This window comes from Mustela erminea, chromosome 16 (assembly GCF_009829155.1).
Source record: "Mustela erminea isolate mMusErm1 chromosome 16, mMusErm1.Pri, whole genome shotgun sequence".
Taxonomy (NCBI): domain Eukaryota; kingdom Metazoa; phylum Chordata; class Mammalia; order Carnivora; family Mustelidae; genus Mustela; species Mustela erminea.
In genome coordinates, this window is record NC_045629.1 from 70,966,527 (window position 1) to 71,110,705 (window position 144,179).

Below are 144,179 nucleotides of genomic sequence, written 5' to 3' on the forward strand. Positions count from 1 at the left end.
TAACATAATTGACAAATACTTACTTTTTAAATGCTTTGCTTCTCACTAAAATAAGTTTCACGAAGGCAGGGATTTTGTCTATCTTGTTCACAATTGTATCTCTGTCACCCAGAACAGAGTTGCTCAGAACTACTCACATTTTGGGCAGGATAATCCTTTACCACAGAGGGCTGTCCTGTGTATAGCAGAGTGTTCAACAACATCCCTGGTCTCGGCCCAGCACCTGCCCTTCAGGTACAGCAAGCAGAATGTCTCCAAATACTGCCAAACGTTGCCCCTGGAAAGCCAAATCTCTCCCAGTTCAGTATCACTGGTCTACAGCTATGCGTAATACAAAGCAAATGCTCAATACATACTTGCTGAAAGAGTAAATCGAAGTGAAATGAGTTAATATCTTAAGTACACAGAACAGTGTTGGACATATAGTAGGGACTCAGAAAACACTAATTATGATGAATGTGTTATTTTTACTATTATTGCTGCATTATTGTTACATCCAAAATAAACTATGGAGACAACCAAACTGTATCATGCGGAGCACTAGGACTTGATACAGACTTCATTTCTTCTTTTAAAAACTGCAGTACAAAGCCTCGCACCGAGACGAGTGAACACGTTGGCTACCACCAATTCATTAACTTGTGTTGCCACATTAAATCATTCTGTGCAGACCTCAGAATACATCATCTTCTGCCATCTCTGTGCATATATTTTAACTTCTTATAAATGTGCCACTGATTCGGAAGGCTACAGTTTGGCACTGGTGTTTATTTTTATTCCTGTCTATTCCTGTCGGCTCATGTAAAACTGTTCAAGCAAGTATTCCATGGTAGAGTTGTATCAAACGTACATCGATTTAATCTGCCCAAATTCAACTATGCACGCTTGGCCAAAAACATAAAGAGAGAAAGCATAATTTTCATTCAATGTGGGCCCCTAAATGCAAGCCAATTACTTCATCTGGTGCTCAACTAAGCAACAGCAATCTGTTCTACCCTGGAGGGACAATTGGCTGTATTAAACTTAGCATGAAAAAAAAAAAAAAGGGAAACTCTACACAAAACCGATATACCATATTTTATGGGTGATTTGGGGTATTTTTCATGGACAAATTTGACCATGGATGTTATAGTTCTTTTTTATCTACAGTCTCAAAATCCAAAAAGTCTTTGAAAAATAGCATTTTGGAGGAACCCATTTGGCAGCAAATTCCTTGAGGTTATTTATGGTCATCGGTTTCCCAGAGTGTGTGATTACGAGATGCTGCCCCAGATCCTGCTGGAGGTGTTACAAAGGAGAACTCACACTCATTCTCGCCTTATGAAAATTCTGATTTTCAAAACACATGTGACCGCACAAGTTTGCAAGACAGACTGAGGACCAGCATCTGGATTTCAACTCACTTGCTACTTTTTACCATGATGCCTGAATAGGATGTTGCCTGGTGGGTTAGCAATACCACTGTTATGTACCCCACCCAAGACATGGTCCCTGCTGTGTGCCTCCTGTCAAAAGGATAATCATGAGTGAAGGCTTATATAGCATTTGGGTAGTTTTTGTGCTTAATATTAAGTTTGGGGCACTTGTTGTCTCATTTTTATATTTACAGCATCAAATTAAAGTAGTTATGATAATCTGTTAAGCCACTAACCATGAGGACTGAATCTATACAACACAAAGTCTTATTTATTTTTATAATATTTATAAACATTATTATTGTCATGGCTGGTGGTTCATCTTTGAAATCAGATTTCTTACTAGTTCTTTCACACTTCAGTAACAGTTTATTTGAAGAGCATCCTGGGATTACAAGGCAAACTGTTAAAAACTGTCACATCTGCTCACACGTGTATCCTCTTATTTGCTCAATGCAGACTTTATCAGAAAAGCTGATAAGCCACTAGCCAGATGGATTAAGTAAAGGAAAGAGAAGACATAAATGACCAAAAGCAGAAGTGAGAGAGGGAATATCATCACGGCACCTATCAACATGAAAAGGATAGGAAAGAGTATCTTAAATAACTAAGCCAATAAATTTGATGATAAATGGACACATTCCTTGAAAGACACAAACTACCGAAGCTTACTAAAGAAGAAGCTCATGTCTATTAAAAAATTTAATTCCAAGTTACACCCTTACCAACGGACCCTAATGATTTCATCTGTGAAATCTAGATTAAGGATTTAAGAACGAAGACAAATGAGTAGGAGAGGTCTTTGGGGGATGGAGCAGAAGTAATTTGTATCTCAACTGTGGTCCAAGCTCTGTAATATATACATCATTCAAAACTTTTTGAACCATACACCTAAAATCAGGGTTGCGTTTTACCATATGTGAATATCTTAATACAACTGAATAAAGAAAGATGGTGAAAAAAGAGAAGTGGAAACTCTCTGGGGGCCACATATCCAGGCCATCCGAGACAGCAAAAACCAGCATAAGAATGCTCAGATGACAAGCCCACAGAGGTTCACAAGCAAGAGGGACTAAAGGGTTGTGGGTTTCTCACCAGTTTCGGTAGAAGCCCCACCCACAAGCACAGGTTCCCTCTAAAACCACCACAAAGTCCTACCTTCAACTTTCCACCTGGAAAGTTCTAGAAGAACCCAGAATCAATCTAACGTCTGATAGTTTTTCTCCCTTTTTTTTTTAAATTTAAATTCAATTAGCCAACATAGAGTACATCATTAGTTTCAGATGTAGAGTTCAATAATTCATCAGTTGCATATCACATCCAGGGCTCATCACATCCCATGCCCTCCTTTATGCCAATCACCAGGTGACCCCATCCCCCACCCCTCTCGCCTCCAGCAACCCTCAGTTTGTTTCGCAGAGTTAAGATTCTCTCATGATTGGTCTCCCTCTGACTTCTTCCCCTTCAGTTTTCCTCCCTTCCCCTATGATCCTCTGCGCTATTTCTTATATTCTACATATGAGTAAAACCATATGATAATTGTCTTTCTCTGATTGACTTACTTCACTCAGCATAAGTTTTCTTTCTGCTGGAGAAATATTTCTCTTCCGTCTCCATGGCTCCTGTGAGGAAGTACATGTTTATGTCTATTTAGTAGTTATGACCACTTTCCTTGGGAAATAACCTGCTATTCTCAAATGTGGAAGAGACAGTTTTAGTTTAACGACAAAGGCCTGAAAAAGGAATTAAAATAAATTTCTTAGCTCAAAGTAAAATACACAAAATTAAATAATTTTGTTTGTCTCCCCTTCACTTCTAGGACTCAAGATTTTATTAAGGTTCAGAAATGTCACGTGTAGACCCAAGTGTCATCATTTTTGTTTTTTTCCCCCTACTTCATGAGCTGAACTGTGTTCCCTCTAAATTCGTATGTCAGAGTCCTAACCCCTAATACCTCAGAATCTGACCGTTTTTGGAGATAGGGTCTTTGAAGAAATGATGAGGGTTAAATGAGGTCACTGGTGTGGGCCCATGTCCTCATAAGAAGAGGCGATTTGGACACAGACACACACAAAGAGGTAGAACTATATGAAGACACAGAGAGAAAATGGCCACCTGCAAGTCAAGAAAGGCATTAGGAAAAGAAAGAAAAAATCCAGCAGACACCTTGGCTTTGGTCTAAAGTCATGAGAAAAAAAAAAAAAAATTCTGCTCCTCAGTCTGTGGCACTTCCTTATGGACATCCCTGGAAAACTCAAATGGTGACTTTCCAGGCCATGCATAATAAATACATGTCCAACTCTGCATTCAGAAGTTACACCTTGGGCCATATCACAGAAAAGGCAAGAAACTCCCAAATGTGCTTGTCCCAAATGGAGTCAGACGTGACTCAGCCAAGCTGGACACTGATCTCAGCCTTCAAGTTCATTTTAGCAGCCCTGGAGCAATTACAATATGAGCCTTTTCTGTAGAATGTCCTGATGGCATTTGTGCCTCATTGGTGCCCATATCTGAAAATGAACAAAACAGGCATTTGGTTAATTACATATTTTTCAACCTGAACAAATTTTATTCCTGAATCCAACCCAGCTTGTGTTTTCACTACTCCAAATGCGACAGTGAGCTGTGCAGGGTGACAGAGTAATTTTCTACCAAAAAAAAAAAAAAATCACAACAATAATTTGAGAATCCTAAAATTCTTTGAGAAGGAGGGCAGGGAGAGGAGGACAAAAGAGGATATTTATTTTCAACTGAAAGAGACTAAGCATGTTCTCTGCACCAGCCTCTTGGTCAAGGAGCACAGAGCCTTGGAGCTCCTGTGTTCTCTGAAATGCCTACTTTACAGCATAATGATTCACAGCAAGGACTTGAAAACCAGAATGACTTGCGTATCAACTCTGGTTTCATCATTTATTGCTCTATTTCATTCGTCTAGGGGCCTCAGTTCCCTTTCTTCTAAGATGGTAATTTTATTATTGCTTGGAATGCACGGTATTAGTTATCACCATTTATATTCAATACTGTCATCCTTGTGGTAAGAGTTTGAGACATTGTAAAGCACTTCTAATAAACTCTTGTTTTTAACCCTAACATGCCACTGTGAAGTCAAGGGAGAGTATTGTTACACCGGTTTTATTTGTAAGTAAATTGGGTCTAAAGAGGTTTGATGACTTGCCTGTGGCCCCATAAGGAGACGGTTTTCTACTTATGTCCAGGTCTTCAAACTTTCAATGCTATGCACTTCCCCATCAATACACTGCCTTCACCCTTACTAAGGGTGACCTGGAAGGTTGCTTTAGGACAGGATTTATGTTAAAAATCTGTCTTCCCTCCTGCAAGTTATAATCAACAACCCATAAACCAGGTAGACTGCAACCATGCCAGACAAATGGAAGTCTGCTAAATGCTTTCTGCTAAGACAACGGTTATCAACAATGACGATCTTCACACTCAACCAAAAAAAAAATCACACGCATCCCCTGGGGCTTCCTGCCTGGAATCAGGTCATTTTAAGAATTCATTTAATACAACTGTGCTTTGAAAAGCACCTGCCTTTGGCTCAGAACAACACTATCAGAAGGCAGCCCATTCCTGGAGCCCTAGCTGCTGAAGGCAAAGGCCATTAGCTAGCCTCCTGGCTTTTCATCACAGAATTCCCCCTGCGGGGGATCTGAGTGATCTTAGAGTCAAAGGCCATTTGCCTGGGGTGTGCTCTCTGATGCAGAAATGTCTGGGCCTGGGCCTTGGCTTATAAAGCAGCAGAGCTCAGACTTTTTAAAACACAATCTTCAGTAAAAGATATATTTACATCATGATCCAGCAACAAGTGTGTTTGAAAACAGTGGGTATAGAATCAGTTTCATGACTACAACCAACACTTTTAAAAATGAATTAGAATAGAAGGGAATGAAGTGGAATGGAATAATGATAACAGAATAGAAAGTGTATTGCATGTAGTAAGGACTAAGTAACTGTCCTCTGTCTATCTATCATCCCGTATCATTTTATCTATGAACTGAGACTTCAAGTTTTATCTACTTCTGACTGCGAGTCATAGTCAAATATGTTTGGAAGACCATAGTGTAGATGATGCCAACAGAACGGAATTGTAGTGGTTAGGGATTTGAAGAAAAAGCCTTGAAAAGGTTTACAAGATGGGATTGGGAGGGAGACAAACCATAAGTGACTCTTAATCTCACAAAACAAACTGAGGGTTGCTGGGGGGAGGGGGTTTGGGAGAAGGGGGTGGGATTATGGACATTGGGGAGGGTATGTGCTTTGGTGAGTGCTGTGAAGTGTATAAACCTGGTGATTCAGAGACCTGTACCCCTGGGGATAAAAATATACGTTTATAAAAAATAAAAAATTAAAAAAAAAAAAAAAAAGGTTTGCGAAGATGAGGAAGTTTTACTGTTCCCCTGACTGGGTTCTTTCGGAGGGTCCTCATCCCCATTCCCCAGAAACCCCCTTCCTTGCTGGGTATGCACAGTCACATGTGATCCAGGCTGCGACATCTCCCGCCTCATGCCTGACCCTCTGCTTAAGTAATGAAACAAGAGGGCCATGAGGCTGGGGTGGCTCTAATGCCTTAGAGGCCCATAAACAAACCACAACCTAAGCCTAGCTCAATGCATTCAAACTCAGAAAATGAAACTTGAAAACAATCCTCAGAGATGACCAACCAGGCTTTCCCAAATAAGTCAACAGCTTCAGCTACAGCCAATCAAATAATCTCCTTGCTTTTGTTTCCATATCCCTATAAAAACCTAACCCCAAGCTCCTGTTGTTGGGGGACTCCCAACCGCCATGGGTTGGGCACTGCCCTACTCAAATCAAGGTATGCTCAAGCTGACTCTTGTAAGTTTCCGTGTGCTTCGGTTTATCTTTTAACAACTCCCATCGCCATCCCACCAACAGCTTCAGCGACGCCAGTGCATTTGCTGTTTGGGGAACAATCCAAGCTCCCCCCTCCCTTCAGGCCTCTGCTCACGTGTCGGTTCTAGCTAGCATTCCTGTTCTCACTTGACAACATAGATAAGGAAATTGATACCACAGAAGAAAAGTTACTTCCAAGGGTCTTGCTGGAAATTCGTGGGAGTAAGGGTCAAATTCCTGGTTTCCTTTGCCTGGATGACTCCTGCTCAGGGCTTTCAATTGTTCATGGAGTGGCCGCGTACTCCTCACTCAGCATTCATGAATTCATTTAGTATTTAAACAAATATTAACAAAACACAGACCGAGATACTGGAGATAGAGACTTTGGTCAACAGGACAGAAACACCTGCCCTCCTGGAGTTTATACCCAGTGAATGCACAGATGATAAACTATATATATATAATATAATGTGATCGAAGACAAATGAAGCACAGCAGGGAGAGAGGAAGTAGTAAAGGAAACCTTCAGTGAGGGATAGTTGTGAGCAGAAAATGGAGTTAGGCTGTGGATCAGGCCACAAGTATGTCTGGTGGAAGAGTGTTTGAGGGCAAGGGAAGAGCAAATGCAAAGTCTCTGCAGCGGGACCAGGCTTAGTGGTCCCTGCTGACCAGACCACGTTAGTTATTCCTACTATAAACCCCTTAGCACTTGATATATACTCTTATTACACCAAAAGATGTTTTTTCTTTTTTTTTTCCCTACATAAATAAGCTCTTGATGGCATCAGGGAACTAACCAGGTTAGTTCCCTCTACATATTTGAGTGTGTAAATAAAGAAATTAACAAGCAAGTAAGGAAATGATTGATAGGTTGCATGAATGGATGAAGCTTGTCCTCTCTTTGGATCCTCCAGAGTGAAGCAGGCCTCTATAACTAGGAGGCATGATGGGGAGGATATGGTCCCTCCTTGACAACATAGATAAGGAAATTGATACCACAGAAGAAAAGTTACTTCCAAGGGTCTTGCTGGAAATTCGTGGGAGTAAGGGTCAAATTCCTGGTTTCCTGAACAAACCGGGTCTAGAGACTAATCTCTCCACTAGCCCTGTAGCTATATCCCGAAGGGAAGGGATTAGCAGAGGAGACAGGGTTATCTCTGGTCTTCATCCAGGCAGCAGGGAGGTTCCAAGAAACATACACTTTGTAAGGGAAACTCCGGAAAGGGGAAAAAAAAAAAAAAGAGAGAGAGAGAGAGAGAGAGAAAGAGAGAAATAAACTTTTCCTAAAATTAACCCAGCTGATATAAGCAAAACCAAAAGAGGTGAGTAGATTGCTTAATTCTTTGAAAAATGTGCCCCATTAGGCTGAACCATCCAAACTCATTAGTTTGGGAAGTAAATTGCCTTTCAAGATAGAGCTGTGTTGAATCAGTGTTTAGAAATTCCTCTTGGGTTTGTAATATTCAGTCTTGTGAAAAGAGATGCCATGCCCATAAAAATATTTTCAACTGTCTGGAAAGTGAATCCTAAAATATCAGAGCTAGAAGGAAAAGATGAACTTCCCCCAAAGTCCTCAAGTGCTCTGGCTTGCGTGGGTTCTGCCCAGAACCTGGCCTATTCCTTCTCGTGTCAAGGTCCTTGATTCCTACCATACTGCATTCTTCTACCCATTGAAGATATTTCTCTCCTTCAGTTTGTGAGACAACATTCCCTTCAATTATATAAAGATAACTGAAAAGCACAAATCTTTATTGGCCTTCTACCAGATTTCAAGATATCAGAGGAAATATTGCAGCACTGTCACATCAAATTAAGTGTCGGATGAAAAGAGCTCCAGAGAATCTGAAATCCAAGGGCCCCTTCCTATCTTACTCTGGGAACTCCTATGGTTCAAATAAAGCTTAATGGGAGCTAACCTCAGAAATACCCACTTTTGCTCAGCACAGATTATATTGGGAGGCGATTTAGAGATTCCTTCCAGATAATGGCACAGTTGTGAAGTTTGCTCAGGGATAGCATATGACTTGAAAAGTTCTTTGCTTTTTACATTTCTTAACCAGCAGTCAAAGAAAAAGAATATTGTGTATTTTTAAGTATTTATTTTAGGATATTTTTTTGGTTTAATATCTGTTGTAAAGATGGTGCGGAAAGTTCCCATAAATCCCTCACACAGTCTGCTCTATCATAACACCCTATATTACTGTGGGACATTTGTCACAACTAAAGAACCACGGTCAGTCATCATTATCAACTGAAATCCATACTTCATTTGGATTTCACTGATTTTTTCCCTAATGTCTTTTTTCTGTTCCAGGGGCCCATGCAGAAAACCATATTACATTTAGTCACCAGGTCTCCTTAGACTCCTTGGATCTGTAATGATTCCTTCAGACTTCCTTTCTTTCCGATGATCTTGAGAGTTGTGGGGATTCCATACTCCTTCAGAGAGATTCCATACTCAGAGATTCCATACTCCTTCACTTTGCACTTGTCTTAGATCTTTTTCACAGTGAGATCAGGGTTATGGGTTTTAGAGGGGAAGACTACAGAGCTAAAATGCTGTTCCCATCATCATTTCATTTTTTAAATACTATTTATTAATTTGAGAGAGATGGAGAGTGAGCATAAGCAGGGAGGGGGAGAGAGACAAGCTGACTCCACTGAGAACAGAGCTGACATAGAGCTCGATCTTATGACCCTGAGGTCATGATCTGAGCTGAAATCAAGAGTCTGACACTCAGTGGATTGAGCCATCCAGGTGCCACCCCCATCATACCATTTCAAAGGTACATGCGATCAACATGTCTTACCACGAGTGATAACCTTGATCACATGGCTAAGACTTGACTAAATAAAAATGGCAAAACTTTTAAACCATGTATCAGAAATCACTTACGTTGCCAATACTCCTCTCACTACACTTTCCAAGAGCACAGAAGACACATGGTTTGCAAAATATACCCAATTCTTCTTCCTGCTAGCCCTTTGTTCATGCTGCTTCCTCTGCCTAGAACTCACTGGCTTTCTGCCTTGGCTAATCCCTATTCATCTGTCCATATTCAGTTCTTCCTAGACTTACGTTACTTCTTCTGGGACCCTCATTGCTTATCTGGGCAGGACACTTCTACTGTTTGCTCCCCCAGTGCCCAGTTCTCACCCCTTGGCATGCTGATTTATATGTGCTAATTGTTCTCCCACCTCCCTTTCTTCTGTGAGCTTCTGGAAGAACATGACCATGTATTATCGATTCTCATCCTTCAGGTAAAATCATAAAAGGAAGTTGAGAAATGCTCATTGAATAAATGAGTGAATGAATCAACCTGAGCCTTTCAACCTCGTCCAGCAGAAATCATCATTTTTAAAATGGTGAAACCAAGGCTTGGGGATACTAGGTAACTTCTTGAAGTTCACACAGCTAGTAAGGACTATGTCCTTCATGTCAACACTGGTGCTAAGATCTTAAGAATCCATCAGCTAATTGGTCATGTGCACAAATTCCTTAGTGGTTTCAGGCTGTTATTATGCTGTCTTGCCTCTTCTTCTAAATTCAGCTGTTACTGTTTGGGTCTTGACTACAGTGCTCTAATTTAATGTACTTGATATTGAATCTTCATTGTGTGAGCTTCATGTTCTCTCCTCAAATTGGATGCAGGGTGCTCAAGGGACTTCAAGGCTCATTTCTTTGAAGGTGAGTTTAAGGGTGTTCCTGATGTTGGCAGACCAAATGGGACCATGTACATTATTTGCACTCTTGGTTCATCATGGTTTTTCTAGGTAAACAGCTGATAGTCCTAACTGTGATACAATCAAGGGCCCCAGTTCATAAAGATCACCAAATTCTGAGCTTATCCTTTGCTTTGTAGAGGGTGACACAGAGATCCAGATAGTGAATTACCTGTTGAAGGCTGCTAGACCAGATAGGGATGAGATGGTGTGCTGAACCCTCTCTCAGTGCCGTTTCAGTCCATCCCTCAGCCTGTACGAGAGTTGGCTGACCTCCAGAATACTACATAGTCCATACATTCTCTCAGGAATATGGTAAAATCTTAGAGTTCCTGAATACAGAATGAATAATACCCAGGCCATATGTACAGCATTTCTCCCAACTCTTCTTTGTCCTCCTTTGCTCTTTCCTCTTCCCTTCCCCTCCCTCTGCTTGACAAGTGGGTTACAGTAAGAGAGAGGGAAAGTGGGCAGAATGCCAAACCAATTATAACATCTAAACTTAACCTACAGCTAAACAAACATATGCTAGATTTTCTAGACGAGATCCAATTTCAACGATTCTGCTCACTCTCCCTGAAGAATTTCTCACAATGCTAAATTCAAACTGGGAACCTCAGCACTCTCAGCAAAGGTAGGCATTCTTTGTGGCTGTGCCAGAGAAACTCCAGCTGACTGGCAACATGGATAAAGTTTTCCTTCTTGGCATCCTGCACCATTTTTGTTTTCTCATGCAAAGTCTCAGATTACCAATTCCCCTTAATCATTGGTTAAACATCCTATCCGCTGCCATGCACAGCTGCCAACCCAAAGACATCCCAGCTACAACAGCATTCATCAAACCAATGTGCTCCCCTACTCAGGTTTTTGTTTTTTTGTTTTTTCCTTTTTCTTTCTTTTTTTTTTTTTTTTTTTTTGGTATGGCCTCCAAGCTAAGAATGCTTTCTGCATTCTTGAATGGTTTGAAAATAAATCAAGAGAATAATAATATTTCTTGACATAGGAAAAGCACATGAAATTCAAATTTCAATATCCATCAAGTTTTGAGTTTCACCGTTTAAAAAATTTGTAAAAAATGTGTTTTCTCTTTTTTCATCCAAGTACCTATGGAGTAGCTTCCATGTTGCCTCTTGGCCATAAAGCTAAAATATTTATTATCTAGTTCTTTACATAAAAAGCTTGCCTCCTGTTCCAGAGAAAAACTGCCATGTCATGGTTAAAGGCTCAGGTCTTAGAATCAAGCGGATTGGGATGGAATTACCCACCACGGGGCTTCAAAGCTGGGTGACTTTGGACAAGTTACATACCTCTTGCAAGGGTATTAAATGGGGGGAAAATGGCACTTGGTCTGCAGGAATATCATGAAGATTAAATGGGAAGAGACCCAGAAGGCACTTAAGCATGGGCCTGGCACATGTGCCTGCTCAGGAAGTGTTAATTATTATTGGTGTCCACAGCATCATCCCTATTATCATTTATTATTAAAGTTATTCTTCTGAAGCTCAGTTTTGGAACTCCAAATCTTTCTAAAGTGGGTCCTCTACCAAAACAGTGATTACCAGGAGAAGATGATAACAGGAAAACATGGAAAACTCCCTTTCAGGCTCCTCTGTCTAAGTTCTGATAACAAGGACGCCATAAACTGGGCTCTCGTGAGATGTGGATCTAATTAGGTTTATTCACATTAGAGCACCTACAAGGCTTAACCTTCAAAAGGAGACTTTTTTTTTTCTTTTTATTAATAGAGTTACTTGTTTCACCAACTAAATTTTTAGTTGGTGAAATAAGTAGACAATGGAGAAGGGGAATCGGTCAGCGATGGTAGAAAAAGAATATCTATCAAACCTTTGTGCACAGGAACGAGTCTTCCCTTAGACCCTGTCATTGCCAGCTTGCATACTTCTCGATACCTCCATTTGGGATCATTCAATAATCCTGCCTCTGCTTCCTCCAGCCCGATATAGATCTATAGTACCTACACACACACTTAAACTTGTCTTCAGGAAAGCCGGATATATAAAAACAGTGTTGTATTATTTTATTTTTAAATATTCATTTTCATTATAAATGTAATATTACCAGGGGCACCTGGGCTGGATGCTTAGTGGGTTAAGCATCCAACTCTCGATTTCCACTCAGGTCATGACCTCAAGGTTGTGAGATCTAGGCCTACGTTGGGCTCTGCACTGGGCATGAAGCCTGCCTACGATTCTCTCTTTGCCTCCCTCTCTATTTCTCTAAAAAAAAAAAAAACAAGCAAACAAAACATAATATTAAAAATTTGACAAACAAGGAAATAAAAGAGAAAAAAGCCAGTATCTCACCTCAGATATCACTTTTCCTGAGCATATGCCTGCTCAGAGTTGTAATCGTTAGATAGTTATATTCACATCATTCAGTGAATTCACAGACTGCAGTTTTCACCTAGTTGGTGAAAATACTTTTGTATGTTATTATACAGTCTTCATACCACTGGTTATTTGTATGCAGGAAACAACTAACCCAAATGGCAATTCTGAGGGAATTAGAGAAAGACTGTCTTTTCTCCAAGCCAAGGCAGACCCACATCAAGTACACTGTTGGACAAGCAATGCAGATTTCAATGTTTACTGGTCTCCACTTGCCCTTGGTTGGATGTCCATGTACAATGAATGATCCAAAACACTATGCATGGCAGCCATGGCCAAATGTCTACCTGTTCACATCCCTAGCCTGGAGTCTTAGACTGTGAATCACAAGCTGCCGGTAGTGGGCCGGTCCTTGGAGCTGTCATTTCACCTCTGTTTTGACACTGCCATCTGAGTTTCAAATCTTCTTAAAGTATGATAGGTGTAGGAATGCCAAAGATAAGTAGGGGAAATAATTATAAAATAACACACAATAACAATAAAATAAAAACAACAAGCAGGACCCAGGAGTTAGATACCTAGGTTAAAATCCCTCTGCCCTACTAACTGTTGTACCACAAAGATATAATAAGACATTCATTTGGTCTTTGTCCCCAGTTCCTGGCACAGGGCTTCTAAAATCCTTGGGGTTCCCTGAGTGATGGGAATGGCTTTCATTATTCATAGCAAGCCCCTTTTGACTACACTTGAGTATATGCTAATGAGGTGTCACAGGGTAGGGGTCCTAGCTTCAGGATGGGAAAACCTAACCTGTGATCAGTAGGTAAGAACTTTCAGCCCCTCTATCCATCCACCCCACCCTAGCGTTGAGGAAGGGAAAGGGCTTAGAGATTGAGTTATGAAAAACTCTTGAATAATGAAATTTGGAGAGCTTCTGCGTTGGGAAACACATTGATGTGCTCAGAAGGTATCTCCCATACACCTTACCTTGTACGTCTCTTCCATCTGTTTGTTTCTGAGTTCTATCCTTTGTATTAAACTGGTAAATGTAAACAGGTGTTTTTTGGACTTCTGTGAGATATATTAGTAAATTATAGAACCCGAGGAAGGGAGTCACGGGAACCTCCAAATCTGTAGAGAGCTGGCCAGGAGTGCGGGTAGCCTGGTCATTCCATCTACGGCTGACATCTGAAGTAGGGCAGGCCTGTGGACTCTGTGCTAACTCTGGGTAGGTGGTATCAGAATTGCATCAACTTGCAGGATCCCCTGTTGGTGTGGAGAATAGGAGAACTGGCATGGAAAAGTGGCACACATTTGGTGTCAGAAGTGGGGTCAGAAGATACCACACACACCCTTCATTGACTGCCAGTGACAGTTCACAGAACAGGGGAAGCGATTTCCCTAGCATGGTCCAACAATTCTCAGGCTCTCCAGTTCCCATTCCTTCCCAACCTCCCACTGCTGGGTGTGGAGACACACTCATTAGACAAAACACTCCCAATGTATAGCCTCCCAGGACAAGTCTGGAGAAAGAATCTCTCCACCATAAGAACAAAGAAACTATTTTGGAAGTGCTGCATAATTTGAAAAGTTCACCTCTACCCATAGCATCTGTAAATCACATTATCCTGCAGAGTAGAGTTTAGTCCTTTTTATTTAATGACCCCCCCCCCCCCCCACTTTCCAAATCAGGTCTCTTGGAGCTTGCAGGGAAAAAGAACAGACCCCATGGCAAGAGTTGCTTTCTTCATTACTAGAAGAAAATCATTGCAATTGCTGCCCTAGCAAGGATTCAATTAAATTCTTAGCCAAAGGCCCTTGTTCTCTGTAGTTTCTATCTAGGGAAAGAAGGCAAGAGAAAGCTCTTGATCTGTCAGTGACTCTAGGTTTTGCTCTTAGCTTCATCAACATTTTATTCATATCTCTGTAATGGCACCCAACATTTCAGGATTTACCTTCTTGCTACCTGCCACCCTCATCTCCGCCCACCCTATTAAACCAGAGACACCTCAAAGACAGGGTTGACTCAGCTGGTGCAGCAGAGGCTAACAGAGTGTCTGGCCCACAGCGGGCAGCCAGTGAACAAGTGGGTAACTCTGTGTGTTTCTGTGTGTATAAATAAGGCATGAACCAATAAATGAATAAATAGCTAATCCTACCTTTCAGGATTCTTGCCAACAAGAGAGGAAACTAGAAGAAACATGGAACACAGTTCTTAGTCTATGTCCGTGCTCAGGAAATGCTGTTTCCTCTAGTCGTTTTCCAAATACAAAAGCTCCAATTTTGCTTCTGTGGTTTATGATATCATCATTATTTATATATTGGCTTACTGTAGTAAGTAGATACCTTGAAGAAGTCCTCAGCTCAGTTTTTGTCTGTGCTTTTAGCTATTATATGGTTATTTTATCATGGTATTGCAGTGTATTCCTGGGAGCAAATCTCTATTCTCATGTTATGAGCAAAAGGCCTCCTTGCCAAGGATGGTTAAGTGCTAAGTACAGCGTCTATTTGGGTTTACAACTGGGGTCCTTGAAAAAATTCAGGATATATAGAAAAGATACACTTTAACCTAGAGGGGGAAAATATCCACATATTGTAGGAATTTAGGGAGAAAGTGGTATAAAACATCTTAATTTTAAATGATATATGAAAACTACACAGCCATTAAAGGAAGAAAATGTTTTAACCTAACAGAGGGAAGAGGGGAGACCTGAAAATATTGTAACAGTTTATAGAAAAAAAAAAATTGCTAGGACTATCTTAATTCAAAAGCAGATACTAAAACTATACAGCCATAACCAGTGTGTAAACACAAAGCCTTTCCAGGTATTATATTTGATCATTAAAAGAGAAAGCGTTTTCAAGGTCTGGTTTTCTATTTTATTCTGTTTAGCTGTGTGTATGTATGTGGTTCCTTTTTTCTTTACTTAATGAGAACAAGCAAAAGGGAATAGATTAAGAATTGTTAAGTCAAGTCATGTTCATTTTAGTCCATCAGAGCTTTGTTTGTTTATTTGTTGCCCCAAGAATTGGGGGACCTAGTGAACATTCAAAATAAACTAAAATGGGATTTTTTTTTTCTTACTCATGCCCAACCTCCTTAAAACCAAAACCACTCTGCCCATTGAGCTGTATCAAACAGAAGTTTGGCATCCATAAACCAAGCGACAGAGTCATAACTATTCTCTTCCTTGGATAGAGCCATGGGACACCTAACTATAATTACCATTTAATTTGTTTTCTCCTTCTTGGGGATGACAAACTTTTTTGTGGCTAAGTTCCAATTAGGGAAGAATTAAGAGAAACCACTCCTCTCTGGATCCAAGCAGAATGCAAGGGGCCTCCTGGCTTGGGTCTTCTAAATGGGAGAGAAGCCAGATTATTTGTGTAGCTTAATTTATATCCATTACAATTACAATATGGTGAGTCTGATGCCGGTAATGATCACTTGGAAGCCAGCCACGGTTTCCCTCCGTCTGGCTCTGGAGGGGTGTTCCTTTCAAGAGCCATTCCTGCCCAGGCTTTCCTCTATTGTCCATAACTAAAAGCCTTTCCCATTCAGGCTGCAGCAAGCCCAATTCTGTACCCATGGCCAAAGAAGGAAAGGATCGGCACATAAATATATCTGACAAAGTCATCAGGGATTAGAAAACAGAATCAGGCAATAAACATGGTAATTAGATAATTTGAGACTTCAGCATGGGGTTCTTTGAAAATGCAATCTCAGAACTGGAGTCTGGAGCTGATTTCGGCACCATGAAGGAGAGTTATGAGAGGGTGTACAATTTTTAATGACATTTATGTATTTTTCATTGGCAAATTAATAACTTTTCTGTCCATGCTAGGGAAATTTTAATGACGCAGTTAGGAAAAAGACCCCCCTCCCCCAACTCCATCTCAAGCTGCCCAGTTATAGAACTAGCAACCCCAGAGCAAACTCCCTCTTCCCTGGAAGCCAAAACGCAGTTTGGCTTGAGTATGTAACGAGCGCTTGTTGGATGCTTAAGAATTCAATTCAGCTGCTATTCAGAAAATAAAGAAAAAAAAAAAAGGTAGAAGGAAAGAGGGAAGGAAGGGAGGCGGGGGGGGGGGGGGGAGAAGAACGAAGCAACCATCTTTCTTCCCTCTAATTTAATAGCATGGACGTTGTAATTATGTTTTGCCATTTTGTGGAGGAAAGTTTTGGATATTTCACCAATCTGCAGGTTGTGCTTCAACTTGGTGTGTTTGCTGTGAAGAAGCCTTGATGCATCCAGGAAGGCTTCCCTCTGTGTCTGGAAAAGGGAGAGAGAAGCTGGCTCACTAGGACTTCCTTCAGAAGGTCACCTCTAAACACCTCCTGAGCTCCTCCTGGGGCCCCTGCATCTCATCTCCCTCAGTACCCTGACAGGAACATGGTTGTATTGATGTCACTGGTGTTCTGGTCTCTCCTTCTCTCCTAGCTTCTGAGCTCCTCCAAAGAAAGGACTGTGTGCTATTCCCTCTGGGATTCCAAGTCCTTCCAGAGCTCCTGGCTCATAATGGCTGAGTTATGTATTGAATAAATGAGAGGGTAGGGCCCATAGGAATAAAAATGTTCTCATAATTTAAAAAAAAAAAAAATTCTGTTTTGGAAAGATTCCGTGTTCTATTTTCCTGTTAAGGCTATTTGCTTAATTCCTTATAGCATCCTAAAATATAACCTTTGAGAGACCAAGATAAAAAAGACCCTTGTCGCCCAAGGTTCTTTTTTATGGCTAGTAGCTCTCAGCCTGATCAATGATCAAAATCACACTCAGAACTTAAAATATCGATTTCCTAATGAAATTCCAAGATGGAGGTCTACAATACTGTTGCTTTATAGTAGTAGTAGTAGTAATAGTAGTAGTAGTAGTAATAGTAGTAGTAGTAGTAATAGTAGTAGTAGTAGTAGCAGTAGTAGCAGTAGTAGTAGTAGTAGTAGTAGCAGCAGCAGCAGCAAGTTCTCCAGTTGATTCTGAAAAATTGGAACCCCTACTTTTGAAATTAGAAGATCCAATCCTTCCAGTTGATGGATTAGGTCATTGATCAGAAAGGAGAGACTTGCCCAAGGTCAAGAGCAAATTAGTGGCGGAGGTAGGATGTGGACCTAGGTTTCCTGATTCTCAGCTCTTTTATCTCTTTCTTGCATTTTGAGAGCTTACAGGTTTACTGAGCACTTATTATTAACATGCCAGCACTCTGCTGGGTGTTGAAAATAAAAGACAAATAGTAATAAAGCTCCTTCATTAAACACTTAGTATATATGTGATACTACTGATTGAGATGCTTTATTATATAACACAACCCTGTAATGTAAGTAGTAGTATAATTTAGAGAATTTTGACTTAAACAGGTTACCTTGCTCAATAGCACTAGTTTTTATATAGTGGGCCCTGCTGTGGGAGAATTCAGTTTAACAACAGACCTCAGATAAACACCTGCAGAACCAGTGCTACGTGGTAGAATGGGGTTTTTGCCTCTATCTTTTTTAGAGCTACTGACTTGGATAAAGTAACAAACTGAGGAAGAGATAGACTCTCTTCGCCTAATAAGATATAGACTATAATAAGGTACAGAAGATGTGTCTACAGGACCCAGTCTTCGTAGAAGATCTTTGTGGCTTTTTTTCTCAATATCATCCTCCTGCAGACAGCGCACTGTGAAGCCCAGTGCTTCTCTTCCCTGCTTCTATCCCCAAAACTGAAACTCCTGCTAAGCTTCTTACAGCTGCAGAAATGAACACAGGAGGTTACCAACCTTGAAGAGTGGACTTTGAAGATAGGACCGGATGGGTGACAGGGTTAAAGGGCTCAGGGTGTTGATTTAGGAGGAAAGAAGATAAGCAGGAAAGGCCCCAAGGCTCAGACTCTGTGGATGATGAAACTGGCCTGAACTGGCTTGGAAATCCTAGAACAAAAACCCCAAACTCCCAAAACAGAGCGCAGGGCCAAGGCAAACCGGATCTACAAAAGCCACTCCAAAATGCCCTTCATTTTACAGATTCTCAGTCAATAGGAAAGTGAAATATATTATCTAGGACTTCCTGTGCTCTTTATGCCCCCCCATATTAATTAACATTTTGTAACACATGTTCCACCCTGCTCTTCCATGATGGGGTGGAGCAGGGAGCAGAACAAAGAGTGCATTCCAGAAGTTCTAAGGAGCCCACTTAAAGGAGAAACTAGATCAGCCTGAGGCTAGGGGTAAGATAAAGAAAATTATCAGGAAAACCAAGACAATGCTGGGGGAGCCTTGTAAACAGAAAGAGCCGTTTAAAACACAATGCTTGGGGTCTCCTGTTCTGGAACCTTGAGGAAATGCAGATTTCTAGACCTTCTCTCTGAGACTCTAATGGGTTTAGAGGAGGGTTTTTTGGGGGGGTTTTTTGTTTGTTTTTTTAACTTAGTATACATAATTCAAATACAGGAAGTCCCTGATCTTGGGCAGGAAACAGTGTACATCTTTATTTCCACCAACCTTTAATTGAAGTTGAGCATTTTGAAAGTCGGCAACAAACTAAGGAAGCAGAGTATCTGTGATGCCACCAACAGAAACCACAAATTATTTAAAGTCAGTAGATACCTCAAAATCATGTTGATGCGGAAACAACGGAAGTTACTGAACCTCATGCTAAATCTTATTGAATGTGTTAATAAATAAATGTATCTTACTACATCAGAAAATTGATATACAGTTCTAGAGATACTAAACTATATAATTATTTTCCCTTGTGATTCTATGTATTTAATTGCCTGCATTGCTGTGAGAAGGGAATCCAAGACCCAAGAGGTCTGTAGCATGAAACGTGCCACTACTTCTTACAGAGTAAGTTCCAGAAGTCTCCACTTTTAATATGCAAACCTGGTATTTCTGATGCTAGCCGTCTAGGGACCAAACTTAGAGAGATGCTGGTGGAGGTTATACATGTGTGTATGTGTGTGAGTGTGTGTGAGTGTGTGTATGTATGTTTGTGAGTATGTGTGTCTATGTGTGTGTGTCATGTGTTGGTATAAGTTTGGGAGGGTGGAGGGGTGGGTGGATGTGTATGCATATGTGCATGTAAGTGTGCATGAACGTGTGTGTGTGTATTTCTAATGCAGAGGAATCTGGGGTGAAATGGAGTGTTGCAGAACAACAGAGCATGAAAATGAGACAAGAAAGTCAGCCAGGCCTAATATGCAAGTCTTCCCAGGAAAGTTCGTTAAGCAGAGCGCAAGGAATGTCACACTCTCAAACTTAAACGTGAAGTCATAAACGAGTAATGCATACCACTTAGCCACCCAACTGTGATTTATTCTTCCCTCCCCACAGTCACCGTTAAATCACAGAAGCAAAGCTAGAAGGCTTTATGACAACAGTGGATTTATGTATACACTATGTCTCTTATTAGCCTGAAATCCGGGCCAAGAACAGGAATGAAAACAAATGAGCTGTGAGACAAAAGGAAACAGGAAATGCCAAGAAACCAGGGCTCCACTGGTAACAAAGGTGGGGACCTGCGGGCTCCAGGATCTTTCGGGCAGACTGATCTCCTCTTGGCTGATGTCCACAGAAAGAAGAGGCTGCAGCCACAAAGGGAGAGGCAATGCGTGCTGCCCACCACCTTCCTTCAACTGTATTATCCGACTTCTCCATGTTTAATTATAAGCCACATCCATGTGTGGGTTAAACAGGAACAAAGAACTAAACTCCGTATATACTCCCTGCCAGCCAGGTAACTGACATGCTTGATTCCATAGGACTTTGAAGAAGGTACTCTGGGCCCCATTTGCCTGTTAAATGTGGCTCAGATGGGTAAAGATAGTGTTTAGCAGGTGAAAGTGTTACTCCCATGATCAACCCTTGCTACTTTTACAATCCACACTGCTTCTCTAACGTGTGCTAAGGAATTTCTGCAGTTAGGTGGGGAGAGCAATTATATACTGTTTTTCTTTAAAAACAAAATCAAGTTAAAGACGGGGGCATGCACTCACTCATCTCTTCCTCTGGACCCAAATGCGGTCCAAAGAGAGTAAAGGGATAATTGTAAGGACACACCCTCAAAGACAAAAAAAAACAAAAACAAAACCAGGACATAATAGCCCCGAAATCTGAGAAGTCATGATGCACACAGGGGATTGATATGACAGTGAACAAAAAGGGCAGATCCAAAGCCTGCAGTGGGAAAGCTGGTTGTATGGCTGGTTTATGCCACCTGTGTCCTCAGAGAAGCAGAACCTGGTGGAACTGTGTACCTCTGAATATAGGGACACTGAGGGTGCACAGCTAAAGGGTTCTCTTTCAATAGGTTTAAGAAGCTGTTAAACCCCACATTGATTTCTCTGTGAATCACAGCCAAGAGTCAGTTGCTTTACTGCAGCAAAAAAGCCTGGAGGTTTATTCTTCGGAAGAGCACAGCCAACCAGCCTTCCCTCTCTGTGACCAGCCATACATATTAAGGTGAATTAGGGTTGGATTTCCACATCCTCTCTCTCCTCTGTTGTGTACCGGACTCCCCGTCTCCCGAAAACCTGCTGAATCTGGAAGATAGTGATAGATGGCCCAGGCCCTTGCCATGAAAGGACGGTCTCAAAAGCACAGAGAAGACACGCTAGGGATTGAGAAGGCAGGGTAGCCAGGAAGAAGCATAAATCTCCCCACCATCAGTCCACAGAAATGCTGACACTAAAAGTTGTGGGAGAGAATTTCGCAGTGAGTGTCTGTATGATGCCAGATACCACAGACAGTTGTAAAAAATGTCCAAGTTTCCCCTGAAATTTCCTGGCAGGACAACTGGACTGGGCTTTACACTTACAGGTGCACTAAGTATAGTAAATGTCATGATTGGACAGAGCCTTAGTACCGGGGGACCTGATTCTGCCTTCCCTTCGTTTGCAGAGAGAGGAAAGAGCAAAAGGAGGACCAGCATTTGGGGAGGACCAACATTTATTGATTCACTGCAATCATCTGCTGTGTGCTTCCCCTAAAACAGCAAGAAAGAAAAAAGCTAAAAGCCCACAGCCACTGGGGGTTGCTCGCAACAGCAGAGAAGAAATTCTTTCCTGGCCTTTCTCTCCTTCTATAGGGGATGGGAGAGGGTTGTTTTTTTTGTTTTTTTTTTTTTTTTCTTTTAAGTTTTTTCAAAGTTTCTGCTTTGCTAAAAGTAAGGATATGGGATGAATAGCTCACTAACTTAGGAAAACATTCAAATGCCCTTTTTGATTAGGAAAGATAAGACTCAGCTGTGATCTACAAGGAGGAGGTTGACACCAAGCAGAGATAAAACTCCCTGGAAAATAAAGGGAGTTTTCAACCCACCCCAATCCCCCAACCCACACCCCAGGAGACCTTAGGGTGGAAGAGATAGGAGCACAGGGCTGAAGGGAGGGACCGAGGCCCACATGATATTGCTAGGCTGAGACCTAAGGAGAACGAGGCTGGAAATGTTCCATGGCTGGAGCTGGCCCCGGAAGTATAGGGAGAATGATGTTAGATACACACTCTAAGGGGTGCCTTTTGTTCTTTACAGGAATCACTTGACATTGTTTTTAAAAATCAAGTCATTAAAGACAAGAATGGCTTTCCTAGGAAGTCCTTTGGAGGACTGTGAGAATCTTCAGATGTCTTGGGAGCATGTTGGACTTCTCTCAGTCCTGTAGAATGCGGACTTGAGTTGGTTTATTGAGGTCATCAAGGAAAGGGTGACATGATAGAAGGCAGAGGAACACAGGGATATTAAAATATTGTCTCTCTCTCTTTTTTTTTTTTAAGATTTTATTTATTTATTTGACAGACGGAGATCGCAAGTAGGCAGAAAGGCAGGCAGGTTCACTGCTGAGCAGAGAGCCAGATGTGGGGCTTGATCCCAGGACCCTGGGATCATGACCTGAACTGAAGGCAGAGGCTTTAACCCACTGAGCCACCCAGGCGCCCTCAAATATTGTCTCTTATAATCATTAGGAAGATAGGAAGTGATTATTGTGCTTTGGTTTTGTTGTTTTGTTTTGTTTTGTTTGTTTCTCACCTCAGAGTCCCTCTTTGCTACTTGAGTTGTAGAGAATGTCCTCAGGTCACTTCTCAGAGTGTACGGTGGCACAGAAGGGAGTCAAAATATCTGGATCCTCTCCTCTGAAGGACTCCCCAGGGCCTTCACGTAGAGGGCAAGTTTGGCTCAAAAGGGTTATCTATTTCACCGAAGATTAGGGAGTTTCATGGCTCATAAACTCTTGAGTTGTTAGTAATTTCTGGAAGAAGTTTGAAGGTCAGTAAGACATGGTGAGCAAAATGCAGAACAAGGAGCTGGAAACTACATAAGAAAATTGTGTGTTCTTGTCACAAGAATGGAGTAAGCCAAGAACACATAATCAGATTAAAGAGAGATGAAGTCTTCATAAAGACTGTGTATGCATCTTTCCTGGTTACCTTGGTAACTCCTCTTTGGGGATCATGATATTATAAGAAGGAAAAAAAAAAAAATTAAAGTTGTACATGTGACCTAGCAAGAGCTTCCTGGAGGAAGGTCTGGGAGTGAAAGAACTGAGTTGGGCACAGTTTGGCTAAGGGAAAAATCTTGGGTGTTGTAGACCACTGTGCCCTCTGCTAATTGGGCATAGTCAGTTTAAATAATAAGCTAAATGTTTGTGGAAACACAGTGCTTCTCCTGCCACACTTCAGGCCCCCTGGTCTGTGGGAGGCACTTTGCAAACCCTGAGCAGGGATGGTAGAAACCCAGGCTCAGATGGCTGTACCTCCCTTTATTACCTGCACAGCAGAAGGGGTGTGTGGAAGTCTGGGCCAACATCCTTTCATCTCTAAAAGGAAGGTGGAGATGTCCCCAGCCCCAATCTCAGAAGGGTTTAGGAGGATTAAGTGAGTTAATATACAGAAAGCATTTTGAACAATGCTTGGTGTGTAGTAAGTTTTCTTAATAAGTGAGCTGTTAATATTTTAGGTGTTCATAGTATCTAACAGACAAAGTTGGAGTAGAACCCAGAGTCAGCAATTCAGTGTCTATCTGAGCATGATATCTAGGATGGCAAAGAGCAGAAAGAGAGGAAAGTCTTGGTTTGGGGCCAAGTCAAGTCCAAAATGCAGAGCGGCTGGGTCAGAGTCCCTGGCTCCCAGAGAAGACAGTGCTTACACCAAGGACAATGGTTCTTTGAGGGTGAGCTGGGCCACTTCCCAGGGCTATACTCTGTGACAAGGACCCCAAACCCCAGTGGGCTTGAACCTCAGGCCCAATTTCTTCGCTAACCAGTTTGTTCAGCTCCGTCCCAGAGAAAAAGCTGTTCTCAAGTGTAAGTCAGATTCAGGAGGAACTGGTTCCAGCATCCATGCCCCTACAGATGTGCAAACACTCGGTACCTTCTCATCTTCTGACCCAGTTGTCAGGGCCAGCCCACTAGTCTTAGTGCAACCACCCTCTTGATGTGGGTTGAATTGGGTCCTCCAAAAAGATATGTTGGAGTCCTCACCCCTTGTGTCTGTGAATGCAACCTTTCTTAGAAATAGGGTCTTTGCAGATGTAATCAAGTTAAAATGAAGCCATGCTGGACTAAGGTGGGCTCTAATCCAGTGGCTGCATCCTTACAAGAAAAGAGAAATTGAAGTTCAGTTACGGAGGGAATGTCATGTGACGGGCAGAGGCAGAGGTTAGAGTTGATGTCTCGACAAACCAAGGAGCACCAAAGATTGCCGGCAACTACCAGAAGCTAGAAAGAAGCAGGGGAGGATTTTTTCTCTAGAGCACTGAGAGAAAGCATGGCCCTGCTGGTACCTTGATTTCCAATGTCTAGCTCCAGAACTATGAGAGAATAAATGTTTGCTGTCTTAAGCCACCAAGTTTATAGAATTTGGTTGCAGTAGCCCTAGAAAGATAACAAGAAAATGAACTTTGTGGCCCCACTGCCTTTGCCTACTTTTGAGTGGGTCATGTTCCCTTTTGCCCTCTGAGTAGCTTTTTCTAATTTGGAGTGTTTGGAGAACATATTGGGGGAGGTATCAGTCCTTTCTTACAGAATATCAAAGTGATGCACCACTCTCCAGGGTTCTGCATACCACAAGCATCAGCTGGAAGCAGTCCACAGGGAATAGAATTAAGTAGAAATACAATTTTGGATTCGCTAGCTCTGGGTAGGGCCATCTGACACCCCTCTAAATGCCTAACATGCCCTAAAGATCAGTATGAAGGTGACACTGCAACCTTGCCTGGCCTAAGCACAAGGTAAGTGGTTTGGGCGGCTTCTTTTGGAAGAGAAAAAAATAAGTCAATCTCCAGAGAGTCTCTTCAATTTATTCCCAACTTAAGGATTAAAGAACTGAGACTCAGGAAGGTAAACCAATGTGTAATAGTAGAAAATAAAATTGAATGCATCCGTAAGCATGTCCCCTTTCTGTAATCATAACAAATGTCCTAAGAAAAATATGCCAAATAGAAAAAGGTATGGCGTAGAATCAAGACCAGGGTCACTTAAACGTTCTTCACAATTTTTGTTGTTTCCATGCGCGTATTGCAAGGAAGGGTGTGACCTGTGTGGAACAATAGCAGGGATTTTTTTTTTTTTTTAAGATTTTATTTATTTATTTGAGAGAGAGGGAGAAAGCATGAGCCGGGGGAGGGGCCAAGGAAGAGAGTCAAGCAGATTCCCTCCTGGGCAGGGAGTCTGACATGGGGCTCAGTCCCAGGACCCTGAGATCATGACCTGAGCCAAAGGCAGATGCTTCACTGAGCCACCCAGCCACCCCTGGAACAATGGCAGGAATTAACCAAAGCTGATACTCTACAGCAAGAAAGGGACAGATCTGAGAGAGCTGAGGAAGAAGGAAAGGAATGGAAAAAGGAAAGAATAGTTTTAAAGAAAAAAAGGGGAAAGAAATAGAACAAAGTCTCTCACTAACGCAGATGTTCCAGTTCTGAGTTAACGCACCAGCCGGGAACAGTTGGAAAAAGCCAGTTCAAACTGGAAAACCCCTCAGCAATGTGTGGGACTGAGCCAAATCCCAATGCCACGGATTAGATTTCTGGCTGTCGGACACACATTGATTTAATAACAGACTTCCAGAAGAGGCGAGGAACTGGAGAACCAACCTTTCATTAGCTGTGCACATCGATGTTGTGGTTTCTCAGAGGCAATAATTACAAGCCTTCATCTTCTGAGTTTGGAGACCATTGACAATAGATACCAGTGTCATTTAGGAAATAAAACATCAACTTCATCATGGATGAAACTGGTTTGGAGAACTACAGCTTGGATCTGCTGCCAAGAGGGAGTATTGAACATTTTCCAAGTCTAGACCACCACCCTATCTTGGGAGTCTGCAAAGCAGTAGGCCTGCAGGGGAACCTTTAGTGGTAACAGAAAAAGGCACCCCTTCTGGTGAGAGCGGCTTCTTGGGTACATGAACTGGCACAAAGAGTGAGGGCTATATCTCAGCCCCCACTGGTCATCATGGCTGGCCAGGTGCTTTTGTGAGTATACTAATTGCTCAATTCCTTGCAACTGTTCTGCCAAGTAAGCACTCACTCTTCAATCTGCAGAACAGAGAAACTCAGCCTGTCTCCAACCTACCGATCCTAACAGAGCACCAGGGAAACCCTGGACCTCTGAACCTGTCTCCAGAAAAGGCCTGGATCCACGTGTCCGGACTACATTAGAGATGAAGCAAACAAAGGAAACATCGTGCTCCTTAAGCAGGACAAGTGGCCTGAGAAGGTGAAGACAAACAGACCACACAGACCCTGTAATGGGCCATCAAGGTCAAAGGACACCAACTAATGCAGAAGTTTAAAAAGTTTTGACTGAGACCCACAATAAGAGCTATGTTTTAGTTGGTGGGAATGCAAACTGGTGCAACCTCCGTGGAGAACAGTAGGGAGGTTCCTCAAAAAATTAAAAATAGAATTTCCATATGATGCAGTAATTCTATTACTGGCTTTTTAACCAAAGAGTATAAAAACACTAATTGAAAGAGATATATACACCTCCCCCTCTCCTTAAAGAAAGGCAGACTGCAACCTGCAGGTCCTTATTTGCATATGTGTGGAGTTTTGAAAGCTGGACTACCTAAGTGCTCCTACAGGTGCACCCTGAGAGTTGTCTGGAGGTTCTAGCAGGGGAACACAGCTACTCCTATACACTTGCCTGAAGAACAATCCTCCTCTAATGGGGAAAGTCATCTTCTTCGACTGAGCAAGTGTGTAGCTTCCAGAGGGAAGCACAAGGAGTGATGAAGGAAGAGGGGACACCAGCCTAGTCAGTCAGATCAGTCAAATTGATACTAGTGATCAATGGAGTGACCAATGTCACTGCCAGATCACCCTCACATCTTATGCACCCCTAAGTTTATAGCAGCATTACCTACAATAGACAAATTATGGAAGCAGCCCAAGTGTTCACGGACAGAGGAATGGATAAAGAAGAAGCTGTATACAAATAAAATGGAATATTACCCAGCCATTAAAAAAAAAGAATGAAATCTTGTCATTTGCAACAACATGGAGAGAACTAGCCAAGTATAATGCTCAGCAGAATAAGTCAGAGAAAAACAAATACCATATTATTTCACTCATGTGGAATTTTAGAAACAAAACAAAGCAAAGGAAAACAAAAACAAAAGCAAAAAAAGAGAGAGAGCTAGACAAAGAAACAGACTCTTCGCTATAGAGAACAAACTGATGGTTATAAGAGGGGAGGTGGGTGGGGGAGATGGGGAAAGAGGTACTAGGGATTAAGGAGGTCACTTGCTATCATGAGCACTGGCTGATCTGTGGAATTACTGAATCACTAAATTGTCCACTTGAAACTAATATTACTCTGTATGTTACTAACTAGAATTATAATACAATAAATTGATAAATACATAAAGTTATGTTTTATATCATGATCCATCACATGTATGCTCACACACCCAAAAGGAGCTAAATCTTTCAGTAACTATATTTACAACATTCTCCATATTTATGTGGTGCAAATCTCAACCTTTATTGATTTCAACCTTTAATCAGCCACAACTCGAGTTTGAAAAGTTCTGACCTAGTGGAAGAGAAACTCCTACTCCATCATTCAAATAAATGCTTCTTCCTTCCTTATGAAGGATTCAGTAAGGCAAGGTGGGGGGAAAAGCCGGCATCCCCTTCCTGATACTTCATAATTCATCACCTTCCGGAACATTCTGGGGGCCCCGGAAATGTGGGCAGGAAAAGACAGTCAGAGCCTGTCCTCAGTGGTGAATGACAATTTCAGAAATACCAAATGGTTCAAGTGTTTCTTTTAATTAAAGAAACATGTTTTGTTTTGTTTTGCTTTTTTCTTGAACTGTGACTTGAATCAAAAGTTGTTTTTTTTTGTTTTGTTTTTGGTTTTTTTTTGGTTTGTTTTTTCTACAAATATGCCTCCTGGATGGTATTAAAGTGTGACCAAATCAATGCATTATCTGGTGATTCAACTGGAACAAACCAAAACAACAAAACATCCTCCAAGCTGAACCAATATCCCCCCCCCCCCCCCTTCAAGCCTCAATGGATCCTGAGATTTAAGGCTTCTCAAGTGTTGATCCCAGAAGCAGGAGGGCCCCGGACTTCATGCCGTTCTGTACCCTCACTTGTAGCCTGTATCCCTGTTGTTCTCAGTTACTCTCAGCTCCCGTGCAGATCCTCAAATGCTTCCTGCCTCCAAGCCTTGGCCCACATGGCTCCTTCTGTTAGACTGTCCTTCCATCTACCCTGGCCTCCCTGTCTGCTTACCCCCCCACTCATCTCTCGAAGTTCAACTTCATGATCACTTCACTCACTACTTCATTTTTTCAACAAACTTTGGTTGAAGATTCACCATATGCTAGGATCCATCCTAGTTTCTTGGGGAATCTAAAAGTGAACAACGGATGGTCTTATTTGACACAATGAATGACGTTCATCAAGTGCAACAGGCACTTATAAAACAGCATGGTGCATGTAACCGTCCGAGCCAGCATACAGGGTGTTATTGGACCACAGAGCCGGGTTCTGTAACTCAATGTAATGGGCCATGTAAAGCTCCCTGGAGGAGCTCATGCTTGACCCAGCTGAAGATGTGCAGAGGGTGGGGATTCTAGGGGTCAGCAATAAAGGAATTCAATATCATTATTCCCAATTTACTGATGAAGAAACAAAGGCACAGAATGGTTAAGTGCATTTCCCAAAGAGCAGAGTTAACAATTAACAGAGCTGATACTTGATCTCACTGCATACCGACTCCAAGGCAGGCCTCTGAATCATTAACTTGCATCATCTTCCATTTGCCATAGGAATTCAGACAAGGAGGCAATACCAGTGGACAAATAGGAGAAAGAAACTTGGCGGGGTAGGCATTGCTGTTAGATCCATGGTTAGGCCAAGCAGTAAGCCCAGAGAGGATGACAGAGGGGGTGGGGCTTGGGATAGGGGTTAGGGACAAACCCTCGTGCACAGGTATACTGTAACAGGTACTGAGGATTAAGTCCTTGTAGAGAATCTATAACAAAGCTACACGTTGGCTGAACACTAGTCATTTCAAAGCCAAACCAAAATAGGTATAAATCCACTCTATGATAATTGCTGAAAAGTGTCCTTGGACAATGCATTTATACTTTCTAAGCCTCCCTGTGTGTGTCTGTACAATGGAGGTAGCATTGTGTCTACCTTAGGGGCTGTGATGAAGATTCTATTATGTGCATAAAGCACCAAACATAGTTCCTGGGACACAGCATGTGCTGATTCACATTACTTCTGCTTCCCCTTTTCCCTTCCTTGCCGAGAATGGATGCCTAGGTCCTTCTACTTCCTGTACCACAGAGCAAGAAGCAGCCTAAAACCCAACCTCATCCTGGTACAACTGAGTCCCTGGCCGCATCTCTGCCAGGGAGTGGCAGGAAGCAGAGTCCCAGGGCACTGAGCAGAGCTTGTTAGAGTGGAAATGGGGAGAACAGGATCCGTCTTTAAGATCTGTCCAAGGAAGCCTGGAACCACCCATCCCCTGCAGGAAGGAACTGCTAATTGTGTCATTAATAATACTTAGCATTCTCCCCATGCTTTTCCAAGCTAATTAATTCTATTCCAAATCCTGGAAAACAAATGACTGGGTGTGTTGGAGACAAGTTTCTGTTTCTGAGATAGAAGGGTGGAGAAGCTTTGTCCTCCCTAATGACTGGGGGAAGGGAAAAACTGCTTCACCACTTCCTAGGGTCACGTCATTCAGAATGTTCAGAGAGCATCGAGTCCTGCTGGGGACTCACCTTCCACCTGAAGACCTTCTTCAAATAGGAATAACTACCCAAGGGAACGAAGATACAAGGCTCACCCTGCCCTAGGACATTGCCCAGAAGTGGCAGGTGTTGTAAAGTTGGCACTATGGTCTGTAGGTGAAAATTTATCCTTCTGTTTCCCCAGAACGTAGGGTAGAGCTCGTGCAGCAGAGGACAGGGTATGTAGTTAGCTGGTCAACTCTGCTGCCCTTCAACTCAGTGGAGACTAACTTTACAGACCAGAATCTGGGGGTACGAAGAATATGACTCAGTTTCCTCCCTTAACAGACACGCGCAGTCAAGCATGAGAGACAGAAGTAGCAGGTAAACAGAGAGAAAACTACAATAAGAAAAAGAATGACTCTGATAAGAGGAGCACCAAGAACCTGGGGCAGTCTGAGAGGAGCAGAGCGGGGTCCTAGAGGAGAACATGTGTGAGCTGTTTGGGAGGTGGATTAAGAGACAACAAAACAAAGAAATGGAGAGGTTGGTCAAATGAGGACTGGCTGTGCCAGGGCTTAGCGTCAAGAGGAAGCAAAGCATATTTGGGAACGTGAACATAGTCCCGTGCACTGTGGGGCTGGGGGATTGGATTCGGATAGTGACTTTGTCCTCACAGAGCAAAGAGAGGCTAGTGAGAAGACACACAGATGTAGAGGCATGCATAATGCATGCAGAGGGGCTCTGGTGAAGGAGAAGGGATGGAAGGAAGTAGACATTACTTTCACCTTTCAGCGAAGGATCAGATCAGTGACAGATGAACAGGGGAGGGTCTTGGCTTGAAGCAAGAGGAAGAATTTCTCGGGCATGAACTTTTGTCAGAAGCTCCTATCCCACAAGATTCTGATTCAGGAGGTCTGGTTGGGGCCCAAGAACCTAGACTTCTAGGTTACACAGATATGGAACATCTACATGTCTTCCTTGGGAGGTGTGGGAGAGAGGTCTTAGTGCTCAGGCTGGCCTCACGGGTGTCCTGACTCCGGTCTGTGCTATTTGCAAGAAATCCCAGAAGGAGCAGCATCCACTGTGAGATGGGTATGGTGCTGCAGGGGAAACTTCTATGCCTTCTTACCATGTTCTCCCTTTTCAAATCCAGAAAAGCTCCTGAAACATAACTTTCCAGACTCTGACCATTGTAGCAAGGTCTTTGAGAGAAGGGATGCATCTCAGTTGAAGGTACATCTCAGCTCCTAGCACAGAGCCGGCCCAGGTAGACTTCACATGCTTGTTTCATAAATGGAACTGATCTCCATTTCTTTTCTGAGAAATGTCCCAATGGTAACAGGCATTGTGGTCATTTGTATGGGTATACCCTGCTTAGGTGATAGGTCCCTATCCTCATTTCTCTCTTCAGAACAGGAATTTGGTCTCTAAGTTATTCTTGCACCACAGTTGGCACAGGGACCAATGATTTCACATGCGTGTGGGGTTATATTGCCCGTGCGGGCACTGCAAGGTGCAATAGACGTAAGAAAACTCAGAAGTGTGACTTTGCTAGCTACTAGCAATAGAACTCTGGGAAAATGAACTCTAGTCTCCATTTTGCAATTTCCTTTTTTAAAAAGGGAACAAATTAAACACTGTATTCATTGGTTCAGTCACTCAATAAATAATAATCAAGCACATAGACAAAGACGACTGTGCACTATCCTGGCTTCAGGCAGTAAATGGTCAATGGGACACACTCCACCCTTGCCCCTCCCACCCCATCCTGATGACGTAATGATGGATAATATGATCACCCCCTCTCCATACAATCACCCATACCCAGAGTTCAAAAGCATCCTTGGAACAGTCCTCCTTCTATATCCTCCTACCAATCACTCTGCCTAGATAATTCTATTCCCTAAATAACCTTATAATCAATTGCCCCTTATTCATCCCCATCATGGTACAGATATTCCAACCATCTCCTAAGTGGTACCTGCCTTTCATGGGTCCCAGGGATGCTCTTCCTTTTCCCTGGCCCCCAACCTGCGCTTTCTCAAATGTAGATCTGATTCTGTTACTATTCTGTTTATTTGCCCTCCTTGACTCCGTGAAGTCACTGGGTAATAGTGGTAACTGTTCTAAAGGGCTTTGCACACTGGAACACATGAACTCCCAGCAACCGCGCAAAGTAGTTTCCATCCTTGTCCCCATTTATGCCAGTTCTTTGTTCAGTGTCCGCTCCATTCCCATCCTCTTGGGTTCTCCTGGATACTGCAGGGGGTGTGGAACCCTGCAAAGGACAGTTCGTTCCCAGGCTCCCTGGTTGGCAGCCCTCTGGTGGGGCTCTGCCAGTGGGAGGCACTGGGGAGAGACTTTAAAGCTAGAGGAAGGGAGAAGCTTGTCTGTGTCTTGTTGTGCTTGCTGCAGGCTGGCTGCAGCAACTGCTTCCCCACAGTGATCCCCCTCTAGGTAGGTGAGCAGCTTATGGTCTGCACAGCTGTAAGGCCAGCCGGGTGGCGGTGGCGGTGGCAGTGGTGGTGGCGGTGGCAGTGGCGGCAACGGCGCCTCTAGCAGATACGGCAGCACATGCAGGCTGGGCTCCTCCGCAGAGTCCGATAAGCACCTCCTAACCTCTTCACATTCTTTCCCCCGCATCTAGTTTCCATCTCTTCCCAAAGATTCTAAGTACTGACCTGCGCGGACTCCCCCACTGCTAGACATTATCTGCAGTGAGCTCTATTTTCTTGACGGCATGTTGATGGAAACACCACTTAACACATGAGAAACTGACGCACATTGGGGTCAAGTAACTTGTCTCAAGTTCAACAGCGAGGGGATATCAGAAAGCACAGGTAAAGGCAGAAAACAACAACAACAAACCCCAGACGCTACATTAAGTCAAAGTTCCTTAAACATACAAAGCCCTTTCTGGTTCCTTCTCTGTACCCACACCTCAGTGAAGTCTAGTTGGAGAGTGACACCTGGTAGGGGGTTGTGTTCTGTTCTTGTTTTTGTTGCTGAATAAATGAATGAATGAATGCCAAATGCACCAGACTTGTGTGAAACCCCAGTAGGATCTGTGACTGTAGCAGATGTCTGACAGATCAGTCAGGAAGCGTGTGATAAACAAATGAGTGAACTCGAACCACGCTAGGCGACCAGAGAAGCCTTCCGCTACCTCTATGTTCCTTCCAGCCTCTGTATCAGAGCGTGCCACCTCCAAGACACTGAACAGTCGCATTCCTTACACAGAGCCAGCGTACAATAAATACACATTTGTTAAATGAATGGATGAATCAATCAAGCAACAAAGTGATCAATCAAAGCCACGGCTCAATGCTGTTTGGAATTCTAGTTTATCAACATATAAAATTTTCCGGGAACATGGCACAAAAACCAGCATTACAACTTCCTAAAAACAAAAATCTTCAATGTAGCAGCCCACAAATAATTAGATGTTAATGTTTGTAACTTGAAAAAAAAAAAAAAAAAAGCCACAGTTAATCTTGGGGGATATCCTGTATGAAAAAGGAAAAAACAATGAGTCATGGATTCTAACCTCCTATTTATAATCTGGGTCCACAAATGATCTGTTGCTAAAGGAGAAGAAAGCCATTAATCTCCCAACTCAGGGAGCAATTTTATATTTTGAATAAAAACAAAATAAACAGCATTAAGGAGGGAAATAAATCAGATACGCAGTAATTAGTTTGAAAGAGCTGGATTTTCCTGCCTAACACTCTCTTTGGAACTTAAGCCTCATTCATCAAAGCGAAAGTGTATCTGATGACACGGAGATTTTCCATTCCCCTTTCAGACAAAATTAGTCAGTTGATCTGAATAGTAAATTGACAGAACCCAGAAGGGAGGGCAGGAGTGACAGGCCATCGCAGAGGTGGGATCTGATACTTAATAACATTGGGGAAAGCCCAGACTCCTGCACTTTTAACCTCCTACCCTCTTTTTATTCATTGTTGTTAGTTTTCTATCTGTGAATCTTAAACGACCGATGATTTTCAAAAATAGAATCCAAAATGCAGCTTATTCATTTTCTAACTCGGGGTCCTTATTTACAGATGTAGAAAGCTCAGCCCAGTGACAGTAACTGACTTGCTTTAGTTTGTGCAGCAAAATCAGTGGAAACTCCAGAACCCACATCCTCAAAGCCCTTTCGCACAAAGCTCAATAAAGACAAAGGCTCCAACAGTCATAAAGGGGCTCCTGGCTTCAGGCAAGAACTTTGATTTTGTGCACCACTTTCTGGATGGAAGCCCCCTTTGTGCTAAATTGTAGAGAAGGTCTATTTCCCTTTCAGCCTCCACTTTCTGTAAGCTCCCTCATCTATTTTTCTTTCCAATCAAAAACCTTTCTCAGATTCCTCTATCACTCATTGGTACCTTATCTGAATTCTAGTTATTATATCCTCTCTCCCTATTATTTTCCAATGTCCTGCTAGAAGAATTTTTTCAACAGCAGTTTGGTAACGAATTCATTTGAAGCACAAACATAGTAAGTCTCTCCATGTATATTTACTAATCCTTGCATAGGATTCTCTAAAATATTGTGAATAGAGCTCCGTGTCCTTTCATCTCCCACAATCCCGGCTATCTGGTTTGGGTCTATATATGATATAATGATCATATCACTGGAATGAGCAGGGAGATGTTGAAAGAGTAAGGATCTCATCAAAGCATTGAGTTCTACTACTAATAATAATATTGGCTAATATTAATTATATATAATTTCTAAGAGTACTAATTCAAAATAATATCAGAATAATTCAAAAGACAGCTATAAGTTATATGCCTATCAATAATGAATAATTGATTAATTATATTCATTCATATAACAAAAAGCTATTTAAGCATAGAAAATGATTCAGAGAAGAACATGTATTAACATAGAAAGGTGTTTGGGCTACCTGGGTGGCTCAGTCAGTTGGGTGTCTGCCTTCAAATCAGGTCATGATCTCAGCGTCCTGGGTTTGAGGCCCACATCGGGCTCCCTGCTCATGGGGGAGCCTGTTTCTCCCTCTCCCATTCCCCCTGCTTATGCTTTCTCTCTCTGTGTCAAATAAATAAATAAAATCTTTAAAAAAAAATAGATGTTCAGAGTGTGTTGTTAATAAGGGGAAGACGAAGATTTATCAAATGACACTTATTATATGATCTTATTTTTTCCAAATACAGATGAGCAGATTTTTACTGAAAAAGTGTAATGATGTTTCTAATTTCTTTATTTCATTTTTATAACAGCACATAGATTCCTTTTGTTATTTTTAAATATAAAGTAAAACTACCCAAGCCATTGCCCTGCACAATTTGAGAAACAAGGTAAGAAATGGTGCCTGAGTGTTCGCACTCAGGAATTATGTAAATACTGGGTAGAAGAAGAGGGTCCTGAGTGGTTTCATCCTCCTTCCCAAGACCCTGCTTTATTTTTCATATTTTTTTATTTGTTTTCATACATGACATTCTTTTTGAACAAAACCTCCCAAGGGCAGATCTGTGAATGTGTTTTGCTCAGTTTCCTTTAGTAGTGATCAGAATAAGTCCTTATCTATTGGTTTTCTTGGTGTGGACAAAAGTAGGAACATAAACAGTCATCAGAAAGGCTTTGATGTATCAGGTGTTCTCTTAGGGCTTTTCACAGAAGCTATCCTGTTTGTCCTCACAGCTCTGAGAAGTAGCTCTGATTTCCTCTAATTTTGAAATGCAGGAGTAGAAGCTCAGAAACATGCAGTGACCTGTGTGTGTTGTCTCAGGAAGACCATGGTGAGACAGAGAAAGGAACCCAGAGCCAGGAGAAACGGGTCCTGACTTCCGGTCAACTCATGGCATGTGGTCTACCAGTGTGGCTGGTGTTGGGAGTTGAACTGTGTCCCTGCCCAAAATTCATATGTTGAAATCCTAACCTCTCTCTTGGTTCTTCAGAATGTAACCTGATATGGAGATAGGGTATTTACAGAGGTAATCAATATAAAAACAAGCTCTTTCCATGGGCTCTAATCCAATATGACTGCAATCCTTATTCTAAGAAGGGGAAATTTGGACACAGACATGTACAGAGGAAACACCATGTGACCAGGTGAAAATACAGGGAGAATGTCATGTGAACATGAAGAAGACCAAGCCAAGGAGAGAGGAACAGAGCCTTCCCTCACAGCCCTCAGAAGGAACCAACCCTGCCAAGATCTTGACTTTGGACTTCAGCCTCCAGAAGATGAGGCAATAGATTTCTGTTGGTTAAGCCACCCAGCCTGTGATACTTTGTTACAGCAGTCCTAGTACACCAATATATCAGGTTACCCAGTGAACACAAGAAATGTCAGTTCTGATGGGAGAAGGGGTACCCCCAGCACACAGGGAAGTTTGAGACCACTACATGGCTTTGAGGAATGGGATGGGGAAGCAGAAGGCTCTGAGGAATGGAATAGGGAAGAGGGGGAAAATGCCCAGTAGGAAAGAGGCCCCACAAACCCCGCTGCCTTTCTGTCCATGTGGCCTATGCCAGCTCGACTACCAGGAATAAATCCACAAGGTAAATTATTCAGAATCGTGTGTATTGGGGCCAGAAATGCGTTATTTAATTTTTTTGCAGCAGATGTACCTTTTTAATTTGGTTTTATTTTAGGTTAAAATTACAATATTAAATTTTAATATCCAAACATTAGCATGACTTTGCATTCCCTGCATATCTACCATCTCTGTCCTCCAACATATGCAGAATAGCAATAGGGAAGGGCCAGATGCAACAATCTAGAAAGAGATCCAGGCCATGGCCACTGGTCCAGTCCCTACCCCGGAGTGGTTGTGTGGCCTTGAACACATGGCTTCACTCCTCTGAGGCTCAGTTAACTCTGCTGTCAATGGTGGAGATGACCTGGGTGTTCTTAATGTTCCTCCTACTCAAAGTGTCAGCAGGTATGTGTATCTCTGGGATAGGGGAAGCCAAAGAGAGGTCAGCAACAAGGGCAGTGCAGTAGTGGAAAGTTAATCCCTACTTTCGCCAGAGTGGGTCAGGGTCTTGTGGGCTATGGAAGGTGAGCATCTCCCAAGTGTTGATAATTGTGTTCAATGATCAAGGTCTCTATAGATCTTTCAGGACCCAAACAAAAGTTCTTAGTGCCTTAGTGCCTTTATCATTTATCAGTAAATGATAAAACACTAAAGTTACATGTATGCTAAAATTTAAAAATTTTCTGACTGCAAAATCTTGGATTATTTATTCAAGCTTCTGTGATCGTGAAGGGGTGTGTGTCTGTGTGTGCGTGCATGCATGAGTGTGTGTGTGTGCGTGTGTGTGTGCATGTGCACACACATGCACATACAACACATAGGATGTGCTTCAGTTTCCCTGGTACCCCACACAGGTTCTTCATCTTTTTAGTGTGGTAATTAAGCTTTGAAAAGCAGGTGCTTTGGTAATCCCTCCTATTCTCCATGCAAGAGGCTGCTTCTTCATTTCCATTCGTAAGGGTATGAGTTGGCATCATTTTACTTAGTACTTGGATTTTCTCTACAGCCCCACAGGTTGGGAGCCTCTCTGCTGTGACTGATATCCTCACCCTAGAGAAATCCTTTGCCAAAATTTGTAATGAAATTGAGTAGAGAAATTGGTCTCTTCTGGCCCCCGTCTTGATCAGCCCCATCAGTCAAATCCAGCAGATGGCAAAAATACTGGAAGTTCTTCACTGAGGAGTCAGATATTACCAGAAAACTATTGTGACATAGTAAGAGCAAATAAGGACTTCCCCACTCACTTAGAAGTTTCCTAGAACATGCTTCTATTCTCAGGACTTAGAGAGGAGGGACACTCTGCCATATAACATAACCTAATCAAGGGACTGCACTCCTTTGCCATATTCTGTTAGTTCAAAGCTAGCCACAGTTTCTGCCCACACTGCAGAGGAGGGGGTCATGCAAGGGGGACCTCCTTGGGAGTTAACTAGGTTAACTAGGTCTATACCACACTATGATGCTTAGCATAATTTTTATGCTTTAGCATAATTTTGAACCCCTTCCCGGCCCTGTTCTTTTGCTTCCTCCCTCCATCACAATAGCAAAAGGGGATGCCTAACCTGGTGGAGTGGAGAAGAGATCATGAGCACCGCTTGGTGTTTCTCCTCTGAGTTCAAATAAATATTTCATACTGTTGTAGGAAATTATACTGAGCCGGCAATTTCTAAAGAAAAGTGAGCAACTACATGAAAAATTAAATAAATAAATAAATAAAAATAAAAATGCTCACCACCTACATCGATTATTTACTGTGTTCTATGAACCTAACTAAATATTTCAGTTAATTTGGTAAATATAGCAGGTTTTGATTATGAATCCCATTTCATAGAATTAAAGCGAGGATTCAGAGCTGAGCAAGATCTGTCTGACTCAAGAACATCCATTCTTGGTACATAATAATAAACAAAGAAAGTCGTGGAATGCTTAATCGGTTTCAGGCCATGTTCTGTGGGTTCTGCATATATGAATTAACTCATTTAATTTCATTCATGAGGTAGGTGCCACCATGAACCCCATTTTACATATGAAGAAACTGAGGGTCAGAGAAGTTAGTTAACTTGCTTTAGATCATGTGGCTGGCAGGTGACAGAACTGAGATTAACGAGAACGTATGGTCCCAAAAGTTGTGGTCTTTAACTCTGTGCTATTCTGGCTACCACTGCCTTGAAGGAGAAAGAGTAGGTCTTAGTATATCCACCCTTCCAGGGGCTCACCAAATGGATAACTCACAGCAGACCCTGCTTCTCTGTGCTGTCTACAGAAAAAGCACATTAAAAAAAAAAAATAGAAGAATGAAAGAAATGAATAAAAGTAAAAGATTCTTCATCAAGAATTATCTTTCATTTTAGAAGCAATATACTTCATTTGAATTTGTTGGTCAAAAATAGACTTAGAGCCTTCTGAAATATTTTTATAAGAGCAATGTTTTATTTATTTTTTATCTTTTCAAGATTTTATTTACTTATTTGTCAAAGAGAGAGCATGAGAGCAGGTGCACAAGCAGGGGGAGTAGCGGGCAGAGAGAGAAGCAGGCTCCCTGCTGAGCAACGAGCCCGATGCAGAACTTGATCCAGGGACCCTGGGATCATGACCTGAACCAAAGGCAGAAGCTTAACCAACTGAACCACACAGGCAACCCAAGAACAGTATTTTAGACATTTAGTGCAAACAGAGAAGTACAATGACTAGAATTCTAAGCTATGAGCTCAAAAACCAGCTAAACTGAGTGAATATTTGATGATATTAAGTAATTATTGTATTCATTTCCTAGTGCTGCTGTAACAAATTATTACAAACTCAGAAGCTTAACACATCACAAAGATATTATTTTATAGCTCTGGAATCTGAAATGGATCTCACTGAGCTAAGGAAAGATATTGGCAGGGCTTCATTCTTTCTAGACGCTCTAAGGGAAAAACTATTTCCTTACCTTTTCCAGCTTCTATAGGTCACCCCTGTTCCTTGGCTCATGGCCCCCAGCCTCCATGTCCAAGGAGCAGCCCTAGTTATGTCCTTCCTGTGCAGCCATCTCTATGGTTGCCCCTCCCTACTCTCTTCTTCCCTTTAGGAACTTTAAGGACTCTAGTGGTTTTACTGGGTCCACCTGGATAATCCAGGATAATCGTCCTATTTTAAGGTCAGCCACTTAGCAACCATAAATCCATATGCAACCTTAATTCTCCTCTGCCATCTCACCTATCTACAAGCTCAGGAATCAGGATGTGGCCATCTCTGGGAAGCTATTATGCTGCCTGCTACAACTCTTGGTTTTCTCTGGGTCTGTTTTTCTTCAGGGGAAGTGATCATTGTATTGTGGTTATTATTTTCTTAACCCTTATTTTTCAGGGATACATGTTGCCTAATTGACAGATGAAAGGATAGGATGTTTGACATCTCCTTCAAAATAATAGCAGAGGAAAGAAGACAGAGATTGAGATAAAGTGGGCCATGAGCTGAGAGTTGTTGACGCTGTGTGTTTGGCATGTGGTGGTTCACTGTACAATTCTGTCTACAAGTGAATACATTTAATATTTTTGCAGAGATCATGGGATCCATTTTGCAAATTGTAGAGGAGATTAAGGAAGATCTTGTTTAAGTTAAAGCCCTTATGAACAGGGGGTTTAGGTGGCTCAGTTATTTAAGTGACTCCTGGTTTCTGTTCAGATCCCAAAACCCTGGGATTGAGCCTTGCATTGGGCTCTATGCCCAGCACAGAGTCTGCTTGATATTCTCCCCCACCCTCACCCCTCCTTCTGCTCTCTCTCTTCCAAATAAATAGATAAATAAATATGTGTGTGTGTGTGTGTGTGTGTGTGTGTGAGTGTGTGTGTGTATTTTTTTTTTTTTCTTTTTTAAGCCAGTATGAACAGTTTAGGGCTGTATAAGTAAGGACAAAATGCAACAATGGTGATGGTACTGTGGCTGAAGATGAAAAGGCCCATGGTCCACACACAAAGAAGGAGAGCTTTCAGGTACTGCCAAGTTCTCCTAAGCCTTATAGTTTTTTCTTCATGAAAGTGACAAATTCACACATATGAGTGAGGCCGACCCTAGGAACACCCAGGACAGTAACATTTCAGAGGGTCTGTGGAAAAAGCTCAGTCATTGCACTGAAGTCTCCTCCTACCTCAGGGACAGCCATGTATGGGAAAGAGGATTATTTTTGCTGTGGTGACTGGGAAAATATAGCATGGTATATTAATGAGGAGACAAGAACAGATGGTGTCAAATTCACATTAACCGTCCAGGTGATGTCCTTTATGATCTGGTCCCAGCTGGAATCTGCAGGTTTATCACCCGTATCCCAGTCACATATACTCTTTATTCCAGCCTGACCTAAAATGAAGTTTCTGGGAAAGTCATGCCAACTCAGGGCTTTATTCACAATTCTCATGTGAGCACACCCTTCTTCCATCTTTTGCTTGGTTCTTATTCATTCTTTAAGATTTAAGTCAGGTCCTTCCTTAGGAAGACTTTGAATCTGATATCCCTGCTCTGACTTCCATGAAATTCTATGACTTCCCAACCAAACTGTGTTATCCATTTTAGCACTAGAGCAAGAGATAATGAAGGCAGCTGTTGACTTTCCTTCCTCTATCTCTAGTTTCTAGAGAAGGACAAAGAACATAGTGTTTTGTGATTATATGTTGAATGAAAGACAGTATGTCACAGAAAATAAATACTATTTAAAGTACCTTTCCTTTTGAGGGGGTGGTTCTTTGTAATTGAAGGTTTCTTTGCTGAGCACTGCATTTCTTGTGAGTGTGTCAGCATGGAAACAGCAGCCTGAGATCTATGTTGTTCATCATAGTCAAGAAAAAGGGGACTTGGAGAAGAACAATATTGTTAAAATATCCATACTACCCAAAGCAATCTACAGATTTTATGCAATCCTTATCAAATACCAATAGCATTTTTTATAAAACTAAGGCAAACAATCCTAAAAATTGTATGGAACCACAGAAGACCTCAAAGAGCCAAAGCAGTCTTGAAAAAGAAAAGCAAAACTGGAGGTATCACAATTCCAAATGTCAAATTATATTACAATGAGGTAATAATTAAAACAATATGGTAGTGGCATAAAAATAGATACATAGATCAATGGAGTAGAATAGAAAATCCAGAAGTAAATCCACAAGTATATGGTCAATTAATCTTTGACAAAGGAGAGATAAATATACAACAGTAAAACAATAGTCTCTTCAACAAATGGTTTTGGAAAAACTGAACAGTCACAGGCAAAAGAATGAAACTGAACCACTTTTTTTCACCATACACAAAATAAACTCAAAATGGATTAAAGGACTAAATGTGAGACCTGAAACAAAAAAATCCTTAAAGTGATCTCTTTAACATCACCCACAGCAACATTTTTCTAGATATGTCTCCTAAGACAAGGGAAATAAAAGCAAAAATAGACTATTGTGACTAACTATAGTGGATTAAAAAAATTCTCCATAATGAAGGAAACAGTCAACAAAATTAAAAGTTAACCCTACTGAATGAGAGAAGATGTTTGCAAATAATAAAACCAACAAAGGGTTAGTATCCAAAATATATAAAGAACTGATACAACTCAATACCTCAAAAAAAAAAAAATCTAGTTACAACATACGCAAAAGACATGAACAGATGTTTATCCAAAGAATACATGAAAATAACCAAAAGACACCATGAAAAGCTTCTCAACATCACTCTTCATCAGGGAAACACAAATAAAAACTAAAATAAGTTACCACCTCACATCTGCCAAAATGGTTAAAATAAGAAATGCAGGAAACAACAAGTATTGGTGAGGATGTGGAGAAAAAGGAGTCCTCTTGGGCTATTGGTAAGAATGCATATTGGTGCGGCCACTGTGGAAAACAGTATAGAGGTTCCTCAAAAAAAAATTTTAAAATAGAACCACCCTCAGTCCAGAAATCACACTACTCAGTATTTACTCCCCAAAATACAAAAACACTAATTCAAAGGAATACATACACCTCTATGTTTAGCAGCATTATTTACAGTAGCCAAAGTATGGAATCAGCCCCTGTGTCTATCAATAGATGAATGAATAAAGCAGATGTGGTATTTATATACAATGGAATATTATTCAGCAATTAAAAAAAGAATGAAATCTTTCCATTTGGAACAATATGGATGCAGCTAAAGAGTATAATGCTGAGCAAAATAAGTCAATCAGAGAAAGACGAACACCATATGATCTCACTCATGTGTGAAATTTAAGAAACAAAACAAAGGAACAAAGGAACAAAAAGAGAGAGAGAGAGAAACCAGGAAAGAGATTCTTAGCTATAGGGAACAAACTGATGGTAACCACACAGGAGGTGTTTGGGAGTTGGGGGAAATGCGAAATGGGGATTAAAGAGTATATTTTCATGATGAAAAAATAAAATGAAATGATTTTTAAAAAAGAAAGAAGGGAGGAAGGAAAGGGTTTTTCCAGGTGGTCCCTAGAGGATCTCAGGCTAACAGTACACAGCTATTGAACAGAGTTGTACTGAGTACTGGCTCTGTGCCAGGCAGTAAAGATGCAATAGAGACAAAAGTGTTGTGGTCTCTGCTCTCAGGGAGTTTACAGCTAGCTCATTAAGTGTCGCCAAAGCAAAGCGGTAGAATTATCCCTTCCATTTTTGTCCCCCCAACCCCCAAGAGAATGGATTTTGCCTTTTGTGGCTCTGTGTGTGTGTGTGCGTGTGTGTGTGTGTGTGTGTGTGTGTGTGTGTAACTTTAATATTGTTGTGATATTCATTTCCCAATAAAATTTACCAATGGGGAGAAAAATGAGAGAAAGCGACTTGGAGGAGCACAAGATCAGAAACAGTAGAAAAGGAGTCTTCTTTTGCTATATTAGCTCATAGAAGGTCAGTAGCTATAACAGATGCATCTCAAAATACTATTGACTCAATACAATGGAAGTTTATTTCTCACTTACACAAAGTTTAATTTTCATGGACATAAAGTTTCTCACTCATGTAAACCCCCAAGACATGAGCATGATGGCTAGGAGTAGAGGTAGAGATTAGAGTTACAATTAATTCAGGCCCACACACAGACTGGTTGGTGGAGCCCTCGACATCACCAACAGTCCCTGGACTTCCACAATGAGCCAGCAGTGGGGAGAAGAGAGAGAGGATTGTCCGTGGGAGGTTTTTATGGCCCAGGTCATCAGGAAGTGGCATTCACCACTTCTACCCATAACCCAATGGATAAACTCGGTCCCCTGGTGACAATTTACTGCAAAGGGCTCTGGGAAGTATACTCTAACTATGGGTCCAAGCACAAAGAGATAACCACCTTTGAAGAACACATGGCAGTCTCTACTGCAAGGGATGGGAAACAAAGTATCAAGAATGAGAAGAGTCCTGGCAAGATAGAAGGTAGAAAAAGGGTAGATGGGGGCCGGGGGTGAGGAAGAAGAAAGAAGAGAAGAGAAGGGAGGAGAAGAGAAGAGAGAGAAGAGGAGAGAGGAAGAGGAAGAGGAAGAGAAAGAGGAGAGGAGAAGAGAGAAGGAAGAAGGGAACAGCAAAAGAGAATTAGGAGTTTGTGGTGAATTGTGTTACAGTTACAGTAATAGCCTCGACTCCACTGTCCCTTAAAAAAATCTTCAGTTTGCTACATTGCTCTGTCATGATTGTGCATGAGAAGATATATTTGCAAAGGGACCCAAACTAAAGGGCCAGGACAAAGCTAACCTGTGGGGCACAGAATAAATAATTACAGAGATTACATGTTTCTTTCAATGATGATTGCATCTATCAAAACACGACTGACACTCTTCATGGATACCTGCCTCCAGAGTCAATTTTCAGCCTTTCAAGAAAAGCATAGCTTCCTTTTATTTATTTTTTTTTAAGGGTAAGTCACTAAATGAAGATCCTAGTCATAGCAGAGCCAAGACTAAGACCCAGTCTAGAAAACCTGTTGTCTCTCTACTTCACTAATGGAGCAAATATGAGATAAGGAAATGAGAGCCTGGGCCACTCAGGAAGTGAAAAAGTAGCCTCCATAATCACATGTGGATTGCGCACTTGCTTTATCTAACTCTATATGATCCCTCAGTAAGGTGTCCTCATTTTCCCCTTTTACAGATAAGGAAGCTTCAAGTACCAAAGCCATGTGGCTGGTTAATGGCAGAGCTAGGAATAAGAATCCAGACTGTGAATAGCATAGTCAGCAACAATGAAACGTGGTATTTAGTTAGCACACTCTCTATGCTAAGCAGAATTTTTTTTTTAAAGATTTTATTTATTTATTTGACAGAGATCACAAGTAGGCAGAGAGGCAGGCAGAGAGGGAGGAAGGGAAGCAGGCTCCCCACTGAGCAGAGAGCCCGATGCCGGGACTTAATCCGAGGACCCTGGGATCACAACCCAAGCCAAAGGCTGAGACTTGAACCCACTGAGCCACCCAGGCACCCCTGCTAAGCAGAATTTTAAGAACTTTACCTGAGTTATTGAATTTTAATCTCAAGGCAAACATACTATTCCCATTTTGCAGATGAAGAAATTGAAGTAGAACTGACAAATCATTTATCCAAGTTTTCTCAGCTGTTATGCAAGAGAGCTAGTATTTGCACCCAGGTGCTCTGACTATGAATCTGCCAGATCAGCTTCCTCTCTCCAGGCTGTCCAGCCCAAATCCATCTCTGTCAATTACACCCATTGCTTCCTGACAACACATGTGCCATTTACAAACCTCTTTGAATATTTATCTAGTCAGAAACCCCAGAGGATAGAATATATTTGGGGGCCTTCTGTTTGAGAAGATTGCTTTATGGTCCCTTCCATCTGGATGATTAACTATCCCAGTTTCCCTGGAACTATCCCAGTAATCACTCTGAAAGTTTCACATGCCTGGAAACTCCTCAGTCATGGACAAGATAGGAATGTCTGTCACCCTACTTTCAACTCTGAAATCTGTGTACTTATAAACTTTACACAAGATCCTCCGTCCTATCCTGAAAAGAGGAAGGTCAACTGGGCACACCCTAGAGTCTCAACTCTTCTCTCAGTTGGAGCCAAGTCAACCACACTGTACTCTTCTTTTTAACTCAGCTCCTCTAACTGGTTAGGGAAAACATTAAAAAAATGAGACACCATTGGCAAGAGTGAGGAGTCATGATATTCTCAGTGGATTGTGCAGTTTTATCATCTGCAAAGACTAATGGAGAGGACGTTTTTCATTTTTAGTAAGTCATCTAAGCAGTACATTTGAGATGAGGCACCATTAGAAATCAGCAAGTCTCTCGCTGGCCTGTGCTGATTGCAAACCAGAGAATTACTGAAGCCATGGACAGAAGCTGAGATGACAAGGGCTTGGGAGATCTGGTACTTCTCTAGGGGCTGCGTGCATGTCAACACGGTTTAGGGTCTAACCCTGGATTAGTGACTCAAATGTGGCACAGAAGTGAGCCTTAGCAACATCTTCATCTGAACGGAGAGCATGTTCACAGGGCATCTGGAGAAAAAAAGTTTGCCTGGGTGGGATTTGAAATTTGAATGAAAATGAACCATTACCAATTCCCTCATATTACTGCAATTTCATTTTTTATGTAAGTTAAGTTAGCCAAGTCACAGTACATCATTAGTTGCTGATGCAGTGTTCAATAAATTATCAGTTATATATAACATCCAATGTTCATCACATCATGTGCCCTCCTTAAAGCCTGTCACACTGTTACCCCATCCCCCACCCACCTTCCTCCTGCAATCCTCAGTTTGTTTCCCACAGTTAAGAGTCTCTCATGGTGGGCACCTGGGTGGCTCAGTGGGTTAAGCCGCTGCCTTCGGCTCAGGTCATGATCTCAGGGTCCTGGGATCGAGTCCCGCATCGGGTTCTCTGCTCCGCGGGGAGCCTGCTTCCTCCTCTCTCTCTTTCTGCCTGCCTCTCTGCCTACTTGTGATCTCTCTGTGTCAAATGAATAAATAAAATCTTTAAAAAAAAAAAAAAGTCTCTCATGGTTTGTCTCCCTCTCTGATGACTTCCCATTCAGTCTTCCCTCCCTTCCCCTATGATACTCTGCACTGTTTCTTATATTTCACACATGACTGAAACCAAATGATAATTGCAAAGGCAATTGATGTATATTGCTCAGCATAATACCCTCCAGTTCCATCCACATCGATGTAAATGGTAAGTATTCATCCTTTTTGATGGCTGTGTAAGATTCCATTATGTGTGATTGTGTGTGTGTGTGTGTGTGTGTGTGTGTGTACCACATGTACCACATCTTCATTATCCATTTATCTTTCCATGGGCATCTTGGCTCTTTCCACAGTTTGGACATTGTGGACATTGCTGCTATGAACATTGGGGGTGCAGGTTCCCCTTCATTTCACTACATTAGTCTCTTTGGGGTAAATACCTAACAGTGCAATTGCTAGGTGATAAGGTAGTTCTATTTTTAATTTCTTGAGGAACTTCCATACTGTTTTCCAGAGTGGCTATACCGGCCTCCGTTCCCACCAACAGTGTAAGAGGGTTCCCCTTTCTCTGTATTCTTGCCAACATTTGTTATTTCCTGTCCTGTTAATTTTAGCCATTCTGAATGGTGTGTGGTGGTATCTCATTGTTTCATTTTAAGACATTATTTCTTTGGATTGCCTCCCTTAACATAGGGTGTCATCCTCTGTGTCCTCATCTTCCTGGGCTGCTATAACAACATACCACAAACCAGGTAGCTTAAACAACAAACATTGATTACTTACAGTTTTGGAGACTGTGAAGTCCAAGATTAAGGTGCTGATAGATTCAGTTCTTGGTGAGAGCTCTCTTCCAAGCTTGTAAATGACTGTCTTCTGTGTCCTCAAGGGCTGGAGGTTGAGTGAGCTCTGGCTGTTTTCCTTTTGTTAGAAGGATGCTAATCTCATCACATGGGCCTCATTCTCCCGACCTCTTCCAAACGTAATTAACATCCCAAAGGCACCACTTCGAAATACTATCACACTGCTGGGTAAGTCTTCAACATATGAATTTGGTGGGACACAAACATTTAGCACATAACACCCTGGGTGAGGAGCTCCCCCACCTACAGGTTTGCCTCAGGCTCTGGAACTAATCATGGTTTTACCCTAGGGAAAATAAACACAGACACACACACACATACACACACACACACACACACACACACACACACACACAGAGTTTTGTTCCAACAAACCTTTAATTTTGGAAATAATCTTAAATTTTTGGAACAATTGTAAAGATTGTACAGAGAGTACCTGTATGCCCCTCACCTAGTGTCCACTATCATTAACATCTGAAAGTATCACGGTGTGTCATCGAAGCTAAGAAACCAACACTAGTCTGTCATTTTTAATGAAACTCCAGCTTTTATTTGTATTTCACCAATTTTTCTATGAATGCCCCCCCTTTTTTTCTGTTCTAAGACCCATTCTGGAATTGTATTAGGTTGCCATGTCTCTTTAGTCTCCACTGGTCTGTGACAGTATCACAGTCTTTCCTTGTTTCTGATGACCTTGACAGCATTGAGGAATATAGATCAGATATTTTGCAGAATGTCCCTCAATTTGGATTTACATGTTGAAAACACTTTTTATTCCATAATGCATCAGCCAGGATTTTGATTCTGCTCTGTCCAGAGGACCTAAAACATAAATTGGGACCTGCCTCATTTTGGTGATGTGGCATCTATTTTACATGCAGAATTTCTGTAGCTGGGTATTATCCCCCGTCCTCAGTCTCTTCAGCACTGAAGGATGTCTGATCCCGAGGAAAGAGTATAGACACTAGAGCCATAAAAATTTGGATTCAAGTCTTGACTTTTCATTTACAAACTTCGATCTTGGGCAAGTCACTTAACTTCAGTGAAACTCAGTTTATTCTTTAAAAAAAAAATGAGAATGGGGTACTGGGTAGCACAGTCAGTTGAGAGTCAGACTTGGTTTTGGCTCTGTCATGATCTCAGGTTCTTGAGACTGAACTCCATGCAGAGTCTGCTTGAGTCTCTCTCTTTCTCTCTCGGCCCCTCACCAACATGCTTTCTATCTCTCTCAAATAAATAAATAAATCTTTTTTTAAAAATGAGAATAAAATGCTGAGTTCATGGTACAATTGTGAAGAATAAATGAGCTACCATGTAGCACTGGGAATATTACATAGAATATGTGGCTATTTAATTAACATCCATTTCCTCCCTCCCACATTTGTTCTTTTTAACCAGCCAGGCCTGCCTCTGAATATTATCTGTTGTCACTTGTTCATAATAGGAATATATGGAAGATGAACCTACCACAAGAAAAAAAAAATGTGTAACTTTGTATGGGGACAGATGGCAACTAGACTTACTGCAGTGACCATTTCACAATACATACACATATCGAATCATCATGTTGTACACCTGAAACAAATATAATGTTGTATGTCAATTATATCTCAATAAAAAAAGAAAATGGAGGCTGAGGTGACTCCCTAGGTCACAATCCCCTCCAGGAGTGTCATCATCTGCGTGATTCATTCCTTTCTTGTAGTAGTGGATCTGCCTTACTAGTGGTCATAGAAGGGACATGTGACCCACGTCAGGCAATGGGCTCCCCTTTCTTGGCCATACATACATCAGAATCTTTCCCTGGGATTGTTCCTACTGTGATTAGGAAGAGAAAGTTCTCTTTCCTCTCTGGTCATGCAGTTAGTTGTAAGGATAAGCTGCTTGTAGACTTGCTTCCTGCCATGTGGAGACAGCCAGCCTGACAGCAGGAAACCAGCATGCATGAAGAAGCAGAGCTGAGAGATGGAGACAGCAACCAATGGAATTCTGGTACTTAGGTCCAGTGATTCCCAAGGTCAGTCTACCTCTGGCCTTTCCATAGTTTGGTGATCTGATTAAATCAGTGATCCTTTTTCCTTAAACTGCTTTAGATTGTGATTTTAAAAAGTACAATTAAAAGGATCTCAATACATTGCTTTACTGAACTTGTTGCCTACTTCCACCTGTTCTAAGCACCTTGCTCTATAACCTATTATCTTTTCCTTCCTTCTCCTGTGGTCCAGTTGGCACTGAAGTGGCCTCCCTCTTTGGCCCTTTTCCCAACACTGGTTCTAAAGTTAAAAGTCTAAATTACTCTGACACAGACAATATATTAAAGGAACAAGAATCAAAATCTCTAGGAGTTGGTCTGTGAGAATGCATTGAAAAGAAATAAAACCATAAATAATGTCACCTTGTGGTTCAGAATGTAGACTCAAGTTCATCAGATCTAAATCTGTATCCTGTGTCTGTCATTCACTAGTTGTATACTAGTTACACTTCAGATAATGTCATTCACTAGTTGTATGACTTCCGGTAACCCATTTCACCTCTGAGCCTCAGTTTTCCCATTAAAAAATGAAAATGAGAATACCTTTCTCATGTAGTCTTTGTGTGGATTCAACAGGGTGACATAAATGCAATGCCAAGCAGAGTGCCTGCTACATTACTAATGCTTTACTTGATAATACCCGTTACTAATAATGATAATTAAAATTGTGTAAATCACCAGAATCCACCAATTCATCTTGGCCTCAGGAAAGGTGGGTGGTGGGTGGTCAGGTTTTGTGTCTCTATTGACATGCTATGGTAGGAAACACTCATGAAGCACCATGCACAATGTGTTCTTACCAAAAAGAAAAAAAAAATCTGAATATGAATCTGAATCAAATAAATCCTCAAGGGTTCACTTACAGGAAAAGGGGATGAGAAAGAAGAGGTTAAATGAAACTGTAAAGGAAACAACACACATCCAGAAAGTGGAACATACCAAAGGACAGATGACTTGATTTATGCAATGTATCAATGGCAGAAGGAAAAGAAAGAGAGATAGACAGGCAGAGACAGTCAGAGACTGAAAACAAGCCATGGTTATGCTATTATCTTACCATATTATACTCAGTGGAGAGGTACTTGAAAAAGTACTGGCTTTAGGGGTCAGGTGGCCTGAAGTCATAGTCTATCAGCTACTGTCATTACACAAATCAACTTGTAGGATTCATCAAGGGGTGATACTTTACGAGTTGATGTGAGGTTTAAATGAGACAATGTATACAAAATATGCAATATGAAATTGTATGTATACATAGTTTTGTAGACATTATCTCATTAAGTACCCATACACAGATTTCCTGCAATACCACTTCTCTCCCTCTGCTCATACTGTCCTCCTCTGCTTCAAGGTTACCTATGGCCTGCCCCTACACCCATTGATGCAGTCAACAAACTCTTAATGAATATCTGTGTGTGCTCAAGATGGCAGTAGTTATAAACACGGTAAGATAAAGTCCCTGCCCCAAGAGGATTTACAATGCAGTGAAACTGTCACTGCCACATCATGAGATAAAGGCAGAGGCTACTAAATGTGGCAAAGGTTTGGGGCAGGCAGACATGGTTTCAAACTTCAGTTCTGCCATCGCTAGCTGAGTAGGCCAGATCTATTCTTCACCTTAAATCCTCTTGATCTTGGCTCTGAGAGACTCATATACAGGGATAACTTCAAGAGGCACCAGTGCCTTCTGGTTCCCTACTGGGTTTGGCCCCCAGAGGAGCTTGGAGACAGAGGAGAGAGGCAGGACACCTTCCTTACTGAGCTGTGACTTATGACCTGCTGTGTCCTACAACCTGAGGTCCCTTCTGCTCTCAAAGTGAGCCCTCAAGACAGTTCTCTCCTTCCCTCCTCCCTTTAGTCCTCTGGGTAACAACCCTGCTGTTAACCAGTCCTGGAGCCCTGCCCTACCCCTGTGGCTTCCTAATGCTGCCCACAGCTTTTAAATAATCCTTTACCAAACTATGATGAAGTGAATTCCTTAGTGTGAGCCACCTGTTTCCTGCTGCAGCCTTGACTAGTCCATGGGGTGATCTTGGGTAAATCTTAAATTCATGGAGCCTTTGTTTACTCATCTGTAAAGTGAGACTAAGTGTAATCCCTTCCTCCGGGTCCTAGGCAGCTTTGGTTAAGGAGAATGCTGTGACATATAGGAGAAGGATGGATCAGGATTCAAATCTGACCTCTGCTCTTAGAAGTTGAGTAACCTCTGGAATTTGGCAACAAATTTCTTTGCAGTTCAGTTCCTTGTGGGCAAAGTATAACAGCCAATGTTCAGTTGGACCATGTTTTGGCTGAAATCCCAAAGATAGGAAAGCTAAGTAGCCATGTGTTCTAAAGAGAGGAGCTAGACCCCTCTCCAGGAGAACGTCTGGTCTGTAACCAAATCAATGTTCCCAATAGCTTGCTAACAGGAAGACTAGAAGCTCCTTTAGAGGGAAGGAATTCTTCTAAAGAGCCTAGTAATATTGGGCACGAGTTTACTTCCACTCACCCATAGCAAAATGAGGACATCTAGGATAATTGATCTTGCAGAGAGGATTTGTTACAAGGAAGCAGACTCAATGCTTGTGGGATGCGGAGATGCAGGGACTAGTCCCAAGCTATATAGTCTTGGAGCACAGTGGATTTCTTGGGCGATCTTCAAATATGTTCTGCTATCATTAGTTGCTAAGAGCCTAATACCTAGCACTTGCCTGGAAAAGACAGAGCATAGGTCCCATCAAAACATCTCAAAATACAAAGCAAGTATGTGTGCATTTTACTGGGGCCAGGTGAATCCCATGAAAGGCAGACAGCTTTACTTATGTGCTCAAGCAGACTGGGGTACCAGGAGGTGCAGAAACTGAGATAAGTCAAAGAGGTTAGACTAGTGCCTTGCGAAGCCAGTGTCCCTGATGACAGATACCATTTGATGGGCCAACATCTGTATCCTATCATTTGTAGGGTCTTCGACAGTTAGGAGAATGTCATGAACAGCATCTGCCACCAGCTCTGCCACCAGGTCTCTCTCATCCTTCTCCCTACCCTAACCTTGGAAAATCCATCAGCTATTGTGCGAGTCAGGTAAGAAGTGGAGCAAAACTTGTTGAAGAACCCCTTCCCTTCACTGGTATCTGAGCATCTAGACATGCCTGAGCTGGGCAGAGGGAAAGAAGCTCTAAACTGGATATGAGATTAAATTTTGATTTAAATTGGACTGGACATTTTAATACTTGCAAGTGACCAAGAAGCTATAGACCATCCCTGATATGCCATCAGGTGAGAGAAGAAGCAAATTAGTTTGAAGGTGATAGAGAAAGAAGTAAAGCTATTTCCTGATAGTATCCACCAGGTCCAACCAATTTCCAACAAAGCCATTAGGTTTATTTTGCAGAGTATAAGGGGAAAATGACAGAAATAACCCAGCATACTACATCCTTGTGAATAGCAGTAGTATTTTTAAAGATTTCAATGTATATGTTACATGTGCAAGTTAATAACACACGAAGTAGTCACATTCCAACAGTGTTGATGCAGAAGAGTGGTTGTTCTCCATGACCTTCGGTCCAGGGATCTGTTTTCAGGGCTACTGAGTAGCCAGGTTGGTATCCAGAAGGCTAAAAGCAAAACACAAAAAGGTCCACATGGTCTTTCACCACAACCACTGAACTGACATCTGGTCCAAATCCACACCACCGATTGGTTCTCTTGCATAGCAGACCTACAGAATAGTCTTCAAGGTCTTAGAGCTGCACACAGAACACTCGGACTCTGGTTTCCAAACCCACTTTCCACAAATTCCACCTTACCTGTTAGTTTCTTCTCCCTGGAAATAGTCTGCCCTGCTTTTTGGTCATGGTTGCCCTTGCAGAACAATCACATTCTTTCCAGTAAGACTAGAATGCCTTGGTTTCCATGTTCTTTTAGGCTTCTTCCCCCATCCCACCTCCCTTTAGTGATTCACTAATGCTAGCATTTAACTATTAAATCTTTTAAAGGCAGGTTAGGTAAGCAAACTCACCTGGATTGAATGGATGACTAAATGAGGCTGGGGCATTCAGAAACTCATCAAAATTCACATGTAGGACACTGACCTTGGGACTTTAAGGAGACTCACTCCCTGGGGATCCTGGGCGGCTCAGTCTGTTAATCATCTGCCTTGTGATTTCGGCTCAGCTTGTGATCACAGGGTCATGATATTGAGCTGCAGATTAGGCTCTGCACTGGGCATGGAGTCTTCTTGAGATTCTCTCTCTTCTTTTCCTCTGGCCCTCCCACACTCCCTCTCTTTCCCTACAAGAAGAAGAAGAAGAAGAAGAAGAAGAAGAAGAAGAAGAAGAAGAAGAAGAAGGAGGAGGAGGGGGAGGGGGAGGAGGAGGGAGAGGAGGGGGGAGGGGAGGGGGGAGGGGGAGGGGGAGGAGGAGGAGGGGGAGGGAGAGGAGGGAGGAGGGGAGGGGGGGAGGGGGAGGAGGAGGGGGAGGAGGAGGAGGAGGGGGAGGAAGAAGAAGAAGAGGAAGAAGGAGGAGGAGGAGGAAGAGAAGGAGGAGGGGGAGGAGGAGGAGGAGGGGGAGGAGGAGAAGGGGGAGGAGGAAGAAGAAGAAGAGGAAGGAGGAGGAGGAGGAAGAGAAGGAGGAGGGGGAGGAGGAGGAGGGGGAGAATGGGGAAAGGAGGAGGAGGGGGAGGAGGGGGGAGGAGAAGAAGATTCACCCCCAGGTTTTGCACACTCAGAGAATGTTGAGTGTGGATGTGCTTGTGAGAGCACATTTGTGTGACTATCCAAAAGCCATCGAAGCTTCTGTGTAATCAGCACCTCCCCTTCCGGGCTGATCTGTGTGGCAAAGGATGGAGGGGAAGTATTCTTCTTTAACCACTTTACAGTTAGTATTGGGGAGACTACATAGACCCAGAAAGCCAGCTGTACCAGAGTCTTGGACATGACACAGCTTCGACTACCACTACTCCTTGCTGTGCTCAGTGTCTCTGTACACAGGTCTTTCAATAACCTCTGGGTAAAGAGTGAGACTCCTATAAGCCAAGGAGAAAGAGAGTCCCCCACCCCCAACTGATTTTTGTCTAAAATATATTGTGTAAAATTTACAGATGTTTCAGCTAACCCTCCAGGTTAGAGGTCCTTAAGTTTTGGAGGACATGCGTAGCCATAGGACTCTCCTGAAAGATCTGGAAATTCTTCTCAGAAAAAGGAGCCCACAGAAAACATTGAGACAAAATTTGCAGAATTATCAGAAGGTTCATGAACACTCTTTATAGGCCTTTGCAGATCAGTGAACTCCAGGCTCAGATTCCCATCCTCGTGGAAGTAAAGGAGAACCTCCTTGTCAGGCACCCTCCAAGGATCAGTAAGAACCAGAGGATCAATGAATCCAAAGTGATTCCTCTTCCAAGGAGGGCAGGAGGAGAGGGCACAAGGTCGTTGGGTGAATGCTACTGAAGGGTGGTATGGGATGTCCTCAACTGAGTCGTCCTGCTGCAATTTTCCTGCAGCAGAAAGCAATGCTTACAAATGCTGCACATTTCAGGTAAATTTGCTCAAAGTCCAGCTTGGATTCATGACTGTGATTCATGTTATATGGGTCATCATAATGCTCATGGACCAAGTACCTTTCTCAGCTGATGAATTTTATGAAAACTTTTTTTTTTTTTTTTTTTTTTTTTTAATGTTTAGCTAACTTCTTGATGGGAAGCTGCTAGGTACTTTATGTTTTATGGCCCCTGATTCCAGCATCCTGTCTCCTTCTCTACCACCCAGGCTGCAGAGGAGACTGATGAGCACATGTTACAAAGGCAGTGATCGTAAGTTAGGGAGAGCCCCTGCCTGCGCCCTCCTTGTCAGCCCACAGGCAGGTGTCCGGGAGGGAGTGGAGGCAGAGCGCCAGGGGGAGTCAGTCTGCCATCTTTTATGTTAAATGCCATCTGAACTCATTTTACCACTAAACATAATGCCTTTGGTGGAATGAGGGGCAGAGGTATGGGAACAAGAATAAAGGTATGGAATTTTGTGAGAATCATGAAGGCAAAAGAGTCTAACTTTTATAGACTGAGAAAGAAAAGGTGGACTGGGAAAAAAAAAAAAGGTAAAGAAGGAAAACAAACAAACACAGCTAACCCAGAGAAGAATCCCCGGAGCACCCATATCGTGGCCCAGTGTTGCCCTGGCACGGGAAGGCTCAGCAAGTCCCTGTCATGAGAGCTTTTACCTCAGGGAGGATGAGGAGGGGTGGCTCTTACACCTCCCTTCGTAACAGCTATAAGCAGGGTGAGGACCTTGTACTATTGTGTTGATTTGATAACAGAGGTCACCTTGCTGTCTGCACAGCTTTCTCTTCTGCTTTTTTCTCAAGCGGGAAGCTTAAGACCTGTTTGTTGTTTAGATGGATGGAACTGTCTAGAAACAAATTTGTTCAAATAATGAAGGTAGCAGAGCAACAGAGGAACCCCAGGGGAAGCTGCCCCTCATTATCACGGTGACCTTGCGAGATGCAAGAGTGGTGTTGAGGTGTGAGTGTGTGCGTGTGTGAGTGCATGAGTGTGTGCGTGTGTACAACTTCCCAGCAACCCTGCAAATGTAGGAATTTTGAGTTGTCATTTCATATAGCAGCACACCGAGACTCCCAAAGACTAGACGGCCTTCGCAAGGACTCCCACTTCACTGAAAAATCAACAGCACCTGAATTATGTTCCTCATGTTATTGGCTCCCAGATACCTCAGGGTTCCATTATTTACTCTGTTTCCAATCACTCATCTAGCAAATGCATTTGCAGATATTGGCTACGATGTGCTGGGCTCTAGGCTGGGTTGGAGTAGGTTGTAGGGACACCAAAATGAGGAGCACCAACCTCAGGAAGCCCACGGTCTAGTCAACTATGGTCTACTGAAATATCTGGGAATTTGCCTTAGCCACTAAAACTGTGCAAACACTGGGTGCTCTGATTGGACTAAAGAGATGTCACTGTCATCTTTTGTCATCTTTTACCCATTTCTTAAGGAGCTGCGCCAACCTCATTTACAACATTTGCATTCCTTCTCTTTTCCTCTGGGGCTTACCTCCAGGCTACAGGTGAAAGTCTGCATCTGCTCTGTGTGTCGCTTTCTGCCAGTTCCCTGGCTCTGTCTGTCTGCTACAGGCTCTGCTCTGCTGCAGGCCCTCCCCCTGGCCTGGTCTTGCCTGTCGGTTCCTGGACTCAATCAATTTCTTAATGCCACGACCAGTGACACAGTCCATTTCGGGAGAGGAAGGGAAGGCATGGAACCAGTTCAGAAAGGCTCCTCAGAGGGCTGAGGGAGAAGAGTCTGGCTCTGAGGGCGTGTCCCAGGAGAGAGGAGAATGAATTTGTAGAGTGTAGGTGGGATAAGCAAGGAGTGTTACGAACTTATTCTCACCAGTCTATCTAGCTATGTGACTTGGAGGAAATAATTAATCATTCTCTGCCTTGGTTTGTGGGGGAAGTAATAAACTCCTTACAGGGTGACTCGAAGTAGTGACTGAATTATCAGAGCAAAATAATTGTCATTATACAGCTTTTGGTGTTCAATTCGAGGATTCTTGGATTGCTGTATGAACACTGAGTGAAATGCGGTCCCCATGGTTTTTGTGCCAGACGTGTTCCATTGACCTGCCCAGATCCACTCTCCAGCCTTCTCGGTGCCCCGGAGGCTGACCTGGATGAATCCGTCATCGGGCTCCCTTGCCATTTGGTTCCTCATAGGCTTTGGCAAGTTACAAAGGGAGGGAGGAGTGTGAGGTGGGTTGTTTATTCTCAGAGTCACACGTGGAGCAGGGGGTCTCCTTCCTGCCTGGGTCTTGCTTAAGTCAGGCAGCTTTCTCCATACTGGCCAGGCCCTCTCTGTTTCTGTTCCCATATACCACTCTGTCCCTCTTTCCCTGGGACCTGGCAGGAGGTAAAGGAACCTTGTTCTTATCAGCCCTGGTACTGCTTCTTCCCTCAGGGTTTCCTTTTACCCACAGATGACCTCTGTAGTCTTCTGATTAAACTGTCCTTGAATGTCACTAACCTGAAGATGTCTTCCTCCTGGACCCTGACGGAAGGACTAGTAAAAATGAGTTACCCTGGGGAGGACAGGTCGTGGAGGAATTAAGGGGAAAGTTGAGAGGAGATTTAAGCCCCAGAGAGGAGCAAACCCTAAAGAAAGAGCTGGTAACTGGAATGAGGGACCATCTATCTCAATTCTCCTACCTCCGGAGGTCACCCTACCACAGCTTCCTTCCTGTCCGGCACCCCCAGCACCTTCTTCCCCAGGACTCCTGAGAGTAGATCTAGGAACACACTGGCTCTGGGGTAGGGAGGGGCTAGGGGTGACTGATGAGCAGAAACATGTTCAACTACACTAGTAACCGAGAAAAGGAAATTAAACAACGTTAATGGTTCTAAACGAGGAATACTTTCTAAACCAGGGCACATTTTTAGATTCACAATTTTAATGCAGAGACTTCTGGTTTCAGCTTGGAGATGTAGACAACTGGAAAGAACTGTGTTGCCATCACAACAACAACCAAAACAGCTGGACAAACTACAAGTTAACAGCTTTCCTGTACCTCTCAGAGAACACAGGCCACAGGGCTATCCCGGAATCTAGGAGAAGCAGGCATCTGCGAAGGAGGCACAGGATTCAAGCATTTGTTCATTTACAGACCTGGGGCAGATGTCCGGTAAGAAGATTCCTTTAAAACCATGTGTGATTATATGTGTTATTTGAAAAATACATAGAGATATACACATGTATGTATATAAATTGACTTACACAATCGTATGGTGGGTATGCATCAATTTGAGTTAAGGGTAGTGTAAATCATGATGTATTTAGTTCATTTCAAAGTGGGGGTTTCATCATTTTCATTTGGTCCATTGTTACCTTTACTTTTCCATTTTATTTTTAAATATTTCAAATTTACATAAAATTACAGAGAGTAAGACATATATCCACAGAGCTCTTGCTCCCCAGATACAGCCAATGCTGATATATGCCACCTCCTGCACTGGCCATCCCCCCGCCATGTTTAAGTGAGGCTGACCCAACTCCTTGGGCTCAGCAGACTTGCAGGAGCCCAGGGCGGTGCCTGCCCTGTCTTACCACCCGTGCCCACCTCTCCACACCTGCACAGCTGGACCTCGTATTTTCCCCCAGCTTAGCGATCCATCCCCTTCCTCTCCAAATGGGACTCAGTGTGGTGAGAAATATCAAAGTTCATTTTTGTTTTGCTTGGAGCTGGTGAGTTTTTGTTTTTGTTTGTAAGAAAAAGGATCTGCTCTCAGCCTCAGCTTTGAAACAGAAATTGGCCTGTACCCAGACTAAAATAGCATATTTCCTGTCACACAGAGATCTTAATGATAGAACCTCTGTTTTTTGGAAGCCCTGATATACACTAACTCATTTAATGCATTGTTCTATTTGTCTTTCCAGCAGCACTGAGAAGTATGTGGGCTGAGCCCTGCCTTCCAGACAGGGAACAGAACTGGAGAGGTCAAGACTTACCCAGCCTTGTGTAGGCTAGGTAACTGTCAGGCACCGAAACTGCACTTTCTTTTTAACAACAAAGGTACAGATCGCCTTTTATTTTACCATATCAAGATTGGTTACTCAAATGCCTTTTTATATCTGTGGCTTTATTCCAGAAAACTGAGGTTGGGAGGTAAACGACCTCCATATTAGTGAGGACAAGTGGATTATCCAATATTTCTTTATACCAAGGCCTTTAATTCCTGGATATGACATTATTTTGAACTTAGAGGAAGGGTACAGCAGAACTTCATTCTATCTGTCTTATCAGCCTATCTGACATCAAAGCAGCACCTGAGTCAGTGATTTGGGTAAAGGCAGATACAACGACTGGAGAGGGCCCTCAAGAGAGAGGGAATGCAGGAAGCGGGATGGGCAGGGGAGGAGGCTAAGCAAGGATGTGGTCTTGGCAGGATCTACTTTCGGGGTGATCATGTATGGAGTTCTGGAGCACAAAATACAACTGTTATGTTAGTCATTGCCACTTTGAGGCAGTGGGGATAGCCTTTGTGGTGAGAAGGGGAGAACTATTCTTTCACAGTAGCTGCGGAATTTGAGTGGGGACCAAGTAAAGGGAATCTGGAAAGGGAACCGCCATCCCAGCTCTCTTGTCCCTCAGACATTTGAAGGATTAACGGGTGAGGGCCACACATAGCTGTTTGCATTACAATAGAAAGACACAGAATAATCAAAAGGTTTGAATTGGAACTAAAGAAAACCTGCTGCCTTTTAGATGGTTGGGCACCCTGGAAAAGGAGATTAAGTAGGGAGGTGGGAAAGCTGGTCTGTAATGGTCAATTTCCTCTACCACTTGCAAAACCATTCAGTTGAAGTGAGAATGAGTTTGGTCCATGGCTGACTACTTCAGAACCTTCTGCTATTCTTTCTGATGATGTCTTCACAGAAGGCCCATTGCCAGCCTTGAGACTGCTGATTTCAAGGCACTTCTAAGACAAAAATAAAAATCCCATTACTTTCTGTGGAAGATGATGGTCTGCTCCTTTTGAGCTGGGCCAGAGGGAGCATTCAGAATACATTGCTGGAAGTAAATGGAATTTTTCAGCTATTTAAATTGCAATTCACCCCCTGAAAACTCCATTTTATCAAAACTCCTGGTTAATACTATTTTCCATGCTCGGGTATTCTCCCCAGATACACATGCAAGAGATGCAGGAGCCCTGGGGAGACTGTTCCAGAGACAGAATCCCTTAAAGAGGCCTCAGGTACTAACATCTTCATAGCCAGGTAACAACAAAGCCCGGAAAGGATTGACCTTTAACTTGGCAGACAGGTGTGTGGTAGGACAGAGGGCAGGTGCTCTACCAGAATCAGAGGACTTAATCTGCCTCTCATTTCCTGTGTCCTTATGAGAAAGCTATATAATCTCTCTCAGACTTTTAGTTCACATCTCTGAAATGAGTTTTGGAATACCTTCCTCATTTATCTCAATTATATTAGGTTAATTTATATGAAAGTGCTATATGAAAACCTACAATTAAACCTATGGTAGGCAAAACTCGAAGACAGCCCCCAACAATCCTACCTCCAGTATATATACCTTATATAATCTCTTCTCCCTGAGTGTGAGTATATCCTGTAAATGTGATAGGCTAGTCCCTCCCATGATTAGACTACGTAACTTCAGTCTCTACCTTAACAGACTGGAGACGGACTTTTCCTTCTGGCTTTGAAGAAAGTAAGTTTCCAGGGCACAGTTAGGACCTAGGGATGACCTTGAGATGATAAGATAGACTGCCTGCCAGCATAAAAGTGGGGATGTCAATCCTACAATAAAAATTTAAATTCTCCCAACAACCTAAATGAGGGTGAGAGAAGAGTATGGCTCCAAAAGAGAGCTCAGTCCAAGCCTCGTAAGACCCTCAGCAGAAAAGTTACTCAGTGCCAGGATTTCTGACTTACAAAAAAATATGACATAATAAATGGGTGTGGGTTTAGCCTCTAAATTTGTGGTAATCTGTTACGTAACTATAGAAAACGGATATACATTTGATTGTTCTGAAATGGTTGATTAAGGAACTCTCAAACCCATTCTTCTAAAAGCAATGAAACACTCACGAAAACTGTCAAAATTAACTGTTTCTTAACTCTGAAAAATCACCAGTGGCTTGCAGCAATCAAGCAGCATTTATTCAAGAAAGATGGCAGGATCTCAGAAAGGACAGTGAGCCTTGTGGCACTTTCACTGGACTCCTGCCCATGACCCTTTCCCCAGCTCTTCAGTAGCACAGAGAGCCAACAGCCTCACAGCTACAGTAGCTGTGAAAAACAGCAGTTTAACAGCTACTGAAGAAAGCAAAATGGGTTTGGAGCTTCCAGGAAGTCCCATTCCTTGAAATTGTCAGCATGGGATCGGTCTGGCAGTTCCTGAAAAAAAGCTCACTTTTAAGGACGTCTTTATTTGATCTAATCAGAGTTTGCTCTTTGTGAGAAGCCCCACCCACAGAGTATTTGTCAAATACAATCATTGGCAATTGTTTAATATCACAGCTGCCCAGAGGTATATTAACAGCTGGAGCTAACAAGGAGCAGACCAAAAATATTAAAAACAAAAGCTGGGTAATGAGATATCCATAGGCATCTTTGAAAAGCTCCAGCTTATTCCTGGGAATCTAGAAGCCCATGTGCATTTTCAGGACTATGTGTATGCACAACAAGGCCCTGAGAATGGCCCACCCTCTCACCTCTGGTTATGCTAAGTCTCTTCATGAGCAAGGAGTTAAGTATAAGTTAGCATTGTAAATTGCCTAACAGAGCACTGAAAACATAACTCTACACACACACACACACACACACACACACACACGCACACACACACACAGACATGTGCACGCACGCACAGCCCTTAAAAAGGTTGGATGATTATTATTTCAAAGAGTTTTATGGAAATCTCTTGTTCAGCCATTAGCTAGCCGCTAAGCCGAATGAATAGAAACTTTAGTAGCCACACATGACAAAGAATACAGATTTTATAGAAATAGTCCAAGAAAGTAACTAAGCTAGCAAATACTGCAATAATAACAAAGCCTGGAGAAGATAATCTTATTTTCAGAGTTGACACATCATACTATTTAAAATGTCCAGTTTTCAGTAACAACAGCAAAAAAATACAACACATACAATGAAATAGGAAAGTGTGGCTCATACAAAGAAGCAACTAGAAGCAACTAGAGTAAGGTAGACCTTTCCTCTAACATGACTGGTGTCCTTAGAAGAAGACAACTAAGTGGCAACAGAGACACAGGGGGGAACTGCAATGTCACAAAAGAAGTGGAGATTGGAGTTATGCCACCACAAGCCAAGGAATGCCTGAAGCTACCAGAAACTACAGAAGAACATCCCTCAGAGACTTTTAAGAAAGTGTGTCCCTGTGAAGATCTTGACTTCTGACCATCTAGCCCTCAAAACTGTGGAAGAATAGATTTCTATTATTTTAAGCCACCTAGTGTGTGGTATTTTGTTATGGCAGCTCAAGGAAACTAATGCACATGTGAAGCTCTTAGAATAACACCTGGCATATGGTGACTCCATAATTCATGTTATAATTAGTCTAGATGTTTATCCTTCTTGTTTATGTTAATTTTAAAACAATTTTATAAGTTAAGTAATTAGTCTGCTTGGGCTATCATATCAAAATACCACAGTATGGGTGGCTTTAGCAACAGAAACTTATTTCTCACAGTTCTAGAAGCTAGAAGTCTAAGATCAGGATGTAGTATGATCAGGTTCTGGTGAGGACCCTCTTCTTGGATTCCAGACATCTACTTTCTTACTGTGTGCTCACATCGTAGAGAGAGGAAGCAAGCCCTCTGGTGTCTCTTTCTTTTTTAAAAATTTTATTTATTTGAGAAGGAGCAAGCTAGAGGGAGAGAGAGAGAAGGTGCACACAAACCAGAGGGAGGGGGTTGGGAGGAGGGGAAGAAGGAGAAGAAGGCCCCCCCTCCAACCATGGGCTCAATCTCTGGACCCTGGGATCATGACGTGAGCTGAAGGCAGACCCTTAACTGACTGAGTCACACACGTACCCCTCTGGTGTCTCTTCTTATAAGGATGCTAATCTTATCATGGGAGCTTTACCCCTGTGACCTCACTTAAACCTAATTACCCCTCAAAGGCCCACCCTCCAGATACCATCACATTGGGGTTTAGGTCTTCAACATATGAATTTTGGGGAACACAATTCAGTCCATAGCAGTAGGTTTTATTATCTCTGCTTTATGGGTATGAAAATGGAGTCTCAGTGAAATAGTAAAACAAGAAAAAATATAAAAGAATAATGGTATTAAAAGGAGAAGGTTCTTATAGACAAGTAACTTCTTCATGGGCATTTTCACACACAACTGTGTATGTTCCATAACATCAGTGCTGTTATAGGCCCTGGACTCAGAGGGCCTGAGTTCAACTCCCCCTTTTGCCAATCATGAACTCTGCGACCTTGGGAAAGTCACTTAACTGCTCAGAGATTCAGTATCCTTACTTGCATAAGGAACGATTCCTGATGTCATGGAGTATGTTTGAGCACTAAATGACAATACATTAAGGAGTGTCCTAGAGGGCCTGGCACAAAGCAGACATCAAATTAAAGTTCAAACTTCAAAGATAAATATACAAAGGTGGGTGATGTAGCTGTGATTGTTAGAGCAGATGTGGGCAAGATCAATATCCAACAGTAAGCTAAATAAACTGGGATTCAGTCCCACAAAGAGATACTATAGAGGCATCAAACAGAGTGAGAGAGATTTATGTTGACTTCCTGGGTTCTTTTCCTGTGCCTATCTGTTGTATGACTTTAGGGAAGTGATTTAACCCCTCTGGGCCTCTTAGTTTTCCCATCTAAACTATGAAAATAAAAGCAATACCATTTCACAGAGGGTTACATGGCATACAGTCCACATAAGATACTGATAATCTTCCCAGGCACATAGCAAGCACATGATAAATATTAGCCATTACTCTGTTATGATTCCATTTATATGGAAGGAAGGAAGGAAGGCTAATTGGCTAATATCTGGAAAAAGTATAAGAATCTGCTATTAACTTATTTCTGGGGAGTTTGAGAGAGAAGGTCTTCCCTCTACTCTTTACCCTTTGGGTACCATTGGAAGCAAACCAATCCCAAATTATTAACTCTCCTCCTTCTGTCTTTCTCATGTAATGAAGAGTAGACTGAATGGTGGCTGAGCACTTTCTTCTCCTGCCAGTCAGGGCAGTTCTTCAGCCAGGAGATTCAAGTATAGCAGCTCAAAGATTGACATTCTGGGGGGTATACAACCTCCTTGACCCCTATGATCCAATAAGGGAGTATTAACTCCTTGCCTGCTGGGGGCCTCTGAGCCTCTGGGATGCTGATTCTCTATGACTCTGGTTTCTTTGGGTCCTTGTGGTCCAAGTTAGTAAATACCTTGACTCACTCTTGGTGCTAGGCACTGAGTTCAGTGTTGTGCACCTATTGTATTTACTCAGAGTAAGTCTTCAAGGTACTTATTCTCATTTCCCCAATGATGAAACACAGATTACTTATATATAACTGGCCCAATAGCACACAGCTCTTTGGAGAGTCTCTCTAGCTCCCAAGGCCATGTTCCTTTCTTTGTGTCTTTACTTTCATTGGCTCATATCCTTTCTCTAAAAATAGTCCTATGTCCTAACTCAATGAGTTATTTCAAAAAGTCAGTTTTACTAGCTTTGTGGTTCTGGCTTGTCCCAACCGGTTCAGCAGTTTCAAGAGCAGAGCAGAATTATCAACTCTGTGAATAATTAACAAGCTGAGTTTGATCCCTGGCTTAAAACTGACCACTTAACTTGATTATTTGCAGTGAACAAAAAGACAAGGAAAACTTCTGTAGATCGGCAGGGAAGCCGGAAGGATCAGTTTCATTGTGTTCCCTCTCTAGGAGACAAAGTCCACTGCCCAAGGTCACAGGTGCTGGGGGATGGGTACTCTGTTCCTCGGGGACTGGGCAAGGCTTTGGAAATTAAATAGTCTCAGATTTAAGTCATAATCGGTTGTGTGACATTGGACAAAGTTACTCCCTCCATCCCTCAGCTTCCTTCGTCATTTGTAAATGGGGGTGATAGTATTTATAGGCACTTAAGCTAATATTCTGCAGAGATATTAACATTTTTCACCAGTCATCAACCCATCGGAGTGCTGGAGGCCTCAGCTCTGCAAGTGTGTACCTATTAGTCTGTGGGGATATTATGGGGGCCCCAGGGTTGTGGCTAGGTGTCCAGGAAGGTAGGGGTGCTGCGGTGGTGAGGGGTGGGTTTGGGGGAAGCAGCTAATTACCAGCTTCTATGGAAGTGTTTCAAGATTTTAACTTCTGCCACAGCTGTTCCGATGGCTACAGGATGCATAGGGTTCCTTTGCTCGGCGAGTCTGCATTTCTAGGGGAATTTACTCTGTGCTTCATACTCTGGCTGAACTTTTTTCTCTCAAATGATTCCACATAATCTTCACGGAGATGCCAGAAGGTGCTACCTCAGGCCCATTCTTTCAATGAGGAAAATGCCTCTCTGAAAGTTACAATGGTGAGTCGGCGGAAGACCAGTGGTCTGAATTCACCCGGACCCCTGGCAGAGCCAGCCTCCTACCTACAAGGGGAGAATGGGGGAAGTCTTGGGCAAGGGTGCAAAACTGAAGTTGGGAGCATGGGGAGAAAGGACGAGTAAGAGAGCTGGGCTGGAGAACACTTCAAGTGGGAAATAACAAACCTGCTAGACACAGTCCATGGACATTAAAACAGGTATCCCACCTGCACTTTGCAAATGGAATAAAACGTTGACAAAAGGTAAATCTGCACCAAGGGCAGACAGAGGTTCTTCTGCACTGTGCTTATTCAAGCAACTGAAATTATGCCCAAATAATAAGTTTAAGTTAAAAAAAAAAAAAATCACAGCCCTTTGCACTTGGGGCTTCATCTTCCTTTAGCTCTTGGTCATCTCTCAGTTGGACTGTCCTGGTGCTTGCCTTCATTGACTCAGTTTTCGGGGTGCCAGGGGCCACTGAAGAAGATGTAGGTGGAAATCTGAAGAGAAGCTTTTGTCATTGTGTGACTTGGAAATGCCTGTGAATGAGAGTGAATGAGACCACTGGACGCACCTGCCATGCATTCGGAAGCGCATCGGCCGGGAGTCACATGACCGTGAGTTGGATCTTGTTTGGCCCATTTCACTGCTCAGCAATCTTGGATGGATCATGACTTCATATTAAAGTGAGAATCACAGTGGCAACCTCCCAGCTTCTGCTGGAGATGAAACGAAATACCATTTGTAAGGTTCCAACCATGCGGTTTGGGATATAGTATGCCCTCAGTAAACATTTTATTGCCTTTTCTCAAAGGAGGAATGGTAATTCAAGGAGAATGGTAACAATATATTAAGAAGAAGGCACGCAGATTTAATTCAATACCCGTGAAACACGGTTTGACAATGAGTAACGTTACCAACACCTTAAATTACTGTTGTCATTGCTGGAAGGAGTTGCTGAACTCTTGTCCCTAACACATTTCACAGTTGAATGTCTCATTCTATCTTTACTGCTTTCAGGTGTTTTCTGATTCTTGAGTCTGATTCTTCCAACAAGACTATTGAAGCATTGTATGTGCCTCTGAATACAATTCACATCACCCCCTCATGCCTAGCCCAGGGCTGTGGAAACTACAAACACATAGTGAACATGGGCATTTCCAAAGGAAAGGCTGAGGAAGTCACAGGCATTAAAATGAAAGGTTTGTCCAAAGTGAACTGTAAAGTGGTGAAACTATGAGGCTCTAGATATTTTTTCCCCTTACCAGGGAATCATCAATCTTAGGATTTTGACTGGTCAGAAAACATTAGAGTTCAGATCACTGTGGAGGGCCATGATTTGACATCATCTTGCTACGCGGTATCACAATACACTTAGGAATTGTTCGGTAAAATTTAGTTTCAGGTATCAATGTATACCCACATACATACATATATACACATAAACATATGCAGGCATTTAGTTGTGATACACAGTTCATTTCTGATTATAGGTCAGTAGCCAGAGTGTCTGAAAATGGTGCTCTAAAGCAAGAAGAAAAACCTTGGTGTAGTTAGGGAAAAAAATATAGGCTTGTGAGGCTGGACTTTCACTGTAAGAGGGAGTGATAAGAAATGAAGTCGGCAGCATAAGCAGAGGCCAGATTGTGCAGGCCAGCAGGCCACAGCAAAGAACTTAGATCTCAAGCTAAGCACCACTGGAAACCACTAAAGGGTATAAATCACATGCCGCACACTCTGATTAACACTTTTAAAAGAAGGATAATTTTGGATACTTTCTACTGTTACCTTTCTACAGTTTGCTCAAGTTCACAGATTGGACTCGAGAATTCCCCAGGCTGACCCAAGTGCTTTGGAGAGAATTAGAATGCTTGGAATAGAATAAAACTAGTAAGGCACTGATTTGAATTCTTGGAGATACCAATAAGACTAGCTCAGGTCATAAAAAATAAAACTCCCATAAAAACTCAAACAACATTGTGCTATTTTTCACCTATAAGTAAGCAAATATTTTCATACAGCTTTACAGTAATTGGCACAATCTTTTATACAGGGTCATAGGGTTGCTCCTATCAAAATCTAAATTTTGCAGGGGTGCCTGGGTGGCTCAGTCCGTTAAGCGTCCAACTCTTGATTTCAGCTCAGGTCATGACCTCAGGGTCTTGAGACTGAGACCTGCATGGGTCTCTGCACTGGGCATAGAGCCTGTTTGAGATTCTCTCTCTCCCTCTTCTGTCACGTTATGCCACAAAAAATTAAAAATTAAAAAATCTAAATTTTGCATAACCATTAATCCAGAAATTTCACTTCAGTGATTACATCCTTCAGAAATATTCCCATACATGCCAAGAACAAATATAACAAAAATATCTGTGGTATCACTTATAGTTAAGAAAAATTGGATATAGTTGAAATGATCATCAATAAAAAACGCATAAATAAGAAACAGAAGCTTTTTTCTATGAAATACTAAACAGCTGTTTGAAAAGAATGTTCTAGACACTTTCTGTAATAATATGAAAAAGGTTTGGGTTTATTAATGAGTTAAAAAAGGAGTGTCACAGTATTATGGGTCACATAATTAAAAAACATGGGGAAAAATACATGCAGCTAACCACATCTGAATGTTCATAGAAAAAATTCTAGAAAGAACACACGGCACACGTAGTATTGATAGCCCTTGGTTACAGGTCAAAGAAGGCAATGGAAAATGTCCTTTCTTTTACTTTATATACGTTGGTATTTGAACTTCTTTTCAGCACATATTATTTTTGAGCTGTAAGAAAGAAGTAATAAAATTATATTAATAAAAAATATTCATAGGCCTGAAAGGGCAGGCAGAGAGAGACACTAACCAGGAGGGAATAAAATAGTTACACCTTTAAGATGATACGTTGATATCAATGCCTGGGCTTCACTTCCCAGGTCATCAGGTTGGGGAGAAAACTAAAGATTCAGATGAAATGATGCACCTGGCTTGTGTGTGTGTGTGTGTGTGTGTGTGTGTGCGCGCGCGCGCATATATTTATGATTTTTCCCCAAACACCCGGAGCCAGAAATACTAACCATTTTCACCATTACAAAACCAAATGTCACATCATCTCTGGCCATCTTGACTCTAGTTCCGTTGCTTTAGCTTAACCTGCTCCAATCTGCCGTTCACCCGTGAGATTTTGGTGAGTCGTGAACACAGGGTAAAAAAGGGAAAAGGGAAAATGGCTCGTCATGGCAAGCGATCCCTGAGCATGTAACTTCCTGCCAGGACTACTTCTGAGTGATTTATGTGTTATCGCCAACTCCAAAACCCTGCATGGTGGGTGACACATCACTCCCACTTTACAAATGAATACACGACAGCCTCGCAAGCCAGGCGAGGGCATCTGGCCCAGTGGCACAGAATGGGAGCTGCGGGGCTGACAACCCAGGCCCGACTCCCATGCCAGGCAATGCTTTCCACGGTGCTCCTCGGCTCCCGCAAACACACAGGCAGCAGCCTCGATCCCAACTGTATTGGAGCTGCTTGGCTATGCCTGAAGTCAGCTGGATGATGGTGCTAAAGAGAACAGAACACTTTTAATGCAGTCAAATTATCCTTTCAGAGTTTTCGATAATGTGCCCTCGTTGGCTGAGATCTGTACCAGCACTACGAAAAAGAGAAAAAGGAATTACTAGGCAATTTATAGTAGTTGTTCTCACGTCCCTCCTCCCCCTCCCCTGCCACATATAGAGACAGATGTGTGTTTTGCTCCCAAAATAAAGGGTTGATGATGGGGTGCCTGGGTGGCTCAGTGGGTTAAGCCGCTGCCTTCGGCTCAGGTCATGATCTCAGGGTCCTGGGATCGAGTCCCGCGTCGGGCTCTCTGCTCAGCAGGGAGCCTGCTTCCTCCTCCCTCTCTCTCTCTCTCTCTCTGCCTGCTTCTCCAACTACTTGTGATTTCTCTCTGTCACATAAATAAATAAAATCTTTAAAAAAAAAAAAAAAAGGGTTGATGAGTTGGAAGCAGGATTATGTTCGCATCTTTCTCTGATAACACCTCCTCCTACCTGCTTAACTTTGCCTGGGAAGGCTAGTCCAGACCCTTCCCCATTCCCACATACAACCCTCAGCGGTGTTACCATGATGCCTGGAGCCTGCCAGTTCTCCATCAGCACATTTTCATCACAGTCTTGCACCTACTGTGTGCCTGTCTGTCTTGCTCAGCAGAATGTGGGTGGGCCCCTGGAGCACACGACCACCAGGATTCCTCTTTCTAGCCCAGCGAGTAGCACGTTGCCTGTTCGGCGTCAATACATACTTAAAGAATGAACGAACACAATTCTAGCCAGACACATGGTTCGGAATGGCAAAGAAAACAGAAAGGCCCTGCAGAGACGTGCCTCTCAAGTTTTGAGAAGAACAGCTGAAAGCAGTCCAGTTCCTCACTTGGGAGAGAAAGACAGGAAGGCATGTGTCTTGTGTACTACCATGGTGAATACATTTTTCAAAAGGATAGAAGGCCCAACAAAAGTATGAAACCTATTGTCACTGTGGTTGATGATGATGTGTCAGTGTTGGTTCAGCCCTCGTAACAACGTGCCACAGTGACAGGCACGCTGACCCTGGGGGAGGCTGTGTGGCTGGGAGAGGGGGAATGTGGGAACTCTGTGCTTTCCACTCAATTTTGCTGTGAACTTAAAACTGCTCTAAAAAATAAAGTCTATTACTTTTTATTTTGTAAAAAAAAGTACTAAAATAAATGTCAGCACCAAGAACTGCCACCGTTTGATGCTTTATGACTTTATGAACAACCTTGCTCTTACTGAAATATATAAAGAAATAGACCCCATTAGAATAAAGTAGAATAAATCATGCATATCCATTGAGATACAAGAGAATTCTCTCCATGGCCTTTACTGTATTGGCCAACAGTTCAGGTGGGTAGCAAGGAGAAATGTACCCTAATGTGCCCCCTCCCCCAAAAAAAAGAAAAGAAAGAAAATCAGTGTTCAGAAAACAAAATTAAACAATTAAAAACAGAACAACAACAAAATACTTTTTCCAGAGGAAATACCATTTCCAAAGGAGATACAGATTAATTTACCCTTATCGTCACCTTTTTCCTCATTCATGGCCCAGATTTGGTTTCTAATATTAAAGATGGTGACAAAATTTGCCAGTTCAAAATATTCTTTTGTGTGAATAGTCCTTACTTTTTTAAAAAAAAATTTTACTATGTTACATTAATCATCATACAGTACATCATTAGTTCTTGATGCAGTGTTCCATGATTCCTTATTTGCATATAACACTCAGTGCTCCATGCAATCCGTGCCTTCCTTGATACCCATCACCGGGTTCACCCATCCTGCCACCCTCCTCCCCTGTGAACCCCCAGTTTGATTTCCAGAGTCCATAGTCTCTCATTCTTTTGTGTGTATAGTCCTAACACTTCACAATAAAAGCACTCCCTGAAATTCAGTCATCTTATTACTTTTTTACATTTACATATTAATTTCTCTACATATTAAGGCTGTAGCCAAAGAATAAGTAGCCATTAGTATTAATTGGTTATAATTAAGTATAGCAACTAGCAACTTCTAGAACCATCTCAAAAGATAAAGTTGCACTTGGCATCTTGTCACGGACTCCTACTAGAGTTGGGTAGTCCACACACAGAAATGTAGATTCAGGGTCCTAGTTGGTAAAGGGACTTGCTCAAGATCATATATCATATTTGTAGCCACACATTTGTGACAGAGCCAATATGGCCCCCATGCCACACCTAAGAGGTCCGTGATGCACTTGGTGTACATACTCTCAGTGAATAGCCCTATGAACTAGAGAGTCCCAGTAGCCCCAATTTTTAGGTAAGCCATGGTGGCTTAAAGAAGTTACAATCTTGTCCAATGTCACACAGCAGGTCAGGGGCTGGAGCGAGACCTTAGGTAGGCCCCTGTGACCTGAACTCGGCCTGGAGGGGGAATGAGAGTCAAGAAAGCGCAGACAGAAGAGGGATAGTTGGAGTAGGGATTGTTGCAATGCTCAGCCGTGGAAAGGTGGAGGTTAATAAGGGGATGGTCAGCATTCAGCCCAGGGCTTATTACTGTCACTCATAATAGGGAGTTGCTTTTCCTCTTTCGGCCCTTCTTGCCTCAAGCGTTACTGCCTTTGCAGTTGCTGCAACAAGAGGGAAAATCTACCCCCTTCTCAGATAATGCTGCGGCCAGAAGTTGGAGCAGAGTAAGGTTCTCTGTATTCTCCTTGGGTTTGGAGGAGGGACAGCCAGAGCGTGAGAGAGGCCAGATGACCTCCTCATGGAGGAATCCCAGCCTGGGGCTTTGGAGACCAGCATTCCCATTCCAGGCCCGAGGCTGTGCCTAATTAGCTGCATGCCCAGAGACAAATGGCTTCATTTCTCTGAATCTGTATCCTCAACTCTAAAATGAAGCTATCAGCAATTGTGCAGAAAGGCCATTGTGATGATTAACATTTAACAGGGGGGACGAGGTGATCTCATCAGTGTTAATATTATCTATCACTTCTAATTCCCCTTGGATCTATGGCACCTAGTACCTTACAAGTTCTTAGGATATATTTGTTGAATAAAATGCACAAACAAGTTAAAGGGATCATCTACTAAAGATCAAAGCCCAAGAAACATTTCAAACCCTCTACAACTTAAATATTAACTAGACTTATCTCTATCTTACCAGTTTCTGGTAGCTAAGAAGTACTCCAGAACTAAAAGGAAGACCTCTCTCTCTCAGAGAGAAACTTCATTTTGAGTAAGGCTTTTGAATACCTATAATATCCTAGATTTTCTCTCGTCAGTCATAAGAGCTATTGATCCGGGCTCTAAGTGCATCGTTTCATTTTGTGCTCACAACAACCATTTGAAGTAGGTATTATTTTAGTCTGATTATATCATTATATACATTATATATTATTTTGCAAGTACAACTGAAATTCAGAGTTCAGTGAATTTGACTTATGTCATAAATCACACTGTACAGAAGATAAAATAAAGCTTGCAAGGAAGTGTTTAACTTCTACCAAGGTTAGCAGCTTAAGAGTAAGTGGCACCCAGAGAAGAGAAACCCAGCGGGTCTAACTGTCCAGACTTACCACTATTCAGTCTTTATGCCTGGGTCAGACTCTCTACTTCCAGTTTAGCCTAACCACTGAGAATCCTCAGTTATGAGGTTACTCAATGACCACACTATCAAGGTCATCAAACCTTAAAAGCTAAGTGCATTGTTGTGTAAGTTCCCCCCCCAAAAGTAGCAAAGCTCATCTTTTGAGTCACTGATGGCCACCTTGACAAAGCACCAAAGTCTATATTCTAGCAGCGGCCTGTGTTGGCCAATTGAACAAAATAATGCCTTCTGCCATCATGACTCCAGGACCACAGCACGAGGCTGCCAGAGCTGGGCTGTTTTCCCTCTATTTCCATCCAGCCTGACCTGTGCCACTTCTGTCAATCACCATCAGGTCAAGGCCTGAATTCACACCCTACTTCATAAACTGGTTGGCAATGGAGTTCTGGGAGAGGGCAGGACAAGGTCACTCACCTGCTCCCCTGTTCCATCCTAACACCAGTGCTGTGTTTGCTTGTAATCTCTGTATGTTCCAGTGCCTGGGCTAGAGTTCAGCGTCCTCGGACTCTTCATAAATACTTAGTAGTATCTTGTGATTCCAAGTGCACACCAATCATTCTTCCATCTACTCTGCAGATACAATGGCTATATTTGTTCAGTAAGCAGGTCCCCCAGTTAATTCAGTAAAAGGAAATAAGAGCCCTTCTGCATGTATTCTGGGTCTGTTCATTTTGGAAGTCCTTTTAAATGCTTCTGAACATGTCATTTTCTTACATTAGCTCGGTCCACTTAGAAAGAACTGGAACAGGAGCCTACACCAAGATCACCCAAGAATAAATGCACATTCTGTATAAGTCTCCCCTCCCTTTACTTTTTGTGCAAGGACAGCCATGATAAATTAAGGACTCCCATTCTAGGGATAAATGGCCTTCCTGTTGCTGAGTGTTTGGGAAAACACCTTCGGCATTCCCGGTTTTTCCTACCGAAGTCTGTAAGAGCCTGTTGACAAAGCCTGGGCTTTTGACCCTCATACGACTAGGGCAGTGGCTTCAGGAGCTGGCCAGAGGAGTGCTGGTGGCCTCCCACACTAGTCCCAGATGCCACATCTGCTCCTCTACCCACTGCTGGCACCTGCCTCCCTTGCTATGCCAACAGTGCCATGTGGTCACGTTGTCCGCTTTCTGTAATTCAATTACCCAGTGAGTGCATTCTCTTTGTCTGAAACTGAAATCACCCAAGATGCAAGATCTTAATACCAAAATGTCCCAGCGTAGACTCCCAACATGGGAGTGTGGTGATCAGCAATGTTTGCATTGCTTCTGAAAATCAATGTGTACCGAAAATTTATGTTTATGAGACATTTTTCACGAACACTGAGAGCCTAGGAGCAACGGGTGATTAATTCTCAGAGCAAATGCAGGGAGGGCTTTGTCACTGTATGAATTCTTCAAAACGTTTACTGAGCAATGTAAAGATGAGATGACCCACTAATATTATCAGAAATTGTTGAACCACACATGGCAGAAAGAGGTATACAAGTGGGAAAAAATATAAATTCAGTTAACACCAAGAGATGGTTTATTGGAAACCCTTAGAGCATTAAAAGACTTGACAGATTTTATTTTAGTAAGACAGTGACGAGGAACTGGTTCAAAAGATGTCATCAATCTTTTATTTAACTAAACACTGCCCTTCATTTTGAAGGAAATGATACAATTTCAAATCAGAACCTCCTTCTCAAGAAGTGGTATGAGAACGTAACATTGATTTAACATACATTCTTCAACAAAAATACAGTTTACACAATTCACTAGAAAATAAAATATACATAGAATTTACCATGTTAGTCAATGTAATTCTCCATGGGTCACAAAAATTACAGCTAAGAACAAAACATAGTGAACATCTGAATGAACCAGTCAAGTTTATAGTTACCATGATTTAAAAAAAAAAAAAATTCACAAATGTAACTTCCCAAACAAAACCATTTGAAGACCGTGATTATAGATTTTATTCTAATTTATTTTTTAAAAAATGGTTAGACAATCACATTAATATCAAGAGTCTTCGACACAGTGGATTCCATTTTGTTAAGAAAGAAAAAAATAGAAAACGGTTAGTCATTAATTTTCTTCACTCTCCGTAGCATATGTCGTATAAAATTAAAGTTTTGCTTTCAAAAATATGTTTCCACGTGGTTGTCGTGTTGTCTAGTGCTGCTCTTAGGGCCAGAAGCACCAAAGACACGAGAAGGTTAACCACTGAAGTGTTATTTTTCATAAAAACTAAAAATTTCCTTAAAGGTCTGGTGTCAAGTTTTCTTCTATAGGCATTTTAGTGCTAAAGTCATTTTAAATTACATGTGGAATAAAAGCTACAAAAAGTACGAGTTCTTTCGATACAAAAAGTTGTGTAGCTGATGTTGCGGGCTCCTTTGACATACATAAGCAGTCTCAATAAAATATTTGCTCAAGTAAGAAAATAGAATTTGTTTCATTACATTTAGTAGGTGTTCCAGTCCGGGGTCTTGCTTATCCCTGCCACAGCTTCCGAAGAACGTTAGAATCAATTTTTCTTTCAGAGAACATACATAATTCACAGTACAAAATAGTTCTAAAGTCTTATTCCCAAGGAGAAACAAAAATTATTAAATATATATATATATATATATTTTTTTAAAGTGCCAGATGTAGCCGTAGCCTGGACATTGAAAACTCACTTATCCGCAACACTGCCACCTTGAGGAAAGAGCTGCACTGACGGCTTCCCCTTGTTGGGCTGTTGATTCACGTTAGAGCCTCAGAGAACCCTAAGACAACTTCCAATGGAATCATTCTTCGTATTAAATACTTCACAACTCCGGTAGCCAGTAAAAATACTTGCATGAATTGGGAAAGCAGTCTCTGCAGTGGGTGGACTTCCTCTTCTAGTTCATTTTCAGAAACCTCTTCTCTAGAGGCAGAATACTACTACTGGTGTGGATTAAGAGTTCTTCCTTCAAGTGGAGACTTCCCACAAGGAGCAGTTCCTTTGTAACAAGACAGTCACTGGGGTACCTCCGTGTGACCAAGGACATTCACTTTTTAACTGAGGGCAAAGGAGGCCACCAGAGATAGTGGGGCGGAGAGCTAAGCTGGCTAGCCAGCCCAGAACTGCTGGACCGTCATCCCCTCTCGGGGTCTGCATACTGGTCTTTCAACTACCATGTTAAGCAAACAAAACAAAACAAAATAAAACCCAAATCTGTTGGATATCTGAGGCTCTCCCCAATGTCTTTTACCTTGATTGGCTTTTCCATGAACAAGAGAATATAAACATGAAGCTGAGAGCTTACTACACATGAAAACTACATCTATATTTCCCACAGGTGACAGACATCTCTCTCCAAAGTCCCAGACTAGGGCTGAGTGTGGTTCATCTTTAGCAAAGAGACAGGACCTGCTTGGTGATCCTTGTGAGAACAGGGAACATAGCTAATGCCCCTAAAATTAAATTATTTCATACTGAGGTGCTACGACGGTCTAGGCTTTTAAAAATTATGGCATCAACTTCCAAGTTTGAAAAAAGTATACAAGGAAATCCTTCAAGTCTTGTTGCAGGAGTCAGAAATCCCCACGGAGAAGGCCCAAGGATGTCCACAGCAATATAGGACAACTCAAATAGGATTCCATTCCAACTTTAAGAATTCCTTCAAAAAAGGACTTGCTCAGTGTCATCTAAAATGACTCCCCAAAGAAAGGAAAACTTCACGAAACTTTTGGGACGGAATTAGCAATGTCAATCTGAGGCAAAGCAGCACTGTGAAATCAAGGACACACATCAACCAAGTGCTCGCCTAAAGACAAGAGATGGGCTGTAAAAATTTCTAGAAGCCCCACAGTACAGGAAACAAGATCAGTGGCAGACCCAAAGAGTACAGGCCAGCCTGCTGCGACAGATCTCACAACCACCAACCTGTGCCTCAGGACTGTCACCAGACTCGGTGCTGACTCTACCAGGTGGCATTTAATTTGTGATGGCTGTTACCCCTCTTAATTGCAAAATCACTCTGAAGGCGGGGGCTGGGGTGTTCTCCAAGAAACAAAGAGACTGCTGCAGTGTAACAAGACTTAGCGTCTTGATTTAAATTGCATGAGGTGTGGCTAGCAAAACAAACACCTTATCACTGAATAGACCTCAAGCCTAAGATTTTATCACCCGCAGAAAAAAAAGTGAGTGAGGGGGATGGGACCGGAACCCAGAGGAGGCCAAAAAAAAAAAAAAAAAAAGAAAATCACAGGCCCTATAGTTTACAAAAGGTTACCTTCACTGTTCAGGAAGGGGGTTAGGTGATGGGTGAGAAATTAACTAATTTCTGCCAGGGCAATTCCATCTGGCTGCTTCTGTAGTTAATACTTTATGGGGTGGCAGGAGCCAACCCCGTGTGACCTGCGGATGAACACAGCCCAGCAGGTTTAATTAGATCAGAGACACAAAGGGCCATTCCCTCTTTTCATAACAACGGGGATCCAAGCGCCTACACCAAAGCAGGCCAGAAACAAAGGCGGCAAAACAGAAGGATAATTGAATCCTTCCCCTAGCTGGCCCGTGACAATGATTTACTTGGAACCTGGGAAGGGGTGGCTCGAACAGGAGGGAGCAGGAGACTCCGCCAGAAGCCAGCTCCAGAAGATGAATTACCTGGGGGTGGGGGGCGAGGGGGAGGTAGCAAAGTCTTTGTTTTGTTGCCCAAGTTGACCCAACTATTTATTACACCTCACAGGGGGCTGCTGGGTTGTGGTCTGCTGCTCCCAGACCCGGGCCTGGTCTCTCCAGTCTTACACCCCAGCAACCCCCCACAGTAAATCACCCGGGCCTCCCACATCCCACACACAGCCCTGGCGGGGTGGAGGTAGCAGATCTGCGGCTGCCGGTGCTTGGCAGGGCGCAGCCACAAACCCTCCCAGGCCTCAGTACAGGGCCCCCTCCAAGGCCAGGGGAGGAGAGGAAGCAGGGAGGAGGCAACGGCGGGCACTGGTACTCTGAACTTTCCTCCACCCCCGAGGGCCTAGGAAGGGTCGATTTTGGACCCAGGTACAGCAAAAATTAAGTGTCAGGCCAGTCCACCATTTGGCCCACGTCAGAAAGGAAGACAGATCCAGAGGACAGGGAAGAAGTGACCCCCCCCCCCCACCGGCCCCAGTGCTCCTACCTGCTCCCTCTTATTCCTCTGTCCGGGGTAACAAGCTCAAGCCACAGCTGGCTGCACATTTCGCCAACTCTCCTTTTTTCCAAATGGCCCAGGAGCCCAGATGGGGCCTGGAAGGTACTGAAGGAGGGAGTGAGAGGAGTCAAGGGGGAGCGGCGGCTGGTCCCAAAGGCTCCCTCTCAAGACTCCGCACTCAGCTCGCCTCTCAGTGCACCGCCGCCTCCCGGGCCTCAACCTCCCGTCCCGGCGCCGGGGGGCGCCCCGGAGGCGGCGTAGTCCGCGCCGCGTCGCTGTCGCCCTCGTCAGGCTCGGCCGGATGCAGGTGCGTGGCGAGCTCTTGCAGCACCGCCGCGCGCCCGATCTGGTCGTTGCGCCGCTTCTCCATGATCAGGTCCTCCAGGCTCTGGAACTCGAGCGTGTGGCTGCGCTGGGCCGAGAGCTGGATCTGCAGCCGGTAGGGCTGCTTGCCGATGCGCAGCTCGCCGCCGATCTTGAACTCGCGCTTGCCGTAGCGGCACCAGGCGGCGAAGCTCTCCGAGTTGCGCCAGCTCAGCTCGCGCTCCTTGGCGCCCACGTGTGCCAGAGCGTTGCGCACCACCGCGCCGGGGCTCAGCGGCTTGTAGCGGTACAGGTCGTTCACCACGCGGCCGCGCCGGCCCTGGCTCGCGTCCGTCAGGAAGCTGTTGCTCACCTCCAGCCGGTGCAAGTGCACCACCTGGAAGTTGCCCACGTAGACAGCCCAGTGCGGGTACTGTGCCTGCGACACGAACTCCACCAGGTCGCCAGGCCTGCACTTGTTGAGCAGGTTCTCGGGCGTGTAGGTGCTCAGCGCCGCGGAGCCCGGCGCGAAGCTCTTCTGGTAGATGCACTCGTCGCGGTAGAACACGGAACACTCCACCTCGTGCAGTCGCGGGTCGTAGGGCTGCGGCGGCGGCAGTGGTGGCCCGTCCCCGCCGTCGGGCAAGCCGTCGCCGCCGCCGCCATCCGGCCCCTGGGGCGGCGGCTGCGGCTCCACGTCCTCGTCGTCGTTGGAGAAGATGTAGGAGACCCCGATGCGGGGCCCATCGTCCCGGTCCACGCCGGTGGGGTCGGCCGTGGGAACTTCCTTATAACTTAGGTGGGTCAGTTTCTCCACCTGGTTACCCATCACGCAGCAGATACACGTTCACACAGCCGAGAGGCGAGAAAGCGAAACCACCACTAGGGTCATTGGCACGGGTCCCCGGACAGGGGCGGAGACCACCTGTTGGGAGAGGAAAGCAAGGAAGCCATGTAGGAGCCCCTCCATGAAAAGGATTTCATAAAAGAAGGAAGGGCTGGGAGCCGAACACCTGGAGCCATTTTACAGGGAAGCTCGGATATGGGGAGCCTATCCTCATTTCTCCACCTCTAGGGTCACGGTCACAGGAGGCAGGGCAACCCTAGCTCTACCCCGCCCCCAGCACTACACCTCGCCCGGGCAAACGCCCATTGCATCAGCAGCTCCTACCGCTTCCGCCGGCGCCCTACCTGCTAAGCCCAGGCAGGAGGGGGAAAGAAAAGAAACTTTACTCCAATCCCCCTTTTCTTAACCTTCCTTTCACCCCAGGGTCCGAACAGCCCCCGAGACGGCTCCCAAGCCTCCATCCTCGGGGAAACCGGCGGAGATCTCGCAGCTCGGCCGGTGCAGGTGAGCCGCCCTACCTGGCTCACCTGCGGCGCTTTCTCCTTCCTTCTCGCCCGCCCCTCCCCCGCACGCTCGCCCGCCCTTTGGTTCGGGTTACCTGCGAAAACTCACCCGCAGAGAGGTGGCGGCCTTGGGGAATTGGCTCCCTCCCCCCAGCCGCACCTTGAGACTTCTACGGTGAGTTTGCAGGTGTGGGATCCGCAATCCCTCCTCTCCGGGCGCCGGTGGCAGCAAGGCTGGGCAGGGGTGAGAGAAGCATGTCTTGCCCCCGCGGGTACGTAGCGCTCCAAGACTTGAAGGTGGGGAGCAATGCCTGTTTACACCGCACCCCTTCCTCCTGCTGGGGCTGCTGCTCCCCCTCAACCTGCTCTCGGGGGAGGTGGGGCTCGAGAAGGCGGAGAAGGAAGCAGCCTTGCTGCCCGGCGGCGGCAGCTCCCACTCGGACCCGGCGAGCAACAAGCGCGGGAGCGGGAGGGACGGGATTGTAGATCCGGCTCCAGGCTCTCCGGGCGGGAGCGCAGCCCCTGGCATTTAAAGAGACAGACGCTTGCTCCCGGAACCCAGGTCTTTCCCACACGGCGCAGAGCCTCCGGGATCCCCGCCCCCTCCCCGCCCACCAGGTCCACGGAGCTCCGCCCAAACCACGCCCCCGCGCCGGAGCTGATTTAAATCCTGCTGGTGAGTAATCAAGGGCGGGCTTCCTGGTACCCTAATCGCCCGGGTCTGCGCTCGCATATGGGAATCCCGCTTGCCTTCTTAGAACCCGGGCTTGCTCTGGGAGGTCCTCGATGCTTGCTCAGTTCGTATTTTTCGGAGCTGATGGCTTTAAAGAGACTTTGGGAGGCTTACGCCCCCTGCCAGTGTAGAGATGAGAGAGGGAATGAGTTTTGGCGTTTGTTTTGTTCCCCCTTCGCCTCTTTCCCCCCACCCCCACCCCCCTGGAGACCTGGAGAGAGACCAATAGTCACTAGGTAGTAAACAGACGTTTGCTCTTTTCTTTTCTTTCCTAGAATGTATTTCTTACCAAAGGTCGCAGAAAAGAATTTTTTACTGGGACAGCTGGAGAAGCGTTTCAGTTTAGAGGTGCTTCTGGAACGAGTGCTGTGAAACTTTGTCCGGTGGGGGGAAAAGTTCACAGAAAGGAAACAGTATAAAACAGAACCAAGTCTTAGTTGCTGGCTTGCTTCCAAGCCCTGCGCTCTGGTTTATTACATGTCCCTGGAAGTTAGCACAAAGTAGATTTCATAACCTCTTGTTTCAAGAGTTACCAGGTCGCCTGGTAGTTAGAGGAAGCATTTGCTCTCATTGTTTTTCTTGAGAATAGGGGATGTAGGAATTATCTAATTGACCTTAAATTAGGAACAAATTTGCTGAGGCCTCTGGTGGATGTATTTCCTTGCTGACTTACAGAAGAAGTGACAGGAGAGGAGTGTTGCCTATTAACCTCACCACAAGGGGACACTTGCTCCCACCAAGCTGATTTTGCTTTTTCATTTTTTGTATTTGCCTGTGTGTGTTTTGCTTTTCCCTTTATTTTGTTCCTTACTTAAGAGGCAGGTTACCATAGTGTTGTCTTTTAAAAAACAATAGATTGGAGTGGGGGTGGAGCGTTGTTAATGGACAAGCTCAGGCATTCACTGGAACACCAGACTAATTTGTAGTGGAATTAAGAATGCAACTTAAGACCTCTTCTACCCTGTTTTCCGTCACTGTTTCTTTTAACTAAAAATTTCCAGGTAACACTATTATTTATTCAGTGTGCATACCAACCAGTGGAAACAGGAATATACTAACACTACTGCGATCCTTTTTAGTTTGAGAGGAAAAAAAAAAAAAAATCAATCTACTTACGTACTTTTGAGCCCGAACAATCAATATTGGCAGGGCTGTGATAGAAGTTAGTCCTTCAGCAAGTCCAAGATCACAGTATAAGTTAGGCCAAAAAAGAGACTTCTGTGTGCCTGCTGTGCAGACGAAATTAAAATATTTTCTAAACAGCCTCAGGCACGTGCTCTGAGGTGCTGCTGTTACCTGAATGCTGTGTGTCACCACCATGTGAGCTCATGGAGGTACCCATTTTACAGAGAGGGGTTAGGCTTACAGAGGGAATGGCGAGTCATTCCATGTCTGTTAGCTTGAGAAACCTTTGTGGGGGGTCAGTAGCAGTAGACCACTTTGCCCCAGCTGGTACTGGGTACGGTGGCTGGGGATGGGAGAAACCACAGAAGGACAGGGAGGTAGGACAGTTTGCTTCCAGCACGCTGGGACAAAGATCTAATGAGGAGGAAACAACACCTACTTGTCTAGGTGCCTGTCCCCTTGTCTTGAGGAGCTGCGTTCCGGTTATGTGATCATGGCTCAACAGCATTTCTTGAATTGAGCAGAAAGTCTCAGAGGAATCGGGTTCTGAGTCATTTTTATATCCCAATGCTTGGTAGGTAATAAGTGCTCAATAAGTGCTTGATGAAGGCTTTAGCAGTATACTGGGCCATATTGATAACCTGCCTCCTGCATAGCTTCTTCCATTAATTCCTGATTAGGGCCCCAACCTCCATCCAGTCACCTGGGGCTCTTGATCGGTCAGAGGTTATATAAGTGCTCTCAAGCATTCTTTGCTCATCTCAAATAATCGTTTAATGAATTTAAAGTTAAATTAGCTGTCAACCATCTGGAGCCTTGGGAAGTCTCAAGGTTAGATTTCCAACTTTATTTGAAAAAGGTAACTATGTAAGCCCATCAGGCCCACATTCTGTGATGGCAACAAGGAGCTAGAACTAAGCAGCCGTTGCCTTGGAAATGAGGTGTACTCCAGCTGGCCCCCGTCCCATCCTACCCACCTCAACTACCCTAGTTCCTTGGCTGGCCTGGGGAACCTCTGTGTTGGCTATCTCTGATCTCTCTGTTGGCCATTCAAGTTCTATCCTACACATTGTATCACTTGATTGTATGTAATTCAGCCCTTGGTCAAATAACACCTGGTATTATTCTTTAATTCATGTATTTAAAATGTCATTTTTAGAGAGAGCTTGATTCAAAACATATTTCTTGAAGATGTACTAGGTACCTACTTGTCTTATATACCACACATTCATTCCACAAATTCAACAGGCAGCATCCTAGGTTTTAGAGGTATTCATGTCCCCATGAGGCTCTGTGTAGTGGAGGAGACAGATAAATAAGTAGACTTCTTAGGACAGTATGACATGTCCCAAAAGAAGGGGAAGTAGAGGATGCCCAGGGGAAGTTTGCAGGCATGTGGGCACAAGTAAATTCCAAAATGCCTGCCATCAGGGGTGTTGGACTCCTGAGGGAGACACAACTCTAGATTAGTAATGACAACTGCCAGTGAGTTCTTGATTCTGTTAGTCTGTTAAGTTCAGAGAGGCCAGGTGGCAAGTGGGATGATCTCACAGGTCCCCTTGACTTTAAGCTTGTGTTCACAACCACTTTGTTTTAGGTAGAGACAAACACATTCTTTCAGATTTGGCAAATACTTGAGTTTTGATGGTTTTAGTGTCTTCCAGAGATAAAGACAAGAACACAGTAGACAAAGTCCTTTCCCTTATGGCATTTATACGTTGATAGGAGGAGGCAAGTGGCAAAGAAGTCAATGAAGAAGAATTTGTGAGAGAGACAAGAGCCATGAAGAAATTAAAATAGGGGGACGCCTGGGTGGCTCAGTTGGTTAAGTGGCTGCCTTCGGCTCAGGTCATGATCCCAGCGTCCTGGGATCGAGTCCCACATCGGGCTCCTTGCTTGGCGGGGAGCCTGTTTCTCCCTCTGCCTCTGCTGCCACTCTGCCTGCCTGTGCTCGCTCGTGCTCTCTCTCTCTGGCAAATAAATAAATAAAATCTTTAAAAAAAAAAGAAATTAAAATAGGGTAATGGGATTAACTATGGCTGGGTGGTGGGGGTGGTGGTTTGTCCTACTTTGGGTAAGATGGCCAGAGATGGACTCCTGAGAAAGAGAAACTTAAGCTAGCACTGGAATGAGCTGGCCTTGGCATTCCCTCTATATTCCCAACCAAGATGGGAAGGAATTGGGATGCTCAGGAAAAGGAAATCAGCCAGTGAATGAGGGCTTGGGATGGGAGGTGCAGTTGGAAAGGTAGGAGGCTTTGAGGTCCGAAGGTCCTCAAGCTGGCTGCCCTTGGAAAATGGACTGGAGAGGAAGCAGGTCTGGTAAAAGGCCATGCGGTAGGAGGGAAGGCATTCTGCACCAATGGAGCCTGGCAGACAAAGGAGGAAGCCCACCCCTGAAGGCACCATCCCCAAGAGCAGCCTTTCGCTAGAGACATGTTCCTTGGATTGGGATTCTCAGCCACACTGTCCCTTCATCCCCCCAACCCAGCAATGACCCAAGTGTCACATCCCACACACCTCCTTGGAGGAGACGTTCAATAAAAGCAAGCTGTGTTGAATGCCAGTTAGTCATTCTCCCAGTCTTCTGTCCAAAGCAGTGGGGAATAATCGAGAATTGACATTTCTACCTGACAGGGCACTAGCCCTGACTCTGCAGGTGCTGTCATTTGAATGGCTCACTCCAAGAATGTACAAAACAGGTGCACAAGGGCAGAATTATCTGATTAGGCAGTCTGGAACTCTGCCTGGTCCCCGGGGTTGGGCCCCAGGCTCCCCATGGCGGCAGATAGCTGAGTGAATTTGCTGGAAAACAGGTTCCTCCATACCTCCTTGTATTGGGAAACTCCCACACTTACCTGCGACTGTTCCCCACTGCTGGGGGTTTTGTTGAAACTGTAGGAGATGTGCAGTAGCAGAATGGAAACAGGTGATGTGGGCTGATATTCTGTTTGCCAGGTGCATGACCTTGGAGTCTGTCTTCTCCATTTGGCCCCCTTCCCCAGTCTCTAAAGTAGGGCTGATGATATTGCTTGTCTCACTTGTGAATCCTCCAGTGAGACGGTGTACCTGGAAGCATGCTAGAAATCCTGAAACCTGTGGAGACACCAGGCATTATTCACATAACGTGTAAGAGCCAGACGATGATTTCACTATGGGGAGGAAAAGGCCAGCCATTGGTTGTGGGCCCAGTCTTCCTAAATTTCCATACAATCCTGTTTTTTCGGTTTCCCAGATAAGCCCCCAAAGGCCTAGGGATAGGCATCCTGCCGACTGGAACAGGACAAGCTGGCTTCAAATCCAAATATGGCTGATTCCAAGTCTACTTTCCCCACTGCCTCCAGCAGGCTCAGGGGCACCAGCATATGTGTTCCAGCAGACATGGGCCAGTCACTGGACCAGGGGCTGGTGTGTCTTCTGGATGTAGAGTGACCAGCTCGTCCTGGTTTGCCTGGGACTACCCTGATTTTAGCATGCCCTGGGCCATCTGGGACAGTTGGCTGCCCTACACAGGCACTTCCCCATCACGGTCATTGACCTCTCTGGAGCATTGCTGGGGGTGGGGCGTGGAGAGGAAAGGGAAGCCAGGTGAGGCAGGTGTTTTAGCTCACAAAGGGCCCCCATCTCCAGCTGACGTGACACACACAGCAGCAACTACATACGCAGGGCCATCCAGTAAAAAAGACAGCAAATAACCTGCTTTGGGCACATATTCTTTTTTCTTTCTCTTTTTTTAATCAGATGCTTCCCAGGAGGTGAAGACTGGGCCTCTCTCTCCTCTGAGAGCTGGTGGCATGCAACTACCCTTCCCACCTTCTCAGCCTGGCTGTCTTGGGCTTTAAAACCTGCATAAAGAGTTTTGCACTTTAACTGAATTATTCCTTGACCTTCAAATTAAGGAAGGAATCACAGAGGCTGCTGAGCAGCATCCTCCCCCCCCCCCCAATTTATTTATTTGACAGAACAAGCAGAGAGAGAAGGATAGGGAGAAGCAGGCTTTCCGCTGACCAGGGAGCCCAGTGCCCCCAGGACCCTGGGATCGTGACCAGAGCTGAAGGCAGAGGCTTAACTGACTGAGCCACCCAGGTGCCCCTGCTGACTGCGATCCTTTTCCTCGGCTTCTGTATTTGACTTGCTTTTTGTCTCAGGCAGGCTGGGCCAGAGCTAGGCTGCCCTGTGGGTGGGCATGGAGAGGAGATGCCCTGAGAAGGGGTCTGGGGCTGGAACGCCCACACAAAACCATTAGCTCTCCATCCCTTCGTCCTGTGGCTAACTTGTGAGGAGCCTTTTAATCCTTTTCTGGAAGAGGACTCACCAGTGGGAAAACACGGAGGCCTGTCCCCTTCCAGATCCTTGCTGTTTCAGGAGGCCCCTGACAACATACTGTTGATGCTGAACGGGAGAGTTTGATTTGTGCTCGGGAGTCTGAGCTTGTAGCTGGGCTCCTGCATGAGCCTCATGAAAGATGCATTTCACCAGGCGGTTCCAGGGGAGAGACCGGCTTAAATTACAGCTCTATAAATCCAAATATTGGCATATCTGCAAATCCAAATGTAGAGATTTCAAAAAAAGTCTAAATTCTAAGAATCTTATTTTGCACTTCTTGTGCAAAAAAGGGGAGGGTGAGATATTTAGAGAGGAGACAGGGCTGTCAATAATGAGAAAAGCTTCAGCGCAGCAAACCCAACCTCCTTTTCTTTCCTTGGGCATTCTTCATGCTTCCAGGGAAGGAGAGCGGAGTGACGGAGGAAGACGGCATTGTTCAGCACGGCTTTCTGCAGGACAGATTGGGGGGCTATCCACCCAGGACTGGGGGCACGACACTTAACAAATCTGGTTGGTCAATTTCTGTCTGCTTTCCCCAAGCCACTTCTAGGCCTGGGGCCAAGGGAACATCATGGGGACACTTACCCCACTATAGGCTCTGCACAACCCAGCAGCCTCTAGCAATCCCAAGAGACTATGAGCCAAGCCAGGTCACTGCTTTGCTCAAAGCGCCCTTGTCGCTCCCCCGTCATTTGGGGAAGGGCCCAAATCCCTCAAATGGCCCCCAAAGCCCTGGCCTGTCTTCCATGTTACCTCTCTGACACCCCCTCACTCACACCTCCAGACAACGGGCCCCTTGCTGTTCCTCCCCTACGGTGGCCATGCTTCTCTCTCACAGCCTTAACATTTGCTATTCCTTCTGCCTAGAACACTTTTCCACCAGATAACTTCATGTTGTGCTAAGTCTTGACTCAGATGATAGCGTCCTGGTGAGCCTTCCTTGGCAACACTATTTAAAATTCCAAACGTCCTCCCATATATACTCCTTGTTCTTCTTTGCTGTTCAGTTTCTCTATCATTTATTCAACTCACTGACTACCTTTTAGGATTCTATATTATTTCATTTATTACCTTTCCTAATTAGAGTATAAGCCCTACAAAGTCAGGGATTCTTGTTTTGTTCATGGAGGTATCCCTCGCTCCTAGAACAGTGTTTGACACATTTTAGGATTATTCTTAATTTAGAGATGAGAAAATTACTTTAAAAATGTACCACATGCCTGTGGTATGCCAGGAACTATCCTAGATAGTTGAATTTCAGAGGGGTTAAGAAGTGGAGGCCGGGTTAACACAGCTAAATTCACCAAGAAATTATAGATCTGCTGTGTTCAATATGGTAGCCACTAATTTTGTGTGGCTGTTGAGCACCTGAAATGTAGCCAGTCTGAAACGAAATGTGTTGTAAATATAAAATGCACAACAATTTTACAATATGGTAGGAAAGTAAAGTATCTTACTAATTGTTTCCAAGTGATTGCACATTAAAATTATAATATCTTAGATCTTTTGGGTTAAAACATAATTTTAGAGATCCAGGACACCCACCATTAACATTACCTCACATGTTCTACTCCCTACCAACGAAGTGACCTCCTGAGAGGTGTTTGGGGACTCATAGAAGACAAGACAGTTCAAATTGACCTGATAATTCTATTTCTTTTTGTTAGTCAACAAGAGAGGTGGGGGCCTGGCTTTATGCTTCAGTCCCACTGAAGTCCCACCATTTTCCGTGGGTTGGCCGAGGTGGGTTTCTGAGTCTTTGAGCTTAAGGATTATACCTCAGATGATGAAGAATTCATGCAAGTGGTAATAAACAACTAAGATAGTAGCAGCTAACATCTGTGAAGTGCTTCCTATAAATAACACCATTCCAAGAGCTTTATGTGTATTTACTCATCTAAGCCTCACCCGTGAGCTGGGCTTTATTATCGGTATCCATAAGCATCTTGCCCGTGGCAACACAAATAGTGATTTGCAGAGTCAAGAATCAGACACGAGATAGTGCCACGGAGTAGGGGTGACCTCCAGCCACCCAGCTGGGCCAGACAGTAACCAATATGGCTGAGTTCCTTAGTCTTCATATGCCACATTCCATCTTCGCATTTATTCATGAAGCTGACTCCTCACTACCCTTCCGGCCTCATGTCCTCCCAGTTTCCCAGTTGTGCACTCTGTACGGCCCAGCTGCGCCAGTCCTTGGTTTCCTGTCCACGCCAAGCATGTGATTACCTCAGACCTTGATATGTCCATTCGCTGGGCCTGGAGTGTTCTGGAATTCCACTCTTCAGAAAGTTAAATCCTCTGTATTATTTATGCCTCCAATTAAGTCAAGTCCTCAGAGGGGGTTTTGCTAACGAGTTTATTACCCACCTTGCCCTTCCTCAGCGCATTTGTTTCCTATGAAGCATTTATTACAATAGTGATTGCATTTGCTTCTTTCATCACTGCCCGTGTCTCAAGGAGGGTGGACTGACATGTCACCGTTACATCCCCTTTGTCCTTTATAGTGTCCTACACATGGTAGAAGCTTAACAGTTATGCATGGAGTAAACAGACCCTTCTTTGGATTGGCCTGATATTCTCATTTTTGTGACTCAGGAGAAGCATTTCTTCAAAAAGTGATTTTGAGTTTCAAGTATGTGTTCCGTTCTCAAAACTAAGGTATAGAGTGGAACCAGAAAGAAGCTGGTGGAGTAAAGTGGGTCGAGGGGGGGGAACAGAAAAGGGAAAAAAAAAAAAAAAAAAAAAAGGAAGTCAGTAAGGACCTATTCAGGGGAACAGATATCAAGAAAGGATTTTGCTAAAGTTCATGGCATTGGGGGTTGATGGCCGCTTGAGTGAATGAGTGAGTTATCTGATGAGACTGTGGGAGCAAAGGTTGCGATCGACTTCTCCCTCTACACGGGGAGGACTTAACCATGGGCTAGCCCTGCCCTGGACTCTGTGGCTGAGGGTGAATGTGCACCACTGCTCATAGCACTCAGCGGCTGTGTCTGTCCGTCCTGTACCAGGCATCCTTACTGAATGCCTACTTTGTGCCATCCAGCGTTCTCACTTGCTGTGCAAAGGGGCCAAAACCTGATCCTTGCCCTCTGGATGCTCAGGCCTCCATCACACCAACCAGCATCTACTGAACAGCTTAGGAGATGTTCAGTAAGCATTTTTTAAGGAATGGATTAATGAACGCATAGAATTAAGCCTTTGTCTTAAGAACCCTAAAAGCAGTTGGAGATGCCAGAAAAGGGATATTTAGAGAATGAGCCAAAAGGATAAGTATATAAGTTATGTTTACCAAGCTTTTGCAAATTGGAGAAGCTATAATCACTCTGTACATAGCTCTTGTAGGGGAGGAAACAATTTTTCTCTGTCTTAGGTTCATTGGCTGGAGTCCTCAAATTAGACTAGAAAATGACAGATTAACAAGAGAAAAACAAATAAAAGCTTATTAATGTGTGTATCACACACATATAGAGGAGCCCTTGGTGATGAGTAGATCAAAAGTGTGGTTGCAACTTGGGCTTTTTTGCATTTTAGCAAAGTGCAGTAATTTTGTAGAGAAGTGACAAGACAAAGGCCTTTGAACTTCTAGGGAAAGCAAATTGTGGGAAGGCAAATATATGGGGAAACTAATGGTAAACTAATGGAAATTTCCTCTATGCCATCTTATCTCCAATGGTACAGGAAGTGTGGAAGGGGGGCACCTTAACAAGGGGTATTTATTTATGTTCTATCTTCAGGCAGAAGGGGAAGGACAGAGAGCTTTTCTTATATCTGCTTCTGCTCAGTAGCCTTCAACTTAAATTAATCCATGTGCCAAAGCAATGCCTTTTGGGGTAGCATATTATGCTACTCTTCACTGTGAACCAGCAGAAAGATAAAGTCTCGTCTCTTGAGATAGCAGGAGAATTCATTCTGTGCTAGGTACCTTGCTATTTGTAAACATTACCTGGTTGACCCTTCCTATAACCTCACAGGGCAGGTTCTGTTATGATTCTAATACCCATTTTACTGCTGAGGAAAGTGAAACAATAAAGTGGCAAATCAGCCAACCAACAGGATATGGACCCAGCCTCACTGGACAGAGGTCCCTGGTGCTGCAGCCACTGATTTTCCCACTGATGTGACCAACAACAGGAAGGAGCTTCTTGGCAAAGTGCAAAGGCAAAGGCAAAGTGCAGCCATTAACTGTTTCTCCTCTTCCTCCTCCTCTATGTGGGCTTCCACCAGAGCATCTAGCTCAAGGGTATCAGACCAGTCTTAGGATTCAGCACACCCATACTGATTTCAGAGACAGACAGATAGAAGATGGCCCCATAGGGAAAAGGAACCTGAACTCTCTGTATCTAGATATCCCAGGGAGAGGGAGAAAGAAACAAGCTGGGGTCCCTGACTAATTTGACAAATGAATTTTTTACTGAGGGAAGGTCTGAGTCATTAGACTTTTGGGGACATGCCAACTGTGGATTTCAGTGTGCTGTACTGAATCATTACATCCCTGTAAGCACTTAAACACGACACCAACAAAACCTGAGCATGAAGAAGTCTGCCATTTTGGTGAGGTCAGAAAGATTCCTGTTCCCACCTGGCAAATTTCCTTCACCTAGTGATTTACAAATTCCTGCCCCAAAGAGTCAAGGGCTTGATGAACATTTACCAATAATGTCCTCAGCTGCTTTCCTTCCGTTGTCCACAAACCTCAGAGGCTCTTGCCTCCTGAGTCTTTATGTAAATGAGTTACAGGCAGAATCTAACAACCCTTAACTAGGAACACTCCACCTTGACCATCTCTCCTTAGCTGGCTTTCTGCTTAACTGAAGGTTAAATAAAACCTGCCTTGTTTTATTCCTTGTTATTGAAAATCTTTCTAAACTGTGTTAGTTCACCTGTCTGCCTAAGTTTCTGCAGTGCAGCCGAATCAAAATAATTACATTTTTGCTTGATGATCAGACATCTTGCAGTGCCTTGGGGCACTGTTCTTGCCTAGTGGTTAGGATTAAAATTTCACTTTTGTTGCAGACTTTGGTGAGAAATTGGGTGCCAACTTTTCTAAGTTGAAAATAAATTAATTCAGTTTTGTGGAGAGAAATGCATCCTCTTGCCTTCCCGATGCCTAGGAGAGTGTCAGGAGCATTTTCTTGAAAATGCAGATGGAGTCAATGATTGCCTGGTATGAATTTATTTATTGCATTTCCCCCTCCCCAATGATGATTGTATCTGCTCTTTACTGATTGCCAGTGATCTTTCTAAGTGTTGTGCTAAGCCCTGTGCGTGCTTTATACCCTTGTTCACATGCGGTAGGTGGGCTTTATCCTACGAAGGAAGAAAAGGAGCCTTAGAGGGGCTGATTGAATTGGCAGAGGTTCCCAAACCAGGATGGGACAGAACAGAATTCACGTTACATGAGGCGTTTTGTGGATGGCAGCCTATGAACTGAGGCAGATGAACTGCCTCAAAACCACAAGAAAATGGAACCTATAGGAAGTGGAACAGTGGGGGTACAGATGCTCATACACCCCCTGGTCCTAGACTCCCCATTTGTGAGGGGATCAGTACAGTGTAGTAGTGTTGAGAAGTGATTTTCAAATTTTCTGTGGGGCAGGACTAGGCTGTTTGTTTTGTTTATAATTTCTAACTGCTGTGTGCAATACCTTTATAAAATAACATTGATATAAATTACTAGATGAAGTAAAAATAATAAAATGTTGTACAAACCTTAACTTTTGCTACTAGATTTGAGTTACGACATTTCTAGGAGCTCTCTCCAGATTTTTGTTCTTCCTTCTCTTTGGACAAGTAACAAGAGTAGGCAGGCCAACAGAGGCACTCCCCTTCCACTTTATAGTGCTGGGCTGGACTGCCCTCCCTTCAAGTGTGGTCTTTGACCTGGCCTCATGGGCCTCACGTGGGCCTCACTTGGGAGCCAAGCCTGTGGGAAAGGCAGGATCTCAGGCTCTTTTCTGATCTGTCAGAATCTACATCTGAACAAGGTCACCAGAAGCTTCTTGTGTGTGTTAGTGCGTAGGAAGCACTATCTTAGAATATAGGCTCTGAAGTCTGACGGCCTGTTGAATCAAGCTCTTACCTCTTACTTCTGTGTGACCCTGAACATCTCACTTAACCATTCTGTGCTTCAGGTCCCTACTTTGAACAGCGCCCCCCTCTGCTGTGAACTACCATGGGCACGGCGGGGTCATACACCTGGAGGGGTAACGGCAGAGAATTACACTCAGGGACCCTAGCCCTGAGCCCCATGGAGCCTTGTGCTGTAAGGTAAGGGATCTGTAGCTATTGTTGCTGTGGTTAATGACTTTTTTTTTTTTCCCCCACTAAGCCATCCTATTTTCTTTGAGGTCTAAGGATCCAGCCCAAGGATGTTTACTTTGATGGGCACCTATCTCTTAGCTGTCCGAAGGGCTCCCCTTCCCCTGCATGACCCACATTATTTAAATGACTGCTGAGGCCATTTAAAATCTACTTGGACAGATTCTTCACCTGACTCGGGACCATCTGTTCATACTAACTGTCTGGAACAGAGTGAGTCTGCAAAGGGCCCTCTAGGCTGGTAAGTTCTGGCCTCCCAGGATCTCCCTGTGGCTTGGTGGATCTTTCCGGTGGCCCATGGAGCCACGGCATTTCAGCTGGGAGAGAGGATACTTGCTCTGCTGTAGGTGGTGGGGTTTTTGTGGCAAACGTGACCCTGGCTGCTCTCTTTCTTTTCTTCTGTTATCTCTACAGAAGAAAACCAGGGTACCCACTGGTGAGACTAACAGTCCCATGAGCTGGGGCCAGGGAAAGGCAGCAAACAAAGTGAACAGTCAGCCAAGGAGCGTTTGCCGGAGATTTACGTGGAAACCTGCTCACAGATGCAGGGCTGCTGGATTTATAACAAGGGTGGGATAATTTGTTCTTGTGTGCAAAGATAAGGGTAAACAAATTTCATGCTGTGATGTGAGCTCCTATCTGCAGAAGTCAGGAAAGATTCCCTGCCCTGCTGCCGAATGCCGTGCTTGACAAATTACCCTCCGAGGCTTATTTCTCCGGAGTCTTCATCTAGAGGTCATGCAGGGGCCTGAGTGTGAAAGGTGGAAGGACATGCCTTGTTGCAGAGGAGGGAGACTCTTGTGTTCCTGTGCATCTGGAAGCCCAGAAATGAAAGTGCCCACAGTGCAGGCTATAGGATTTAGGAAAAAAAAAAAACCTGAGAGACCCTGGGGTGCCATTGAGTAGCTCTGTGGGCTCACAGAGGAAATATGGCTGGAAATGGATATTTCCATTTCGCCCCATGCTTGTCCTTGGTCCAGCAGAGACACAGACCCTGCCCTTTATCCTGTCAACAGCAGGTAGATAAGTTTTCTGTGTTCCCAGTGTGCCTCACCACACCTCCACAGAAGGAAGCTTTCCCTGGAGTGTGGGAACTAGCTAGGTTTCTCTGCCACCCCTTCCACTTCTCATCATCTTTGATTATCTTTGTATCCCGCATGCAGGAGCTACTCTCTATATTTGAATAATGTTTACAGAAATAGGAAAGCAAGCTAGAGCTCGGAGGGTGAACCTCTAAGAAATGTGGGAGCACCACTTAAAATCTGGCGAATGCTTATTCTGTAGTACACATTATTTAGTGTTTTGCATATATTTGTTTTATAACCCTAATTATTCTATATGTAAGTACTATTATCGCACCTTACAGGTCTTCCAGCAAGGGCTCCAGAATGAGGAAAACACAGGTCTCCTGTAGTGAACCCAGGATTAGGACTTACTACTGTTAGACATCCAAAGTCTCTTTGCCCAAGCTGATCCCAGAGTCCTGATTCCAGGGTGTGTTGCTATCCATGATCCTTTAGGGATTTCCCTGGCCCTAGGCCTGGGCCCCATTTTTCCCATCTGTAAATATGGGGAGAAACAGATTAAGATCCCATCAGTTTTTGTTAGCTAGTGTCAGGAATGCAGGAGGAGGATATGTGCCCTTAGGCAGACTGGGCTTTAAGGCTTGGGCAATGTCAAGTAAGAGTCCCCCCAGTAAACTGGATGTTGCTACACAGTCTTGGGTGTGAGAAAAGTGAACAGGGAGCCAGTCAGTACAGGGCCTTCTAGCAGCAATTCATCCCAGGGGCTGGAAGTCCAGTCTGGGACTGATGAGTGACCAGGCGGGTGTGTAACAGAGAACAGTGATCCCAAAAGATGGGCGTGGTCCTGTTTGTGTGTTTGCAGAGTAAGGCACACAAGTATTCACACTTATGCATTACATGGGTACAGTCATCAAGAGAGTGTCTGCCTGTAGCCAGAGACACAGGAGACACAGAATAAGATTTTTCTACGTTGCAGATGATATCATCCAAACTCTCTGGCTTCCCCATATAGGACTCTGAAGATCATGAAGGTCTCTTATTAATCTCCCTTTGCCCATGATTTCCATATTCTTGGTGCAGACGGTGTGTATAATATATTACATTCTGTGGAAAACAGAGAAGGTAATGTATGTGTGTGTACATGCGCATATGTACACACACACATATATATCTTACTATATATATATAGTTTTTTTTTCCACGATTTTTCCATATATAGGCTATTTCTTAAAGTTTATCCAAAAAGCTGGTAAGCATAGTTGTCTCTGGGTAGGGATCTAAGTGCCAGCAGTACAAAAGAGAATAACTTTGCATAATTTCCTCTTTTATAATATTTGAATCTTTTAATCATGGATATAGATTCTTTGTTCAAAACAGTAAACTCGGGGGCGCCTGGGTGGCTCAGTGGGTTAAAGCCTCTGCCTTCGGCTCCGGTCATGATCCCAGGGTCCTGGGATCGAGCCCCGCATCAGGCTCTCTGCTCAGCAGGGAGCCTGCTTCCTCCTCTCTCTCTGCCTGTCTCTCTGCCTCCTTGTGATCTCTGTCAAATAAATAAATAAAATCTTTAAAAAAAAAAACAATAAACTCAAACAAACAAAAAACTATGGTCAAGGGTCTGTCTTGCCCTCAGCTGTTTCTGAATTGGTTCCTCTGAGCAGATGATTATTTCTGAGTATGATTAACTCTCTGAGTATTTAGGATATGGTTAAAGGTCATTTAGGGTTCATCGAAAAGAAGGACACTGAAGGAAGGATCCTGGAAGTGAGGAGGCCAGAGATGCCCTAGGGGGTGGCAGTTCCTCTGGTCTCAGTCTGGAAAGGCCAGACCACCAGGGCCTGACTAGTGCCAGTCATTCTAGCAAAGCGGTTAAAATACAAGGAGGACCCTCCATCTTGACACCTCGCTGAAGGGGGTGTATTTAGAAGTATTGGGAGATTTGAACTAGACTCGGGGAACTTATTTTTTATATTTGAAAGTAATTTGGGTGCATATACCAGACATTTGCTGCTGGACTGAGCTGTGGCAACAGGACTGAGATGCAGACTTTGTAAAGAGAGTCAGCTGACTTTATTTAATAGCTGCCTTGAGCCAGGTTATGGGCAGGCATTTTGCAGGTCTCATTTCATTTTAAACAATCCTAAAAAGTATGATCGCATTTTATCTGTGGACCAAATGAAGACCACAGGACGCCCCAGATATCACAGCTAATACAGCAGGATCACAATATGACACCAAATTCTCTTCGAATCAAACCCTAGGCTTTACCCTAAAGAAAAGGTGGGGAGCTTATTGTCTTACTATGTTGGCAAATATTTATCATAAAGTAGCGGCTCCAAAACACTGACTACCTCAGAATCACCAGAAGGTGTTGTTCAAACACTTAGGGATAGCCCCGCCCCCAGAGCTTGGGATTGGTAGGTAGGTTTGGGGTGGGGCCTGGGAATTTGCATCTCTGACAAGTTCTCAGGTAATGCTGACTGCTTCTGATTTGGTGACTCCTCTTTGAGAACCACTGTCCTTATTAAGAGACTGGAGTCGGATCCATAGAGCTTAGCTGGTGATTTTAGGATCCAATGTGATGGGAACAGGGCAATTTCATGCTGTTTATATTTCTTGTAGTTGTTTTCTTTGAGTTTTTCTTTGGGTTTTAAAGAAATACTTTTTGAAAACATCTACTTATCTTATTTATTTTAAGGTGAAATAAATGTGTTTACATGTGAGCCAGAGAGAAAGGGGAAGCAGTGCATCTTGCATCCTATGGTATGACATGCAGAGGTGACCACAGGACTCCCCAGGGGATCAGGACTGATCAGGACTCTTCCCATCACCAGTTTCAGTTATCTTTTTTTTTTTTTTAAAGATTTTGTTTATTTATTTGACACAGAGAGAGAGATCACAAGTAGGCACAGAGGCAGGCAGAGAGAGAGGGAGGAAGCAGGCTCCCTGCTGAGCAGAGAGCCCGATGTGGGGCTTGATCCCAGGACCCTGGGATCATGACCTGAGCCAAAGGCAGAGACTTTAACCCACTGAGCCACCCAGGTGCCCCCAGTTTCAGATATCTAACCCATTTCTCCGAAGATCTAACTGAGCTATGTGAAACAGCTCACTTTAAGCAGGTGTCTTAAGACCATTTTTTTCTTTTTCTTCAACAAAATCAGGTATGGCATCTCTGTGATTCTTTTTTATTTTCTCTCTCTCTCTCTCTCTCTCTCTCTCTTTTTTTTCAAACCCACAATCTCAAAAGAGCTGCTGTGGCTCCAGTGATCACATCTGTATTCTAATAAGGAAGGTGGAAAGTGGAAGAGATGTGGTCTGCCTCCTCAATTGTCATATCCTTCTTAAAGGCTTCAGCTGTGTCACATAACCACATCTAGCTGCAAGGGAAATGGACACAGCATTTAGAGGTGATACATTGCCTCCCTACACAAAATCAAGATTTTTCAGTCAAGGAAAGAGGAGTGATTTGATATTAGGAATGCACTGAACAATCTCGCACAGCAGATTGGGGGAAATCTGGAAGACAGGTGGCTTCTGAGTGTCTTCTAAAGTTTTAGTTTAAATAAACATCTGTGTGCTTATGAGTCTGTGGATTGGCAACTCATGTGTGAGGTTCACATATGCTCCATGTGGTGTCCGCTGGGTTTAGTGTTGTATCTGTGACCTTAGCCAGCTGGCTGGGACAGCTGGGATCTTTGAGATATGTGGGTTCTTCTTTCTACATGGTTTCTTGTGCTACTGTCACCTCTTTACATGGTATCAGGAAGGTCCCAGGTACCCACAAGTTATTTATTGTGGAACAACAAACCACGCTAAAACTTGCTGAAATAAACAGCCACCCTTTCATTTGCTACTCTTTGTACCGTCATTTTCGGCTGGGCTCAACTTGATGGTTCTTCTGCTCGTTTCTGATATCCCTCATGAGGCATAACTGGGGCCAGATGATTCATGATGGTTGTGGATAGAAGGAGACATGATTTAAGTCTACCCCATGTACCTTAAACCAAGGACTTGAATGTCCACAGGTTCTCCCTATCATGTCTGCTTTTCTCTGCATGTCTTCTTCATTGCTTTAGATAAAAGCTTTCCCTGGAGCCACAAATGCCCTCAGCTCCAGAAATCACTTTTTCAGTTTCCCAGTGAAGGGAAAAAGGCCTTTTCCCTTCAGTTCTATTCTGTATGCTCCTAGAAGGAACTCTGATTGGTCTGCTTTTGGGGAGATGCCCTTCCTGTGGCTAAGTAATTAGGATATGATTATTCGCATATCCCACTAGAAGTGCATATTTGGATCAGGGTTGCAAAAGAAGCAATGTTGGAGACACTACCCTAAAAATAAAATGGTGTCTCTTCTGGAATAATGAAGATATAGTGGCCAGAAAAGAAAATGTATGGGCACAGACAACATTAGGGGCCTTTTTTTTTTTTTTTTTTTTGGCTTGTTTTAAAGATTTTATTTATTTGAGAGGGAGAGTGAGCAAGTATGAGCAGAGGAGGAACAGAGGGAGAAGGAGAAGCAGACTCCCCTCTGATCAGGCAGTCTGATGTGGGGAGATGGACGGCTCCATCCAGATCCCGGGACTCCAGCATCATGAATTGAGCTGAAGGCAGATGCTTAACTATCTGAGCTACGCAGGTGCCCCACTAGGGACATTTGAACAGAAAACCTCACAGACTCCTGTGGATGTTTTTTATTTTGTTTTGTTAGGTGACTGAGGAGGTCGATTCTATTCAGTTTCTATTGTTTTCCCAAAACTCTTAACCAATTTACACATTTCCCCTATTTTATTTGAAAAAATGCAGACTAACGTCCACTGCTAGCCCCAGTGGGAAGGTTTCTAACTGGGCGTTCTTTGTGGCAAATATACAATAGCAATTACATTGTCTTGTCACTCACCTATGCCTGAGATTGTGTTCAGATGACAATGCAGAAAAGCAAAAGAAGAAAGACCTCACTCCCTAATTGGCACATTGGTCACATCAATGAGGATCTATTTTTTTTTTCTTTCTCCAATCCCGTTAGGAATTCAAGAGTATGCTAATGGTGTTTCACATGATGGCCTGTGAATACATGGGAATGAAAATTGCTGGGATCGATTCTGCGATGTATGGCTTCTGACGGGGGCATTCCAGGTGAGTTGTCATGAAAGGTCGCCAGCATGAGTGGAGGACAAGTGTCCACTCTTGCCTTTTTAATTGGAGTGAGGGAAAGTAAAGAGAAAGTGCATGGGGTGGAGGAATGCTGGTCTTTGGGGAATGCAATCCAGTTTCCACAAATAGCAGAGATTCCTGAAAGGCTTTGAGGCAGGCTCTGTTGGGTAGCCATGGCGATGGTGATGCTGTGCTTCTTGCCTCCCTGCTGCTGGAGAGAGTGAGTTTGTTCCCCCCTTCCCAGGGACCTCAGCTGGTGCAGCCAGGGCTTATTTCAGAAACTCTCCCAGACACAACTGCTACTCGGAAGCACTCCATTAATTGGTGGAACTGGCTCCTGACTGTCTCCGTGCCCTGCAGCATTTCACAGACTTCCCTTCTGCCCAGCAAACATTTGCCAGTAATTGTAGTGTCACCACTTTTAGTTAACAGGTTCTGGTTTGCCTTCAAGGGGTTGTTGAGTTCTCTGTTGGATTCTTTGTTAGCAGTCGGGGTGTGTTTATAAGTAGGACTGCTGAGGAGTCTTGGCTGTGACTTTGGAATATGAAAACTGTCTGGCCTCACATATACCCAGTTCAAAATCTGTTCTGTCCGGTCTGTACTCCTCCACGGTCTCTCATACCCACAAGTCCTATGTAGACATTTGTGGGAGATGCCTGGGCCGAAACTGGGATTTCTCAGCCACTGCAATGGAAATGCCAAAGTGAGAAGAGTAGTATTTCAATCAGGTATGGTGCTAAGTCTATGAGAAGCCACAAGGAGACCACCTGCCTTTCTAATATAGCCATGGGCTACAGAGCAGTAGCTTGGACTGCAAAACAGTAGCTTGGACTTCAGAGCAGGGAATCAGGTCAGACTATTTAGGACATACTTGGGGTGCGGGGGTGGGGATGGGAGCTGGGGGGTTAGGCAGAGCAACGGAAGGTTTCATGTAACTGCATAGCCACAGTAGTATCTCAGGGACCCACAAGGAGGAAGGTGAGGTCTGAGATGAGTTTGTAGATAGAAAGTGGGAAGGACTGCACTCCTACTTCAGCTAGGACCCATCTAGTCTTATATGTTGAGCGACCAGCTAGGATGCAGATTTTTTTAAAAAAGTAGTGACTTTTTAGAGCACTTCTTGATTTATAGGGACAGACATTGAGCAGCAATTACAGAGTGTTCCCATGTTTCCCTTTTCCTCTTCACTCCAGGGTTTTCTCTTTTATTTTATTTTTTCTCTTTCATTTCTCTTCCTTTAGTGTAGTACATTTGTTAAAATTGATGAACTAATACTGAGTCTTTATTATTAAGGTCCATAAATTAAATTAGGGTTCATTCCTTAGACATTCCATGAGTTTTGGCAAACCCATAATGCCATGTATGCACATGACAGGGTCAGAGAGAGTAGTTTCACTGTCCTAAAAATGTCCTGTGCTTCATCTGTTCGTCCCTTCCTGAACTCCTGGACAGCTTTTACTGTCCCCACAGTTTTCCCAATGTTCTGTCATTGCAATCGTACAACATGTAGGCTTTTCAGATTGGCTTCTTTTATTAACACTTTGCACTGAAGTTTCTTCCATGTTTTTTCATGGCTTAACAGCTCATTTCTTGTTATCACGGAATAATATTCCATTGTTTGGATATACTACAGTTTGTTGGATATAGATTTTAAAAGTGGTCTTCTGGGGCACCTGGGTGGCTCAGTGGGTTAAGCCGCTGCCTTCAGCTCAGGTCATGATCCCAGGGTCCTGGGACTGAGCCCTGCATTGGGCTCTCTGCTCAGCAGGGAGCCTGCTTCCTCCTCTCTCTCTCTCTGCCTGCCCCTCTGCCTACTTGTAATGTCTGTCAAATAAAATAAATAAAATCTTAAAAAAAAAAAGTGGTCTTCTACAGAAAGCGTGTTTCAAAAATCACTGGTTTAGAAACAAACAAACAAACACTGGGTTAGAGTTTCCCGCTTTCTTTTATGAGGTAGTCAAGATGTTGGATAGGCCACCTGCCGGCACAGCACCCATGTGAACAGACGGGAGGGTGGGTCATAGTGATTGGTTCACGGAAAACCTCAATCCCTACGTACACATAAAAGACAATATTTAAAATGGCTGGTACTGGGAGAAAGAACATTGGACCAAGAATGAGCAAATGTGGTCCAGTATGAGTTGAGCATAGAGTGACAGTTTGCTTATTCACTCCTCATTCATTCATTCATTCATTCATTCAGTACTCATTTACTGAACACCTCACTGGAAGACAGCACGCTTGGTCCTGGGAATAGAATAATGAACAAAACAGATGCCACTGATGGAACTTTCAGAAGAGTCAGGCACTTGCCAAAAAGATCACACCAGTGAATGTACAGTAACATACAAAATGAAGTGTTTGAAGGAAAACACCACGACTGCTGTTGGAGAACCAGGGGTAGTTTCCTGTAGGAAGGGGCACTGGACCTGAGATCTTAGGAATAACTAGTTGGCTTGGGTGAGGGAAGAGGCTGTTAACTCTTGTGACCAGCCCCACTAACATCCTGCTTATCAGACCCTTCCATTCGATTGTCCTCTCTTTATGGCAACTTCGTGATGGAAATTCAGCCCTGTGTGGAATGACTGGGACATACAGTGGATGTAACCCTCTGACACCAACCCAAAGAGCCATCTAAGTATATCCACGCAGTGTAAGGGGGCCAAAGACAATGAAGCTTTATTTCTTGTTTGCTGTATCCTCCAGTTCTTTTTTTTTTTTTTCGTACAAAATATATTTTGGGCAGTCATGATATTCCAAACATACGAGGTATAAAATTAAATAAAAGATGGTGTCTCCCTTCACGGATGAGGCTGGTGAGTCAACACGTAGTTGCGTAACACACGCCGATGGGAACCCTCCCAGGATGTTCCGAGGGCATCCACGTGCGTTGTCCTGGAATGTGTATTGAGTGCCTGTTGTATGCTGGGCATTGTGTTGGGCCAGGGATGGAGAGATAAAGGGGGTACAGGATCTGCCTATAAGGACCTCACTTTCCAGGGCAGGATGATCTGTCAACATAATTCAGTACGCTGAGTCCCAAGATAGGCACAAGAGGTTCCAGAACTACTTGGAAGAAGGCACTGTCAAGAATTGTCACTTAAAATCTTTTTTGCTTTAGGCAGAGGAAGTAGACTTCTTCCTAATTTATGGTAAGATGATTTATGGAAATGTATATACGTAACTATTTTAGCTAAAAAAAAATTCTTTTCACTTAATCTGAGGCCTGAGATGATAAATTCCTCACGCTGCAGAGGGAGGCTCAGTGTTGAAGAATTAAATAAAGATGATGCAGCTTCCTGAGGTGGAAGACAGAAACTCTCATGCTGAGGTCAGTCCTGCTCAGATACAAGTGGCATCTTTAGTTCTGGCTATGGATTCTCCTAGGGTCTAGTGAATGAATTCAGTGTTGGGGGTGGTCAAATGTGGCCCTGATTTTCCTTTTGGACTAAACCATCAACCATTGTCTGTTCTAGTCTATTGGCCCCAATGGGATCCTCTCTTAATTCAACCAGGGCCATAAGAGAAAGGTTGATGGGGGCTCTAGAATACGATTCCCAGCCAGGATTTCAATGTGTCTGGTGTTCCCTCCCAGCCTCCCTGCACTGGCAGGTGTTTTCTGCCCCAGTATCATAGAGAGAGTCCAGTGGCAGGGACAGCAAGCCCGGTGAGGATGTCTGTTTTTTGCCCACTTTCTTTTGGGTAAGCTCTGACTGACAGCGAGGCTGACAGGGGTGCAAACCGTCTGCCCTGTGTCATTCTTCCCACCGCATGTTCCCGTGAGGACGTACAAGGCTGCGTCCCCAGGATGCCCAGTGTGCCTGCATTGTCCAGAACTATTTACTGCTCTTCCACTACAGCAGTTAAGAATGTGGGCTGGTTTTGAAATCCAGTTCTGCCACTGGATAGCTATGAGGCCTTGGACACGTGACTTTACTTAGTGTGAGGACCCGTCTATAAAATGGGTATAATCGTGGTGCCTATATCAGGATCCTGACAGGAAATAGAGGCTGCTTCACTTAAGTTAGGGTCATTCAAACAGGTTTTAGTTAGAAAAAAAAAAAAAAAAAAGGAAGCTATAAATGTATGAAAGTGGTTTAGGAAGCCACACAAGGTAGTGAGGTAACTCAGGTTCATAGCAGAGCTATGGCTACATGTAAGCCAGTAGGAAAGAGGGAAGAGACAAGGGACAGGAACTCAAAGGGGGAAGAGAGGCTTAGCAAAGACCTCTTTGAGAAAAGCCAAGAACTTAGTCTACCAGAAGTGGCCTCATAGAGAGAGGACCTGACCTTCCTTGCCTTCCTTTCTCCCAAACCCTGCTCTCCTGAGGCTGCCTGTTGGCCCAACCCAAGGAGAAGCCAGAGGGCAAGAAAGCAGGTGTTACAAGCTATAGAGACCAGCCCTCCCAGGGTCAAGGGAGCAAAGTGAAGAGGGTGGGGACAGTGGTGGAGGGGAAAGGGAAGATACCCAGCACAAACTTCACAGCATGGTAGAGCTGATTACAGAATGCAATGACCTAAGGCTTGTTGGCCTTAAGGGCATAGTTCCTGGTGCGGAGTATTTAAGGAAAGCTAACTGTGACACTTAGTATTTCTGTTTTCTGGATCAGAAGAGTTGGCAGTGTTTTAGGACTAAGTAGATGAAGCAGGGCCCAACAGGGGTTATACATGTGGTCCTCACCCATGCCCAAGTAATGATGAGTTTGTGCTTCCTTTGGCAGAAGAAGAAACCTGACTCGTTTCTCCTGTCCTGAGGAATGCTCAAGTTACTTCTTTGAACCCATCCCACCTCCTGCAACTTCTGTCATCTTTTCTTTGCCGTTTTGGGTTGCATGTGAATTGCTATTATAAAGAAAATGTGATTTAAGCTACTGATCACTAAGGTAATGGTTCTCAAAAGAATAAGGATTATTTGGGTTATTGGAGGGTCAGGAAAAGGGGACTCAATTTGCCACGAGGCAGTATATGTGGGATGTAGAGCGTGTGAAGATGACGTGAGCTCTCATCAAAGAGATTCGGAGGGATAGGTCCGTCCCCAGTCTTGGTGTTAACGGACCTCCCACATGGTTCTTCTGCCTTAGCTTTTGATGTGAGCATGAACCAGTCATGATGCCTAGATTTCTATAAATGTTGTGTCTTACTTCATAGGAATATTCCACATATTGACAGACAAGCAAAACACAGGTGAGTCCTTTTGCATGGGGAAGGGAGCCTGTCTTCCTACTGCCCAGTGCCAAAGGTCCTTAATCAAGGTGGGATTGGCACCGCAGTTCCCCCCTCTTACTGATGGTGAGAACCTAGATGAGCCGTGTCACCTCTCTAAGCCTTAGTTTCCCCATTTGTTAAGGTGGGGGCAATAATATTTTTCTTGTGAGGTTATTTGGAGTAAGTGAAAGAAAATCACACATGCAAAGGACCTGTAGGCATTCAGTGCATGGCTGTCTCCCTTGAAATCTATTTTCTGTTCTACTCTATTTTATTCTATTCTTTAATTGGTTTTTAAGGTTTTAATTTTTAATTTTATATTTCATCTTAAACAGTCATAAATGCTCCAAAAACAGGGAGTCAGAGATACTTCGCTAAGATTCTCTAACACCAACGGGAAATAGAACTATGTCCCAATCCCCCATCGATCCAGCGCCGTGGATGGACACAACGTCTCAGGTGCCCGCCTCTTCGCACCTGCTCCTGCGGAGCCTCCATCCAGAAGGCTGCCCTTCCACACTCCACACCATCAGCTCTTCTCTCTAGTTTCCCTGTGTCTGCCCTTCCCTGGAACTGTGTTCACACCCCATTCAAGACCTCAACACCCCGACACGCTCTGTTCTGCCGACAGGCTCCCTGTGAGGCTGTGCCTTCCACGCAGGCGGCACCGGGGATGCAATCCCAGCAAACATGCATCAGGCTCCTGAGTTCCGGACATGCTCTCTCACGGAATCCTCACATTCGCCCTGCGGTGCAGTGTTACCTACACTGTATGGATGAAGAAACTGAGGCACCACAATTTTCAACATTTTTACCGAAAGTCTCAAAGGTCCAAGCGGCAGAGCCAGAATCCGAACTTGGTCTGACTCGGGGGTCTCCGTTCTTCTCTGCACGAGCCGTGTTGGCCCTGGATAGAATCCCAGCCTCCGCACAGGTGTTCTGAAAGTGCTTGTTGAGTTAACGGGAACAAACACCCAGAGCTATACTTAGGAAGTTTTAACTTCATGGACTATAGACTCTTATGTGAAGGAAATGCTGATGTAATGAGTTTGCACCCATGAGGCGTAGAAGAAAGCTAGGCTTCACATGTTTTGTTTTGTTTTGAGAATGTATTTATTTATCTGAGAGAGAGCATGAAGGTGGGGGAGGAACCGAGGGACAGAGACAAGCAGGTTCTGCACTGAGCGTAGAGCCCAACAGGGGGCTCGAGGCCAGGACCCTGAGATCCTCACCTGAGCGGAAATCCAGAGTCACAAGTCCGTTGCGAACAGACTGAGCTGCCCAGGCGCCCCACGTTTAACGCTTTAAAGTCATTCTGCCATTATATATATCAGAATTTGTGTAGGATCCTTTTTCCGTTCAGATACTTTCCTAGCATGATGTGAACACACACCACCACATACTCTACACGTTCCACACACTTGGCGTTCCTAGGCAGGCACAAGCTGGGAGGGCTTGCGGGGGTAAGATTGCAACACCTCTTTCCGTGTTCTGGTAAGAAATTCCAACAGCTCTCATTTAAAACGTTCCCTTTGGTGGGAAGCGCCTCGCCACGCAGCACAGAGGAATGAGATAAGTGTTATCATGGCCGTTGGACTTGACTGTAGTTTAACCCCAAGGTCACTGGGAGGTCAGAGCTAAAGAAGGGAGGGAATGTTGGCCTCTGAGCCCGCTGAGCCTCCTGGCACGTTCACTCCCCCTGTTGGCTTTCCCAAGGAGTGCTGTGTCAGCCTGTACCAGCCCTTCTCGGGGCTGCCATTCTCCCCACAGGAAGGGAACCAACCCTGCACCGCATTCCTGAAAGCTTGGGCACCTCCCTGAATGGCCCTCACTCCTCTTTGCCCGTGCAGCCTGTCTCCAGTTCACACAAAAGACTCTTTCAGAAACTGGTTACCTAGATTTGAACTTTTCAACGAGGCTTTTTATTTTTTTTTTCCTCTAAGCTCTGCAGCTCAAATACCAGATTCTGCTGTTGCTAAGATTAAGGATTTTCTCCCTCAGCTCAGTTTCCATTGACTAGGAAAGACCAGGAGATGGATTACTGTTCTCTTGCCAAAAGCAGACAGGGTGCTTGAGCTTCTGGGGCTAACACCGGGATCCGACATTATTCAGGCCTGTGCTAATAGTCCTTAGTTACTCCTCAAGCTCTCACAAAAGTCACACGCATTTGTGTCGGTAACTAAGGCCTACGGAAACCACTCAGCCTTAAGTGCACACAGGAGAACCATGGAGTCGGAGTAAAAGGTAATTTAACATGAATATTTATATACTGTACATACTGCGTGCCATGATTCACTCAGCGTATTTTCAGTTTATGCATTTGCTTCCCATTTGCAGTCTTTATTTATTACAAAGTTAAGGCCGTTAGCGAAATAACACATCAGAGTGGGTTCTCTCCCCCGCCCACCCCCGTCTTTAAAAAATTTTCCTGCTTTCTAATCTATTTCTGGGCAAGTGTGCCAATATAGCAACAAAACCGGTCACAGCTGCCAAACCTCAGAGAGATTCACGGAGTATTGTACTGCGTGGAGTCTTTGCCAGGCCCGTACCACTGAGGGCTATGCCCGGCCACCACGTGAGCCCTGTGGCTACGGAGCTGGGGCAGCTCCTATCCATCACCTTTAGTGACAGGAATCACCCGCTGCTCTTTCAAGGTAGGGATGCAGGTACCAAGACTGCGGGAGTGCTCACTGGGTGATGGGATCTGGAGCTAAAGAAGCTTGGCTTTAGGGCTCAGCACGTCCCCTTACTAGCTCTGGGATGCCTAGCAAATGACTTTCTACATCCTTTCTACAAATCCTCCGAGTCTCCATTTTGTCTTCTCGCAAGACGAGCCCAATACACTCAGCTTGACACGTGGCAAGCTCGAAATACACATATGATCCTGACAGTAACCCAGAGGTGATGAGGAAAAGCACGGCGTAGGGGGGTTAAGTCCCTTCCTTAATGCACACACCTACTGCATTTTGGACCGAGTTGTCTGACCCGTTTAATTCATCCCAAAGCTTACAGTCTGTTCATAAACAGACACCCACTGCACTAGCTCTTGCCACTTTCTACAAGAAATATGTATTTGAAATTGGGAAAATTTGAACTTTTGGGGACCACGACCTGGATACAAATGCTAAGAATAGGTTAAAGAAAGAGGAAAAAAAAAAAAAAAGACACAGGTTGTCCTCGTGCCAGTGCCAGATGAAACGTGCTTTTTAGAAATGTCATCCTAATATTTTGATTTGCGCCTGAGCTCCGTTTCTATGGGAGCTGCGATTCCCAGCACTCCTCAGCTTCGCGGCTGCCGCCACGGTCTATCTGTAAACCAGGGAGATGCATCTCTCAATCCCAGGGGAAGATCTTGCCCAGCTCTGGATCTCATTTTCCAAGAGAAGCCGAGATATGTTGGGCAAGTCCTGAGGAATGCCAGCGGGATGGTGAGGGCTATAAGAACATGCTAGGAGAGCAATGCTTGCTACATCTCAGACGAAGAGGCATGATTTGTGGCAACAAATTACTCTCTACCTTTGAGGCTTCAGACGGACAGTCTCATACAACAGGTACGAGGCACGAGGAAATAGTTTTGGGTTCAATTGGAGAGAGAGTTTTGAGCCTGAAAACAGTTCAGCAATAGACTGAGCTCTGCTAAAGGGAAGACTTTTTCATCTCTATGGCTGTGCCTGATGGACTGAGGAGCAATTAGTAGCCATGTTCCAAGGGTTTATACATGGACAGGAAGGTAACTAAGGTCCCCTCCAGTTCGCAGATTCCATCCTCATGAAATGTCGGGTGCTTACAGATGTGCAAAAAGCTTTCCTACACCTATTTTCTTTCACTTATTCACATGCAGTTAGTAAGAGCTGTCGTGCTCCCGCTATTTGGCCCCAGGTACCAAATACACAACAGTTAACAAATGTTGCTCTCAATACCTTATAGTCTTGTAGGAGAAATAGACAAGAAGACAGACATTTGTAACAGAGCATGGTAAGGGCTGGGAGAGGAAGCACGGAGAAGACTGTAAAATAATACTTGGGGATGAGTGAAGGCTTCCTGGAGGAAGGGACATCTAGGATGTGACCCAGTTGGAATCAGCTATGTGAATAATGGAGGAGAATAGCAGGCAAGGCATTAGCCTGAACCATAGATTGGAAGCATAAAAGAAGAAGGCAGGACAGTGAGCTGTAAGCAGTTCTGTTTGGCTGGAACAGAGTCTGTGCAGAAGAAAACAGGGACACAGAGATGAGACTAGAAAAGGAAGTTGTGGTAGATGGTGAAAATGACCACATCATCTTTTCCTCTTATCAACAGGGGACATCTCTTTTCTCGTCTCAACCTTGAATCTGAATCACCTATGGAACTTGCTTCAGTCAATGAGAAATTAGCAACTATAAGAGGAAGATCAAGAAGAGGCTTGAAAAATGCTTTCCCAGAAAAGCTGCTTGCTTTTCTTGGAGACTGACCCAATTTTATAAGTCCATGATAACATGTTGGGTGATGAGAGACACTTGCCCGGTGTCTTCTTGATCATCCCTGGCCTGTAGTCAACTATCTTCAGAAGCAGAACTGACCTGCTATTGACCACAGATGCGTGAGTGAGCCCAGCAAAGCTCATTAGAAGAACTTGCCCAGCTGAGCCCAGCCCAAATTACTGACTCATAAAATCATGAGCTAAATAAATGGCGATTATTTTATTCAGCTAAATTTTGAGTGTTTTTTTTTTCTTTTTCCTTCTTCAGTAAAAGCTAAGTGATATGGCAGTCATAGAGATTTATAAATCATGTTAGGGAATTTGGACTGGAACCTGAGAGTGCCGTGGAGACTTCAAAGGGTTTAAGCGATGGAAGTGGTACTATCAGATTTGTGTTTCAGAAAAATCACTGTTGGATCCAGCCAGTGAGATCATGTGTGGCTAAATATTTGCATATTATAAAGCAGTATGCAAATACAGGTGATGAGTAAAAATAGTACACACCAATGGCCTAGAGACACATGGCACACAATTTCAAGGCCAGCCCTTCGAATCAAACTCCCTGAAAATACCCAGTAATGGCACATCTGGCTATAAACAATTTATCTCCCAAGTACCTTGCTGCTGATAACCAGTTCTGGGCCTAGGAGGAGAGCTGGCCAAAGCAAAGGGGTATGGGGGAGGGGCAGAGTGTGCCAAGAACATGGAAGATCTGCTTTTCTCAAAGATGACTTGATCAGCAGTTCAGGCTAATTTTGGTCCCTGTAACAAATACCCGAGTTCTGGGGCCTCAAAGAAGCCTTTTTTTTTTTTTTTTAAAGATTTTATTTATTTGACAGAGAAAGAGATCACAAGTAGGCAGAAAGGCAGGCGGGGAGTAGAGGAAGCAGACTCCCCGCTGAGCAGAGAGCCCGATGTGGGGCTCAATCCCAGGACCCTGAGATCATGACCTGAGCCAAAGGCAGAGGCTTAACCCACTGAGCCACACAGGTGCCCCTCAAAGAAGCCTTTTAGGGGACGCCTGGGTGGCTCAGTTGGTTAAGCACCTGCCTTCGGCTCAGGTCATGATCCCAGCGTCCTGGGATCGAGTTCTGCGTCGGGCTCCTTGCTCAGCAGGGAGACTGCTTCTCCCTCTGCTTCTGCCTGCCAATCTGTCTGCCTGTGCTCGTTCTCTCCCCTTCTCTCTCTGATAAATAAATAAAATCTTTTTTAAAAAAAAAGAAGCCTTTTAGAAGATTATCATAAGGACATGATCAAAGAATTGCACAAAGATGAGTTTGTTCTTTGCAACATTATTTATACTGTGAAAAAGTCAACAAAAATGTCCAGTAAGAGGGAAATAATGATGTAAATTATTATACAACTGTTTAATAGTGGTTGAAAACTATGCATTTATTAGAGTGATGTTTTGAAAGATTGTGGCACAGAAAATGTTCACAATATTAAAAATACGTATATAAAGTATGCGGCAGTTTTCTACTAATACCCATCTTCCCTTTTACTTTTAATAAGAAACTCCTGATTTTTAGTGGAAAATATGGCCCAGCTAGAAACCTCATTTCTTAGCCTACCTGGCTTCTGAGTGTGACCATACATACAGCTGAGTTCTGGACAGTGGAATGTGACCAGGAGGGACGTGTGCCATTTCCAGACTGTTCCGTAGGTATTTATAGATGAGTGTTCCCTTTGCCTGTGCTTTTCTGTAAGGTTGAGTTGCAGACTGATGGGAGCTCAGAGATGTACCTCGGACCCAGCACCTGTCTAGGAAGTAGTTGTCTCCCGTACTGAGGAAACTCCTGCCCATTGTGAATGCCTCACCAAAGCTCAGGTGACCCATGAGGGAAATATGTTTGAGGGACATTTGTTTGAAGGTCACTGATCAGGTGCTCAGGTGGGCAACTTGAGAAGGTCACACACTCAGCAGGAGAGTCCAGGTGAGCTGTATCTTCTTATTCTAAGTCTGGCAGCACCTTATCTCTTAGATAAACTGTGATGGTGTGGGGACTGCAAGTGACACGAGGAGACAAAGGAAGGACTGTCACAGGAGTGCAGGCGGGTATATATAAAGTGTGAATGAACTTGGACTTCATTTTGGGTCATTTCTCCTTTGATCTATTTTTGTTGACTCTGAATTCTGCTCCCTTTCTGTCACGGGTTGAATGCTTCCCCCCCAGCACATCCTTATATTGAAATCCTAACACACAATGCCTCAAAAGGAGACCTTACATGCAGAAGGATCTTTGCAGATGTAATCAAGTTAAGATGAGGGCACAAGGGAAATAAGTCAATCAGAGAAACACAATTATCATATGGTTGCACTTCTATGTGGAACATAAGAAATAGTGCAAAGGACTACAGGGGTACAGAGGGGGAAATGGAGCGGGAAGAAATCAGAGAGGGAGACAAACCATACGAGACTCTTGACTCCGGGGAAACAAACTGAGGGTTGTGGAAAGGGAGGTGGGTGGGGGTTGGGATAACTGGGTGATGGGCATTAAAGAGGGCACATGATATGATGAGCACTGGGTTATATACTCAACTAATGAATCACTGAACATTATATCAAAAACTAATGATGTACTACACCTTGGCTAATTGAATTTAAATTAAAAAAAAAAAAGATGAGGTCCCTGGAGTGGTCTCAAATCTAACATGACTGGTTTCTTATAAGATGACACATGGACTCACACAGAGTAGATGGCCATGTGACAGTGGAGGTTGAAGCCAAGGTTTCCAACAAACCATGAGAAGCTAGGGAGAGTCAGGGAAGGACCCCCGACACAAGCCTTCAGAGACAGCATGTTTCAGATAACACCTTAATTTTGGACTCTGAGGCTTCAGATCTAGGAGATAATGAATTTTTGTTTGTTTGTTTGTTTTTTAAGTCACCCTCTTTGAGCAACATGGCAAGGCAGCCCTAGGAAACTAACACACTCTTTCTGGGCCACCTAATTCCCTGCAGAAATGGCCAAAGCGGGCAGAACAATCCAAGCAGCAAGACACCCGAAGGGTTCTGAACCTTTACCCAGGCCCTGGGAGTGACTGCCTGGCCTTGACTGGCTGGGGCCTTGACTCAGAGGATTTTCCTCAGCATTAAAGCCAGAATGGATCAGACATGAACACTTGCAAGATTTATTACTTAACCTGATTCCTACCAGGGTTATGGGGGGAAAGAGACAGACCAGGGGTTTATGGGAGACCTTCCAAGCCCAAGCTTTTGTCATATTCTCCGTGTTCCTTTTTATGGTTTCATTTTTTTCTGGCACAAAACTCCTCCCAGATTTGTACTCAGGTGGAGCAAACTAGACACATGGGAACACCAGCACCAATAAAATCACAAATTACTTCATTTGCATGCACTTGTCTCCTTTAAATATCATCACCACGAGGCGGAGGTCCTATTGCCAGGGTGACCAGGAACAGAAAATGAGCAGGCTGGCTTTGTCAGACACTCTCTACTTGGACTCACTCCCGCTGTGTTCTCAGCTACCCTCCCAACTGCCGTTAAAAGATCACAAACCAGCCCGTAGTTCTGCATTTTTCTCATCTTGTTTCACTTCTCGCTTTGGGTAAGATTTTCCTTTTTACCCTACCGGATTTGCAAATTTAGCTCTTTCATTTCTTCCAGCTGAACTTGATGACCCTTGTCCACCTGTTCCCTTCGGTCTCCCTCCGAGCGACCCCCAACTTTACCATTTCCGTTTCTGTGTTTCTGGTGCCTGACAACTCAGTTCTATGACCTGTCTGGAGTGTGAATTCCAACTTGGTTATAAATTAGCTCCCTGACCCTGCGATACATTCTTGAATAATTCCAGGTAGCAGGTTGCCATTCTGTAATATGAGATGTTGTACTTGAAGAGAAATAAAGTAACGTATAGGAGGACAGAGGCATCTAGGCCCCCTATTAGTTATCTAACGTGGTGTAACGTAGGACCCAGCAGCAATACTCATTTATTATCCCTCACCCCTTCTGGATGCAGGACTTCAGGAGCACCTTGGCTGGGCTGTTTTTGGCTTGGGGTTTCTCAGGAGGTTCAATTAGGTGTTAGCTGAACCTGTCATCATTTAAAGGCTTGGCTGTTGCTGGAGAATCAGGCGCATCCACGGGCCCTGCAGAAGTTCTGCCTGGTCCCTGGGTGTCTTCAGTGAGTGCGACAGTCTGGACACAGCCTTGATCTGGGCAGCTGTGGGTGGTACAGCCAGGCTCGGTGACTTCCTCTGCCTGGGCCTGGCCAGGGCTGTCTCTGGCCCATCTGCCTAAAGCACATGCTGCTGCTGGAGGAAACTGTTCATGGGCTCCCTGTTGGGCCCCTCAGCCCCGACCTGCTCCTGAGCAAAGCAACATAGTATGGCAGGGTAAACTCATCTTTTAAGGCCATGGACAACTTGTGCTGGTTGCACGTTGGTTTGAAATCTTGGGAGATTCCCAGGTAAAATTAGAAACCAGGCTCTGCATAGGGAGGGCAGCGGGGAGAAAGAGGCAGGCCCCTCCAGATAGGGCGGTGGCGGCTACCATGAAGCTTGTCCTGGGCCCCGCAAGCCCAGGCACAGACCAGCCAGAATCTTAGCAGTTATAACGGGGCTTGGTCTCGGACCAGCCACCAGCACCTCCCTCCCTCCGGCGGCACCCCTGAGCCGCTCCTACTGTGGCAGTGCTGGACTAAATGTACATCCCCAGGCCGGCAGAGCGGGTGGGGAGTCTCCGATTGCTCCAGGGTCAACCGGAAGTCCTGTCCCTTCCATCACCTCCTCCCACAGCCTGCCTGGGAAGCGGGCCGCTGGCAGCCGGAAGGATCAGCGTCGTCTCCACAGGGCTTTCGCTCCGAGCTCCGGACTCTGGCTCCAGGCGGCTGCCTCGTGGGCGCAGACAACCCCTGGCACAAAGGGCAGGCTTTTGGCAGAATCTGCACTCTGGCCCTCTGGGACCTGCCAGACCGTGGAGCTGGATAAACGCCACCCACCCGCAGCCCTGCCCCCAAGCCCAGAGAACCTTCCTGCCCAGGAAGATTAGCTGGCTTTTGCCAAGCATGACTCTGAACTTGGGCACAGAAAGCACCTGGAAAGAGTCCCCGCAGGAGGCGTGTCCCGCCGGGATCACCCCAACGGGTAGGTCTTGCTTGTGCTTGACACGCTCTGCTCAGAGCCGAGCCTCAGTGGGAACAGCCCCTGGGCTGCCGCCTCCCTGCTGTCCTCACCAGCACCCCCTTCCCCCACCCCACACAGGGTCTATATGTATCTGTATTTGTGACAAAAAGAAAAAAAAAGTTATTTCTAGAATTTGCCGCATCTAGCTCTGGTGCCACCTTACCTGTGGAGGGCGTGGTATGATGCTCTGAACGCTTCTGTCCCCCCAATATTCATATATATTCATATCCGAACCCTCAGTGGGATGGTCTGAGGAGGTGGGGCCTTGGGGGGGGGGGCGATGAGGTCGGGAGGCTGGAACTGTCAGGGATGGATCAGGGTCCTGATGATAGAGACCCCAGAGAGGCCCCTTGTCCCGTCTGGCATGTGAGGTCCCAACCAGAAGATGCTGTCTGTGGGCCAGGAGGTGGTCCTCACCAGACTCTGAAACTGCTGGAGCCTCCATCTTGGACCCCCCAGCCTCCAGAACCCTGAGAAATACATGTAGCCCTCCAGTCTGTGGTGTTCTGTTCTAGCAGCCCCAGCAGGGAAGAACACAGGTGGCCGAGAGTAGCCGAACTAACTAACCTTTGGTGACTGAGAAGTTCAGTCTCTTCCTTTCTGAAGTAGTTTCTTCAGCCTCTTTAAGGTAAATAAACCACTTACTGAAAACTCGAGCTCCCCCAGGCCTGATGTTTTCCCTCTTTGGGCCCCTCCTTTCCTCTCTCCCTGAGCACCCCACGCCACTCACTGTCCCTGGGGCTGTTTTCTGCGCACAGCTCTCATCCTGACCCCCAGCCCCCCTGCTAGTCTTGGTTTGGCCTCATCTTGCTTCTTTGACTTTTGAACGAAGCCCTTCGTCTTTGTCAGGGTAACTCAAAATACAATTTTTGCTGAAAATACTGTCATAAGTTGTATTTAGATTTCCAAGTCTGTTGCCAAAGGCTCATTCCTCCAATAATGTAAGTAATATCTGACAATGGGCATTTTTTGGAAAAGTAATAATGTTACTCAATGAATAACTAAATAAAACAGAAGAATATATTCCCTCATTTACTTTATTTTATTTTGATTTATTATTATTTTTTTTAAGATTTTATTTATCCATTTGAGAGAGAGAGAGAGAGTGCGAGAGAGCATGAGATGGGAGAAGCAGACTCCCCGCGGAGCTGGGATCCCAACCCAGGACTCGATCCTGGGACTCCGGGATCACTACCTGAGCTGAAGGCCAGTCACTTAACCAACTGAGTCACCCAGGCACCCTATTAATTTTATTTCTTAAATTATCATGGAGGAAAATTGACAGTTTAGGGGAGTATGGTTTTTTCAAATTTGAACACACGTGTGATTTATGGCGCCGCCTCCATAGTCAGGTTACAGAACAGTTATGGTGCCCCCAAAACTACCTTGTGACAGCAGCCCTCACCCCTACCCCTGGCAAACCATGGATCACTTCATTACTAGTTTTTTGTCACTTCAAGAATATTACATAAATGGGATCTTTTGAGAACAGTCTTTTCTCTGATTCTTTTGAGGTCCATCCACGTTGTTCTGTTCATCAGTGGTTTGTTCCTTCTTCATGTTGTGTGGCATTTCATTATATTAGCATATCACGGTCTGTGTATCCCCCCGACCACTGAAGGACATTTGGGTTGTTCCCAGGTTTTGGCAACTGGAAATAGAGCTGCTGTAAACAAACAGGTACAGGGTTTTTGAATGAATACAAGTTTTCATTTTTCAAGGAGAAATGCCCAGGAGTGGAATTTCTGAGGACTTCTAGGACACACGTATGTTTCTAAGAAACCGTCAAACTGTTTTCCAGAGAAGCTGTCCCATTTTAACTTTCCCACCAGCAAAATACAAGAGTTTCAGTTGTTCCACATCCTCACTAACAGTACTACTAGTATCTTTCTTCTTTTCTTCTTTTTTTAGCCATTTTAATAGATAGGCATTAGCATCTTATGCTTTTAATTTACATTTCTCTAATGGCTCATCATGTTGAACATCTTTTTTTATATGCATATCTGCCATACCAGTATCCTCTGTTCTTCTGCCCATTTTTAAAAATCAGGTTTTTGTTTTCTTTCTTTTGAGTTGAGAGAGTTCTATCTATACATATACATGTCCCTTGTCAGATATCTAATTAGTTTCTTCTAGTCTGTTGCTTGTCTCTTCAATCACTGAACAATGTTTTTTGCAGAGCAGAAGTTCTTAATTTTAATGAAGTTCAGTTTATAATTTTTTTTTTTATGAGTCACGTGTTGGGTGTCATTTGTGAGAGCTCCAGTGCTTCTCTCTTCTTTGGTTTCTGAAATCTGTCATTTGAAGTGCCCCCCTCCCCGGCCATAGACAAGGCATCATTTCTCTCTGGATGCTTTAAATATTTTTTTTCTTTGTTAGTTTCTCAAAGTTTGATTAGGATGTGCCTGGATTTTTGAGGGCTTATCTTGTATGGGTTTTGCTTCATTTTCTTAAATCTGTAGGTTTAAGTCTCTTACCAGATGGAGGAAATTTTCAGTCATTATTTCCTCATATTTTTTTAGCACCATCTTCTTTCTCCTACCTTTTTAGGATTCCAGCAATCAATCAATCTTTCTTTCTTTCTTTCTTTCTTTCTTTCTTTCTTTCTTTCTTTCTTTTTTTTTTTTTTTCAATAGCCCCACAGGTCCCTGTGACTGTGTTAAATTGTGTCCAATCCCCTTTCTCTTTGTTGCTTGGATTGGATAACTTCTATTGATGTATTATTAGGTTCATTGACGATTTTCTCTAGTGAGCTTATTGATAGAGTTTTTGGTTACTGTGCTTTTTGTTTCTAAAATTTCCATTTGGTACTTTTGGTATTTTATTTATTTGCTGAGATTGTCTATTTTTTTTCAGTTGTTTCAAGAATGTTTGCTATTGTTTGTAGTATTTTAAAAATAGAGGTTTTAAGGTCTTTATCAGAAAGTTATGCTATCTGGAAAACAGTGTGGAGTTTCCTCAGAAAGTTAAAAATAGAGCTACCCTATGACCCAGCAATTGCACTCCTGGGTATTTACCTCAAAAATACAGATGTAGTGAAAAGAAGGGCCATCTGTACCCCAATGTTCATAGCAGTAATGGCCACAGTAGCCAAACTGTGGAAAGAGCCAAGATGCCCTTCAATGGACAAATGAATAAAGATGTGGTCCGTATATACAATGGAATATTACTCAGCCATCAGAAAGGATGAATACCCAACTTTTTTTTCGACACAGATGGAACTGGAGGGGATTATGCTGAGTGAAATATGTCAAGCAGAGAAAGACAGTTATCGTATGGTTTCACTCATATGTGAGATATAGAAATAGCATGGAGGACATTTGGAGAAGGAAGGGAAAGCTGGAGGGAGGGAAATTGGGGGGAGATGAACCATGAGAGACTGTGGACTCTGAGAAACAAAATGAGGATTTTAGAGGGGAGGGGAGTCGGGGGAATGGGTGAGCCTGGTGGTGAGGATTAAGGAGGGCACAGATTACATGGAGCACTGGGTGTTATATGCAAACAAGGAATCACGGAACACTGCATCAAAAACTAATGATGTGGGGTGCCTGGGTGGCTCAGTGGGTTAAAGCCACTGCCTTCAGCGCAGGTCATCGTCTCAGGGTCCTGGGATCGAGCCCTGCGTCAGGCTCTCTGCTCAGCAGGGAACTAACTTCATCCTCTCTCTCTGCCTGTTTCTCTGACTACATGTAATCTTTGTCTATCAGATAAATAAATAAAATCTTAAAAAAAAACAACTAATGATGTACTGTATAGTGACTATCATAACATACTAAACATGATAAAAAAATGAAAAATAAAATTATGATACCTGTGTGTATTAATGTACTAGGGTTGCCATAACAATGACCACAGACTGGGGGTTTAGACAGCAGGCATCTATTTCCTCAAGGTTCTGGAGGTTGGAAGTCCAAGACCAAGGCTCTGGCAGGTTTGGTGTCTTCCAATGTGTCTCTCCCTGGCTTGTGCTTGGCTGTGTTCTCACTGTGTCTTGCATGCTTTTTCTTCTGTGCACATGTGTCCCTGGAGTCTCTCTGTGTCTGAGCTCCCTCTTCTTATAAGCACACCAGTCAGATTGGATTAGAACCCCCTCGCCTGCTGCAATGGCTTCATTTTAATTTAATCACATTTTAAAAGAAGCCATTTCCAAATTCAGTCTCATTCTGAGATTCTAGGGGTTAAGGCGTCTGTGGATGAGTTTTGGGGGAAAAACAGTTCAGCCCATAACACTGTCGTCTTGGGGTTTTTGTCGATTGATCATCTTTTCCTATGTGGATGGGGAGTTTCTGTTGCATCAGGCAATTGTCCTGGTTAGGTTCAGGCTACAACTTCCATCCTTTCTTCTGTGGGCTATCGTTCCAATGTCAGTTCAGGTTTAAAGACTTTGCAGGTCTGGTTAGATCATGTGTGTGGCATGCGGGGATCAGGCTGAGATGTGGGCAGTGGCTGGTGTGTCTGGAATTCTTTGGTACGCTGATTAGGAGCACACCCATGCATATACAGCTTGGGGGAATGCATAGGAGTTTATAAGTAACTTCATGGGATCAGTTTCTTGATCTCCTTCCTTTTTGCAATCTACTGATATTTGCTCCCTGGGTGTCTCCTTTTGCTCCTTCAGCTAGAAAACTGGGGCTTGAGTTAATCCTCCCCTGCCACGCATTTCTGTGACTATGTCCATGTCTGGGGCCAAATTCTGGGAGGATAGAGAGAGAGAGAGAGAGAGAGAGAGCGCAGAAATGGTTTTATCCCACCTTCTTGGAATTGTAGTTCCACAGAGAGGAAGGGTCCCTCAACACCCTCCCCATTCAGGGGGCTTCCATGGGGAACCGCTGCCACCACTACCAGAGTATTGCATGGGGACCAGGGTATGAAACAGAAGAAAAAAAAAAAAAAAGATGAGGGAAATTTACATACTTTGTTTGCACTTTTTGAGGCCAAATTAAGGGCTTCTTCTGGAGCTCTCTCTGCTGATACTTACTTGCTGGTTTCAGGCTACATTGTACTCAGGTGGGGAGATACTTAAGGGAAGGAAAAAATGAATAAATCACCATTGATTGGTGATAGTTCAAATTCTGATATTGTTTCCCAATCTTCCTGCTACTGTTCATTTCTCAGAGTCTCTGAGTAGCTTTATTGTGTATTCTGTCCCTGTTTTGTAGCTGTGTTCAGTGAAAGAGACTGAATGCATTGTGCTTACTCCATCTTACCAAGGATGGAGACTCCTGAAACAGCAGTGTTACAACTGAGTAAGAAAGAGATGGAAGCATGTCTTTTGAAGGCTAATGCTTCACGCAAACAGATGCAACTAGGGGAAGATGAGGATATGGCTAGAAGTTTATGGGAAAAATAGGAATTGTGAAGGAGATGTCTAAAAATCTGTGACGGCTTTGAAATTGAGAATTACCGTGTAATTTTAGATAAAAAGGTATAGTTTTTATTTTCTGGATGCTGACGTGTAACTAATACCGTCTTCATGCTTATATGCAAGGATGAATTTTCAGCTAACAGGAATAAACGAGTAGGAAGAACGTACATGGGGATTATAAGTGAAACAAGAGGGAGATGTAGTTTCAAATAGTATGTTTGTCTTAATGATAAGAGACTCTTAATCTCATAAAACAAACTGAGGGTTGCCAGGGGGAGGGGGGTAGAGAGAGGGGGGTGGGGTTATAGACATTGGGGAGGGTATGTGCTATGGTGCGTGCTGTGAAGTGTGTAAACCTGGCGAATCACATACCTGTATTTCTGGGGCTAATAATACATTATATGATTATAAAAAATTTTTGAAAAATTATAAAAAAATAAAATAAATAAAATAATATGTCTTAATTTGTTTGAGTTTAGTGGTAAATACAATGAAGGACAGAAGAAAGAGGAAAGCTGGTGGTGCTCGTGTCTCTTTAGTGGGAAAAACAGAGGTCTCGGAAGAAGCATGCATCGTGGTATTCTTTTCGACCACGTGGTGGTGCTGTTGGTGGGACACAGCTGTAGTGGGGTAGTCTCCAAACAGGGACGGGAACATTCTAGGGACATGCAAGAATATCCGTGAAGAAAATATTAGAATTTCAATTTCTGGTTATATTTTATCTTAAGAAAGTAGAAATATGCTAGGCTTTACTAATATTTAATATATGGACTGCTCCTGCTTCCATCATCAAATAGGTAAGGTAGTTGATTGGTCTGCAAGGACACTGCAAGGATGGGGGCTCCAGAACTCAGGCTGGTGGTGCCCAACTCTTCCATTCATTTGCTATGAATGCATGGTGCTGTATTGCAGTTCACGTGTTCTTTTTTTTTTAATAAGTTATTTTTTTTAAGATTATATATTTATTTATTTGACAGAGAGAGAGATCACAAGTAGGCAGAGAGGCAGGCAGAGAGAGAGGGAGAAGCAGGCTCCCTGCTGAGCAGAGAGCCTGATGTGGGGCTTGATCCCAGGACCCTGGAATCGTGACCAGAGCTGAAGGCAGAGGCTTAACCCACTGAGCCACCCAGGTGTCCCCAGTTCACATGTCCTTGATGAAATGTATTTATACAGTGTTTTACTGATTTTAATATACTAGCCCTCTTAAAACATATAAGTGACTTAAAATATTTCCTGCAAAAAATCCACAGGTCAAAATTATACTAACAAGGGCACCTGGCTAGCTCAGTCCATAGAACATGTGTCACTTAATCTTGGGGCTGTGAGTTCAAGCTTTACACTGGTTGTAGAGCCTACTGAAAACAGTGATACTGATAACTCAAGCCCAAGATAACAACAAGAAAAAGGGAAGACCAGAAAATCTTGTTCTTCTCTTTTGGACTCTTTTTCAGACACATCATGGGATTAAAAATAATATCTAGTGCTGGCTTCGGCAGCACATACACTAAAACAAACAAACAAACAAACAAACAACAACAACAAAAAACTATTGGTAATAGATAATCTGACAGTGATTTTATGATGAAATGTATCCACTTAATTGATCCCTTTAAGGTAAAGGTGATGTTTTTGATAATACATGAGAAAAGAACAGCTTTAAAAAAAAAAAAAGAAAGATTTTATTTATTTGTCTGAGAGAGAGAGAGCACAAGTAGGGGGAGTGGCAGGTGGAGGGAGAAGCAGACTGAACAAGGAGCCCAATGCAGGACTCAATTCCAGGACCCTGGGATCATGACCCGAGCCCAAGTCAGACGTTTAACAGACTGAGCCACCCAGGCATACCTGAAAATAACAGCTTTTTGAAAGAAATTCATGCTTTGGAGAAAGAATTTTGAAAATATGTTTAAACATATTTCCATCATTATGTGATTTTTGTTCCTGAGATGAAGATAGGTGTATTTTACCTATAAAACTCTCATATTTTGATATTAATAAGGCTTTAAAGCTGAATTTTCTTGTCTGTTCAAAAATCTTCTAAATGAAGCCTTTCTATAGTTTTAAGACCATTTGTAAAAAATATATAGATATTAAATACTTTCCATTTAATCTTTTAAAAAAAGAGGCTGTCATTATATGAAATGGAAATTTATTGATCAAATATCAACATTAAACTTAGAATTATTAGTGAATGGGACCAAAAGTCAGGACCAGGACTCAATAATAATTCAAGCTAATATGGTTACTTGTATATGAATATGCCTTTTCCATAAGGACTTTCTTTGTGAAGTATATTTTTTCAGTTAGGCAGTTAGTAAAATCAAGAAATGAAATGGATTTTGAACCAGGCCATGAAATCACTGTACCACAAAATGTTGTATCCAGACTTTCAAAAGCAACAGAGCATATTTAATTGTATTTCTCTTGCTAAAATTAGTATTAGCAATATTTTAGGTAAGGCATAAAAGTTTAGGAAATAAAATTTGTCTCATGTTTTTTATTTTCTTTAAATTTCATTTTTGTGTGTTTTATAATAGACACAATCATAATAATTATATCTGGCATTTTAAACATTTTTCTGTATACCAGGCACTGTTTTAAATGCTTTTCATATATTAATTATTTTAACTTTCACAACACCCAATATATATCCCAGTGTCCCCATTTAAAGGATCAGGAAGCTGAAGCACAGATAAGAAATTAGCATAAGACCAATTACTAAATAAGAGATAGAAGCAAGATTTATTAGTGCAGTAATACATATATTTAATTTATACATAAATTACTACATCTCGAAACCAATAGAAAGACCAACAGAGTATGGATTAAAGATCAGAGACTGTTTCTCTAAAACTAATAGGCATGGTGGCAGCCTTAGAATGTGCTCGCAGGGACTCAACCCAACATTCAGTGTAGTTTATTAACATTTATAAAGCACCTGCATGATCCTGTTTAATTCCCACAATAACTTTTGAAGTAGTCATGTTAATCTCTAGAACACAAGCATAATAAAAAATAACATTTAATGGAGTCTCACAGACTTGAGTACAAAGTCTCCCATTACCACTCACCACATCTTAGCAGTTCTCCTAACTTTTTTGAATTTAATTTTTCTCATTTTTCAAAGTGGGCAAAATAATCGATGTCAGATTAAACGGCATATCAGAGGGCAATGCAGGGTAGTGGTGAGGAGTACAGGTTCGGGAGCTGGGCTGTCTGGGTTTGAATCCCTGCTCTCCTACTTAGTAGAAGCGACTATCTTTGTTAAGTTCTAAATTTTCTCTCTGCCTTAGTTTCCTCATCTGAAAAATGAGGCTAATAATACTACCTACCTCATAGAGTTTTTATGTGGATTGATTTATGTAATGCTATTTAGGATCTGGTACCCAACAAGTACTCAATAAGTGATGGCAGTTGTAATAAATATAAAGAGCTTAGCACACAGTAGGTGTTCAACAAATTACAACTGTTTGTAATCATTATACTCATGGAGAGCTCTATTCAAGATTATATGATTAGGAAGTATCCAGTCTCCCCCTTCTGGATTCTATGCTCTAAACAGCTAGAGTTGAACATGCATGGATATTTCTCCTCTGAGGGATGTAGGCAGAATGCGTTCCTGGGGAGAAAACACTTAGCTGGAGCTCATCGGGAAAGACAGCACTGGGATCTAGGCAGGCTTTGAAGAGACTGGAGACTTGGAAGAGGGAATTTGAAGGAGAAGGACTGATGCAAAAGCTAAGAAACCAGAAGAGAAAGACATGTTCAAGGGAGAGTGCATAAAATTTTTGTTTGGATTGGAGCAGAGCTACAGTTTAGAAAGATTAACCTGGTGGTGCTGTTTGGGTAGAATTAGAATAGGAAAAGATCAGAAAAGTGAGGAGACAAAAGACATAAACAAAAGACATAAAAAAGACTCTCTGTTCTCATCCAGACCTGAGTGGTAAAGACCAGAACAAGGCAACCACTGAGGGAATGGAACAGGACAGGGAAAGATGCCCTCTGAAGTAAAGTCAGCAGGGTCTGGAAACTGATTAAATGATAGATGAGCAAATGGAAGTCAGTAGACAGAATGACACTGCTATTCTCATATCAGTTGGTTGGGCATCAATAATGACATTGAAAAATAGGAAAGTAATATTTAGAGGGGCAATGATGGTTATGACTTTTTACTTTGAATTTGAATTAATGGAGAAACGTGTTAAGTAAAATGTCTTGGGACATTTGGAAAACTCAGATTGCACAGGTCCAGAGATAGAGTGGGAAGTCATCTGCACAGAGGACATAATTGAAGGAGTCTCTGTTATCCAAAGTCCATTTATATTGGAAACAGACCATTTAAATAAATCCACATCAGTCAAGATGAATATTTAATGATAAATAGTGAAAACTGGTTAAATTGGGACCTCCAAAGAACATATAATTACAAACAATTATTTGTATCTTATATTTAAAACAATTTGTACTATAATTTGTACTATATGTATAGCTATACTATAGCTATACTATAATTGGTACTATAATTACCAATTCTTAGAATGAACAAATAATTAATTGCTTATTTGTTGTTGTTGCCATACACCCAGTAAACTTGTGCACTAGTCAGTTATGAGAATCTTCTCTCTGTTTTACTTTTTAAAAAACATATCAATGCATATTTATCCCTTAATCTTTTTTAATAAATCATTGGCATATTGGTTAGAGTTTTGACTGTTCTCTCACGCGTAGATCTCACACGTAGGAAAGAATCCAATCTTGCTTCTTTAGCATGGACTGAAAATCTAGACTCTTTTTGGCAAGCAATCTGAATGCAATATCCTTTTAGATTTTTATGATAGTTTTCTCTAAACTTTTAAAATTGCTTAAAAAATGTAAAATACACATAATGTAAAATCTTCCACCGTACCCATTTTTAAGTGTACAGTTCAGCAGGGTTAACTCTGTTCACACTGTTGTACAACCAATTTCCAGAACTGTTTCACCTTCTAAAATTGAAACTATGTACCCATTAAATAACAACTTTCCATGTCCCTTTCCCCCTAGCTCCTGGAAACTTCTTGTTTATACCCAGACTTAGAACTGGCAGAACATACAGAAATTCTATTTCCAGTTTTGTGAGGGATTACCATACTCTTTCACGGTGGCTGCACCATTTTCCATTCCCACCATCAGTGCACGAGTGTTCCTGTTTCTCCACATCCTTGCCAACACCTCTGTTCTTTTTCCTTGTTTTCTTTCTATAGCAGCTGTTTTAATTGGTGTGAGGTGATATCTCATTGTGGTTTTGATTTGCATTTCCCAGGGAGCACCTTTTCATGTGCTTATAAATGGCCATCCACATGTCTTGGAGAAATGTCTAGTTCATCTAAATTTGGAGAAGTGTCTATTCAAGTTTTTTGTCCATTTTTGAGTTAGGTTGTTTGGTTTTTGTGGTGGTTGCATTTTTAAAGTTGGCTATATAATCTGGATATTAACGCCTTATCAGATACATGATTTGCAAATATTTTCTCCCATTTCAGTGTTTGTTTTTTTACTCTCTTCTGTCCTTTAATGCTGGAAACACTTATCAGTGTTTACCTGTGTTGACTAAGCTTTTGATATCATGTCGGATGGGGTTCAGAGCATGCTACCCCAAAATGTGGCACCTTGGCATATTCAGTATTTTTAAGCTGAAGGAATTGGAGAAAATTGCAGATCATAAAATCCTGTGTGAGAAATATCCCTCCGTACCTGGAGGAAAGGAGCATTCTCATCTCTGTAGATAAAGGAATGCTGAGAAGAATTCACACCAACAGACCTTGCTAAATTTCCCCCAGTTTACTACACTTACTTTATACTTTCTTTGCCCCGTCGTATTTCTCCACAACTGTCCACTTTTCCTCAAACCCAGCATAATAATACTCAGGTTTAACCATTTCTTCAAATCTCAGTTTCATTTTGAAGGTGACTATGTCACCCAAGACTTACATTAAATAAACTGGTGTGCTTTCTCTTGTTAAATCTGTGTTTATCGGTTTAATTTTCAAGCTCAGCCAGGGGTCCCAAGAGGGTCGAGGACATTTTATTTTGTCCTACATGTTTAAGAAATTACTGACAAGTCTAACGTGGTGAAGCTTCCCCCCTGTGTTTTCTTCTGGGAGCTTTACAATTTTAAGTCTTACATTTAGGTCCTTGATCCATTTTGAGTTTATTTTTTTTTATATAATAGAAGGGTACAATTTCATTCTTCTGCATATAAATATCTAGTTTTACCAACAACATTCACTGAAAGGCTGCCCTTTCCCCATTGAATAGTCCTGACATGGGGCACCTGAGCAGTTTAGTCTGTTGAGCATCTGACTCTGGTTTCAGCTCAGGTCATTACTTCAGGGTTATGGACTCAAGCCCCATGCGGAGCTCTGTGCTCAGCTAGGAGTCTGCTTGAGATTCTCTCCCTCTTCCTATGCCCCTCCCCACAGTGTGCACACACAGAGACACACTATGTCTCTAAAATAAATAAATCTTTAAAAAATAGTCTGGATATCCTTATCAGAAATCACCTGACTATATCTGTAAGGGTTTATTTTTAGGCCATTATATTCCCTTGGTCTCTGTGTCTTTATACTAGTAACATACTGTTTTGATTACAGCAGCTTTGTAATATGCTTGAAATTATGTGTGAGACCTTCAATTTTTTTCTTCTTCAAGATTGTTTTAGCTATTCAAGTACTCTGTTTTATACTTAGAGCATCATTATAAGGAGAATAAATATTGCAAAAATATTTGAGGGTTCATTTATTTTTTTTCCATGAAATTCTCCTAATTTTTTGATACTTGAATAATTTTCTGGGAAGTCTTTGAAGTCGGTATTCTGTCATTATCTTTATAAATTGATCTTCTTCATTTGTCCACTGAAGTAACTCTTCCAGGTTCTCTTATACAAGTACCTTTGGAGGTGTTTCAGCTGTCCTCTGACCTCATGGAATCCTGCATCTTTTACAAGATGTGCAATTTTACTATGAGACAGACTTTCTTCTGTAGTTAGTGGTACTAGTGTATGTTTACATGCTGTAGTAAGTGAATGACTGCCTTACTTGTCTTGATGGACTAGGAGACATTTGTTTTAAATAAGGAAGGATGTTTGAGTAGAGACAAATTTTTATAAATTGTCAGTTCTCTGGTAAATATTTTTACAGAATTTAACTTTGTGAGTTTGGGGTTTCTGATGATAAATATTCAAGTGAAGATAATGTGTTATTGTTGAAGCCACAAGAATGGATGTCTTCTTCAGAGTAAAGCACTTTGAGCAGGAAAGAAAATCAAAGCAGTTATGAGAACACTAACCTTTAGGTAGTTGAGGGGAAAAACAATTGCTGGGGCAGGAGCTGCTAGGAAATTATGAGAATAATTCAGTTAATTAAAAAAAATAAACAGGAGAGAAGAGGATTTAAGATTAGTTATCTCAGGAAAACTAATTATTGAAGAAAGTGATATGGGGTGTAGCTTGCATCTGTGAGAAAGAAAGATGATATTGAGCATGTTCAAGATTCCAGGCACAGTTCTAGGCATCAGAAGCAGAGGATGGAGGTGGAGTAGGATTTCCCTAAACCTTCTCTCTCAGACGTCACTGCTTTTAACCCAGTGCTGACATATGGATGAGAAGGGCTGTAGCCCTCAGGAGCTCTGAGGTTGGCCAGTTACTGGCCCCTCAGCCTCCTCTGGTGAGATGTTTTATCAGACATGTAAGGACAAGTTCAGCCTCAGAGGGGTGGGCTTCAAGGCACAATTCTGGACATGATCTGGACTCCAAATGAAGAGAGTTGAGTACAGAAATCACTTGTAACATATAATTCAGAGTTCTTCTCATTTTCCTATGTGTTTAATCCTGTGTTTCTTTCCACAGAAACCAATCTTGTGATACTGGGGGAGGGAAACTATAAATTTAAAATTCTCAAATAATCGTTGAAAACAATTGTGAAAGAAAAAGACTGTACAAAAATACTAGCCATAACCTAGATGCTGTGACAGACTCATGTTTGGTGCTGGCAATAAGAAAATACAGTCAGGAATATTATTTCTTTGTTTGTGGGTTTTTGTTTGTTTGTTTGTCTGTTTTTCTGACTGACTGAGGTACTTGAAATTTTAGAAACTGAAGGAAAAAGTAAAAGTTTTAAAATATTTTGTAATCCCATCACAAAGAGATGTACAATTTTTAATATATTAGTGTGTTTCCTCCCCATTTCCCTCTCTGTGTATATAGATTATGTCATGAGCATTCTCCCATGTCATTAACTACCTCATGAAAGCGTGATTTGTAATAGTCTTAACATATTACATCATATGAACATACTATAATGGTCCCAAACCCCTTATTACTGGACATTTTGATTACTTCTTAAAAAAAAAAATGGAGAAGGAGGATGGTAAATGCAAAATGACCATTGGTTTCAATTTCTTTTAAAATACAGGGGGAGGCGGGTAAAAGATCCAGCTCCCATTGGGCCCCCATTACATGTACATTCTTATCTTCATGCAAAGCTCACGCAGAGGCACTATTAGTGATCATACAGAGCTTTCCATTTGGACCATATACTTGGACACCAGTCTGCCTCCTTTCCCTCTGTCCTATAAACTACTCCTGCCGGGCCTTTGTCACAGCTGGCATTCAGCCACCTTGATGTTGGTTAATAACTGCTGGAAGTACTTTCCCTCGGAACGATTTGCAATTTAATGAGGAATTCTAGAAACCTAATAGAATCGTGTACAGCAAAAGGTATAAATATATAATGGTGGCATATAAAGCATATTTACAAAGTCATACAGTTTTATTCATTCACCTTCATTCCTTTCTTTTATGAGTGTTTATTGAGCTTTGTGCTAGGCATGGTGTTGGATGGAGAGCACAGAAATAAACAAGGCCTCAAGGAGTTTCCTGCCTAAGTGGTTCTCAACCAGGAGGCAATAGCATTTCTCTCTCCATGTTTGAAAATGGGGGCAGTTTTGCTTCTTCCATTGACTTGAAGGACATTACTGCTATTTAGTGGGTGCTGAATCCTGTGGAGAGAACTGTCTGGCTCTAACCAGTGGTGTCTCCATTGATTAAGCACTGCTAGAACGTGAATCATACTAGTACTAACAATGTATTATAAACCTGAGCTGGGTTGAGCACTTTACCTGCATTATGCACTTCACCTGCATTGTCTAGTTTAGGCTCACCTTGGTACTTTGTAGTAAATACTACCTTCATTTTCCTGAATGGCTTAAAGAGCATCAAGAACTCTCTCAAGCTCACATGGCTAGTAGATGACAGACCCAGTTTTAAACAGTGTCTTAGATCTGACTCCAGAACCCACAGTCTTAATAATTATACAATTCAGCTTTTTAAGTTAAAGATAAAATAGAACCCAGAGATCATGTTTGAGCAACCCAAGGACAAAGACTATGATTTATTAATCTTTTTTCTTTATACCTAGTACAATGACGGCAGTAGTGCCTGTCCTTTAGATGTTATTTTATTTAATCCAATCCTTCTGTGTTTTATGGATAAAGAAAATGAAAGTTCAGGGAGTCAATTTCTCCTAGTAGGGGGCAGAGCTGAGATTAGAATCCAAGGAAGATGGTACAGTCGCTATGGAAAACAGTATGAAGGTTACTTAAAAAACAAAAAAAAGACCCCAAAAATACCTAAAAGTAGAAGTATCATATGATCCAGCAATTCTATTTCTGGATAAACGTCCAAAGGAAATTAAATCACGGTCTTCAAGGGCTATCTGCCCTCCCACATTCATGGCAGCATTATTCACAATAGCCAAGAATGGATGCCTGTGTCAGAAATGTAGGCTCCTGAGTCCCACCCCTCGAGATTCTGAAGCAGAATATCTGATCAAGAGCCACTGTGTGTGTACATGGTGGAGTACGATCTGGGCACGAGAAAGAAGGAAACCCTGCTCTTCACAACTGTGTAGATGGCACTTAAGGGTGCTGTGCTAAGTGCAATGAGTCCGATAGAGAAAGACTCATACTAGATGAACTCACTTATGTGTGAAATCCCTTATATATGGAAAGAAGCCAAACTCGCAGTAACAGAACTGTGGTTGCTAGGGGCTGGGTGGGGGGTGAGGGACAGGAGAAAAGGAGAGATGTTGGTCAAAGGGCACACACCTATAAGATGAGTAAGTTCCAGGCTCTAATGTACACTGTGGTGACTATAGTTAACAATACTGTATCATATAATTTAAAGTTGCTGAGAGGGTAGACCTTAAAAGTTTTCACCACACACACATGCAAGTCAGTTACGTGAGGAGAGAGGAGCTAACTAGTGTTATGAGGGAATCATTTCACAGTACATAAATGTGTGAGATCTATATGTTGTATGCCTTAAATTTATGCAATGTCATGTATACTCAATTATATCTCAGTAAAGCTGGAAAAGATAGAGTATACACCTCCCCATCCCCCGGATCACATAGGAAAAAATCCAGAGAAGGGAGATGACAATTTTCCAGCATCCAGCAACTCTACCAGCCTCTCTCTTTATTTACCTGCTTTCCTTGTCTCTCAGTCCCTGGCATCAGCAGGGCAAACTTTTTCTATAAAGGGCCAGGTAGTAAATATTTTAGGGTTTGAGGCCATATGGTCTCTGTCACAACTTCTCTCTCTGCCATTTAGCAAGAAAGTTGGCATAGATAATTTGTAAGCGAATGGGCGTGGCTGTATTTTAATAAAACTTTATGTACAAAAACAAGTGCTGGGCCAACTTTAGTTCATGAGCCATCGTGGGCTGAGCCTCGGTCCATCTCCAGTGGTGGACTTTGTCCTTTTACTTCAATCTGTACTTGAATCATTACTGATCACTTAGAATAAGACTGGTGAACATTTGGAACAAGTATACCCCAAACTGGTTGTTCACTGGGCTACTTGGGAGCTGTGTTTGCCGTGTGTCCTGAGTCCCACCTGTTGAGATTCTGATAAGAATGTTTAGGAAGAGCCTCAGCCTTCGTATTTCTGGCTCCTGGCTGGAGGGATGCACCGAAGTTTGAAAACCATGAGCCTATGCTTTCAGTAGATAACTTTGCAAAGAGCATTATTAAATAAATCTCTGTGTCAGTCACCTCTGTCTCACCACAGTTCTAGCTCCATGCCAAAAACTCTAGTTTACTGAACAGACTATCTGTTTCATCTCAAAACCTCGTATCATTCTACCCTTTCCCCATTTATCCAGAGGCAGACACATTTAAGTAAAAATAATCACCCTCAGAATACTAATGGGCCATAAGCTAATGTAAGGATATTTATTCAGCTGAATGCAATTACCAGGAAACCCTTGTTTTCTAAATGGTGTGACTGTAATCCAATTTAGGTCTTTTAACCCCTGGTGATTTTTGTTTCATTTTGCTTTGTGTTGGGTGGAAACCAGGCATGGTTGCTGGGGGCTCACAAAGCTAGAATAAAAGGGACATAGCACCACCACCACTACAGGCAATTTTCGATTGCAATGAGTCATGAATCTCCATAACCACGGGTGGCTCTACACGATTCTGTTGCTAATTGAATTTTTTCCCTCAAGTAGAGTGAGGGCTTATTTTGCATCAACGTGATTCTATTTTGTGATGACTGTTGATAAAGTCGGCTAAATTCATGGTATTTCAGCTTCCGTATCCGTAGGTATCCCTGCTTTAAGGAGTGCGAGTGTCCAAGTAGGTTTTTCCAAGAAAAGACAGAGTACAGAAGAGACAGTCCCAAATTCACTGCATTGGTGTGGATGAGATGATCGGGACGATCTCTCCACGTTAGTGATATTATGCCCTTCCCAGTGCATCGCTGCAGAAGGTACGTGCTGTCGGTACCGTTTTTTTACTGGTGAGGTAATCTTTTTTTTTTTTTTATTTTTTAAAAAGATTTTTATTTTATTTTTTAAAAGATTTTATTTATTAATTTATTTGAGAGAGAGAGATTGTGTGTGCTAGCCAGGGGTGGTGAGGGGCAGAGGGAGACGGAGAGAATCCCAAGCAGATTCCACACTGAGTGTAGAACCTAACACTGGGCTCCATCTCACAACCCTGAAATCATGACCTGAGCTGAAACCAAGAGTCAGAGGTTCAAGTGACGGAACCACTCAGTCGTCCCTCTGGTGAGATAATCTTTGACCGCTTGGGTTAGGTGATGTTTGTCAGGTTTTCCCACCATAGAGATTTAAGTTTTCTCTTTAATTAATAAGCATCGTGTAGGGGGATACTTGACGGTATGAAGAGTAGTGAGTTGAATTGGTTTTGAGGCAATAGGGAAAATGGACACATTGAGCTGTGTGTATGAATGGTATGTATCAGGGAAAATGATAGTTGGAAGTGATTTTGCCATTAACTCATCCAGGAGTCCCTCATTTGAGATAAAGAAAATGGCTCACCTTTAAGAGAATCCAGTCCTAAAATTGGGATGATCACAAGCCTCACCCATTTTCTCACCTCAGATTGCTTTACTCATTCCTGACCACCCTATGATTTTATCATCTATCCATAATGTGTTGGCCTTTGATTACATTTGTCTAGAGACAGAATTCAAGTTTCCCCCTTATTCCACTCATGACAAGTAATCCCCACTGGTCAGCCAACTTTTCTCTTCTCCCCACTCTGTAATTAAAGTTCTGTTTGCACTGTCTTGGCTCATGGATTTTCTGGGATACAGAGTGTTGCTAAGTATATTTGCGGCAGCCCATGGGTCAGCTGGTAGAGAGGTTCCAGTTTGCTGAAGGCAGAGACGACTCGTTGCCCCACACTAGCGGGGCCAACCTGGGCCTCTCCCTTGGGTTTAATTTCTTGCCTCAGTGCCGGGCCATACTCAGTTCCCCAGGCCGGGCTAGCTGTACCCAGAACCACAGCCCTGTTTTCTGTGCTGCCTGAATAGGAGCTCATCGGTGCCTCTTTAACATGAAGTGTTGGAGTTATTTTCGTCTTGTTAGTCTTAGTTTATTTTGGGTAGTCAGCCGAACACTGATCCATGTGTCTTACACCAGTGGTTCTCAATTTTTTTTTCCCCAGTGCCTTGTCCTAGACTGCATTTGAGAAGTTGTCAGAACAGAGCCTGGAGGAATAAGAAAGGGGGTCAGAACTCTCTAGAGACCGTCAGCCGGGTCCCCTCACCCCTCTCAGCCAAGCAAACTCACTCATTAGCAGGAGTGAGATCATTAGGACTGCTTTTGAGAAAACCTACTTCCCCTATCCCTGGTCCAACTTAGGGATATGGTTTTATATTGAAGACCAAGGATTTAGACATCAACACAGGGTGTATATTAGGGTTGCAAATATAAGTGCTTTGGAAATTGTGTTATCTGAGGAGGGTGATGTTAACTCGTGGCCACACAGCTTTATCTTCTAACATCTATCTTGTGAAATTGGTTAGCAAACATGTTCAGGGCACTTCTAGAAGGTGAAATTAAGTCCCATGAATGGATGTAACAATGAGGAAGACTTTGGTTCAGACCAAGAGGAAGGGATCAAGGGTCGAGTCTACCATGCTTAGCTATAGTGGTAGCCACTGTCATTGCATCTTTAAACATTCAAGGTTATTATTCATATTTCTCATATAAGTAAACCACAACTCAAAGAATATCTGTACCATCTTGTTCTGCTTCATAGGGGCCAAGGTAGATTCAAGACCAGGCCTGCGTGGTCTTCCCCTTATGTCTTTCTGCCTCCTGGGCCCATGAGCCATCCACTCGTGTCCTGGGTCATTCTGGGTCCCAGTGACCCTCCTAACACCAAAGGCATTGAGGTTGACTGTGTAACCCCAGAAACTCCTACACTTGGGGTGCAAGCTTGCACCAGATGACCTTTAAGACTTACAAATATCAGACCCTGGTTCTAATTCAAACCACGGGATAGATGAACAGGTCACAGTTTAAGAACTTCATGGTGTCTTCGCTGTCCTATACCAGTGAACCAATCTGTTCTTCCTGGTGCTGCAGAATAACCTTCTTGAAGACACATCTCTGCTCATAGTCCCCACTACTCCAAAATCAGAAGCAGCTACCATTTGCCTATAGAATCAATCAATCCATCAGTCTAAAGCACATTTCCATTTTTCAGAGTCTGTCTTCCTTTCATTTTCAGCTCACTTAATCCCCTTCAAAGCACCTGCCCCCCTGGGACACCATTCTCCTAACATTCCGTTGCTCTACCTTCTGTAACCAGGCTGTTCCCCTGCTGAAATCCGCGTCTCCCTGACAGCTCTACTCAAATGCCTTGCCTCCTTGGAGGGTCACCTCTAATGCTACCACTTCTGCGAAGCTTCTCCTTGGTGCCCAGACAGAGATGGAATCTGCCATTGAACCAGGGAATGAATAGCTTGCAACCACCTGAGAGGACACACCCCACTCTGTGTGCTTTCTGATTGTGTGTGCCCTCGTCCGGCTCCTCCTGAAATTGGTGGCTTCTTGAGGGCAGGGCCTGGATCAGAGATATTCCTATTTGTTTCTCCCCTTGTCCCCTCCAGTGCCCAGTGTGGTGTGCCCTCCCCGCCCCTCACCACCTGGTAATCAGTGTTCCCTGGGATCCGTGGAGCTGGTGACAGGAGTCACTAAGCTAACTCCCAGAGCAACCTACTTAACACGTTGTAGTGTCTGAAGAATTTGAGATTACCGACTGGAGAGGAAGAGAAGGAGGAGGAATATATTTTACCTGTTAATTCTTGCCTGGTATTTTTAGTCGTCTCCTGAAAGATAAAAAGAAGAAGAAGAAGAAAAAAAAAAGTAAAAGCTCTATCGACAGTAAAGAACAGACATCTATTATCTTCAACAAGTGTGTGCTCACTCTTCTCAGAACGAACTCAGTTCGTCTTTTAAGTATTTTTTTTCACATCCCTATAATTATTTCCTTTTTAAAAATTGCCATTTTGAAAAGAAAATTCAGTTTCAAAGAGGTTAATTAACTTGCCTGAGTAAATGGCGGAGATGTCGTCTCTCGAAGATTTTGCTTCTCCTCGTGGTCCATTCTGCCCCCTGGACCTGCAGACAGTGGGAAAATGAGTTGTTTGGGGGGATACTCTGTGATTCCAGGAGGTGTTTGAGCCGAAGTCATCTTGCTTCAAGTTTGAAAAATACTACAGTTGAAATGATCATACTGAATTTTGAACTTGCGTATTTATTTCAGAGCACTCTTTCGAGTGTGGTGTGGGGGGAGAGAGGAAGAGAGAGAAAGCAAGTGAGAGTGTGAGCGTTGTGTGTGCTGAGGAGCCACCCCACATCCTTAACTTTTCCCTCTTTAACCATTAATCCATCTTTAGAAAAATGACTGAGAAAAAACAGTCTCATCAGTTTGGGGGAAACTAAAGGAAAAAAACCAGTTCAAGATATGTATGTATGTATGGAACATTTGCCTTTTTTATATATATTCTGAGCTATGCAGGTTTTTTTTTTTCTTTTTTAAGTAAAAATAGACAGTAGGAAATCATGCTATAATCTAAGATTGTCTTTTTTAGTGTGAGCCTTTTGGCCCAAGAAGCCACACGTGTGCCCTGCAGAGAGCTGTGTGATCTCTGGGCTATTTGCCAAGGAGGAAGGGACCCCAGGCTGGGAGTTAGGCCCCGAGTCTGGACCTGCTACCACTCCAATACTCAAGATCAGGCAGGGAATTTCACTGCTTCAGTTCCCAGTTTATTGTTTGTTTATCAAAGGGTGACGTTGCTTTAGAGCAGGGCTTCTAACCTCCATGGTACTGATACTTTGGCTCAGGTGATTCTTCATTAAGGAGGCTGTGCTGTGCTTCCTGTGTGTTTAACAGCATCTCTGGCCTCTACCCAGTAGATGCCTAAAAGCTCTCCGCCCCTCTGAACTGTGACGACCAAAAATGTCTCCAAGACATAAGCAAATGTCCCCATGTCTCCTGGGAGAGCATGTGCGTAAATCAAGCTCTGCTGAGAACCATGGGCTAGACGCATGTTTTACATTCCCCAGGTATTTGTTGAGGACGCCTGATTGGGAAGGCTGTGTGTGCGAAGGTGGACAGAGTAAATATCCTCCTGTTTTCATGGAGCTTCAGTCTGGGGGGAACGGGAGTCTTCAAGCAATGGGAGACACAAGGACAGGTGCTGTGGGATCTGCTGGACCTGCTATTCTGGGAACATATCAGCCCTGGATGGACCCTGTCACTTCTTAACGAATGATAAATTTTGGCCTGTAGCCCTTCAGAGAAATGGGAAAAATGCACAGACCCATCTGGGGATAGAGGACCTTGTAACGTAGGCTCACAAATGGACGGGGAGATGAAGAGTGAGTATAAGACGGGCACCAGAGCAGAATGAAATGATTATGCTTAATTCTCATCTGTCTCTGGGGTGATGCTTTGGGCAGGTTTCCTTCTCTCAGCCACCATACTCCCGAGAAAAATGCAGCAGGGCCGAGGCAGACCTTTTCTTAGCTCTCAATTTTCATACACCTCTGGGGGGTTTGTATTGTAATGGGATTATAGGGCATTCTATACATGGTCTCTTTGAGAGAGAGAGAGAAAAAAAAAACACTTTTAGAAGGTGGTTCCTTCCTTAAAAAGAATGTATTAATAGGATATTAAATTGATAGGTACAGGAGCATAGACACAGAGGGTCCAGGCTAAGGAGTAGAGTACTTGGGTTCATAGTTCTGACCCAGACACTTACTGGCTGTGCAATTTCAAGCAAGTTACTAGACCTCTCTCTGCTTTTTCTCTCTAGAAAATGGAAATACTAATAATATTTTTACTTCACAAGGTTGTTGTGAGGATTAAAAGACTTTGAACAGAACTTGACATGTGGAAATCACTCACTAAATGTTTGAAAGAAATTCTGATGACTTGGAAGTCACCTAAGTTAATCAATATTATGAGCAGATTTTGGTAAAGCACTGTTTAGTGGACCAAGTTATGTTCTCCTGAGCCCTTCACATCTATAAGCATAGTCCTAGTATGAGCTTCTGTTACCTATAAAATAGGGGGAAAATTAAACATTATTTATCCAAAGTCAGGCATCTGAGCCAAAAGTTTTCTGGAAAATCCATCTCAGCTCTCAAACTTCTGGTTTTGAATCATTCTGGAGTCTTACAAATTCTCTAACTTCCTTAACACTATAAAATAGGAACAATTACTCTCCCACTATGGTGGAAGAAAGGGCTTAAGAAAGATACTTCAGCTTATTGAGAAGAGTGGTTTGTAACTCAGGAGAACAGTATACCCTGATTGATGGCTTAAACACTCTTGGACTCACTTTTCTTCCTCCCTTAAGGTTTTTTCTCTCCCTTTGTCCTGTTCCCTCCATTTCCCTTCTTCTGCTAATTCTTCAAGCCCCAGTCAATATCCTTCAGGATGTAGACTTTGTTCAGCAGCTTCTTCTTTGTCAGAAGCAGCTTATTCACTAGGCACAGCACACCTGCCCTCAGTGTCTACATGGTGGGAGTTCCAAGAGGAGCGGAACAGGGTTCTGTGAAACTTGCACATCACCCTTTTTTCTTAACTAGTACAGACAGCCCATCTCTGTTGATTGTTGACTTATGGCTTAAACATGTCAAGACAACTATCTGCAGCTTTCTGAGCTGCTTTATGCATCTTTTGGCTACTTAATCCTCTTAGAGCCCAGCCAGGGGAGCTCAGAATTCCCATGGTTGATGTGAGCAATGAATATTCGTCAAATGACTGATTTTAAAAGAAATTTTCCTAGAGGGCAGGAAACCAACATCCTTGTGCAACCACAGCCAGACCGGTTCCCCTGTGTTACTGAGTGAACATTCGCTGAGCACTTTCTATATGTCTGGCCGTGTACTCGGTGCTGTCATCATAACACCCTTTGCTGGGGGGGTACTTATTAGGTAAACAAGGCCTTAGTCCCATCCACTCGACAAAGCTGTAGCCTTGTCTCCTGGTTCTGGAATCCTTGCACAGGAGGAGGGCCAGTTCACGGAACCTGGATGAAAAGGGACTTGGGGTTCCAAGAAGGAAAGAATGTGGAATCAGTGAAATAGAGCCTTTGACCTTTACAGATGCTTCTGAGCCGCTGTCTTAACTACTGGGAATTATCAGCCTCTGAGAGAGCTCAGAGTAACTGACGTCTAGACTCATTAGAGTCACATGTGGACCCTGAGAAAAACTTAGAAGTTTGTACAGGGGACCGTAGTAAAAAGCATACTCTTGAGGCGCTGACCCCTGGTTGGGATGGATAGCCTCTCGCACCTGGCTCACAGCTTTCAGATGGACATCTGAGGACAGCTGAAGAAAGAAGGTGCACCTCTCCAGGTAGCCAAGTTAGGCACCTCAAGATAGATGTTGCAGACTTCTCACCTGGCTGATTCACAGAACATGAGCAGTGGAAAGGTCCAAGAGTTGATTCAAGCTAGTGGTTTTCGTGACTGGAACTGGAATCATCTGGAATCTTATAAAACCAGAGAAATCCAGGTCATAGATTTGCTGACAGAATTAGGACAATCTAAGTATATAGGGATTGGCAATCTTTATGTTTTTAAATATCTAGTCTAGACCCCATGTAAAGGGAGTGGCAGTCAGGCCTCTCATGATGGATGCTGTCCTTCTGTTCATTATTTTAAATATAGTTATCATTTCTGGAATATTCTTTACAAAATCACAATTTTAATATTTTAATTTATGTAAATTTGTGATTCCTGGAACCAGGTCATAATACTTTCAAGACTGTGCTTTTTGGGGGGAATTAAATGTCTGTTCCTGATCCTACGATGAATGTTTAGTCAAGGTGACCACTATTTCTGTGAGGAAACGGCATGTGTGTGTGTGTGTGTGTGTATACATGCATGTGTGCGTAAGCATGTTCATGCAGTGCTTCCAGCAATTGTTTCCAGAGTGTTGATGGTGTGAGCCATGGCAATCTCAGATGTCATTTGATATGGATCAGTGTGGGGAGCCCAGTTTCCATGGATTACATGGAGGTAGAACACCGTGTAAGGTGAGGGGCTTTGTTCAATTTGAAGGCTATTATCGTTGAGCTAAAAAGGACACAATTTGCTGCTATGACATCCGTGGGACTATGTGGGGCTCTGTTGCCATGTGGCTAGGGTTTATGTTCATTCTCCAACCCCATCACTTAGAAAATGTTCATGAAATGTGAGGGGCACCCTGAAAGGAGAGTGGGCCTTGCTCCCACAAGTCCTACATCTCTTCCAAGTTTCCTCCTCCTCATGGACTCTTTAATTGAATCTCCTTTGCTCCCATAAAGTGGGCCTTGGAGCTTCTGAACAACCACATATATGCTGTTTTTGTGGTTATGTGAATCAGAGCAACTAATTCATCAAAAGTAATTTTCTAAAACCTAATGCAATAATATCTCTGAATTGATATACTCTTCCTTTAAAACTGGTGTGTTTTTCTATTTCTTGTATAAAACACAAAAATTATCTGGAAGGCCTTTTAAAAGTTATTCAATTTGTAACCATTACATTTCTGTGCACAAGGAATATACTAAGTGTTTGACATAAGTAATTTAATTTTATAGTAATTCTGTGAGGTCTTCATGGTCTGTATTTTACAAATGGGGTAACAGACATAAATCATAGAGGAATTTGCCAAGAAAACACATAGGAAATAGTGGAATCAGGATTCAAATTCAAGTTCGTCTAATTCCAAAACTCTCATTTAAAACAAAACAAAACAAAACAAAACAAAAACCTACTTTACCCTGTCTCTTTTAATTAGGTATTTATTACCTCTTTATCTATGTATCTATCTATGGCATTGGAAGTTGTCATTCATTAACTGGATTTCAGGACCATTTAGAGATTATCTGATTTTGAATCTGTAATCTCAATTCTCTCTGTAAAGATTTTGATTTATTTTCAGACACATAAAAGTATCCACCGAGCATATGCTTGACTTTGTGACCAACACTGGGGACTAGAGAATACAGATGCAATAAAACAGACAATTGTAAAATCAAATTGAATAATTGCAATTCTGCAGGTGCTATCAAAGTTAAGTTCTGACTTCTGTTTATCCTAGGAGACCCTGAAGAGCAATGTAAGCTATTAAATCCTATGTTAATCCTTTACAGAGATAACAGTGGATCGGACATAGATAAAAACCCCACATGAAGGGAAATAAAAATGTTAACAGCAACCACGTCCCTCTCCTTCTCCTTGAGCACATGCTCCACATTGAGCAAACGAGCCCCATGAACTTGAAAAAGAAGCGTGGGTTTTAGAGAGAGAGAAAAATGAGTTTGTCTCTGTGGGCAAAGGCCACTATTGTTTCCTGGGATCAATGTCATCGATTCTGCACCGTGGCACGCAAGAGAAGTAGCTTTGAGATGCAGATGTTGACTAGCTGCAAAAGGCCAAGGATAAAGCTGTGGTAATGAGAGAAAATGATTTGATGTTTTTCTGTCTACCAATAGGAAGACTTGGGCGTTTCTCCATTCCCTAGCTTTTAGAGCAATTGTCCATGTAGTGCCCTGAGCACTACAATTGAGCCCAACACAACAATTGTCCTTGTAGTGCCTTGAGCAGTGAGCCTCGCAGATGTGACAGTTACACTTGGGGCGTCAGGATCCGTCACTGGCATTTGAGTTAGAGAGGAAGAAACAGGGTGAGTGTAAGGGCCAGAAAAGTGTGCCCTCACCTTGCCTGATCGCACATACTTCTTGGGCTTTGGATCAGTGAAATATCCATGATTTTATGATACAACAGCCACGTGTCCATGCAATTTATTTAGATTCCACGTCTGCTGTCCCTTGGCTGGGGTTCAGCTGATCTACACTGCACATGGCCAATAGGATCACTGGTCTCTAATCTCAACGGAGTTGGCTTACTGATCCGTTCTGGGATGGGTCCAGTCATCCCATGTGACCCTCATCCTTCTGGCCAGTGCTGCGGCTGGAGCAAGTTTCCCTCATGCAAGAATAACTCAGTGCACAAATCTTTCCAAATTTTAATCAGACAGTGCCCTTGGATGCTCCATGGTGACCAGCAAAGACCCAGGGAGGGGTAAGGAACCAGCATGCGTTCCACCTGGGTCTCCTGTTAAATATGTTAAAGGTGACATTCTGAGTCAGGATCTCTGTGGGAATTGCCATGGGCTTTCATCGTAGAGCTCACTTAGATCCAAAATAAAAATCTTTGAAGTATTATTTTGATATAATCAAATATATACAAGTGTGATATGAATACCCATCTGGTCACCTAACTCAAATTTCTTTCCAGTGGAACTCTGAATCTTTCCTGAGTATTTTCATTTTTTTTTCCTTTTTCTTTTTTTCTTTTTCTTCCTTTATTTTTTTATGCTAACTGCTTTATTGAAATATAATTCACCCATACCATACAATTCACACATTTAAAGTGTATAATTCAAAGGGTTTTAGAAAATTCATATAGTATAGCCATTATCATAATTAATTCTAGAACATTTCATCAACTCATAAAGAAATCCATACCTCTTTAGGTATGACTCCCAGACCCCCTTTTTCGGGTTTTGAGGTTTTTGAAAATTTCAAAAGGCATTTTTATTCGTGTACTCCCCCAGAGTTTTGGAAATAACTGCATTATAACACTTAATCACATAGCAAGTCTATATTTTTTTTCCTTCTTTCCTATGAATCTGTACTTCCTTAAGGACAAAATGATGTACCTTTCTGAACTTTCTATTTTCAGCCTAATGGCTGGTATATCTTGGGGTTCAAATAAGAAGGAAAGAAAGGAAGGCCAGCAGGAAATAAGGAAGGAAGTTGTCAACAGAACTTTTGGGTTAGTCTGTAGAATATGCTCCAGAGAAAATATTCCTGTGACCTACTTTGACAAGTATTCATGTAGCAAAGAATAGTTTTTTTTTTTTTTTTTTTTTTTTGCAAGGTAGAGAAACATCTGGAAGTTTGAATAGGATTTTTTTGAGCTAGCCTTATCCTGGAAGTTCTGAAATATGTCCTTTAGAACCCTCACAAGATTACATGATCATTTTTTGTTTGCATTCGTTAAGATATGGGTTTGTTTACTACCACAGAGTTGTTATGCCCCAGTAACGGGTCCGTGATTAAAGGAGCGAGACTGATACAAAGCGAAGGTCAAGCACAGCTTTATTTCACGCCAAGCATCAAGAATCTTAACCGAACGTTCGGGGCGACACCTCTTACAAGAGAGGGCGACCCTTCTCTGTTTCACAGACTAGCTTTTAAGGGCAAAGGCCATGCAGTCAGGCCTGGCCACGCACAGGTGGCCAATGAGATTGTAACACACACAGGAAACTCCACAGTGATGCTAGGTGACCAGTTGAGTTACAATTTACCCTAGTAGACATTTGAACCAGCCTATTACACCTTGATTGGGATTGGCTCCCAAAAGGCGGGGCCCATAGTCCTTGGTAACCAGGGAGACAGTATGCATCCCCCCACTGATCGGATGTCTCCACCTGGCCTGACCCACCTTTGTATCTGGGCTGGTTTCCGGGACTTGTCTCCAAGTAAATCCCCTGGGGGAAGGGGAGCAGGGACAGATTCTCAATAGATCCTTACAAGAGTCATAATAAAACAAGTCAGAAATGTATTTTTCTCTCTCATAGCAATAGCTCAGTGGATGATTCATAGTTGGTGTAGTCCTTGCTCCACAAGACTGTCCAAGAAACCCCTCTGAGGCTTCCTCGTTTTTCAGGGTACCACCTTCAATGGTATTGCCCGGGAGGGGCCCCTGTATTTCTGCGTTCAGCCAATTGAAGAGGGCTGTAGAACTTGAAGAGCATAAACTAGAAGTTACATCACTCCTGGGTACACCTGATGGAAGAATGAGTCATGTTTCCATCCTTCGCTGTGCAGGGAGCCATGGGAGATGGTCTATGTTCTGCTGAAGTGTGTCCTCCTCTAAAGGAAGCTAAGTGTTTCCTTCTCTAGAGGAAGAGGGAGAGACAGGCTGTTAGGAAACAGCCAGTTGTATGTCCCGTGCTGCTTTTTTAAGTATCAGTAGGCACTATAATACTGACTTCTTCATTTTCCTTTAAAGTTTTGTATCTTAACAAACTTTGAGGCCCCTCCCAAATTATTGTGAGTTTTAAATATGTTTTTCTCCCTTTTCCATGTTTTGATAGATTTTATGGCATTAAAAGAAAACAACCCCTTTACAGCACTATCTCTTACTTTTGTAAATGAAAATGTATTTCAGCCAAATTATAAAATAAATGGCTTTCGGTGAGCTAGCTTAGAAAACTTAAAACCACTTATAATATTTCTATGGGAAAATGGCTTTGAATATTTATTTTATTTTATTTAATTTTTTTAATTTAATTTTTTATTTTTTATAAAAAAATATATTTTTATCCCCAGGGGTACAGGTCTGTGAATCTCCAGGTTTACACACTTCACAGCACTCACCAAAGCACATACCCTCCCCAATGTCCATAACCCCACCCCCTTTCTCCCAACCCCCTTCCCCCCAGCAACCCTCAGTTTGTTCTGTGAGATTAAGAGTCACTTATGGTTTGTCTCCCTCCCAATCCCATATTGTTTCATTGATTCTTCTCCTACCCACTTAAGCCCCCATGTTGCATCACCACTTCCTCATATCAGGGAGATCATATGATAGTTGTCTTTCTCCCCTTGACTTATTTCGCTAAGCATGATACGCTCTAGTTCCATCCATGTTGTCGCAAATGGCAAGATTTCATTTCTTTTGATGGCTGCATAGTATTCCATTGTGTATATATACCACATCTTCTTGATCCATTCATCTGTTGATGGACATCTAGGTTCTTTCCATAGTTTGGCTATTGTGGACATTGCTGCTATAAACATTCGGGTGCACGTGCCTCTTTGGATCACTACATTTGTACCTTTAGGGTAAATACCCAGTAGTGCAATTGCTGGGTCATAGGGCAGTTCTATTTTCAACATTTTGAGGAACCTCCATGCTGTTTTCCAGAGTGGTTGCACCAGCTTGCATTCCCACCAGCAGTGAAGGAGGGTTCCCCTTTCTCTGCATCCTCGCCAGCATCTGTCATTTCCTGACTTGTTGATTTTAGCCATTCTGACTGGTGGGAGGTGATATCTCATTGTGGTTTTGATTTGTATTTCCCTGATGCCGAGTGATATGGAGCACTTTTTCGGCTTTGAATATTTAAATGGATGTGACAAAGAAATGTACTTTTGGAATGAAACACATTTGAAAGTTTGGGAGCTGCTTAATGCACGTAGGTTTATACATAGGAAGTAACAGACATGATTTATTGGAGCACTTTCTCGGTAGTGCCTTAAACTCTCCAGCAGCTTCCATGCATGGCCAGGACTAGTGAAGTCCGGATCCAGCTTCCTCCTTTCTGCATAAGTTTGTCAGACACACAGGCCTTGGTTTCTCTTTTTCACTTCAAACCTTTTGCTTGTCGTGGTAAAGTTGTTTAGTTGCAAAGTCATGGCTGGCATGCAAATAAAAGGCTAGATAAGGATATTTTAAGATGTTTGAGTAGTAAACCAGATGAACATTTCAGAGACCATTGATTTAATTTTAATAAATGCAGTGGTGGCCTTCTTATTCTAGAACATTGCTACAAATAGAATTTTACTTTTTTGAAACAATGCATGGTGTCCATGTACCCTCATGTTAAAATGGCTCCTTGTGGGGTAGTGTGAGTCCAAAGTTATACATTTCTTGGTAAAGGAGTTACTGTAATGATCTTAGCTATCCTTCCCTGAAATTCCCCCGGCTCCCCCTACCTCACCCCATGCCCTAAGCAGATGCTTAGCCTGAGAATTGGATAATGCAGTACTGATGAGAGACATAACTCCCAGAACCAGAAAGTTCTCTTCATGCAGTCAACAAATATTTATTATATGCCTATTAAGACAGTACTTGAATAATGTTCCGAGCGCTGGGAAGCAGATGTTGGGGAAGAGTCACAAATCACATTTCCAATGAGGCTGACTCTCTACTGGGGAAGACAGACAGTAAATAGGTAGTTACAAGGGATGAGGAGGATTATGTTTGGGGGAATGTGGTGTGTTGTGGGAACAGATTGTTGGGATGGACATCTTGGACTAAGGGTCCCAGAAAGTCTTCCCAGGGGAGAATGAGTTGGAGTAAAACATAGTGTACATGGAGGGAGAAGGTGGCAGCGTGTCTTACTCAGTGGGCTGTGGGAGGAAGGGAAGAGGCTTATCTTAACACCTGTGGGAAAACAGCTAGCACCGGATTTGACCCACTAATATCTAAAACACTGAATCAATGAATGTTGGAATTTCTGACAATATTGCTGACGACAAGAAAAAAAAAGTTTTCTGCCCATCCCAAGGGAGTAATGACCTTACATAATACTTTTTTTTCCCAGGTAAGACTAATGTTTCCTACATTTGCTTAGAAACCGTCAAGCTGGTCAGAAGGTCAGGAATTTATTATAAGTTAAAAAAAAAAAAAAAAAAAAAAAAAAAGCTCTGGTAGGAGATTGGAATGTAGCAATTCTATGAGATCGTAAAATCAGAGTGTCAGAACCGGCAGGGGCTCTAGAGATGGTGATGCCTGATCTTCCATCTTAAATGTGGGAATCAAATCACTGAGTGTGTGCATCTGTGTAATGAGTTTATAAAATTCAAGAAGGAGTCCTTCAAAGATCTACAAACCAACGGGGGCTTTCTCATCTTAGAAATAAAGGAAAAATGGCAAGTTATAATTTTGGCCAGAGAGAAGTATATCTAAAGATGAATTGGATAGTGATTCTAGGTTAAAGACAAGGATGAATGAAAGGGATAGATTCCTTTCTGTCTTAAAAGGCAGTCATGATGTGGACGGAACTAGTGGATGGAACTAGAGGGTATTATGCTTAGCGAAATAAATCAAGCAGAGAAAGACAACTATCATATGATCTCCCTGATATGAGGAAGTGGAGATGTAACGGGGGGGTTAGGGGGGTAGGAAAAGAATAAATGAAATAAGATGGGATTGGGAGGGAGACAAACCATAAGTGACTCTTAATCTCACAAAACAAACTGAGGGTTGCTGGGGGGAGGGGGGTTGGGGGAAGGGGCATCGGATTATGGACATTGGGGAGGGTATGTGCTATGGTGAGTGCTGTGAAGTGTGTAAACCTGGCTATTCACATACCTGCACCCCGGGGGTTAAAAATATATTATATGTTTATAAAAAATTAAAAAAAATTATTAAAAAAAAAGAAAGGGTACAAACATAGTGTCATATGATGAATAAGATATGGAGATCTAATGCACAATATGACTATAAATTAATAATATTGTATACTTGAAATTTAAAAAAAAAAGCAGTCAAAGAATCAGAACAGTGGAGTAAACCACCTTGAAATAATATAGAGCCCACTGAGATTTTTTCATTCACAGTGTCATTAAGTGACTTTTTCAAAGATACTTCTTGAACAATTAATATGTGTTTAGTGTTGAGGATACATTGGTTGCCTGTTACAGTGTTACAGTATAATTCTGTTACAGTGTTTACCCTTTATGGACAGGATGAGATTCATACTCAAATGGGACATTCAGCCTAGTGGAATATGATAGGCAATTAAAATACAGTGTTAAG

At 43.2% G+C, this 144,179-nt stretch overlaps 1 protein-coding gene and 2 long non-coding RNA genes across 6 annotated transcripts; 2 read left to right on the forward strand and 1 right to left on the reverse strand.

Moving 5' to 3' along the window:
• The first annotated feature begins 48,708 nt into the window (after positions 1 to 48,708).
• LOC116575533 lies at positions 48,709 to 67,026 on the forward strand. Its single transcript, XR_004279815.1, has 7 exons — positions 48,709 to 48,857; positions 51,816 to 51,935; positions 54,120 to 54,278; positions 54,535 to 54,662; positions 57,332 to 57,538; positions 58,291 to 58,426; positions 65,953 to 67,026. It is a non-coding gene; the product is annotated as an uncharacterized LOC116575533 (long non-coding RNA).
• Positions 67,027 to 75,187: 8,161 nt separating this feature from the next.
• On the reverse strand, positions 75,188 to 79,080 carry LRATD2 (LRAT domain containing 2). 2 transcript variants are annotated; one of them, XM_032316072.1, is made up of 2 exons: positions 78,975 to 79,080; positions 75,188 to 78,440 (listed from the first exon to the last, which is right to left on the reverse strand). In XM_032316072.1, exon 2 carries the CDS (start codon positions 78,342 to 78,344, stop codon positions 77,403 to 77,405), a length of 942 nt encoding a protein of 313 aa, XP_032171963.1. In that variant the 5' UTR covers positions 78,345 to 78,440; positions 78,975 to 79,080; the 3' UTR covers positions 75,188 to 77,402. The 2 variants fall into 2 exon arrangements, with proteins under 2 accessions (XP_032171963.1, XP_032171964.1); XM_032316073.1 differs by having other exon boundaries at positions 78,961 to 79,038.
• Positions 79,081 to 79,453: 373 nt separating this feature from the next.
• On the forward strand, positions 79,454 to 105,893 carry LOC116575017. 3 transcript variants are annotated; one of them, XR_004279559.1, is made up of 7 exons: positions 79,454 to 79,541; positions 91,183 to 91,318; positions 97,412 to 97,521; positions 100,764 to 100,870; positions 102,260 to 102,421; positions 102,687 to 102,722; positions 103,079 to 105,893. It is a non-coding gene; the product is annotated as an uncharacterized LOC116575017 (long non-coding RNA). The 3 variants fall into 3 exon arrangements; XR_004279560.1 differs by having other exon boundaries at positions 103,375 to 105,893; XR_004279558.1 differs by having other exon boundaries at positions 102,260 to 102,722.
• Positions 105,894 to 144,179: the final 38,286 nt, after the last annotated feature.

Bases quoted from the DNA above. Each gene is read 5' to 3' on its own strand.
- LRATD2 (XM_032316072.1), bottom strand. From the start codon at position 78,344: ATGGGTAACCAGGTGGAGAAACTGACCCACCTAAGTTATAAGGAAGTT.